This window comes from Peromyscus maniculatus, chromosome 6 (assembly GCF_049852395.1).
Source record: "Peromyscus maniculatus bairdii isolate BWxNUB_F1_BW_parent chromosome 6, HU_Pman_BW_mat_3.1, whole genome shotgun sequence".
In the NCBI taxonomy this organism is placed as follows: domain Eukaryota; kingdom Metazoa; phylum Chordata; class Mammalia; order Rodentia; family Cricetidae; genus Peromyscus; species Peromyscus maniculatus.
The window spans coordinates 102,567,828-102,694,824 of NC_134857.1; the positions used below are offsets into that span (position 1 = coordinate 102,567,828).

Sequence of the window (126,997 nt, forward strand, 5' to 3'; positions counted from 1 at the left end):
TTAGCTGGTTGGTGGACCAAAAAGAAAGCTTGCTCCAGGGAGATGCCTTAGTTCTCCTGAGTCTGAGCACTGTTTCAGGGCCACATCCTCAAGTCTTATTTCCAAATAATCCTATAACACACGTGTGCACTCACACACAAATACATGAACACACAAAGAGACACACTCACAGACATAGACACACAGACACACACACCACTTACAAATTCCCTTAGTCTTAAAGAACAGACCTCTTCCTGAATTTAGAAAAACACTTCTTTGTGTAAAGGAGCACGATTCACGCCACTCCTTGCTTCACATCTAGATAATGTAACAAAAGTATTTGAACAAGGATGTTGAAGGGCATAGATGTGACACAGTGCTTTTCTTCTTTATCAAATTATTTGAGCAGAAAGAATGAGTGAGTGCAGTTCACACTCCAGCCCAGAGAAGTGTTTGCCCTGTGTGCTCCATAGCATAGCTTTTCACCTCTTTTTTTCTGTTTATTTGTTTAGTTAATTTTTCACACAATATATTTTGATCATGTTTTGTCCTCTCCACTCCTCCCAGATCCTCCTCACCTCCCTACCCATGCAACTTTCTCTTTCCAAAAAACCCCAAACACCCTCCCATCCCTGCAAAACTACAGAACCAAAAGTCAAAATAAGCAAAAGGAATAATTTTAAAAACTGTGAAAACCACACACACACACACACACACACACACACACACACACACACACACACACTCAGGCCCATGGACTTTATTTTTTGTTGGCCAACTACTCCTGGACATAAGTCTCCTTTGGTGTGTTTGATATGATCAGTTAGACTCCAGTGGAGAACGCTGATTTCCTTTTGCCAGTGGGTATAAATTATCCTCTTGGTTATGGGTGGGACCCCATGTCCCCTTCTCCTCTCAGTGCTGGGACCCCTCTGGCTTGAACCTATGGAGGTCTTATGCATGCCATGGCCTGTAAGTTCAGATGTGCATCAGTCCCGTTGAAACTAGAAGTTTTTCACTTCTTTGATTTTCTTTGATCCCCCTCCCTTAAGTGTGGCCTGAAAATTCTTTCTCTTATTAGTACTTTGAAATTTTTGTGCAATTAATTTTGACCATATTCAACCCCTACCCAACTTCTCCCAGATTGAAGTCCTCTTCCTGACTTTGTGTCCTCTTAAAAACAAACAGAAAAGAACACAGTCCAATTTTTGGTGTTCATTTATTCTTGGATATGTGGCTTTCCACTGGAGTGTGGTTGACCTACCAGTGGTAACATTCCTAAAGTGACTTACCTCCTTCAAGGAGCTATCATTTGCCTGTAGCAGGAATCTTAAAAGTTCTTATTAATAAAATCAAACCCGAGGCCAATTATTGGGGTGAATACTGGAAGGTCAGAGAGACAGAACAAGCCACAGCTATCTCACCTTGCCAATTCCTCAGCTGTTCCTGTTTCCTCAGGTCAGAAGCCTCTGAGTCCTCATCCAGAATGAATCTCAGCTGAACTGTTGCTCAAAAGCCTAAAAGCTTAACCAGCCATATGCTTAACCAGGCCAAAATGCTTAACCAGCCAAATGCTTAACCAGCCAAATGCTTCTAGTTTCTGGTCCTCACGCCTTATATACCTTTCTGCTTTCTACCATCACTCCCTAGGATTAAAGGCTTGCTTCCTGGGATTAAAGGCGTGAGTCACCATGCCTGGCTGTTTCCAATGTGGCCTTGAACTCACAGAGATCCCAGATGGATTTCTGCCTCTGGAATGCTAGGATTAAAGGTGTGAGTGCCACCATTTTCTAGCCTTTGTAATTAGTGGCTGTCTGTTCTCTGACCCCAGATAAATTTATTAGGGTACACAATATTTTGGGGAACACAATACCACCACATTTGCCCTTAATTCCTTAACTGCAGATTGAACTTAATGCTCATGTCCATCTCCATGCTGGAATTTGTTGTGAACCATCACATAAAATTCAATAAATTTTTAAAAAGGAAAATAAACAAAGTGATTTGTTTCATAAACGTGTTCTATTACACACATCTACAGCTCCCACCCTGCATAGACAGTATTAGTTGATGTATTCATAATTTAGAGAACCTAGAACCTCACTCAGTGTAACATTAGGATAGTTTTAAAATTGTCATGAGCCCATGACTCTCATAACCCTCTAACTGATACTGTACACAGCAGACTGAGAACAGCTCATTCCCTTACTTCTTTTAGATGATTGTGCAAATGTCATCTACGTGGTACCCTTTCACCTCTGTAAGTGTGTCTCAAAGACAAACAGCTCTACTGCCCACATGGCACAGAGTCACAGATTAATGTATTTCTCAACCCTCTTCAGAAAAAATTGCAGTAGATAGTGACCCACAGACTGGCCAAGGTGCATAGAATAAGGGCCTGCTGAGTGCTGTGTCCTAAATGAAGCATCTGTGCTGCACCCTCTCTTTCAAGGGGCATGGATCATTGCTGAAGAGGGGTAGGGAAGCCTGGAAGAGCCAGAGGCAGTGAATGAATGCAAGGGAACTATGTTCTCCAGACACAACAGGGCAGCTGCACATATGAAGTCATCGTGGTTAGGACAATATGCACAAGCCTGGTGAATGTCTGTGGAGACATTTTCTTGACTGATAGTTGATGTGGGAAGGCCCAGCTCACAGTAGGTGACACCATCCCTGAGCAGGTGGTCCTGGGTGATCCAAGAAAAGTAGTCTGAACAAGCCAAGGGGAGCCAGCCTTTAAGCAGCTTCTCCTTCAGTTTCTGTCTCTAGGCTCCTGTCTTGGTTTCCCTCAATAGACCCAGGATATTTAAGCTAAATAAACTCTTCCCTGTCCAAGTTGCTTTTGGTCATGGTTTTTATCCCAGCAATAGAAACCTGAGTAAGACTCTCAGTCTTCTAGGGAGGACCCTTTATCTTGAGGGAAAAGTCACTGAGGAAAGGAAAGTTGTTAGGACAGCTATTGGTTTACGGGGAAACGGTAAAGCAACGAGAAACTAAAGGCTGCTGAAGCAATTGACTTGACTCCCCCTTACTCCTGTAATCCCTGCTCCCTCTCTTCAATTGAACCCAGGATCGTGGCCAAGTACTTGGCTGTGGGTCTCTGCATCTGCTCCCATCAGTCACTGCATGTAGGTTCTATGATGACAATTAGGGTAGTCACCAATCTGAATACAGGGGAAGGCTGGTTAAGGCATCTCTCCACCATTGCTGAGAGTATTACCTGGAGACAGCTTTATGAGTTCCTGGGGATTTCCCTAGCACCAGGTTTCTCCCTAACCCCATACTGCCTTACTCTGTCAAAGTATCTCTTTCATTGCACTCCCTCTCCTTCCCTCCCCAAACTCAGCCATTTAGATCCCTCACCCCCACCCCATCTCCTTCCCTTTACTCCCCGCTCCCAGTTTACCCAAGAGATCTTAACCCTTCCACCTTCCTGGAGTGATCCATGCATGTCCCTCCTAGGGTCCTCCTCTTTACCTAGCTTCTCTGGGGTTGTGGATTGTATACTGCTTATGCATTGCTTTGCATCTAATGTTTACTTATGAGTGAGTACATACCATGTTTGTCTTTCTGAGTCTGGGTTACCTCACTCAGGATGATTTTTTCTAGTTCTATCCATTTTCCTACAAATTTCATGATGTTATTGGTTTTTTTACAGCTGAGTAGTACTCCATTGTGTAAATGTACCACATTTTCTTTATCCATTCTTTGGTTAAAGGGCATCTAGGTTGCTTCCAGGTTCTGGCTATTATGAATAATGCTGCCATGAACATAGTTGAGCAAATGTCCTTGTGGTGTGGTTGAGTATTTTTTAAGTATATGCCTATTTATTACCCAGGGGTCCCAGGGAATTTCTCTATGTCCAGCATGGGATTTCTGAGGGAAAAAAAAATCGATGTACACTATGCTCTTACGTCTGTTAACTTTATTCCTCTAAGACAAAATTCTATCAATACAACCACAGCTCTGTCAGGCATTCAGAACAAGAATAACTCTAGATGCACCAAGCTCTTTATCTGTCTACTTTATTTCTCTGGTCTGAAATCCTGTCTACGGAGCTTCAGTTCCGCCCAGTTCCCTCTCATAGTCCTGCTAATGACTAAGTTCTTATGCTTCCAGCCTCTTCTTCGTCCTCTGTTTCCTCATTCTCCATCTCTACTACTCCTGGCACTGATGGACTCTACAAGAGTTCTGCCTTACCAGCTACATTACCTCTGTCTTCCTCTCTTCTCCCTGCCCATGCTGTTGTGTCCATCTCTACAGAAAATTCCTGTTCTTTCTTTCCCTGGTCATGCGGTTCTCTGCCTCCTCAGGGATGTTGCCCTACCTTCTACCCTGATATGTAAAAACCTCTTTTGTTCTCCGTCAATTGCTCTGATGAGCCACTAGGCCTCAAGGCATCATTTGCACAAGAAGCAGAGCTACATGTCTCCAGCCAGCTTGTCTCCTAGGCTCAGCAAGGGAGTTAGTTACCTAGAAGTTCAGCAGGTCTGGGGAGCCAAATGGTCTGAAAATATTGGGGCATGCAAGAATTTCCTAGCAGAAGACAACTGAAATATTAAAGGCTGGATAACACTAAATATTCATAACAAATGGCTTGCCTTTTGACAGACCCTTGGCCAGTCAAAATATAGCTTTAATACACAGCTGCATCTCTATAATATATTCTTACGGCTCACCACTTATGTCCAAGAGTGGTATTGCTGGGTCTTGAGGTAGGTTGATTCCCAATTTTCTGAGATCCTGCCATACTGATTTCCAGAGTGGTTGTATAAGTTTGTACTCCAACCAACAGTAGAGGAGTGTTCCCCTTTCTCCACATCCTCTGTCATCACAAGTTGTCATCCATGTTTTTGATCTTAGCCATTCTGACAGGTGTAAGATGGTATCCCAGAGTTGTTTTGATTTTCATTTCCTTCATGGCTAAGGATGTTGAGCAATTCCTTAAATGTCTTTCAGCCATTTGAGATTCTTCTGTTGAGAATTCTCTGTTTAGATCTGCACTCCATTTTTTAATTGGATCATTTGGTATTTTGATGTCTAGTTTCTTGAGTTCTTTATATATTTTGGAGATCAGGCCCCTGTCAGATGTGGGGTTGGTGAAGACCTTTTCCCATTCTGTAGGCTGCTGTTTTGTCTTCTTTACCATGTCCTTTGCCTTACAGAAGCTTCTAAATTTCAGGAGACCCCATTTATTAATTGTTGCTCTAAGTGTCTGTGCTACTGGTGCTATATTCAGGAAGTGGTATCCTGTGCCAATGCACTCTAGGCTACTTCCTACTTTCTCTTCTATCAAGGTCAGTGTAACTGGGTTTATGTTGAGGTCTTTGATCCATTTGGACTTGAGTTTTGTGCATGGTAATAGATATGGATCTATTTGCATTTTTCTACATGTTGACATCCAGTTATGCCAGTACCATTTGTTGAAGATGCTTTCTTGTTTTCTTGTACAGTTTTGGCTTCTTTGTCAAAAATTAGGAGTTCATAGGTGTGTGGATAAATGTCAGGTTCTTCAATTCAATTCCAATGATTCATGTGTCTATTATTATGCCAATACCAAGATGTTTGTATTGCTATAGCTCCATAGTAGAGTTTGAGGTCAGGGATGGTGATGCCTCCAGAACTTCCTTTATTGTATAGGATTGTTTTAGCTATCCTGGGTTTTTTGTTTTTCCATAAGAAGTTGAGTTTGTTCTTTTGAAGTCTGTGAAGAATTGTGTTGGGATTTTAATGGGGATTGCATTGAACTGTAGACTGCTTTTGGTAGGATTGCCATTTTTACTATGTTAATCCTACCTATCCATGAGCATGGGAGATCTTTCCATTTTCTGATATCTTCTTCAATTCTTTGAAGAAGTCCTTCTTTCTTCAAGGACTTAAATTCTTGTCATACATGTCTTTCACTTGTTTGGTTAGAGTTACCCCAAGATATTTTATGTTATTTGTGGCTATTGTAAAGGGTGATATTTCTCTAATTTCTTTCTCAGCCTGTTTATCATTTGTATATAGGAGGGCTACTGATTTTTCTTTTTTTAGTTAATCTTATATCCTGCTTCATTACTGAAGGTGTTTATTAGCTATAGAAATTCCCTGGCAGTATTTTTGGGGTACTTATGTGTACTATCATATCATCCGCAAATACTAAAAGTTTGACTTCATCCTTTTCAATCTGTATCCTCTTGATCTCCTTATGTTGTCTTATTGCTCTAGCTAGAACTTCGAGCACTATACTGAATAGATATGGAGATAGTGGACAGCCTTGTCTCGTTCCTGCTTTTAGTGGAGTCGCTTTGTGTTTCCATTTACTTTGATGGTGGCTGTTGGTTTGCTGTAAATCGCCTTTATTATGGTTAGGAATGTTCCCGTGTCCCTGATCTCTATTTATCATGAAGGGGTGTTGGATTTTGTTGAAGGCTTTTTCAGCATCTAATGAGATGATCATGTGTTTTTTTTTCTTTCAGTTTGTTTATATGGTTAATTACATTGATAGATTTTTGTATGTTGAATTATCTCTGCATCTCTGGGAAGAGATCATCTACTTGATCATAGTGGATGTTTTTTTTGATGTGTTCTTGGAATTGATTTGCCAGCATTTCATTAAATATTTTTTGCATCAGTGTTCATGAGGGAGGTTGGTCTGTAGTTCTCTTTCCTAGTTGCATCTTTGTGTGCTTTGGATATCAGGGTAACTGTAGCCTTGTAAAAAGAGTTTGGCAACATTCTTTCTGTTTCTATTGTTCGGAACAATTTGAGGAATATTGATATTAGCTTTTCTTTGAAATTCTGGTAGAATTCTGCACTGAAACCATCTGGCCCTGGGCTTTTTTTTTGTTTGTTTTGTTTTGTTTTGTTTTGTTAGGAGATTTTAATGACTGTTTCTATTTCCTTAGGGGTTATTGGCCTATTTAAATAGTTTATCTGGTCTTGATTTAACTTTGGTATGTGGTACTTATCTAGAAAAATTTCCATTTCTTTCAGATTTTCCAGTTTTGTTTAGTACAGGTTTTCAAAGTATGAACTAATAATTCTCCAAATTTCTTCAGTGTCTGTTATTATGTCTACCTTTTTGTTTCTGATTTTGTTGACTTGGATATTCTCTCTGCCTTTTGGTTAGCTTGGATAAGTGTTTGTCTATCTTGTTGATTTTCTTAAAGAACCAACTCTTTGTTTCATTGAAATTTTTGTATTGTTCTCTTTGTTTCTATTTTATTGACTTCAACCCTCAATTTGATTATATTCTGTTGTCTACCCCTCCTGGGTGAGTTTGTTTTTTTTTGTTCTAGAGCTTTCAGGTGTGCTGTTAAGTTACTAGTGTGAGATTTCTCTGCTTTCTGTACGTAGGCATTTAGAGCTATGAACTTTCCTCTTAACACTGCTTTTATGGTGTCCCATAAGTTTGAGTATGCTTTGCATTCATTTTCATAGAATTTTAGGAAGACTTTAATTTCTTTCTTTATTTCTTTTTTGACCCAGTGAGCATTGTTCAGTTTCCATGAGTTTGTAGGCTTTCTGCAATTTATATTGTTGTTAAATTCTAACTTTCAGCCATGGTGATCTGATAAGATACAGAGGGTTATTCCATTTTTTTTTTTTAATCTCTTGAGATTTGCTTTGTTACCAAGTATGTGGTCAGTTTTGGAGAAGGTTTCATGGGGTTCTGAGAAGAAGGTATATTCTTTTTTGTTTGGGTGAAATGTTCTATAGATGTCTGTTAGGTCCATTTGAGTCATAGTATCTGTTATTTCCCTTATTTCTCTGTTATGTTTCTGTCTGGCAGACCTGTCCAGTGGTGACAGTGGGGTGTTGAAGTCTCCCACTATTAGTGTGTGGGGTTTGATGTGTGATTTAAGCTTTAGCAATGTTTCTTTTACAAATGTAGGTGCCCTTGTATTTGGGCCATAAATGTTCAGATTTGAGACTTCCTATTGATGGATTTTTCCTGTGATGAATATGAAATGTCCTTCTCCATCTCTTTTGATTCATTTTAATTTGAGCCTCTTTTGTTAGATATTAGGATAGCTACACCATCTTGTTTTTTAGTTCCATTTGATTGGAAAATCTTTTCCAAACCCTTTACTATGAGGTAATATCTATCTTTGAGGTTGAATTGTGTTTCTTGTATGCAACAGAAGCATGTGTCCTGTTTTCATACCCATTCTACTAGCCTGTGTCTTTTTATAGGAGAATTGAGTCCATTGATATTAAGAGATATTAATGACGAGTGATTGTTAATTCTTGTTAGTTTTTGTTTTGGTGGTAGTGGTGGCAGTATATGTGTTTCCCTTCTTTGAGATTTGCTGGTGTGAGGTTATCTATTGCCTGTGTTTTTGTGGGTGCAGATAACTTCTTTGAGTTGGAGTTTTCCTTCTAGTACTTCCTATAGGGCTGAATTTGTAGATAGGTATTATTTAAATCTGGTTTTGTCATGGACTGTCTTGTTTTCTATGTATATGGTGACTGAGAAATATTCTGGGTATAGTAGTCTGGGCTGGCATCCATGGTTTCTTAGTATCTGCAGAATGTCTGCCCAGGACCTTCTGGCTTCCAGCGTTTCCATTGAGAAGTTGGGTATAATTCTGATAGGTCTGCCTTTATATGTTATTTGGCCTTTTTCCTTTGTTGCTCTTAATATTCTTTCTTTATCCTGTATGTTTAGTGTTTTGATTATTATGTGGCAAGGGGACTTTTTTTTTTTTTTTTTTGGTCCAGTCTATTTGGTGTTCTGTAAGCTTCTTGTACCTTCATAGGCATGTCTTTCTCTAGGTTGGGCAAGTTTTCTTCTACAATGTTGTTGAATATATTTTCTGTGCCTTTGAGCTGGAATCCTTCTCCTTCTTCTATCCCTATTATTCTTAGGTTTGGTCTTTTCATGGTGTCCCAAATTTTCTGGATGTTTTTGTGTTAAAAATTTGATGGATTTAACATTTTCTTTGACCGATGAATCTATTTCCTGTATTGTATTCTCAGTGCCTGAGATTCGCTCTTCCATCTCTTGTATTCTGTTGGTTATACTTGCATCTGTAGTTCCTGTTCATTTACTCAGATTTTTCCACTTCCAGCATTACCTCAGTTTGTGTTTTCTTTATTGCCTCTGTTTCAATTTTCAAGTCTTGAACTGCTTCCTTCACCTGTTTGATTGTTTTTTCTTGGGATTCTTGACTTTCTTTAATTCATTTATTGAATTAAATAAATTCATTTATTATTTAATTCATAATTTAATTTATTTATTCAAAAATTTCTTCCAATTTTTGTTTGTCTTTTCCTTGATTTCTTTAAGGGTTTTTTTTTTCATTTTCTCTTTAAGAGCCTCTATCATCTTCATAAATTTATTTTTAATGTTGCTTTCTTCTGGGTCATCTTCATTGGGATGTTCAGGTCTTGCTGTTGTAGAACTACTAGATTCTAGTGGTGCTATATTACTCTTTATGTTGTTGAATGTATTCTTACAGCTCTGGTGGTCGCTGGTGCCTCAGGGGACAGTTGACCAAGGAGGCCCTGACTAAGTTTCTATCAGGTAAAAGTTGTATGTCAAAGTCCTGGGAAGTTTTTGCCTAAGTGTTTTCTCTCTTCAGTTCTCTGGTTTCATACACTTCACTTTAGCATTTGATGTGCAAAGTTCTGACTGTTTTTCAGAATTCTGAGAAAGTTACCTAAAATTTTCAGCTTATTTTCCAATGTTTCTGTGGGTACTTGGGATACTGTTTCACCATTTTGGAAAAGGTGCCTAGGGCGACTTTCTGACACTTGGCTAGACCAGGAGATGCAAACATGCTGTGAGCAGCCCATAATTATAGAAATGACTTAAGAAGTTTAGCTTTCCCAGCAGAGGCCTGATGCCCCCTCCCCTGGTCACCCTTGAGTAATCTCTGACCCCACACTATTTGACCTGAAAAGAAGTTAAAAATTCTTAAAGATCTTTGATATTTGTAATGTCACTAGTTCCAGCAAATCTGATATGAGAAATACTTAAATAATTTGGTTTTAAATAACTTTTGCTTATTTTCTAACTTTTCTTAAATATACTAACTTATAGTCAAAGAATTTTCATTTAGAAAATATGAATTAGTTCAAAGAATCAAATCATAGTTATCCTATTTTCTAGACATAACTGTTGTAAGTATATTGACATTTCTCATATTTATGATAAGTGCACTTCTGGTCATTATTGCCTGAATCTCCTCCCAGCTTTTGACTAACATTCCAGGATTCATGGGACCTGACAAAATCCTGGTTTCATCAGGAAGTAGTTACACAGGACAGTACATCGACCTTTGTCCTCAATAGGCTGGGATGGTAGATCAAAGGAAACTCCTTGGCATAGAGGACAAAATGGCTACCTACAGTGGCAACTGGTATACCAGCAAAGGTAGCTGTGAAAAACCAAATAGACCCAGATCTATCAACAGGTATATTCATTAGCTGGAATAGCTCTACAATATGATAAGGCACTCGCCTGCTCTTTGTAAAACAGAGATGTTATTGTATAGCTTTAAGAAAAAAAATGTTGTTTCTAGCCGGGCGGTGGTGGCGCACGCCTTTAATCCCAGCACTCGGGAGGCAGAGCCAGGCGGATCTCTGTGAGTTCGAGGCCAGCCTGGGCTACCAAGTGAGTTCCAGGAAAAGACGCAAAGCTACACAGAGAAACCCTGTCTCGAAAAACCAAAAAAAAAAAAAAAAAAAAAAAAAATGTTGTTTCTATACAAGCCATTTGGGAATCATTAGAAAGAATCTGGCTATACTAAAAAAAAAAATTGCAAAAAAGGGGACCTGAGATGAAATATATGACTGCTCCCCATTCTCATTTTCAGGCTCCTCCTAACCAGTAACTCTGATTTCAGGCATTTCAGGGGCTTTGACCCTTCTGTTTCTGCTAGTCACTCTTGCATCATTCATGCCTTGCAAGATGATAATCTCTGTCTGGCTACCATTGAGCTGATGGTCATTAGATCCCAATATAAACACGCAGCTATCACAGAGTCAAATATTTGACTCAGGATATAGCACAAGACAGGAATATGAGGGCCAAACTTATGTTTTAAGTTTTAATTACTGTGCTGCAAAATTACTGATCTATAAAAGAAAAATGCCTCTGGCTTGGAAGCCCCTTGCCCGAAGACAGGAACCTCCTGAGATGCTGGACACTGTTGTTTAATGATGTCCTTTAGGTACCAGCCCCTAAGACTTCTTCAGGGTCTAGAAAAGACACCAAAGCAAGTGAGGGAAACCTATGAATCTGAAGGCAAATGAGTCAACTCACACTCCTCCTCCTCCTCCTCCTCCTCCTCCTCCTCCTCCTCCTCCTCCTCCTCCTCCTCCTCCTCCTCCTCTTCTTCTTCTTCTTCTTCTTCTTCTTCTTCTTCTTCGTATGTCTCCTTATTGCTCTGCTGTTCTCTCCTTTCTGTTCTCTCCTTGAGTCTTCAAAGTTTCCAGTTTATATACACATACAATCAGCAATTCTCTGCCCAAAGCAAGATCATAAGGCTGGAATGTTACAGGGTTATAAAAACAGGTAAGAGCTGCACAAGGCAGTGACTCTCAGCTTTCTATATGGCTCAAGGTGGGAATGACTTATAAAAAAGCCCCAGTGAACTCTTAAAGGGAAAGGGGTCAAGTAAAGGGAGAGACCTTAAGTCACTAGGAACATCTAAGAAGGGAGGAGGGGAATCCGTGTGCTATACTACATTCCCAAGTGTGACTTGATAATAAGCTAATCAATCAACCGAGGTGAAAGTAAGTACAAAGTGTAAGGTTAGAGCAGGGTTAGCTTGGGGCAGCACTTCCTTTTTTGTCTGGCAGGGTGAATCCAGGCCATGCTTGTTCCCTATATCTTTAAGGGCTATGAATCAACAAACTCAGACATGTCATAATGTCTGTCCTTGGGCCTGTCTTGTGAAGGCACCAATTGTGATCTATTTATAGATACTTTTTCTGACCAAACATCCTGCCATAAAGATAATTGCAGGGGGCAGTCTTCTAAGTTTATATTGGGGAATGGAACAAAGATCTGGGTATGTGAGCAAAGCAGGCTATTAAGTGTCTACAGTCCACGTGGAAAAATAGATCTAGCTATGAAACACATCCTAGTATAGTTTCCATATATCTAAATTGTACAGATAAGAAGAAGTCATTGTCCTGACCATCCACGGATATATGTGTGCCCAGAAGATTGAGATACAGTCATGAGATTGCATGTACGCATTACATGGAAATGAACATAAGGGGGAGATATCATAGCTGTTACTGCACAAGAAATTACAGGTGGAAGGAACAGTATTCAGAGTCAGTGGCCTTACTTGATAGGGTATTCCATCTGAGAATCATTCCTCTGGTGGGTTGACATCTGAATTATTGATTGCTATAAAGTGTATTTTCTTCATGCCCCACAATAGCTCCTGACAATGGCTCCTGAAAGTTGTTCAAGCCACGTATTTTCACTTCTCCAAACCAGTTTGGTTGGCCCATCTACATCAGATGTGCTTGATTACACATAGGTAGGAGGTACATGGGTAAGAAATATGTGAGGTTGTATGCTTGCCCCCAATTGGATGAAGGCATGGAGTACCTAGCCTTGTGGGTTTACCTTTATAAGCACTTGGTCAACATAGTTCATGGCCATTTTCTGGGAACTCCAGAATAGACTTGGCCAGAGTCCATCATCCTGGCCTGTATTTAATTACAGCTTTTGCTAATTGCCACTTCTTCCAGAAAACTCACTCAGGGGGGTGAGGACTGCAGAGCCGGGGGGAGGGGGGGGGGCGGAGGCTGAATTCCATAGTATCCACAGCACCAACATCCGCATTCCCACACTTCCCCAAACCCTGAGAGGCTAAGTCTTAGGGTTCCATAAGAACAGGAAGTGAATGGTCTAGGTCCATACTAAGTTAGTCGACTCAGTATTACCAACAGGAAAAGTCTGTAAGCCAAAGGTCGTGCTGCCCACAGGTCTTGCACAATTTTCATCTTCTAGATTGAATCTAGTAAGTGGTAAGAGTTGTATGAAGGGAAAACTAGAGAGGAAGTATAATGTTGTAAAATTGAGTGGGCATTAAACATTTAGTGATGCTACAATCCAGAGAAAATGTGTTTTCCAAGCGGATAAATGGAAGATTAAGTTTCAAATGCCCATCTGTTAGCAGCGTGTCTGAATGCAAATAGGATTCTCTTACAACCAAGCCATTTGCTCCTTCTTAGCAGTTGAAAGTGGCCCCAGACAGAGCAGGGAGTCCTAGTGTGGAAACACTATTAGGTGACCAATGGCTAGAAACCACTCTAGTGTCTTCCTTCCAGACCTCTTCCTTGAGCTATGTGCTATTTCAGTGACCTTGAGATTGGAGTGGAAATATACATAGCCCCACAGCACATTTTCTTTACCTGGCAAATCTAAGGAGAGTTTTCTGTGATATAGCCACATTTCTACTTCTTGAGACTTTGCTTAGTAGCATATCACCTTTCAAGACAAAAAAAAATCTTATGACTCCCAGAGTATCAAACAGTGGGACAGGAACCAGGGATGTTGTCCTGGGTTTTTCTATTGCTGTGAAGAGACACCATGAGCACAGAAACTCTTATAAAGAAAACATTTAATTGGGGTGGCTTGCTTACAGGTTCAGAGGTTCAGTCCAGTATCATCATGGGGGTAAGCATGGCAGCATGCAGGTAGATGTGATGCTCCATACATCTGGATATGCAGGCCACAGGAAGTTGACTGAGACAGTCCGTAGTGTCCTGAGCACTGGAAACCTCAAACCCCACCCCCATAGTCATACATTTCCTCCAACAAGGCCATACCCACTCTGACAAAGCCGCAACTCTAACAGTGCACCCCCTATGATATTGTGGGGGCCAATTACATTCAAACTACCACAGATATTTATACAAACCTCTGCTAACCCTAAATACAATACAAAAGGGCACATTAGAATGTATAATTTCAACTAATAAACATTGATCTGGGTATTTTGCTGGAGGTTGACATGGGAGGAGGGACAGAGGAAAACTGAATTTGATTATTCATATATTGAAATGTCACACTGAATTCTTTAATTTATATAATTTAATCATGGTAATAAAGAATAAAATGTTTAAAAGAATAAAGAACTGATATGCAAACATTGAAAACACAATCAGTGAAAAGATTCAAACATAAAAAGTACACCTATTATATAATTCTATTTGTAGGAAATGTCTATAGAGATAGAAAGTGGATGAGAACTTAAGGCTCTAAAAATGGGGAAATGAAAACCCACTGCTTAACATGTGTGCAGTTTCTTTTCAGGGTAATGACACTGTTCCAGAATACGGTAATCATGGTATTTGGGCAAATAGTAATGTATTAAATTTTAGGTTAATTTCATCTGAAGTAATCTTAGAAACAAAGAAAAATGAAAGTACATTTTTAGTTCCAATAATCCTTCCAAGTTCAGCTTTTCAATTTTATTTCACATAGTCTCATATAGCAACTGCTACTGTGAAATGTTTGAGTTATTAAGTCTCATGTCCCTGTTGTTTGATGTATGTTACAAATTAAATTAACTGCTATATAGTGTGAACTTTTAACTTGTAAATGGAAACCTATCTTGAGATTGTTTTGTCTAATTCATTTTTGTTGTTTGGTTTTTGGCTGGAGTAGAACTCCCTATGTAGCCTTGGCTAGAACTGATAGAGCTCTGCCTGCCTCTGCCTCCCGAGGCTGGGATTAAAGGTGTGTGCTACCACCCCTGGACCTAGTTCTTGAAATAAAAACACCCACATGTGTAGTTGAAGACAAAGTAGGTATGATTATCAGATTTTAATTTGGTGGGATTTCAGACATAGATTCAAAGAAAGTATGGAAAGAGAAACTAAAGGGGCATGGCATGCTAAGTAGTCAGGCAATCTCTTGAACTTTAAACTTCCATATTACATTATGAATTGGTTCGAAGATAAGAAGTAGAATAAATTCTCTCTTGTGGACAGGACTGAATCTGCTTTTCCAGAGGCACACACGGCTGAGATCATGGCATTTGACGGCAGTTGGAAAGTAGACCGGAATGAGAACTATGATAAGATCATGGAGAAAATGGGTAAGGACTGGTTTCTACCTGGTCAGTTCATGTTTGCTTTCCTCTCTCTGTGTGTTAGGGAATGACTGGTGATGTGTAAGGCTCCAGGTGTGATTGTACAGAGTCTGGAAATCCATGTCCACACTTCCTGCTTTAGGAAGACATCTTGTCCCCTAGGGCAAGTGTTAGAGACCCTGGGTTTTCTTCCCTTTCCTGTTAATTACACCTATGTAACTGAAAACTGACATGTTTGTGTTCATTAGAAGAAAGACAATTGCAGTGAGTTATGATAATTTCCAGAGTTTAAAATAACACTGGATTATAGGAGGTAAAGGAACAAAGAACTTTTCATAAGGTAAGAAAATAATTTCATCAAAACCCAGCTTGAATAAACGCTATGTAATTCTTTTCTCTTTGTTATGTAATGTTAGGAATAACCACAAAAAAACTGTGTATTCTTTTTAGAGGTTTAATTTGACTATATTATATATGTCTACTGTATTCTGGCAACCTACACTAAAAATTGGGCAAAAAATATGTATCATTTTCCAAAACAAAATCTGCATAAATTATGTCTCTTACTTCAGGGATTCTGAATTTAAGTTTATGAAATTTTTACATTCATATTATAATGAATTTAATTATAAAATCTCTAATTTTTCTAGCTTGGGGCAATCATAAATGCCACTAAAAATAAATATAATTGTGCAACAAGCAAAGCATGGTGCTGTATGCCTGTGATCTTAACACTTTGAGAGTGAAATGGGTAGATTTTGAATTAAAGGCTAGCCTGGCCTATGCAAAAAGTTTGGAGCCTTCCTAGGTTTTATACCAAGACCCGGTTTCAAACAACAACAACAAAATAAATAAATTCAATTTTGAAAGCAAAGTAGGGTTGAAATTAATAAATATCCAGAACTGAACTTGTATTTCTTTAATATATGAATATACCTCTTAATATTTCACTTGACATTACTGAAATTTGACTGAACTTTGAAGCAAAAAGTTTGTTAATCTTGTTAAAATGACACAGTTACGTCAGATAGCAATTGATAACTCAGATGTCAACCCACAAGACGAAGGGTTCTCTGATGAAGGAACCCTACCAGGCAAGGCTTGCAAAGCCACCAGCTCTGAACACCATGGTTCCTGTCTATAATTTCACATGTGCAGAGACAGCTGTGGTATCTCCCCAATACCTGTAATAATTTTATATGCCCAAGTGCACATGGAGAGGTCAGAGGAGGACATCGAGTGCCCCGCTCCACTGCTGTGCATCTTACCCCCTTGAAACAGGGTATCTCACTGAACCTGGAGGGAGGCTGGCGCTCACAAAGCCCCATGAGCCCCTGGTCTCTACAGCGTCAGTGTCACGGGCATTTGTGAGCACACCTGGCTTTTCACATGGATTCCAGGGACTGGAATTCAGGTCCCCAGGCTTGTGTTGTCAGTTCTCTCCTCACCTGCCATGACAGTCTAACTGCTGAGTATTTCATCACTAATGTCATCACTGCTCCTCTGCAGTAGAATTCACATTTGCCATACAGAACATCCCACAGCACTTCCCCTTTTTTTTTTTAAAAAAAGGAAGGTTTTAACTTTTACATAGTAAAATTACAGATAACAAAACAATTATCAAGCAAGAATCACAGTTATAATATCTAGTCTATTTATAATAATTAGTCTATTTGGAAAAATTAAAGAAGATGTCTTATCTATCTTATATTTGTGAGTCTAAGGTTTTATATCTAACATATCTTTTATCATAACTAAGGAAAATTGTATCTAGCTTCAACTACATCAAAGACCTCAGAAGGATATACTACCTGAGAAATGGGAGAAGGATGCAAGCAACTTTTGGGAGTCTTGTAGGGTAGACAGAGACAGCTGGCAGCCTGGACAGTCATCCAAAGTTCTCTTGTAAAGTTAGGGCATCTGTCTTCATCCCACAGGGCTAGAGTCTTTCAGTCATTTTTCTCTGTGTCCTGTAGAATGTCTGGCAGTTTCCTCTGTGAAGCAGGAACCTAAAGGACCATTTTGTCAAGCAAAGTTCAGTCGTCACCTTTCTATGGGTCCTCCATGTCCAGTCAATCAAGCAGACCAGGCAAGAACAGTTTCTTGCACAAATGGCTATTTTTGCCAAGGCGAAGATAAACTCCATATGGAGTGTCTTCGATGCCCACCCCCCTCTCTGAAGTAAATCAGTGTTGACAGGAGCAGACATGTCCTACTGTCCAGAAAGTCTAAATTTTTAAAAATATTTTAAATACCATATTCTGTAGGTCTCTGAAGTGTTTGAAGATTACCTGTCTATCTGAAATATATCTATGTATACCTAGAAAACTTAACATGGTACAAGTTTGACTATTATAGAAGAGTAATTATCAATTTGTATTTTTAATTATCCACTGCAATCTAAATGAGTTACATAAACATAATACCTCAAATGACAATAGAAATATATATACAGTATAACAAAATTAAGTTTAAACTTGTATCAATAAACTAAAATCTATACCAATGTAAAACATTTTAAACAAGTTGTTGTTCTTTAAAAGTAGGTTCATTAATCTATCCTTTTATCCTATCATATCTAAGCTATCCCCTTTTCTTCTTTAGAAAGAGATTGTATTTATAGTCAAGTGTTTTAAATAAAAAATATTGGTTTTTCTCTGTCCCACACCAGAGGGCTCTTCTGATTTGGAACACAAGAACCTCTTAACCTTTTTTTTTTTTTTTTTTTTTTTTTTAGCAATATGTCTGGGTTTAGAGGGGGAGTGAGCCAATTCCATCTCCAAAGCCAGCTTGGTATATTTGGGAATTTGGACATAGCATCTCATACTACTTCCTGCTGGAGGGGGGCGCTGTATCTTATGGGGACACAAAGAAAATTTTAGGCTTATGAGGTAGTCTGTGAGGCTGTATTGTCTAAGCCAGTTGCCTTAAGATGTTTAATTTTGATGAATAGAAATATACTAAAATATGCTTCATAACTAGATCAACATATTGTTCCATGTGGACTGTAAGACACTTAGAAGACTGTTCTCTATAATTAATCTTACTGACAGGGCAATTTGTCCCTGTGAAGTGTCCTTGTGGACAGATCACAAGCAAGACTTTCACAGGTTTTACTACTCAGTGGCAGAATTACAGGTGTCTGGCCTTGATGAATCAAAGTCTTTCAGAGATTAATAGTGACCTAGGGTGGAATTGCAGGTGTCTGGCCTTGTTGAATCAAAGTCCTTCAGAGATTTATAGTGCCTAAATTGCCTAAACTTCCTCTGCTAGCCCTGCCAATATTGAGATTTGCAGCACCTCCCTGTTCTGATTCAAAAAGCAATTAATATTCAGTATTTACTTCCACACCAGTTTTTGATGCAAGATTTAAGCCCAGTTTACTAACTTTTTACTTTCAGTCATGGATTTTATGTAAATAACAGCCAATTAACCAGCTAATTAATCAAACCTAGTCCAGAAGGGATTCAGCTATATGCTCAGTTACTGTGGGAAGATGCTCCACAGCTGGTCAGAGCTATGGGATGATTGTCCGGTCTCTCAGGCTTGAACAAAAAAGTTATGAGGTCTCTTCTCTATATTCTGAGACTGCAGTAGGGCAGAAAATGTGTTTTTAGATATGAGATGTCCCTTGGAACTTTACAAGTGAAGCTTTTGCCAGCCACCAATTAAAGCTGACAAGTTATTGCTACATGTGACTCTTACCATATCTACAAAAAAATTCTTGTGACCAAGAGAATTAACCTTGTTAACTTTTTTATTACTAACAAGTTGCTAATGAATGAATATATATATACATATATATATGTATGTATGTATATATTTGAAAATTTGTAATATCCAGAAGAACAAAGAGCATTTGCCCGTACAGATTGTGTATGAAGATATTATAGAAATCTTTCTATCTTTGCTCTTGAAAAGTCTTTCTCTGAGTAACCCTGGGTAGTGGTTCTGAGGGCTGGACCTGCAGACTGCTAACATGCTCCCTGCAATCTCTCCTCTTGCAGGCATTAATGTGCTGAAAAGGAAGGTTGCAGCTCATGACAATTTGAAATTGACCATCAGGCAAGAAGGGAATAAATTCACTATTAAAGAATCTTGCAGGATTCGAACCATTGACGTTGTGTTTGAACTCGGTGTCAACTTTAACTATACTCTAGCAGATGGAACAGAACTCAGTGTAAGACATTTTTTTTTTATAAGCAATGCATTTGTCATTTTTTACAAATACAAAGTAGTTTATCTTATGGAATGGTTCAACTAATGCAACACTCCTTCATTTACTGAAGAGGCCAAATGTGGTCTGTTTATATTTTATTTTACACACATTATTGTTAAAATGTTTAAATATAATATTTTATTATGATATGCATCTGTGAAAATGCTGAACAATAAGATTCATAATAATCCTCTTAGATGGACTGAGTACAGGGATAGTCACAAAGAAATATAAAGTTCTGTATTTTCAACTCTTCATGCTACAGACCACAAGCTTTTAGTGATTATGATATTCAAACACAATAACTGTTTATAAATGTATTTGGACAATAAACTGAAAAGCCAAAAATGTAACTGAATCAGGAGAGTGTAGCAAGCACAAAACCTTGGGTTATGTTTCTAGCTCTGTATAAAACCTAGGCATGGTCACACATGCCCATAATTCTAGGACTTGGGAACTGGAGTCAGTAGGATCATAAAGTCAAGTTTTTCCTCACATACAGAGTACATTTGAGGGTAGCCTGGGCTACATGAGATCTCATCTCAATAAACATTGATTAAAAAAATTAATGAGCCGGGCAGTGACAGTGCATGCCTTTAATCCCAGCACTCAGGAGGCAGAGGCAGGTGGATCTCTGTGAGTTCAAGGCCTGCCTGGGCTACCAAGTAAGTTCCAGGGAAGGCACAAAGCTAGACAGAGAAACTTTGTCTCGAAAAACCAATAATAATAATAATAATAATAATAATAATAATAATAATAATAAATTAATGAATGGGTGAGTAGCCAAATGTGAAAGTCTAATTCATGGTAGGTCATTAAGAATGTTCCTTTCGCTAAACATTATGTGGAGCTCAGGGAATTCTGCACAAGAGGGGGAAGGAGAGTAGGAGCCAGAGGGGTCAAGGTCACCACAAGAAAACACACAGAATCAACTAACCTTGCCTCACGGGGCTCACAGAGACAGAACTGACCAGGGAGCTTGTGTGGAACTGACCTTGGCCCTCTGCGTATATGTGACAGTTGTGTAGCTTCGTCTTCTTATGGGACTCCTAACAGTGGGGCAGGGCCTGTCTCCAGCTCTTTTGCCTGCTCTTGGGACTCTTCTCCTTGTACTGGGTTGTCTTGTCCAACCTAATGAGAGGGGAGCTGCCTCGTCTTACTGCAACTTGGTATGCCATGTTTGGTTGATATCAATGGTAGGCCTGCCCTTTTCTGAATAGAAATGGAGGAGGAGTGGATAGGGGTGGAGAGGGGAGGGGAGGTGGACTGGGAAGAGAGGAGGGAAGGGAATCTTAGGTCAGAATGTAAAAAAAAAAAATGTACCTTTCACTGGATGTTGGTGGCACAGCCATGAATCCCAGCACTTGGGAGGCAGAGGCAGGTGGATCTCTTGAGTTTGAGGGCAGCCTGGGCTACAGAGTGAGTTTCAGGATGGCCAGGGCTGTTACATAGAGAAGCCCTGTCTCAAAAAAGTGAAAGAAAAATAGGGTCTTTTTTTTTTTTGCCTCAGAATTTATTTTCTAGTCAAGTATGTTTGCAGTGACGTGTGTGTGTGTGTGTGTGTGTGTGTGTGTGTGTTTGTGCCCATGCCCATGCCCAAGTGCACATGGAGAGGTCAGAGGAGGACATCGAGTGCCCCGCTCCACTGCTGTGCATCTTACCCCCTTGAAACAGGGTATCTCACTGAACCTGGAGGGAGGCTGGCGCTCACAAAGCCCCATGAGCCTCCGGTCTCTACAGCGTCAGTGTCACGGGCATTTGGGAGCACACCTGGCTTTTCACATGGATTCCAGGGACTTGAATTCAGGTCCCCAGGCTTGTGTTGTCAGTTCTCTCCTCACCTGCCATGACAGTCTAACTGCTGAGTATTTCATCACTAATGTCATCACTACTCCTCTGCACTGGAATTCAGCCTATAGCAATTGTCAGTGGAGTGGTGCCTAGTAGTTCCCGGTACAGCCTGGACTCCCACAGCTCATGTCCAATCTCTTTCTGACTTTAAGGAATCGCTCTGTCATTTCACAGTCTCTGTAGACGTAAAATGGAGGAAATGTATTACTTCATAGAGTGCATAGGGTCACTGAGTGAAGAAGATGTGGGTCTGTAAAACTGGAAATCGTGTTAGAGACATGCAAGACCATAAAAATGCTGTCTTATTATTGTGATGCAGGGTTCCGTGAGCCTTGAGGGAAATAAACTTACTGGAAAATTCAAACGCGTAGACAATGGAAAAGATCTGATTGTTGTCCGAGAAATTTCTGGTGATGAATTAATCCTGGTAAGTTGTAAGAAAGATTTATAACTACATGTCAAATGCAAAAATGATTATGAACAAGAATTTTGTCACTGCTCAGTAGTTTGAAAGAAAGGGGTGGTTTGAAAGAAAACGGCCCCATATGGAGTGACACTATTAGGGTTAGGGCTTTGCTGGAGTATGTATGACCTTGTTGGAGGAAGTTTGTCAAATGGGGGTGGCCTTTGAAGTCTCCTATGCTCCAGCTATGCCCAGTGTGGTACAGAGTCCACTTCTGCTGCCTAAGGATCAAGATGTAGAACTCTCAACTATTCTCCAACACCATGTCTGCCTGCATGCCGCCAAATCTCACCAAGATGAGAGTGGAAACTCTGAAACTGCAAGCTAGCCGCAATTAAATGTTTTCCTTCATAAGAGTTGCCAAGGTCATGGTGTCTCTTGACAGCAATAAAACCCTAAGACACAGCTTTAATAAGTAGACTGTTCCTTATTTCATATCTGTTTGTGACATTTATTTATTGAGGAGAATAAACATCATATATACATAAATTAATTCCCGTTCTAACAAAAAAGACATAAATATCTACAACCCAAAATGTAATTTAATGGTTCTGTCCTATAGTTTCATAAACTGCTTCTATCAAATATAAGGACATGGTAGGAGAGCCTCTAACATTATTATTTTTCTTAATTTAGGATTTTATATTAATGGCACATTTTTTTATGTTTGTAAACATCTTTCAGACCTACATATATGAAGGAGTCGAAGCCAAGCGGATCTTTAAGAAGGAATAGGCAAGCTTCTTGGAGCTGGAGCAACACTGAAGAGCTACACTGTTGTTAGACTTCTCTCTCCATGATGTCAACGCCAGGAAGAGTCATCCTTTCATAAGCATTGATAGATTTCCAGTCTTCTCATAGTCTAAAATGCAAAAGCATTAGCACTTCATTTGTTTTATGTTCCTTAAGATATACATGAACTGGTATTTTAAAAAAAATAAATATCATTCTCACATTGCTTTGTAAGTAGTGTTTCCTTAAAAAAAAAAAAAAGCGTTTTGCCACATGTATTGATGACTGTATTTTAAATATTTTATTTGTGTGTGGGTACTGAGTTGTAACTTTTCTGAACATTTTTGATTTGATACATCACACATAAAACATCTTGAGTGGCACCTCATTTGTAGCTGATCCTGAAAAAATGTATAGGAGAGAATAATGTGTCCTTTATTCTACAGACACATTTCTTTCTTCCCTGGGCCTGTGTGGGAGACCTGCTCCCACTTTTACCCCAGGGTACTCTTGAGAAGGGAGAAGTGAGAAATATTTAGATAGAAGGATAGAGGGGAGATAGACAGATAGAAACATAGGATAGCTCTGGAGGTCCTGGATCCTTAGCCACTGCCCCCTCCAGTCTCTTAAAGGGTTTTTTAAAGGAATGCCAAGCGGCAGGGCAAAAGACCTCTGCTTGCTAGATGAAAGCACACCACATATCCAAGTGCAGACCCTTCCAAACACCTGGTAACCACAAACATGGTCAAGCAATCTAATGCAGCTCTGCTGGGTAGAGCAAGCTCAGATTTCACTAGGAAACCTTTGTGGACCTCCACAGGGCTGTGTATGAGTGACCCTTGCACTGGCTGATGAGATCTCTTAGTTCTGGCCCAGTCTTGGGCTAACTAGTGTAAATTCCTGGGAATTTCCCAAGCACCCTGTTTCTCCCTATTCCCATGATGTCTTCATTTCTCATGGTATCTCTTTCCTTTCTCTCCCACTCTGTCCCTGTTCCAGCTCGAACTTCCTATTCCCTTATGTTCTCATTCCCCCACCCTTGCCCTCCATTACCCCCCTCACGCCCAGTTTGCTCATGTAGATCTCATCTATTTCTCCTTCGCTGGGTGATCTATGCGGCCTTCTTAGGTTCTTCCTCATTAGCTAGCTTCTCTGGAACTGTGGGTTGTAGTCTGGTTATACTTTGCTTTACATCTAGTATCCACTCATGAGTGCGTACATATCATGTTTGTCCTTCTGAGTCCAGGTTACCTCCTCACTCAGGCTGATATTTTCTAGTTCTATCCATTTGCCCCCAAATTCCATGATATCATTGATTTTACTGCTGAGTAGTACTCCACTATGTATATGTGCCACATTTTCTTTATCCATTCTTCAGTTGAGGGGCATCTAGGTTGTTTCCAGGTTCTGGCTATTTTGAATAATGCTGCTATGAACATAGTTGAGCATGTGTCCTTGTTGTATGATTGAGCATTCCTTGGGTATATGCCCAAGAGTGGTATACCTGGGTCTTGAGGTAGATTGATTCCCAGTTTTTTGAGAAACCACCATACTGATTTCCAAAGTAGCTGTACAAGTTTGTACTCCCACCAACAGAGGAGTGTCCCCCTTGCTCCAAATCCTCTCCAACACAAGCTGTCATCAGTGTTTTTGATCATAGCCATTCTGACAGGTGTAAGTTGGTATCTCAAAATCATTTTGATTTGCATTTCCCTCATGACTAAGGATGATGAGCAATTCCTTAATTGCCCTTTGGCCATTTGAGATTCTTCTGTTGAAAATTCTGTTTAGATCTGCACCCCATTTTTTAATTGGATTTTTCAGTATTTTGATGTCTAGTTTCTCGAATTCTTTCTATATTTTGGAGATCAGCCCTCTATCAGATATGGGGTTGGTAAAGATCTTTTCCCATTCTGTATGCTGCTGTTTTGCCTTATTGATCATGTCCTTTGCCCTACAAAAGCTTCTCAGTTTCAGGAGGTCCCATTTATTGTTGCTCTAAGTGTCTGTGCTACTGGTGTTACATTTAGGAAGTGGTCTCCTGTGCCAATGAGTTCAAGACTACTTTCTTCTTTCTCTTCTATCAAGGTCAGTGTAACTGGATTTATGTTGAGGTCTTTGATCCACTTGGACTTGAGTTTTGTGCATGGTGATAGGTATCAGTCTATTTGCAATCTTCTATATGGTGACATCCAGTTATGCGAGCACCATTTGTTGAAGATTCTTTTTTTCCATTGTACAGTTTTGGCTTCTTTGTCAAAAATCAGGTGTTCATAGGTGTGCAGATTAATGTCAAGGTCTTGAATTTGATTCCATTGGTCCACATGTTGGTTTTTATGCCAATACCAAGCTGTTTTTTATTGCTATAGCTCTATAGTAGTGCTTGAGGTCAGAGATCATGATGCCTTCAGAGGTTGCTTTATTGTACAGGATTCTTTTAGCTATTCTGGGCCTTTTTGTTTTTCCATATGAAATTAAGTATTGTTCTTTCCAAGTGTGTGAAGAATTGTGTTGGGATTTTGATGGGGATTGCATTAAATCTGTAGATTGCTTTTAGTAAGATTGCCATTTTTACTATGCTAATCCTACCTATCCATGAACATGGGTCTGAGATCTTTCCATTTTCTGATATCTTCTTCAATTTCTTTCTTCAGAGACTTGAAGTTCTTATCATACACGTGTAGCTAGAGTTTTCCTGCCTTGCCCACAGTTAGGACAAATCTCTGTCACCCGCCAGTCCCACAGCCACTCAGACACAACCAAGTAAACACAGAGACTTATATTGCTTACAAACTGTATGGCCGTGGCAGGCTTCTTGCTAACTGTTCTTATAGCTTAAATTAATCCATTTCCATAAATCTATACCTTGCCACATGGCTCGTGGCTTACCGGTACTTTACATGCCGCTTGTCCTGGTGGGTGGCTGGCAGGCAGTGACTCCTTCTGACTTCCTGTTCCTTTATTTCTCCTCTCTGTTAGTCCCGCCTATACTTCCTGCCTAGCCACGGCCAATCAGGTTTTATTCATTGACCAATCAGAGCAACTTGACATACAGACCATCCCACAGCATACATGTCTTTCACTTGCTTAGTTAGAGTTGCCCCAAGGTATTTTATATTATTTGTGGCTATTGTAAAGGGTAATGTTTCCCTGATTTCTTTCTCAGCCCATTTATCATTTGTATATAGGAGGGCTACTGATTTTTTTGAGTTGATCTTGTATCCTGCTTCATTACTGAAGGAGTTTATCAGATGTAGGAGTTCCCTGATAGAACTTTTGGGGTCACTTATGTATACTATCATATCATCTGCAAATAGTGAAAGTTTGACTTCTTCCTTTCCAATTTGTATCCCCTTGATCTCCTGGTTGTCTTATTGCTCTAGCTAGAACTTCAAGTACTATATTGAATAAATACAGGAAGAGTGGACAGTCTTGCCTTGTTCCTGATTTTAGTGGGATTGCTTTGACTTTCTCTCCATTTAATTTAATGTTGGATGTCGGCTTGCTGTAAATTGTCTTTATTGTGATATTTTATTTGTGCTGAAATGTGATTTTATTTGTATGTTAATAAAGTTGCCTGGGGATCAGAGCTAAGAGCAAGCCATTAAGCAGAAGTCAGGTAGTGGTAGCACATGCTCTTAATCCCCGATCACATGGCAGGCAAAATCTGTGTGTTCAAGAACACAGCCAGCATGGTGACAGACGCCTTTAATCCCAGTACCAACCATAGAGACCTGGAGGTCTGTGTAGAAGTCATGTGGTTGGGTTTAGAAGCAATGAGAAGGCAGAACAGAAGGGCAATAAAAAGACAGGACACAGGAAGAATGTCTCTCTCTCAAGGGAAGGACAGCAGCAAGTGGTAAGATAAGGTGGTCTTAGCTTTTGGCTACTGCTCCATCTCTGGGCTTTTAACTCTTTATTTGGCTCTGTGTTTCTTATTTAATAAGACCATTTAGAATTACATCTACAACCTTTATTATGTTTAGGTATGTTCCTTATATTCCTGATCTCTCTAGAACCTTTATCATAAAGGGGTGTTAAATTTTGTCAAAGGCTTTTTCAGTATCTAATGAGATGATATGTTTTTTCTTTCAGTTTGTTTATATGGTGTATTACATTGACAGATTTTTGTATGTTGAACCATCTTTGCATCCCTGGGATGAAGTCTGCTTGGTCACGGTGGATAATTTTTTTCATGTGTTCTTGGAGTAGGTTTGCCAATATTTTATTGAGTATTTTTGCATCAATGTTCATGAGGGAGATTGGTCTGTAATTCTCTTTCTTTGTTGCATCTTTGTGTGGTTTGGGTATCAGGGTAACTGTAGCCTCACTAAAAGAGTTTGGTAATATTCCTTCTGTTTCTATTGTGTGGAACAATTTGAATAGTATTGGAATTAAGGAAACATTCCAGAGGATGTCTCAGTTCACCTGTCCTCACTGAGGATTCCACTAGAATACAGGGTTACAAAAGGCCCCCTGATAAAGAATCCAGATTACCAAGAATCAAAGAGGGAATGGAAAAATCTCAATGTGGTAGTCAATGTTTAGGACTGTGAGAAGGTGGAAGATTAGTAGAAATCAGAAGTTAAATGTTGTAGAATATTATTTTAACTATGTAAAGATCTGTTACATTGGTTTATGCTGCAGAATATTTATCTATGTAAAGGTGTGTTACATTTGTTATGCTACATTTGTTTAATGATGTAAGGATGAGTTACAGTTGTTTGTGCTGTATTTGTTTATTATGTAAAGAGGTGCTGCATTTTTTTTTTTTTTTTTTACCTTGCCTGCCTAAGACACCTGATTGGTTTAATAAAAACTGAACAGACAATAGCTAGGCAGGAGAGGGATAGGCAGGGCTGGTGGACACAGAATAAGTAGGAAGAGAAATCTAGGCTTCATGAAAAGGGGAGAAGAACAAAGAGAATGTGGGAGAAAAAGAGGGCCATGCCTGGGACCATAAGCCAGGCATCAGCCAGACATGGAGACATCAGGAAAGTAAGACATCCAGAAAGAAAGAAAGGTAAAAAGCCCTGAGGCAAGACATAAAGAGAAAGAGATTAAAATAAGAGCTAAGATAAGCTGAGCATTCATAACTAATCAGAATTCTCATGTCTTGAGTTGGGAGCTGGTTGGTGGCCCATAAAGAAAGCTTGCTACAGGGAGAGGCCTGAGTTCTCCTGAGTCTCAGCTCCATTTCAAGGCCATACCCTCAAGTCTTGTTTCCAAGCAATTCTATCACACACACACACACACACACACACACACACACACACACACACACACACACACACGAACGCATGAGCGAACTCTCTTGCATGCTAATTCCCTTTGTGTTAAAGAACAGACCTCTTCTTGAACTTGAACTTAGAAAAACACATCTAGATAACATAATGATAGTATTTTGAACAAGGATATTGAAAAGCATGTGACACAGCATTTTCCTCTTATTAAATTACTTGAGCAGAAAGAATGATTGAGTGCAGTTCCACACTCCAGCCCAAATAAGTGTTTGCTCTGTGTGCTCCATAGCATAGCTTTTCACATTTTTTTCTGTTTATTTTCACACAATATATTTTGATGTCTTTCTACTTTCCCAACTACTCCCGGATCCCCTTCACCTCCCTACCCACCCAACTTTCTCTTTTAAAAAAATCCAAATGCCCTCCAATCCCCGCAAAACCACAGAACTAAAAATCAAAACAAGCAAAAGACCAATAAAAATCATCTTAAAAAATGTAAAAACAAAATAAAAATTACGCATACATATACACATACACAAAGCCCATGGAGTTTGTGTTGGCTAACCTCTCCTGGGCATGAGGTCTACTTTGGTGTGTGGTTGACATAAGCTTAAGACTCCATTGGAGAAAGCTGATTTCCCTTTGTCAGTGGGTATAAATTATCCTCCTTTATGGGTAGGACCCCATGTCCTCTTCTCTCAGTGCTGGGACTCTTCTGACTTGAACCTATGTAGGTGTTATGCATGCCATAATTTATAAGTTCAGATGTGTATCGGTCCCATTGAATCTAGAATTTTTCACCTCTTTGACTTTGATTCTCCCCTCCAAGTGTGGCCTGAAAATTCTTTTTTATTAGTTCCTTTAAATTTTTGTACAATCAATTTTGACCATAATAACCCTTACCCAACTTCTCCCAGATCAAAGCCCTCTTCCCAACCTACCCAACTTTGTGTCCTCTTAGAAACAAAACAGAAAAGAACACAGAGTCCAATTTGTGATGTCCATTTATTCTTGGATATGTGGCTTTCCACTGGAGCATGGTTGACCTACCAGTGGTAACATTCCTAAAGTGACTTCCTTCCTTCCAGGAGCTATCAGTTGACTTTAGTTCCTTAGCTGCAGATGAGACTTAATACTCACCTCCCTCTCCAGGCTGGGATTTGCTCTGAACCATCACATAAAATGAAATAAAATTTTTAAAAAGAAAAATAAGTGAAGCAACTTGTATCATAAACTTGTTTTATTACATACTGATGATTTTTAAGTGGTGCTCTTACTCTATGAGGAAAAGTCACGAAACACAACAGAATCCACTAACAAGAGTTTTATTAAGACGAGGAGAAAAGGATAGAAGTGATCAGGCCTGCTGAAAGGACACGTGTGTGAAGGGGGCGGTGGAATATGGGGGCTATCTTTTAAAGGCCAAGTTGCACCTGTGCACATGGGCCCACGTGGCTATTCTACGAATGTGCATAGATCACATGGCTGTGCCACGCTTACACAACCACGCAACCACGGGGTCATGGGTTACACAGAACATATGACCTGGAAATGACTAGGTAGAAATGACTAAGTGTCCCCAGGCATGCACAACCATGGGGGCATGGTTGGAATTCCCATCACATAGCTCTACACCTCCCACCCTACATAGACAGTATCAGTCAAGATATTCATATTTTAGAGAATCCTAGAACCTCACTCAGTGTAACATTAGGATAGTTTTAAAATTGTCATGAGCCCATGACTCTCATAACCCTCTAACTGATACTGTACACAGCAGACTGAGAACAGCTCATTCCCTTACTTCTTTTAGATGATTGTGCAAATGTCATCTACATGGTACCCTTTCACCTCTGTAAGTGTGTCTCAAAGACAAACAGCTCTACTGCCCACATGGCATGGAGTCACAGATTAATGTATTTCTCAACCCTCTTCAGAAAAAATTGCAGTAGATAGTGACCCACAGACTGGCCAAGGTGCATAGAATAAGAGCCTGCTGAGTGCTGTGTCCTAAATGAAACATCTGTGCTGCACCCTCTCTTTCAAGGGGCATGGATCATTGCTGAAGAGGGGTAGGGAAGCCTGGGAGAGCCACAGGCAGTGAATGAATGCAAGGGAACTATGTTCTCCAGACACAACAGGGCAGCTGCACATATGAAGTCATCGTGGTTATGACAATATGCACAAGCCTGGTGTATGTCTGTGGAGACATTTTCTTGACTGATAGTTGATGTGGGAAGGCCCAGCTCACAGTAGGTGACACCATCCCTGAGCAGGTGGTACTGGGTGATCCAAGAAAAGTAGTCTGAACAAGCCAAGGGGAGCCAGCCTTTAAGCAGCTTCTCCTTCAGTTTCTGTCTCTAGGCTCCTGTCTTGGTTTCCCTCAATAGACCCAGGATATTTAAGCTAAATAAACTCTTCCCTGTTCAAGTTGCTTTTGGTCATGGTATTTATCCCAGCAATAGAAACCTAAGTAAGACTCTCAGTCTTCTAGGGAGGACCCTTTATCCCAAGCGAAGAGTCAACAGAGGAAAAGAAAGTTGGTAGGACAGCTACTAGTTTACATGGAAGTGTTAAAGCAAAGAGAAGCTAAATGCTATTAAAACAATTAACAGGTGATATTTTATTTGTGCTCTAACAAATAAAGCTTGTCTGGAGATCAGAGGATAAAGCTAGCCACTATATTAAATATAGAGGTCAGGCAGTGATAGCACATGCCTTTAATCTTAGCATCTATGCAAGCCCTCATTTTAATACTTTCTTTCCAAGAAGCAAGACATACTAAGTACCTAAAGTCGAGTTAATGTGAAGATTTTGCAAATGGTGTGTTAGGGAAGATCAAGGTGAACTGTAGGGAGGGAAACTATGAAGCACCTAAACTGGGTTCCAAAGGATGGGTAGGATTTAGACATGTAGTGGGAACCATCACATTTTGAATGAATGGGATGTACTAAATTGAAGAGACCCTGGGGAAAAGGCTGCTGACTAGGCTGTCTGAGTAGGGTGGCGCTGGATTGATAACTGGGTATGGGGATGGGAGCTTTTTCAGAGTATGAAGATAAGGGAGAAACACCAGTTTAAGGATGATGATTATGATGCTTGCTCTTGGACTACAAAAGCTATCCCCAATATGTGAAGTAATAATGATGAAAAAAATAATAAAAAGTGCCAGACTATGGATAAATAGTTGTAGCAATCAATGGGATTACTGTTGGGACCGGTACTGTGGTGGTTTGGGTAACAATGGCCTCAATGGGTAATATATTTCCATACTTTGTTCTTGTATATTATTATGGAACGAGACTTAATAATATACTTCCCAGGGGGCCCAGAAAAGAAACTATGAATGGCAAGAATTATTTTTGGGAAAAGAATCTAAGTACATTGAACTCTTATGTCCTTTTACTTTATTTCTCTAAGATAAAATTCTATCTACCCAGCCTCAGTTCCATCCTGACATTCAGATCCTCTCTGTACTTCCTTTTTCTGTTCTGTGTAGTTCCAGTAATAACTAAGCCCTTATGCTTTGGGCCTCATCTTTGTCCTCTGTTCCTTTATCCTCCATCTCTCCTTTCTAGCTCCTTACTCCTGGCTCTCAGAAAACTCTACAATGCCTTACCCTCTACAGAATCTCTGTCTTCCTCCCGGCCCTAGCTTGGCTTGTTTCTAGCCAGCTTTTCTTAACCTAAATTATTTAGTCTACCTTTTGCCTCTGGGATTTTACCTTTTTCTATTTCTGTATATCTCTTCTTTACTTCTTTCTCCATGGCTTGCTGTGTAGCTCAGTGGCTGGCCCCTGGACTCTTCCTTTCCTCCTCTTTCTCACTCCATGATCTTCTTTTCCTAGGTCTCTCCTCCTATTTATTCTATATGCCTGCCAGCCCTATCTATTTCTCTCTCCTGCCTACCTATTGGCCATTCAGCTGGGTCAATCAGGTGTTTTAGACAGGCAAAGTAACACAGCTTCACAGAGTTAAACAAAGGCAACATAAAAGAATGCAACATATCTTTGCATCATTGAACACATACTCCACAGCATAAATGTAATATATCTTCAACTAACATTTTACAGTAAGAGTTTCCATATGGTCATGCCTTAAGCTTTATTGTACACACCAGGTTGGGATAATTGTTACCAGGAAACTTTTTTCCAAAACTGTGCCATACTTAAACATGTTTAAAATAAACTGCCCAGTGTCGGACTTTCAAGGTTTGAACCAGCACCGTATAACTAAGTCATGTTGAACGAGTTTCCATCTTGCCTCACATGGTTCATTTCCCTGCAGGAAATAGCATTTGCAGGATCCACCCTCTCCCAGTCTCTCCTGCCTTCAGATCAGGATATAGCTCTCAGCTACTGCTCCAGTGCTATCTGTGCCACCATGCACCCCACCATGATGATAATGGACTATAAGCCTCTGAAACTGCAAGCAAGCTCCCAACTAAAATGCTTTCTTCTGTAAGAGTTACTGTGACATGGTGTCTCTTCACAACAATAAACAGTGACTAAGATAGGTACCAAATCTGAAAAGGAGGAAAAGATAAAATAAAAATGAGAGGTGATTAATTATGCTGTATTAGGAAGACAGTCTGCTGGACTGTAGCAGCAGTTCAACAATTCAACCTCTAGTATGTAGTTTTTTTGTTTTTTTTTTGTTTTTTTAACTCTTTGCTCTTTGGGGGCCCACCACCCAGATCCCAAATAATCTTATTTTTAGCCAACTTTTCTAAAACCATTCCATCCATCTTTTGCCTCTAAGCTTTTACCTTTCTCTATTTCTGAATATCTTTTCTTTCCTTCTTATTCCGTGTCTGACAGTGTGGTTGGGTGGCTGGTCCCTGGCATCCTCTTCTCCTCCTTTTCTCCTTCTATTTATTCTTTCTGCCTGGCAGTCCTGCCTATCCCATCACGTGTTTTAGACAGGCACAGTAATACAGCATCACTGAGTTATACAAATGCAACATAAAAGAATACAACACATTTTTGCATCATTAAACAAATGTTCCACAGCATAAATGTAACACATCTTCAACTAATATTCCACAACGGTAGTATGTATTTTTCTCTTGAATGTGTAAGGCCTACCTAAGGTTCAGTGGGACTAGGGAAATGCAGAACTCATACATGACAATATATTTTGATTTTAGTACAGTATTTTTTTTCTTTTTGATTATTATCATTACTGTTTGTGTTTGTGTGCTCACATGCAATGGGGACATATAGGAGCCATTCTCTCCTTCAACCATGTGAGTCCTGAGTACTGAATGCAAGTCATCAGACTTGGCAGCAAATGCCTTTACTAGCATTCCTACTTTTTTTTTTTTTTTTTTTTTTTTTTTGGTTTTTCGAGACAAGAGTTTCTCGGGGTAGCTTTGTGCCTTTCCTGGAACTCGCTTTGGAGACCAGGCTGGCCTCGAACTCACAGAGATCCGCCTGGCTCTGCCTCCCGAGTGCTGGGATTAAAGGCGTGCGCCACCACCGCCCGGCTCTGCATTCCTACTTTTAACCAATGAGCATAGCAAATTCCTCCTCAACATACTCTACATTCATTTCTATAAGGAGTAGCCAAGAATCAACACAGTTAATTCTGAAGGAGTGAAAGATCCTTCAACTGAATTTACTATAAATGATCCTCTCTATTTGCATTAATTATTATCTCCAGAGAAACAGCACCTCCACATGCATGTGACTCAGTGCCAAGGATGCTTGAAAAGATTGCTCTTCCTGGCTGGATAGATCAAGAAGACAAACACCTCCACTGGCACGTAACTCAACTCAGTGCCAAGAAGGCTTGGAAACATTTCAGAATTTTTTCATCTTATGTCAGGCTACTTCTGTCTTAATAAATTCAAGTGTTATCAATTCTATTTCAATAATTAGGAACAATTGGTCTTACCTTGCCAGTGGATGTATGATCAACCTCTGGAAGAATCAGCAATTTACTTATTTTTCTTAATTTCTGTAAACACTCAATATCATTTAAACCCAGGGAATTTCTAACCCACTAACAGTAGATAAGCTTGTCTATAGTGCAATCTAATTAATCCCCAGGTAATGGCTCTCATTTTCACAATCTACAAGGCAAAGGATATCATATTTTTCTTTACAGTTGTGTGCTATCTTTGTCTGATGCCCAAGTGGTAAACTAAAGTCTGATTAGCTAACTGTATAATAATATCATTAAGATATTGAATTTAGAGTTCACTTTATGGTTATATTAGTAACCTTAAATAATTTATTCTTTTTGCCCAATTTTCTGTATCTGTAAAATGATTCCAGCTTTGGGTTTTATGAAGACTTAATGGTAGTGCATGTGAGAACACTACATGGCCACATCTCCAGCAACAGAATCAATTTATATGTCTAGATTTTTTAAAAATCCAGTATTTATAGTACAGCAATGGATAAGAATAATTGAAGTGTAATAGCCTGGTGGTATGAGTCAGTCATTTTTCATTAGCATTCTTTCTGGGGCCATACCCAACTTTTGTATTACCTGTGCAAAAAACACAGCTCTCTTCTTAAAAGGAAAAAATGATAGTTCTAGGGCCGGAAATACTTAGATTTAGGTTACCCCCAATTCTATTTTCCAATGTGGAAACAGGGTCATGAAGTTTTATCATTTTACAGAACAAAGAAAGTCATAAATTTAAGGCAAGTTTAAAATACATTGGTGAGTACAGCCGAGAGGCAGGTTCAGCGATATGAAGAAAGCTTTCCTACAGGCCCAAGATGCTATCTGAGCTTTTGGTAGGTAGGGCACAGTGGGCTGCTAAGTTAATAGACTCCAAAAGGTTTTTATCTATTGCTCACAGGATATTTTGGCACAGAGGTGAGAGGCTTATTAACTATAGTCCCATGAAATACCTATGTAATTCTCGCGCTTTACCTCCTCTGATCCTTTTGCAAGTCCACGGCTGTAATTTTGATGTTCACCCATTGTTTCAAAGATTAAGAGCAAACCGACTGTACAACACCATCCACGCAACCCACCCTAATACATAAGACAATAAGAAGCCGGAAGGCTTACAGGGACTGGAGAGATAATCCTACCGGGTCTGTCCAACCTTTTGAAATTGGCACACAGTGTTGTCATCTATAAAAGTTCACACGGGAGAATCTCATGACCCATTTAAAAAAAAAAAATCCCGAACACGCTCATGTTTACGAAAGACTATGAACGTTGTGCGTGGGCACAGCTGGAATCATCTGACGGCGGTTCCTGAAGTTCAGGCACACCTCTGAGGAGAAGGCTCTCGCTCTTTCTAGAAACCGGGAAAACCGGTTCTGGGCTGCACACGGCCGGGAAGGTACGTGAGACGGCGCACCTTCACGCCAGGAGCTCGGCAATGGCCAATCGGGGGCGGGGCGGGGCGGGGCGGGGCGGGGCGCAGAGCGCCTGCGCCAGGGTCCGGAGGAGGAGCAGGGCGCCTGCGCGAGCTTTCGCAGCGGGCCTCCGGGCGCTCGCGCGCGCGCGTTCCCGGGGAAGCGGGACGGCACGGCGCGCGCGTCCTCCTAGAAGGGTGGGGCGCCTGCGCGGGGGCGGGGAGGCGGGGCAGGGCGCCTGGGCGCGGCCCGGGAGGCGGGGCGGAGCGCCGGCGTGGTGGGCGTGGCCCGGGAGGCGGGGCGGGGCGCCGGCGTGGTGGGCGTGGCCGACCGGAGTTGGTTGCCCAGGCTGAGGCGCGCGCGGTGACGATCAGACCGTAGTCGGCTCCTGGTTCGGCCATAGCGGAAGTGCGGAGCCGCGCGGCTCTCAGGGGCGCCGAGCTGCAGCGGGCGGGAGATGGAGGGGAGCCAGGCGGCGACGGGGACCGATGGTGTCCGCGAGCGGGGAGGCTCGGGCGGAGCGGGAAGGAGGGAGCAGAACCGAGATGAGCGACCTCAGTCCGGGACGAACGGGCTCCCGAAACACTCCTACTGGCTGGATCTCTGGCTCTTCCTCCTTTTCGACCTGGTGTTGTTCATCTTCGTGTACCTCTTGCCCTGGTGAGTGTCTCCGAAGCTAGCGTTGGCGGAGTCGGGTGGTGGAGTTGGGAGAAAGAGCGACGATGGACTTCCTTTGCACGGGAGGGAACGTTGCACTTCCCCTTCCTTTGCACTCGGGAACGTTGACTTCCCAAGGTGTTTTGTTTTTTGCTATGTCTTGAGTTCTTGAACCACCACGAAGTAACCGAAGTTAACTTCTAGAAACTTTTATCTATTGTTAGAATCCATAGTAAGTAATTAGTAGGGTGTAACAAATGTGATTATATCTGAATGTGATTTGGGTAATTGTGTACGTGCTTAAAACACAGTTAGCCAAAAGTAACCCTACCATGGCCAAACCTTGTCATAAAATTTATGCAGATATGCTTATTATCTTCCAAAGTATCCCTATTCCTACATCTGTCAAAGAATGGAATATCTTAAGCTTCTTTGGCTCTCTCTCTCTTGATTGGGTGGTGTATTAGAAGGCAGAGAAAGGGTTAGATGGGGTTGATAGCGTGGTGAAAGGATAGGAATTTTTTTAAGCCATTTTGGTAGAGATAGACATTTCAAGAACAGCAATTTTTTTATTTACTTTGAATGTTCTGATTTGCACCTCTAGGTATGGTGTAGGCCTTTTGTTTTTCCTTATCAATGTAAATTATGTAGGGATAGACATACGACTATCAATTTAGATGTTCAGTTTGGCATTAAATGTCAAAATAAGCAGATTAAGGAAATGGTAACCACGTTTGGTTTTTACAGACTGCTTCACTGAGACATCAAGAATGTGGCCTCTGGAGCGAGTCCTGAATACTACAGACTTCTTGAATAAAGAGAATTTCCAGCTGCCGAATTCCAGACCTCTAACCTCTCCTTAAGCCTTGACCTCCCTAAAATAGCACCATGCCTTTTGAGCATGTATTTAATGCTTGAATTAATATGATTGTAACTAAATGATATATAATATATATATTTTAATAATGCCTGTAACTTAAGTACTTAAGGGAAATTTATGTGGAATTTACTCATCCAGCAGGTATTTGGGCCCCTCATTATTAACTAGGCATCATTTTGGACACATCAGTAAATAACAACAAAAAGAATTACCTTTGTGAAGCTTACTTTTTGAACATTGTTTTTAAAATATGCTATTTAAAAATATTTATCGTCTATTGTTGGATAGGTAGCATTTATTCAGAAAGGCAGCAGTCCCAAAGCAGCCACTCCAAGTACTTCGGAAGCTGTTCCTTTTCGTCCTAAGCCTTGGGTAATAAGAAATTGGTTACTGTTGGCTTTAATGCTATTTAGTATATGAGAACTGCCTAAAACATTTGGGAGTGGGGGGGCTTCTCCCTTATATTTAAGTTGTAATATTTGGTAAACTTTTAACTGTTATGTCTTCAGGATATTGTTGCATTTGTCTGGGTAATTTTTTGTAATTGTAATTTGTAGTTGAAGCATCTATATTAGAACACAGGACTGGGACAGGCACTGAGCTTACCAGACTGTGTGATCCAGTTTGTACTGCATACTAATTTTCTCTAATAAATGTTTAGTTATATTGCTGAACTTAATTTCGCTGCCTGATTGTCTCGTGATAAAGTAGGGAGGTTAATGGTCCTGACGTAGTTTGCCATTAGGTCCCACGTGCACTTGCTTCCCTTGAGCCCCAAGGCGGCCTACCACAGCTATCAGATACTTTAAAAATGTATGGTATGGAGATCTTAGTATGATGGTTAAATTTTGGGTCGCTTTGGGCTAAGGGATCCACAACAGATGGTAAAACATTATTCCTGGGTATATCTCTGTTTCTGGAAGATAAACTAATCGTAAAGGTACCCTCTGTGATGCGAGGCCATCCAGTCCTGTTAGAACCTGGATGGAAAGAGAAGGCAACATTTGTGTGGATATTATTCTGGGGTGACTGAAGACTGTGCTGAGTTACTCTAGCCTGAGAACAAGACACTGGGATCTTCAGGGACGCTGCACTCAACACAGTTGTCTCCAAGCAGGACTGCTCTTACCTTGGAGTTAGCCATATTAGGCCCCAGCTGTGACTGTTCTGAGTCCCTTGACACTGAACAACTGCAATGCCCTTGTAGAACACCCTCCCCTTAAAGTAGCCTTTGAAAGCCTTTCTCTTTACTGTCACGCCCACTGTAGCTGTACAGCTGAATTTAATAAGCTCAACTCCTGCCTTTTTCATGATTTTTTCCCCCATTACCCAGGTTACCGGCCTGTCAGTAGTTTGCAGGCATGGCATCATATCTGTGGACATCAGCACTTCTAGTTTTCTTAGTTCTCAGGCTTTCAGACTCTGGCCAGTCTCCCTGGTTCTGTCCCTAAGGTTTGAACTAGAATTTAAGCTTTTCTAGTCTTCAAGCCTACTGTGGCTAGATGATAAGTCTTGATATGTAAGCCAATTCCTCATGCTAAATTAATTTCTGTCTGTCTGTCTGTCTGTCTGTCTACCTTATCTACCTTGCTCTTTCAAGAACTGTCACAGTAATATAACTGTGATTGGCACATAAGAACAGCATGAAGGCTGAATCTATCGATAACTGGATTTTTTTAGTAAACTGATGCTCACACTTTGGAAGTTACTAGAAATATGTAAATGGAACTTCAAGGCAAGCTGCAAATTTGTTCTTATCAAAGACAGCAAAAGAGTAATCTGGTAAGTGCCTTTGTAAATTCACACTTGGTTTCTAAATGTGAAATAGCTTCTAACAATTCCATTTGAATGACTTAGGACTTGGAAGAAGTTTTTTAGGGAGATATTAGCCTCAAGTAACTTCCACCACCTGTTCCTAAGGGTGGGATTGTCCCACCTTTCCCTGGTCTTTGGACTCCCCTACCTCAATTACCAGGGCCTAAGGAAACAAATTTCCCCTTAAACTTCTTAACTTTATCTTCTGCTCTGCTAGCATCCTGCCAAGTCCAGGTGTCTCCTCAATCTGTATCCTGGACACCCTCTAAGTGGCTAGCCCCAGAGTTCCAACCTAACAGACTGCTTCAAGTAGGCCTGCACTTTCCTAGCTCCTAGAACCGGAGAAGGTCCCACAAAGCCTGGACAGTAGTGAAACAGCCAACTATCCCAGGACTTGGCCAATCCACAGCCAAGCACTGGGCTGAGCTATGGGAGTCTTGAAGAAAGGGAGGAGAGATTGTATGAGCTAGGGGTGGGGGGTGGGTCAATGTCATGATGGGGGAACCCATAGAGAAGCTGACCTGAGCTCCTGTGTGTAGCCAGTTTTCCTGTGTCCCACCCAGTCTGCAGCTGCTCAGACCCAAGTAAACACACAGAGGCTTAGATTAATTAAAACTGTTCAGCCATTAGCTCAGGCTGATCATTGACTAGCCCTTACACTTAAACTCAGCCCATTTCTGTTAATCTATGTGTCGCCACGTTTTCTGTGGTTTTACTTGTGTGCCATTACATGCTGCTCCCTGTTTGGTGGGTTTGTGTCTCCTGACTTAGCCTTTTTCTTCCCAGAATTCTCTTTTTCTGTTTATCCTGCCTATACTTCCTGCCTGGCTACTGGCCAATCAGCTTTTTATTTATCAACCAACAGAGTAACAAATTCACAGCATACAAAACATCCCACAGCACACATGAGCACATGGACTCTAGATCAACAGTTAGGGAGCCTGCAAGGGACTGACCTGGGCCCTCTGCATGTTTGTGACAGTTGTGTAGCTTGGTCTGTTTGTAAGGCTCCTAGCAGTGAGATCAGGACCTGTCCCTGGCACTTTGGAAACCTGTTCCCCATTCTGGATTACCTTGCCCAGCCTTGATGCTGGGGAAGGAGTTAGGTCCTACCCAACTTGATGTGCCATGCTTTGTTCAAGCCCATGAGGGAGGCCTGCCCCTTTTCGAATGGAGACTGAGGAGGAGAGGATGGGGAAGGAGGTAGAAGGGAGTGTGTATGTCGGGGGAGGGAGGAACACTAGGGGAAGAGGGAGGGGAAACTGGTCGGTATGTAAAATAAAAAATGTTAAATAAGAAAAAGACAAGTCATTTTGTCTACCATACACTTATAATTCAACACACTTTAAAGAGTCCTAAAGAAAGTTCATAGACAATTTCTCTGAAATATTCTCCCCTACTTATTTGTTGATTGTCCATTTATAATACTCTAAGGGTACATCTAATCCAACTCAATATTATCCAGTGACAACTACAGAAAATGGAAGAATCACTCGAAACCCTTGTTTCTAAAAAGGCAATGTGAGTTTCCAGTTCTAGTCTCTGGTTTGCCGCGTTGTCTCTGGCACTATTACACACAATGACGGTTCTGCAAAAGAAAGTATTTGCTCCTCTTTCTGTGATTTTCTCTCCTGCTTTTGAATAATATGCATCTTCACAAGTAAAGATAAAAATCTGTCCTTGTGAGAATTCTGCCCTCACTCCAGCTACATGACTGCACATGTGCACTTCAGGAGTTAAGCAAAGTGTCTTGCATCTTACGTCATCAGTGGGTGCTGGTGACTACGTGTGTGTGGTGTAGTCATACAATCTGCGCCTTGAAAAAGCCAGATGCAGACCCCACTCTATCTCTGCCCCCCCCCCCCCACGCATCTTTCTGCCCTCTGCACATGCTCTTTCCCAGGCCTGGTCCTTTTGTCTCTGCTGTGCCCCCTGCCCCCCCAATTCCTCCTAATAAAGCTCTCTGTAACTAAGTAGTTGTGGCCGTGGCTCGGTGACCTTTCTGCTGGTAACCCGTGCCGCCACCAGCGCCATTTATCATCTTTTCAGTCCTCAGTAGCTCTTCAGACTCTTAAGGAAAACCCAATGGGGGAAAAAGTTTTACCTATGTAATTTTTTTCGTTTGTGACCTACATACTCATTTTTCTCCTTTTTTCAATAAAACTATGTTTTGTTTAAAAAAAAAAAGTTACAAGATGTAAAGAACTCCAGGTACTAGGCCACAAACAAGAATACTTTGGAGGTCAGTACTGATGGGTAAACTGTTCCGTGACAATGTAGAGCTTAAGTGTCAAGGCCAAATATTTTCTTCAAGGCTTCTTAGCCAAGAATGGATTTTGCTTTTGCTTTTACATTTTCTTTTCTGAGTCTCAACTGTTTAGCCCTATACGCAGGGCTTGCCTGGAACTAGCTTTACAGGCCAGGCTTGCCTTGAACTCAGAACGATTCACCTGACTCTCCCTCAGTGCTAGGATTAAAAGTGTGTGCCACTATGCCTAGCTGATTTAAAAAAAAAAAAAATTTGAAGTGAATGGAAAACAAAATAATTTCATGACACGTGAAAATCACATGCAATCAGATTTTGATGCTAATAAATTTTTATTGAAAAACAGCTGTACTCATCCATTACAAATTGCTTATGGCTGTTTTCAAACCAAAAAGCTGTGTAGTTGTTAACAGAAATTGACTGTCCACAGTTCAAATCATTTACATCTTGCCCTCTATTGAATAGCCTCCAATTTCTCTAGGAACTGTGGCTCAGAATTTGCTGGGATTTAAATCTTAGGAACATCCTGGGATAATATTTTATGATCTTTATTATTATTTTTTTTGCATTTTCCATAAAATGTGTAATGTGTGGAAGGAGACACAGTTCATAAATGCAAAAAAAAAAAGACCAGCTATATTAGCTTAAAATTGAGTCTCTTAATTTTTTTTTGAGCCAGAAGAAATTGATTTCACATGAAAATAAATATTATGGAGATAACTATTTGAAACATGATTGCATTATTTAAGAAGTTACAAGCTTATAGCATGGAAACATTGATAAAAATAGGCACCAGAGAAGAAATTTACACAATTGGCCAATATGTACTGAATCTATTCTGTGTTGAATCAACACATGGCTAGTTTCTACTTTGGTCAGTATTATATAATGCAGAGGGTTTTAACTAAATAGTTCATTAATTAAAGTGAGAAACAACATTTCTGTTTGCAAACCCAACTGAGTTGAAAGGTACATCTATCAAACTGCTGTAAAACACAGAAATTGGTTTAATGTTTCAAATACATTCCCAACAGGGAATATGGACCAAATAGAAAAATTTTTTAAACTTAAAAATCTTTAATAAGCTATTAAAAATAACTGAAGATCTTTTCTAGTATTTTACAATGTTATAAAAGCAAGAATTATAAACATTGACATTTCAAATACAATTTTACAAATTTTACATTATTTACAAATTCTCTATACTAAAAGCTGTTAAAAATAAGCTTTCTTTAAAGATCAATTTTAACTTGATATTCAAGTGTTTCTTAAGAGAATACAAAGTAATGTCACCAACTATCATGGCTGGAAAAGAACAACAAAAGCAAGTTTGGGCCAAGAATTGGTAACAGCGTGAATTCAGACTTTTATAAGCAATTTTCAGTTTACCTAAAAGTACTTTTCTTAAACACATTTTGGATTTTAACAACCAATGGTGGGCCTTGTCAAGCCACTGAGTTTATCAGTTTACTAAGTTTTAAAGTAATTATTACAAAACTTACTCATTTAGAGATATTATAAAGACAACTAACTTTGTAGCTGTCAATTCTCTGGAGTAGGCATTATGAAACTATTCTAAAGCCCAATTAGTTTATTGGCCTGTTACAAATTAAAATCATAACTAATAAGGCAATTCAATTAATAATGAAAAGTCCTTTCAATATAAACTTGACTCCATGGTGGTAGTGGAGATCAAATTACTATTTTTTAAGAGAAAAAATGAATAACATTTCATCAAGATTAAACCTTCATATAAAGGCAGAAATTTAACTTAAGCATTGACAATCCTTGCAATCTTTAAGTAGTGAAAGCAGCAGTTACAGTGACAGTCCCAGTAAGGAAGCCCAATGTTAATTACACCACTGGTTATTAGCAGCACAAAGTAAATCAAACCAAAGGGAAGACCTTTCACATTTCATACAAAGCTAGAAAACAATTTAACAAGATAGAATATACTGCAGTATTTTTATGTTTAACTTACATGACCGAAATATTTTTTAGTACATATTATAAGGGCTAATTTATGTTAAGTAGATATTCTGAAAAGTTCTAGGAACAAATTATGTTGAGATTTTAATTTAAAAAATGTTGATCATTAAGGCAAATGCTTTCCAGATGATAGCATAATAAATCCATGGGTATTTTTAAGACACTTGAAGGATCACACATACTAGACTATCACAGAAGTCAAAAGTATGTGGGTACAGCCATTTTTTGGTTACCCACTAGAAAGTGCTCTGCAAGAAGCAAATATTGCTTTTCCCAGACAAACTAAATTTCTTAATTAGCAAAATGCACCAACCTACATATGAATACAGGTTAGCATAATACTTACACATCTACTAGCCAAATAACAGGAGACATGGTGTTTGCTCAACTGTTATAGACAGCAAAGGAATTATATACTCCCTTTCTTACTTTTCAAGGTATGCCAAGACCACTCAAAGGAAATTTCCAAAATATTTAGTAAACTGAAATATGTAAGGTTAACCTGGTTAATAATTTTCAAAATACCAGTTTTTGTTTGATATGTCATTAGGTTTGGTCAGTTTGACTATTTTAATGGCCGGCTCATTTATCTTACAATGCATACCAAGGTTTGTATCTTTGTTTAGAAGGCAGCATGAATCAAGATGACCACTATGTAATGGATCCCTCAACTTGCTCAGTCTGAGATAGTGAATTACTACAATGGCCACTGCTCTCTGGGAAACGGAGCTTGGGTCTTTGATGATATTTCAATCTGTATGTATCAGTCATGCAACTATCAACCGAAAAGTAGGTAGTTAATGAAACTGCTTCATTTGGGCACACAGAACTAGAGTATGGATCTGGTTGGCAAGGTGCATCAACTACTGCTTTTGAGTCTGCCTGAAAATCACTAGTTGCAGAACTGGATGGATAGTTGTTGGCAGCATGCTGCTTCACTTGAATTGTTTCTTTATCTCTTTCGTGGATCATGTGCTCACTCCCTTCTAAACTTGGTCCTGATGCGGTATTCAAACTGTGTTTTGGAAGACTGGAGGGATTAGCTTTGAACACCTCTGTAAGTCTGGCATGAGGTACAAATTCAGCTCTCTCTAATTGTGGCACACTGGTTGTCGAATATTTCTTTGGCGGCAAAGGGGGTGGTGAGCTGTGGCAGTGAAGTTTTGGCATCTGACAACTACCAGTGTTGCAGGCTGACTGAAGTGTATGTTCTCTGGACAGAGAGTTCTCAGAGTTACACTGTTCGGTGATGTTTTGTTGTGGCCCAAATACAAGGGGTCCGGTTTCTGGCTTTAGCTGAGCAGTTCTCCCGTGTGAAGACAATGGAGATGGCGAGACGGTTTCATTACTGTCGACTCTCTTTCCAGGCACAGAACTATCATCAATGGGAAATGGCAAGCCTGTTGTTCCTTCACAATTTTCTACATTATGCCATTCAGAAAACTTGGTCCCATCAGATTTTTCCACTTTCTGTTCATTTGTCTGATAGATGTGCTCTCTTGCAATATGGTCCTTAAATGTTTGTGGGCTGGCTAAAGGAAACAACTTGTCATTGGTTTCACCGATATGTGACCTGAAATTCGAAAATAAATAAAAAATAAATCCAAATAGCCACATAGGGAACCTAAGTATTTGTCTTGTAGTTTGATTTTCCCAATTTATGGTCTATAGTTTTACGACACAGCAGTAGAAATGGGGACTATTTTATAGCCATTAACATTTTAAGTTTCTCTGATCCTGGATCTACATGCCAGAATAGTATATATATGACTACCAGAAACATCTGTTACTTTAAGAATCCATTATCTTCCTCTTTGTATGACAGGGTTGTGGAAAGAGGCTGAACCCAGGGTCTGTAGATGCTAACCACTCACTCGACCATACCACTATATAACCAATCCCCAAATCACATTCCTAATAATTAGAAATGTGATCTTAACTCATTTCAAATTAAAAACACTGAAATTACATTTACTTATGATAAAATATAACATACAATTTAAGGGAACTGTTACAATCAAACAATCCAATACTTTAAAACAGTTCCTACCAACATTACAATGCTTACAGGCAGCAGAAGTAGAGACACTTAGATTCTGATATATAATGTAGAGACAGTATACTAATCTTAATCTAATCAAGACTACCTTGAGGTGATCAGTGATTTTAAGGTAAAGAGAAACAAAATTATTTTCTCCTATTGTAAAGCTGTTTTTCTTTTATGAATTATTTGGAATTGAAACAACAGAATGGCATGGCTCCATAGCTACAACTATGACGAAATCTCAGTTCCACTGCTTTGCATATGCCAATTTATCTAGACTGCAAATTTTGTTTCTTTTGTAAATACAGTAGTGACCCCCTTTATTCAAGGTTTTAGTTATCCAAGGTCAACTGCAATGTAAATTATTAAATGAAAAATTCCTGAAGTCATCAATGCAGTTTTAAATTGTGCAAAACTCTGGGTAGCGTGCCACTTAGGATTTGAGCCATCCTTTGTGCAGTCTGCCCATGCTGTTTCTTAGTGCTACCTACTGCTTTATAACGATGAGACCCATTACTGTTGTGTCCTATCCAGTGTGTGTGCTCACCTAATCCTGGCCCCGAGGTGCAAGCATAGTGACCAACACCAGCTCTGAGATAACAAAGGAAGCGCTTTCTTTAAGTTCTAGACTTAGGGGAAATTGGAGACTAGGCAGAAGGTCTAATATCTACAATAAGAACCCAAGACCATGAAGAAGGAAAATGAAAGCTGGTTTTGTTTACACCTCAAACTGAAAAATGCCAGTGTTATAGGGTAAACAACTGCTTAGTGGAGATAGAAAAGGCATTAAGCATCTCTAGGTAAGTACAAGAAAAAGCTAAGGACATTGGTACTATCTATGTATTAAAATAATTAAGTATTGTACCCAATGGTTTGTAGGCATTCTACCTTAGGTCTACATGCTATTAAATAATACTGATAAAATAAGCATTGTAATGCTTTCAGATTAGAAATACACATGTATGCCCTTCTGCCAGAGTTTTAATTATACACGAAGTTAGGAACTGAAATTTTCTTATTTCTCAATATCTATGGTTACCTTTTTATCAAATGGCTTTTTATTTGCAGATGTGATTCTGGGTGGAGCTCATGACGTTTATCACCTGCTTCCAAGTCCTGGGTTTTTTTCCTAAAGCCTGGGGTATGAGTGGGGGGAACATAAAATTGTTTAAATGATCTTATAGACTCTATCCCATTCATGTTTACATTTATGTAAACTATCTAAAATATGCAATTCTTTTGCCAAGTAAGGAACAAAAAGTGCATTCTTCAGGACAACTGAAAATAAGACACCACCACCCCCGACACACACAATTTTTCTGTCTGTTTAATGAATTCTCTTATGCAAGACTACTTGTTCTTAGTATGTCAGCAATTCCTGAGCATTGTTATTCTTGGTCATTGTATTTCCACACTGCATGACCTTTACTAAGAAAATGTTGATAGGGAAAAATCCTGCATCTGAAGACACTGTAACGTTAAGCAGGCCTATTACCATTTACAACTGCTGCCTTTATGTGATGAGGTAAGAATCCATTTTACTTAGCTCATAGGAATGTTTAGGGACATCAGTTGAGTTAAAATGGTGGGATGGTATTAAAATAGCACAGAGGACAAACTCCTTTCTATCAAGGTATGTACATTAATCTTACTATATTATCATCTTCATGTAGAAACAGACTTTGCAAGGCTACATAACTTGCTCCAGATTGTATAGGTAGCAAATGCAAAACCAGATCTGTATAATTAAGCCTGTGCTTTTTCCTTTCCAGTGCTGGGGATAGAATTGAGGGCCTTCTACACACTAGGCAAGCACTCTCCTACTGAGCTATACCCAGGCTCATGTCCACACTCTTAACCATGATTCATATTTTGTCCTGTGTGACTTAACTTACCATCAATTCTAACAACGTCTCAAGTTGTTTGAATGTTAAAGGTGTATAAAAAATAACTTTATAATCTGATTTGTTATTTTGAAGTAACACTGTAAATTTCAAATTTCAAATTCCTATTTTACTTTTTAAAAACTATTTAGTACCTGGAAGCCAATATTGTACCATGTAAACGATAAGCTCTACCTTCCTCAACTTCCTTCTAAACATTGGTTCTTGTAAGACTGTCCAATAGACAGTCTTTAACATATTAATGTTCAGAGTAAAGCACCTGGGTATCTTTCTACATTAGATTACTTTAAAATAGCTCTAATAAAAATAACTTTCACCTCTATTCGACTGCATGCTAAAAATTAGGTTTGTGATGACAGAGACTGGGACATCTGCATTTTTATAGCAGTTTACCTAAGAACATCCTGGTTTCTGATACAAATAGCAGTTTACCTAAGAACATCCTGGTTCCTGATACAAACATTTCATGAACTTGAGAATTTGAACAGCAAGAGACTTTTCTTTTGCTAAGCACAGGAGATCTCAGGCAGACAGGAAAATGTCAATAAAACCACAAGGACAAAATTATAACCAAAACACAGAAGTAACTTTGGAATTTATTTAGTAAACTGTTTTGTGAATTCCCTAACGTCAATAGCTGAAACTTGTGCTCATAGTAATCGTGTAGTTCAGTTGTGATTCTTAAAAAAAAAAAATTCAATGAAGCACTGGAGACTGGCTCAGAAGGTGACTCCCTTGACCCCAAGTCTGAGGACATGACTTTCATCCCTGGGACCTATGTGGCAGAAGGAGAGAACTACCTCCCTCTGTAAGTGTTCTGTGATCTCCACATGTGGGCGGTGGCCAGGATGTGCGCGTGCATGGGCAAGCACACGTGCATGCAGACACAGCACACACACACAAAATGTAAATAACAAAAATTTTCAATGCAATAGTAAAGTTTATTGTACAAATTTAATTTACATATTTTTATTGTCCATAGTTTAATTATGAGAAAATTGGATGTATAATGGCAGCATAGCCAAGTATGATAGTTATTTTTAAGAAAAATAATTTCTAGGATTGTGTTTTGGGTTATCTGATCTTATCATGGAATCATTTTTATCTGATGACAAACTGTGGTACTGAGATTTGAGTTTTGGCAGAAATAGTCCCGAATGAAAAAAATGAACCTGTCACTTTAAGAAAAGTAACTGCAGGGCTGAGATACCCCAGTCAGAAAAGCGCTGGCTTTTCAAGCATAAGGACCTCAGTGTGCCAGGCTCAGTGGCACATGCTCGCTCGTAGTCCACTGCAGAGGCAGGCACAGGCGCACTTCTGCAGTCACTGGCCAGCCTGCCTGTGAGAACTCCAGGTCAGTGACAGACCCTGTCTTAAAAAACAAGGTTGACAGCACCTGAGGAATGACACCTGAGACTGTCCTCTAACCTCCACACACAAGTGGGTACATGTATGTATGTATGTACATATGTACACACACACACACACACACACACACACACACACAATGTTGGTGATGTTGTCAGTGGTAAAATTTAAGCTTTTAGATAAAATTTTGGAAAATGTTTATCTATCATGATCTTCTTTGTAACTTCCTAATACTCATACTCATGGTGATATTAATAAATAGTTATAGGATAAAAAGTATCAACAGATTAAAGATTTGAGTAACTTAGCAAAGCAGGTTTTTTCCCCCAAAATGATTATGTAGATGTACATTATCATGCTTAAATAAAATACCCCTTTAAAGTTTCAGTATCAGTGATTTTAATGAATGGTGTATAAAGTGTAACCCACTCTGGTTTCACATTTTATATTGCAAATATCCTTCAAGAAACTACCACTGAGGTATATAGGTCAGAGGAGAATGATGGCTATTTCTAGAACAAACAAAATCTGACATTTTTCAACTTCTTATCTTTGTGAAGCTAGATTTTCTCTTCTTTCTGAGACAGGGTTTCTCTGTGTAGCCTTGGCTGTCCTGGAACTCACTCTGTAGACTGGGCTGGTCTCAAACTCACAGAGATCCACCTGCCTCTGCCTCCCGAGTGCTGGGATTAGAGGCATGTGCTATCACTGCCCGGCTGGATTTTTTTAAATATATTTTTTAAAGGTTTATTTATTATGTATACAGTGTTCTGTCTGCATGTATGCCCGCACATCAGAAGAGGGTACCAGATCTCATTACAGATGGTTGTGAGCCACCATGTGGTTGCTGGGAATTGAACTCAGAACCTTTGGAAGAGCAGCCAATGCTCCAGCCCAGATTTTTTTAATACATGAAGAGACCACTAATATAACAACAGTCTGAGTGCAAATAATGCATCCAGGCATTACAACCACTCATTCCTTTCACTATTCTTTTGTTTTTGGAAGCACTCTTTTAAAATCAGAAGTTCCCCCACACCATTATCTATGTCTGCCTTTATTCATCTTCCTGAAGCTGGATCTTCTGCCTCCAAGAAGTCTTGTTTATATTAGCATGTACTAGATTTTTCTCTAAGTGAGTATTTCTATTAGCATAGGAAACATTGATATAATCCTCAGAAACAAAATCCTGTTGCAGATCAGTCCTTTTTTAGCACTATAAAGATGTTCCGAAACACACCATTTGCCACATTCCCTGTCCTAGTTGATTGACAATAGTTTCTCTTTTAAAGATGCCAGCCATTAACTCTTCTGTAAAACAATCCCCTTTCCCACTGAGGGGATGGGCGGTGAAGTTAGGAAACTTAACCAATGCCAGAGGTTGACAGGAGAAGCCTTGTTAGTGGGAAGCCAATGCTCCTCTCACTCCCTGTGAGCTCGAATTTGCATGCACCACTAATATCTCAGCCCCCAATCACCTCTCATGCTGACGAGACTGAGACATCAGTTTAAGCACCACATAACATGATCATTTTATTTATTTGTTTGTGTGTGTGTGTGTGTGTGTATATATATATATATATATATATATATATATATATATATTGCAGCTTAGGCAGGCCTAGAACTCATGATCTCCCTGCCCTTGCCTCCTCAACACATCCCACCAGTATATGCCACACAACAATATTCTTAAACAGGGTAATACCACAGCAAATACCCAAATACCTAGAATTACAATTCACTGTACAACTGAAAATTCTCATTTTCTTTTGGACTTTAGTTGACATTTCATCACCCATTTATCTGTTCCCCTTCATTCCCCAGATTCTAATTTATCTGTACATCAGAATATGAATTGAAGGCTACGAAGAAAGCAAAAGAAAACTAAAACTTAAGTTTACAAATCATTGAATTGCTTTAACTTAGGTGACCTTCTAATCCCTAAATAGAACTTCTTGGTACATTATAAAACAAACAAACCTGATCATTCTCAATTCAGCTGGAAAGTACAGTGGATTAAGATAAATGCTATTCTAAAAGAGATCAATTTTTATGATCAGAAAGTTTAATTCTGGAAGTGACTGAAAGCTGTGGATTAGCATGACTTAATCATTTCACACTGATTAAAATTCATTTCACTTTGGGCCCAGTAAATACAAATATTATTTGTAAATATGTAATAAACATTTAAAAGAAAAAAATTAATTACTTAAAAGAAACAATTCTCTCCTTGTACTAATTCTTCACACACTAAGCAGCAGGAGGCAGCAGAGGGCTTAAAATCATATCTGAAAATTAAATATCACTGTGGCAGGCATTCAAGCCAGTGGTTTGAGATCAGAATTCCAACGAACTTAAAAATAGATGTGCTATTTCTCTCTGCTGCTGACACAGACATCCACATGTCTTTATAGGGAGTTTTGACTCCAAGTTCTTCATAAATCTGACAGTCCATTTTTAACACCCACCACAGAAGAAACCTCAGTACTAAGGCAAGAGGCTCTTAACTAATGTTAACAATATTCCAGAAATTGACATATATGCTTTGTCAGAAAAGATGGTTCATGTTTAGAACAGGTTCATGGAAAAATACCCTCAAATAAGCCAAGACAGTACAATCTTGACTCAATGTAGTGAGATTTAAAAACACAATGGTAACTACTCTAGTTCTCAACTTACACACTTATTTCAACTTATAGTTACAAATGGTAAGCATTCAGAACAGGAATCTAAACACACTGACTTATTAAACTCAAGCATGTTGTTAAAAGGAAAATGCAAACTCCCTGTATCATGCCAGAAGAAAAGAGCCATCTTCTGCTATGGGACAGGAGAAAAACCAAATTAATTAAGGGACTATTCTACTACTAATCTCAACTCTTTGATTCTATTCTGATTCTTTAAATTTTTTTAAAGTATGAATTTTATATCAAAATTTACAAGATTAATATATATATACATTTTAGACTTTGTTAAGATATGAATGGTCATATAGAGTACTAACTAATTCTAGAAAAAAAGACTTCAATTAGCTGCATATATATGTCTTTGTGTTCGAGTCTCTTATGAGTTTTCTGCAGGAAATCACGGCCAGGCCTAACATCAACTGAAGTCTCCAGGAAGAAGATGGGGCCCCACAACAACAACAATTCCACATGGACAATAATAATATCACTAAGCTGACAAACATCATCTACAGATCAGCTTTGGACTACAAAGTGCTCAGAGCAATTTTGAGAGGGCTAGCTGAGATGATCCAGTTTCAAAGCTGAAACAGTTATTCTTGAAGAGTAACTAAACTCACACCTCTCAATAGTAGACTGGCATTTAATAGAAGGATATGGAGAAGAATGGGATGCTGAGATGAAGCCACACATACACACAGTCAAGAAGAATGGACAGCTGAATTAAAAAAACATCAACAATTTTCAGAATTTAAAATCCTGAATCATGACATGACACTAGTGGAATTCAGGTGTTTCTGGTACATGGACTGCTCTCACCCAATGTGAGGTCGAACTATTGACCTTGTGTACATCCTACTTCACAAATGAGTCTGTCAGATACGCTAAGCCTATAGGCTGAAGATGATGCCCCAACACTGTGGAGAAACCTCAGTGACTGTCCAGGCAGCTGGCTGTTTCTGTCAACTCACATTTTTTTTTTTTTTTGGAAGCTGCTTGCATGCACTTCCTGTTTTTATTTTTTATTAGGTAATATTATTTCCTTCTTGGGTCTCTGAAGGAGTTGAAGATTAGTTAGTTATAGTTGAAGATTAATTAGGATAGAAAGTGAATTAGGTACATTTTGGACTTACCAAAATAAGATAGATAATGGAATTATTTTCTCTGAATTTGTCAAATACAAATGGACTAAACATTGTTTAGGTATTTATTACTTGTATATATGGTATATAGTTATAGTTATTGTACTTTTTTTTTTAAGATTTATTTATTTATTATGTATACAGTATTCTGCTTGCATGTATCCCTTCGGGCCAGAAGAGGGCACCAGATCTCATTACAGATGGTTGTGAGCCACCATATGGTTGCTGGGAATTGAACTCAGGACCTCTGGAAGATCAGTCAGTGCTCTTAACCTCTGAGCCATCTCTCCAGCCCCCAGTTATTGTACTTTTGTATATAGTTTTCTTATGTTAGTTATAAACTTTTTCCTTTTTTCTTTTTATTAAAATAGAAAAGGGGAAATATGGTGATATTTTAATTGTACTGAAATGTGATTTTATTTTAACGTTAATAAATAAAGTTGCCATCTGCAAGTAAAATGTAATTAAATATTTCAGAAGGATCATGAAATTTTTAACTTTCTAAAAATATTTCTACCATATACTAAAAAGATATTGAGATAATTTAGTATATAGCAATCTGTGCTATATGATGCCTAAATTTTATGTGATGTTATAAACTAAAATGGTAGAAGTCAATAACTTCCTTTTTCATTGGGATTACATTTTAAAGAAAAACAAATTTGTTATTTTGTTATAAATGAATTCCAACACTATAAGTTTAGTTTTTAAAAATGCACAGATTATATTTCAAAAATGTTCAGAAAAGATTAAAAACTAAAAGTGGCACAAAGAATATACAAATGCCCCTCACATAATCTAATATTACCATTTTACCACCCCTTTAAACACCTGAAAGTAAGTTACATACATCATTGTCTTTGACTTCTAAACACCTCAATGCTATCTCTGTCCCACCACCATTTCTGCCATTCTTTGTCACATGACTAATGACTTACTGTAAAACCAAGCTGGTACTTTTTAAGTTCTGTTTGTGTTTGTTCTTAAAGCTCTCCCTCTCTCTGGTTCCTCTCTGTAGGCCCTCTCCTGTTTTCTTTTACACTTTCTCAGCAACTGAGACTCAGCCATTCGGCAGCTCTCCTTCCAGAGGCTTTGACTCCCACTATTTCTCTTGCTCAGCTCCTTTGCTTTTTTTGTCCTCTTGCTCTGCAGTTTCCAATTTTCCTGATTTGTCCAAGCATAAGGCATTCAATTCCATATGTGATGGTTTACAAAGCACATATTTTCCTGATTTCTAGACTTAGTTCTTCACGGAACAACAAAACGTGTTTACCAAGGTGATGAGCTCAACAAATTAAAAATTAACATAGTATCCCTTCCTTCATTCCCCACTTCTTATTTCCCATTTTAGTAAATGGTGTATCCAGTTACGGTAGGCCCAAACATGGCTTCCTTCCCTTTTTCATTATTTCTGCCTACCCACTTAACTGAGTCATCCTTCTGGACACTGGTACTGCCTTAGTTCATGATCATACATTTGTCTTTTAGGTTAAGGCAAAATTCAAATCATTTTCTCAGTGCTTGAAATTCACCCTCTTCACTGATGCCAAAGACCACAAAGCTGCAACCTGCTTTAGGTCCTGTTAATTCCTCTTGCAGTCATCTCGGGACTTCCACATCTCTATCACTCTAGCCTTGCATATGCCCAATTTCTTACATTCTTCATGTATGATCATTTCTTCTGACAGCATACTCTTTAAATGTATTTCTTTTTATTGTATTGGAAAGAATTTGATCCCACTAGGAATTTAGAAGAGAGGCTAAAAATTTCAAATGTCACTATGGCAACTTCTGGAATATCCTTGTACTTACAGCAGAACTTATCATATGGAGAACAGGCTACATAGAATCTCTAGTAATAAAAAGCTGATGTCCTTTACTGGTCTTAATAGGCACCCACAACATGTGGCAGATATTCACAGACACACACAGGAACACATAAAAACAGATTTAAAGAACAAGAAAATTTTAAAAAGTGAACTACCACAGGATTTGGCAATTGCCCTCTGGATATGCACTAAAAATTGATCGTGAGGATGTTCACAGTAACTGTGTACAATAGGCAAAAGGTAACAACAACTCAGACGTTCCATCAACAGATGAATGAATAAGCCTTAAGAAAATGAAGCTCTTGGGCAGCAACAGAATGCCATCATGCATGGGGAAGGCCCAGGAGGCCTCAGTCCTACACAAAGAACTACAGGAAACTAAGGAATGCTGAGAGCAAGAGAAACAGTCTTCCCCATGGAAGAGCACACCAACTGGTTATCCAGTACCAAACAGTCAGCCCTGAAAACATACAAATAACATTGTGGACTCAGCAGATTGCATTTAAGTGCTTAGGAATATGTATGTATATACACATATGTTTGTAATAACTTAATGAAAAAGAGAGTCCACGAATTTGAAAAAGAGCAAGGAGGGACACGTGAGGGCTTGGAGGGAGGAGAGGGAAATGAGAAATGATGCATTGATATTATTATCTCAAAAAATAAAAGAAAGGCAATGAAGTTCCCATGTGTGTTACAACATGGATAATCTTTAGGGTCATTATGAATAAAATAACCCAGATACAAAAAGATAAATACGAGCCTAAAAACAACTACACGAGGCACCAAGGAAAGGCAGGGCTGGTGAGCAAACACACACAACCAAAATGCTGGCAGCCGCTTAGTTTCCTGAGGGGAGAGGGAAGAGCTGTGTGGGTGGGAAGCTTTGGTCCTGATGAGAGCAGTCTGGGAGATGGAGCTGGGGTACTTAATGACACAGGAAACTAATCAGAACGATGTCTTGTTATGTGTTCTTTACTGAAATAAAAAAGTAGTGGGGCACACTCACACACTCATATTAAATGTGTAAACTCACTGCAAACAATGAAGTCTTCCTCCTCAAAATCTCTATGACCTTGTGTTTTCATAACCACCAGGAAGCAAGGAGCACTGACTGAACTTGCAGTTATTGTTCATTTCACTGACTTCTGCTGTGATTTCTGGCCAACCTTTGACTGTTTCCTGTAATACTTGGTTACTTAGACTTTTATCAGGTTTTTAAAACAAGCCAGGCATTTTAATATGGGAAGGGAAAGTTACTTCCTTAATCTAAAGTGTTTCCTCCTGATAGCATACATTTGATGAAAACAAAATAGATTAACAAATAATCATATTCAGGGCCTGTAACCTGAAAAATAATGTCCACAGAAACCTTAAGGAGGATAAGGACTACAATGTTTTATACTTGGTTCTTTGTTTACTGTGAGAAGTTACACTCTCCTTCTCTGAATTCTAAAACTCGTATTTCAACAGCACAACCCACTTTCTCCCACCACAAACCCTCATGTTTGTTTGACTTATAAGCTGCTATGTATTTTTAGCAAATCACCTGTAGTAATGCCACACCATTACATTTATTTTCAAAATGAACCTTTTCTGATGACTGCCTGTCAATCTTTCTTCCTCCTATGGTGTCCCTTCAGCATTACACATACTTACTTCAGCTCTAGCATTTGTAAAACTACACTCCCCCATTCTCCCTGGTATCATTACATATAGTACGCATACTTAATTCAGCTCTAGCATTTGTAAAACTCACATTCCCATGCTTAAAATTAGGCCTGTTTATAAGAGTTACCGTAGACAATGGGGTGTGAGTAGGGATGCATGTGTCACTTCTAGTGTGACATTTAAAGAACCCAAAGATGATTTTCCATGCTGCATGTTCCTTTTATTCCTACAATCACAATACTGCTTGTATGAGCCTTGACTGACACCTAGGAAACACCCCATGTCAACCTTCCCTGCACAGGTATGAACAAGGTATACACTTATGACAGGACATTGAAATCTTGACAATATTACCACTGTGTAAATGTGATAGTCAATACTGCCAGTTGACAGCACCCACAATCAATTAGGAAATACATCTCTGGACATGAATATTAAGATTGGTGAACTGATGTGGGGATACACATATGAAATATGGGCAGCACATTCCATGAACTGCAGCCCTAGACTCAATACAAGCATTCATCTTTCCCCACTTCCTGGCTACAGATGCAATGCGTCTCGGCTACCTCCAGTTCCTGTGGTCACGCCATCCTTGCCATGCTGAGCTATAACACTCTCAAACTGTAAGCTAAGATAACCCAAGTTGCTTTGTCAGATATATCAGAGCACCACGAATATTAACTAGTACAGTAAGCTAGAGCCTGTGGATCCTGATTGATGCTTCCCCTTCCTCACTGCCTGAAGTAGCTAATCCCATCCTTTAAAAACCTTTGAGCATGAACTTCTCTTACGGCAGGGAGCCCAGCTCTGGTTTGCCATTTGGAAGGGTATCTGGTATCTTGGTCTCCGCTCTGGTTCACAGTTCAAAGCAGGGGGCCCATCTAAATTCTGGCCTCAGTTCTGGTTTGCCATCGGAGGGTAGGGAGTGCAAAGACTTGAGCCTCCACCCTAGGTCATCCAACAAGGTCAGGTAATCAGCAGAGAATCCAGTCTCCACCAGTACTTATTCCCCTACACAGTTCTTCGCTATTCATAGACTACATAGTCACTGTGGCAGGCCACTCTGGTTCCTCACTGTTCATTTCCTCCATATCCTATCCAAACTGTCTCCTTCAAACATCACAAAGCTAAGTGAAATAACCTAGATAAAATTTCTGATGCACAATTGAAATGAACAATTTAAAATATGTTCACATAGCTCAAAGAGGACATGAATATATTCAAGAACACAAACAGCTGGATAAACCGAGGAAGTCAATTCAGGATATGAAAATAGAAGTCAATATGGAGGTAGAAATACTGGAGAAAAAACCCCTGAAATGATAGAAATGAAAAATACAATAGGTCAAATAAAAGTTCAGTGGAAAGCCCAGCCAATAAAGTGGATCATGTGGAGGACAGAACTTCAGGACTTGAAGGCAAAAGAGGGGAACAGGATCACTCAGTCAAGGTCAACGATAAACATAATGTATATTATATATATATATATATATATATATACACATATATACACACATATATATAATATACATTAAACAGAAATCTTTGGGATACCATGAAAAGGCAAAACTGTCGAATTATGGGCATGGAAAGAAAATAGGAAATATTATCTGTAAAATCACAGAAGAACATTTCCCAAATCTTGGGAAAGAGATGCCAATCCAGATACAAGAACATCATATAGACAGGACAAGAAAAGAAACTCCCATGTCATATAGTTAAAACACTAAATATACAGAACAAATAAAGTATACTGAAAGCTGTAAGTGATAAGGGCCAACTTATATATTAAGGTAAGCCCATCAGAATAATTGTTGACTTCTCAATGGAAACCTTAAAAGGCAGAGGACCTGGAAATATGTAATCCAAATTCTGAAAAATCACCACTGCTAACCCAGCTTAATATACCCAGCAAAGCTATCTCTCTTAAATGAAGGAGAAAGGAAAATTTACCATCACAAAGGCAAGATAAGATATTTATCACCCAAGAGCTACCCCAGAGGATACCGGAAAGATTTATTTCAGACACAAAGGAAAGATAAAAGGCCCACAGAGAAAAACAACAAGAAGACTGCAGTTTCATGAGAGGACAAACAAAAACCTCCAAACCTACAAAATCAGAATGAAAGGAATCAATACACACTTTTCAATAATAATTGAACATTAATGGTCTCACTGTCCTAGGCAAAGACAGAATGTAGTACATTGGATTAGAGAACAGAACCTTTCCTTTTGCTGCTTTTAAGAAACATACTTTGCCATCAAAGATAGTGTCTTAGGGTAAAAGGGTGGAAGAAGTTTTTCCAAGCAATCAGGACTGAAAACCAAGCAGGCATCCCTATTCTAATACCTGCAAAAATGGACTTCAAAATGCAATCTAGTCAGAAGAGATAAACACAGTCACTTCAAAATCTGTAAAGGAAAATCCCACCAAGGATACTACAATTGTAAATGTACGTGCTAAACACAGGCATCCCCAATTTCACAAAACCACACACAAAGACTACAATATATAAAGACACACATTGATCCCAACATGGTAATAGTTGCTGACTTCAGTATCCAACTCTCACCATTACAGAGATCAGAGAAAAATGGGTCCCACACAGAAAGAAATGGAAGCAGCCAGGGAGCTTGTTGGAAAGAAGGCTCCGCTGGAAGAGACGGGTATAAAGGAGGGAGCAGGAGTGAAGCTGCCTGGACTCAGATCGTTAAGGGCACACACCACTCTTGCAGAGGACCTCACTTTGGTTCCCAGCTCCCATGTCAGGAAGCTTCAGAGGAACCAACACTTTTGGTCACCATGGATACCAGCACTCATTTATATATTTAAAATAAAATTAAAATAGATAGATCTAAAGAAAACTCAAAGGAAACCAAACTTCCCAAAACCAATGTGTTCAAAGGCCCATCAAATCAAAGCCTAAAATTCAAGCTCCTCCTGGGATTGGAGGGCCAGGACTCCAAGATTTCATCATCTATATTGAAAAAAAAATGCTATTAATACTACAAAACTGAAGACATATGTGAAGGGTAGATCCAGGGCTAGTGAGGTGGCCTGGTCAGTGGGCAGAGGTGCTTACCATGAAACCCTGAAGACCTATTTCTGACCCTGAGGACCCACATGGTGGAAGTAGAGAACTAGCTCTGAAGTTGTTCTCTAACCTGCACATGCATGGTGGCATGTGTGCATGTGTGTGCATGCACACATAGTCAATAAATATAAAAAAATTTTTTGAAGAGTATTTTAAAAGGCTACAAATTTCAAAAGCATATTCAGCTAATCAAAGTGATAAAAAACTAAAATCAATATTGTGAAGCAAATGTGAAAAGTACAGCGTGAATAGACAGTTTACATAAGTTTGATTTCCTTTTCCTATACGTTATTATGATACATGCTTAAAATAAAAAGAAAATCCATTTATTGGTATAATAAAGTTATTGTTTTTCTCCCTCTATCAAGATGGCCACAAACTTACAATCCTTGTGCCTTACCTAACTTCCTGAGTGCAGGGATTAAAGGCATAAACTACCCACCTCCAGTCAAAATAATTATTTTGGCCATATAGGGTTTTCTAAGGCATACTGGACAGTCTTATGTCAACTTGACACAAGCTAAAGTCATCTGAGAGGAGAGAGCCTCAATTAAGAAAATGCCTCCATAAGATTAGGCTGTAGGCAAACCTGTACAGCATTTTCTTAATTAGTGATTGATATGGGAGAGCCCAGCCCATCATGAGTGGAGCCAACCTTGGTTGGGATGGTGTCCCTGAGTTCTATAAGAAAGCAGACTGAGCAAGCCATGGGGAGCAAGTCAGTGAGCAGCAACCTCCACCGCCTCTGTATCAGCTCCTGCCTCCAGGTTCCTGCCCTGCTTGAGTTCCTGTCCTGACTTCTTTAGATGATGGACAGTGATGTAGAAGTGTACCCAAACAACCCTTTTCCTCCCCAGGTTGCTTTGGTTGTGGTGTTCCATCACAGCAGCAGAACACTGCCCGAGACATAAGGTCTATCATAACAGCAAATCACTGTCAGTCACCCCTTACTGAAACCATTAAAGCATATTTAAGTGCAATTTTTACCTTCTAAGTGGTCTTTGCTTTGATGAGATACACACTCCACACTGTTTATATTTAGATCACCCATCTTAATCTGTTCACTGGAAAATAAAACACACACACAGCAAGTACATCAGTTATTACAGATTATCTTAGTTTAAGAAAAAGGAAAAAAAGCACCTGTTAAAACATTACTACACGCTATTCTAAGAACTTAATGTAATTTTTGTTGTTCTTGCTGTGCTTTGTTTTATAGTTCAAGATGACCTAGAATCCACAATCCTCCTTCCTTTCCCTCTGAAGTGCTAGAATTAGTGGCATGGCTTCATGTATGCTACATTTATATTGTATACTAAATTTATAGCGTAAAATACTTGAATGTAGTTAAACTCCTTATGACAGAAAATTGCTTTGTAAGTCAAATTTAATTTGCCCAATAATTAAAATGCAAGTTTATGTCTTTACAAAGTCCTGTTCTTTCTACTATGTGTGCGACTGCATTTCAAGAAGTGTTATGAATTTTAGTGCTAAGAAAAAAGTTCCTCTAATTCTTAACGCAGTGCCTTACACTGCTTGGCAATCCTGACATGGTAAGTTCCTCTAATTCTTGATGGGAACAATTATTTTAATGGAGCATAAGCAGCTGATTCATATAAATCTGATATAAATGAAAATAATGCTGTATTTCTGTAGTTCTCAAGTTTCCTAAAAACAGAGAGCTGTTATTTTGGAGTTAGGAAATAACTATTGAAGTTGACAATATGAACCATCAAACAAGCTGCCATATACTAGGTCTCTTCACTATAAGTTCATATTGAATGCAAACCTGTAAAGTGACTTCAAACCATTACCAAGAAGGACGGTGAGTGCTGAGGGGTAGCTTGGAGGAAGACTGCTTACCTAGCATGAGCAAATCAACACAATTAAATAAAAACAGAAATCTCACTTGTCTAAGTTCGATCCAAAATTTACATAACAGTTTCAAAGCAGGAAAACATCTCTAAAAAAAGATAACGAAGAGGGTCTGGAGAGATGGTTCAGCAGTTAAAGGCACTTCTTACTCTTCTAGAAGACTAGGGTTGAGTTCCCAGCAACCCTATGAGGCTCTCCAACTCCAGGGGATCCACTTTTGGCCTCCATGGGCATACACACATGTGGTCTACATCCCCACAAACACACACATATATACACACAAACAGAAAATAAAATTTAACAACAAACCCCAAGGAATATTGAGGGAGAAAGTGTTGCTCTGTATATTACCTGAAGGCTTTACCACCAGTGGTCTCCATTGCTGTCCCACTTCCATCAGTGACAGGTGAGTCCAAGTTAGCAGACCCATTACTGACATGATCGCTGCTTTCATACCCAGACTCTGTCCTTTGCATCTGCCAGCTGTTACCAGGGCCTCTGCTTTCTGTGATGCTTGTATTTCTCTCTGCTCCTTTCCCATTAATTTCAAGGGAACTCCTGCTTCCTGCCTCCTGCTTCATTTCATCTTCATATATGGTCATTAACCCTTTCTGCTTCGGGTTTGCTTTTGGCCAATTGTTAAAGCTCTGATCCTTGCTATATCTAGGTCTGTTACTGGCATCTGACTTATGCCTAGGACTATGTTGCCTTTTTTCACTTTCACTAAAAACACTATCAACATTTAATGTTTCTCTCATGGGTTTCCAGCCACGGTGGCGGCCTTTAGTCCTGCTACTGCAGCTGGCCACTTTGTCCTTTGAATCTTGGCTGCTATCCGTATCATAGCCAGCGCCACTGTCACTCTTAGATCTGCCTGTTGTCTTCTCTCCAGGAACAAGAGGATTCTGGGATTTGCTTGAACTAAACAGTTTCCCAGAAGTGTGGCTCTCATGGGCAGCTCGGTCATGTTTGCAGGGTCCTCTGCCTTGGCTATGGTAGAGATGGGGGGTCCCCTGTTGTCGGAAGCCATCCGGGGCAGGAGGTGATCCAGACTTGAAAGATGAGACATCTTCATCAACCAAATCTTAAAAATAATAATAGTACATAAGACCCCCTCAGGGCAGCTCAGTGATCACAAGCCAAGCATCTTGTTGGAAAATGTTAAAGCAATCACATATAAATAATAAAAATTAAAGTATATCACATACTGATTTAGGATTAAAAAGGGCATTATCTGCAGTCAGGTGTGGTAGTACATACTTGTAGTCTCAGTATCTGGGAGGCTCAAATCAATGAACAAGAAGATCATGGGTTTAAGGCCAGCCTGGTCTACAGAGTGAGATCTCATATCAAAAACCCAACCAACTCAACAAAAACAATGCTTTACCATTTATTTACAAATAAATATTTATAAAATTAACTTCACTCTAAGAAGTCCTAAATAAGTTTTTGTTGTAAAAGATTTAAGCATTTTTGTCTCATTGACAATTAACAAAAATCATAAATACATTTCTCACATCTGATGTTGGTAAAGATTTTCAAAGTGAGTTCAAGAATGAGACACAATGTCACTTGACTTGAGAGGTGCTATCTTAGTCTTCCAGAAGGAACAGAGGGCATCTGTCCAAACCAGAAACAAATACACCTGATGCAGCATCCACCTCAGGAATGACATGCCACACCTACACACCAAAATATATATATGAAGGTGAACGTGACAGGATGTCACTGTAGCAAACCCCTGGACTCAGCATTTAAAATACAGGTAAAGTTATATTATATCCATGAAAACACCATAAAGGCAAAAAAAAAAAAAGGTTAAGTTTATAATGCACTGAAAGCTTCTGTATTAATAACAAACAGAAGTATGGGCAGTGAGAAGCCCTTTCTAACTTTCCTTTTGTTTTCAATCCTGAGGATCAATTACAAAGCCTTGAACACACTAGTAGACAGGTCTTCTATCAATGAGCTACTTCCCATATAACGTTCCTTCCTAGTTTATTGTATGATATGAGTGAATTGCATTTGTAAATAAAAGTAAAGCAAACAGAACTAAAAATATTAAAACATGAACACTAGTATCTTGTGGTATTTGAGCAAGAACGGCCCCCACAGACTCCTATGTTTGAGTGCTTGGTCCCCAGTTACTGGAACTGTTTGGGAAGGATTGGGAGGAGTAGGTGGGTCACTGCGAGTGGGCTTTGAGGTTTCACAATCCCATGCCAGGCCAGTTTCTCTCTGTGCTGCCTATGGACCAGGATGTAAAGATCTCAGCTACTGCTCCAACACCATGCCTGTCTGCTTCCTATCATGATAATCACCGACTCACCCTCTAAAACTATATGTAAACCCCCAATTAAATGCTTTTATTTTACAAGAGTTGCACTGGCCATGGTGTCTCTTCACAGCAATAGGGCAGTAACTAAGACTGTAACAGTAACTTTTATGCACTTAAAGAATAACTGGAAATTTTTTTCATTTTTTACATTTAGTATAGAGGCATTCAAGAAATCATACTGAGAAACATGTAAATATATAAAATATAATATGTACATATACACCATATACTATAAAACTCCATTTTAAAGTAAGATTTCTGCTGGTTCTTTTAAAAGTGAATGTTCTAAGAACTTACCCCTGTGTCGGCCTGTATCTTTCCTTTGCCCCTTTTCTAAATCTTTCCGTTGAGAAGAAAGTGCATTTTTCTGTTCAATGGCTTTCAGAGCACATTCTCTGGAAATATCTTTTATCTTTTCTCTTTGATCATTGCTTAACTTAACTGTAAAAGAAAATATTCTTATAATGATACACATCATTTTTTCAAGTTGTTCAGCAAAAGTAAACCCAGAACTAAACAACAACAACAACAACAACAACATACTTAAAAAACGTCATGGACCAGTGGGACGGTTCAGGGGGGCGGAGCACGTGCTGCCAAGCCTGACAACCTGAACTCAATCCCTGGGACTCACATGATGGAGAGAGAGAAACGATTCCCCAGAGTTGTCCTCTGACCTCCGCACACACAGTGTCATACACATGCATGTGTATGTATATAGTGCGTGTAAGCAAGTACATACACATCATTTAAAAAAGCAAAGTACATAAACCCAGTTTTATGCTTAACTAAGTGTTCAGAATGATTTTTCTTGACATTGGAGATCCACATTTTCTTTAAATACATTTTATATAGTCCCTAAAGCATGTGTAAAGAAAAGAGATGAAAACTGCTATTGAATGGAGAGGCAGAAAGTATTTTCCATGTTCCAAGTATTTTTATTTATTTCAGTCTCTGGGGCAGGCACCGTAACTCTCTCCAATTCATGTAAGAGATGTAAAGCCTCACGTACTTAGACGCTGGCCCAGGTTTACAAAGCTTGTGTGAATCCATGCTGCCTTGTGCCACTGCAGTCTATCTTGAATTGGTCAGTAAATTAAAACTCCCAGAGAAATGCATTCACAAGAGGACACACATCTACCTATTATTTTCTCTTCATGGACAAGGCAAGGCAAGGCAGTTTAGCCTTTCTGTTCAGTTCTCACCAGATTCTACAGGGTCGGGAACTAAGATAAGAATGCTCAACTGTTTACCAACAATGTACACTGGGCAATGTAAAAACATACCTGCTCCTCTCCTTCCACTTGTCTGTATTTGGCTCCGATTAAATGATGAAATATTATCAGCTTGAAATTTGTGATTTTCTCTTTGTTTTGCCTGACCACTAAATCCATTTTCCTTTGAATTATCTGGTTTGTAGCTGACAGGCTTTCCACATCCTTAAAAAGACAGTTGAAAATGCATCATTCCTTTCCTTCCCTTTAGAGGATGTTTAGATCACTTTTGAGACATTTTTAACACTCTAGATAAAATAAGTAACCCTTAAGGGGCTGATGTTACTCAGATTGCGTGTTTTGCTGTTCTGGACCTTCTGGTCACTAAAGCATTTATAATCTCAGAGTTCGCTCCCCACCAACCAGCCTCTCCTGTGTTATGGGTGCATCACACTGGGGTGACTCCTAAAAGGGCTTCTGAGGCTACTGGCAAAACAGGTTTCTTTGAAAAATCAACAAAATATAGTAGAATTATCCTGAATTTTACTTGATTGAAACTCAACTTTAAAATATTCTCAACGTTCATGTTACATTCAGCATTAACTATTTTAATAGTTTATTTTAATAGTAGAAAAATTCCAAAAAATACTTTTTAAAAGGAATTACCCATATTTTCTGCAACCGATTTGTAATGTGACCAGTGGACCACCTGCCTGAGTGCATCCTCAGTCGAGACAGCTGTGCCATCCGGGTTTGCATAAAACAGCAAGAGTGGCTGTAAGTGGCATCGTATGCACTTGGAGACCACATCTTTCCACCTGGTTCCAACCTTTAAAAGAAAAGCCACACTAAATAAACACAAACCAGTTCCTGAAGTGTGCAACACAAACAGGCAGAAACTGAATTTGCATTTCAAAAGACTTTCAGGTGCTAGCAGTCCAAGTACCATGAATAATTTTAAATAACTAGCCCAAATAAAAATTTTTACAGATTCTCATTTTCAAAACTATTGACAGGCAAGGGCCAGTGAGATGGCTCAGTGGCAAAAGACTCTTGCTGCTAAACCTGATGACTTGGTTTGCTCCCCAGGACCCACATGGTGGAAAGGGAGACCTGACTTCCTCAGACTGTCCTCTGACCTCACACACATTCTGTAGCATGCATGTTCCCTCTCCCCACACAAACACACAACAAATAAATGTAAAGAAGCATCAACAGGCAAAATGATACTTTCCATACTAAGATTTAATTATTAAATTTATTTATATACACATCTCAACCTATACCTACTTGAACTCATGGCAACCCTATTTCAGCTTGTCAAGTGCTGGAATTATAGGTGTGAGCTACCACGTCTGGCCTAATCACTAAACTTTTAGCAGCTTTTCCTATACATTGTTGACTGGCTTTTAACAAAACATCCAAGGCAATTCAACAGAGAAATATGAAGGAGTTTACTCAACAAGTGGTGCTGGAAGGCTGGATAGCCCAAAGAGAAAGCAATTTCCACCCAAGGCCCATAAAAGTAAATATCAGCTCACAAAAACCAAAGAGAAAATTCACCAAACAAACTCAGAGAAGAAAAAAATTGTAAAATGGTCTTCATCAACTTAAGTAATAGTATCTGTCTTGGAAAGATGTATCACTAGGAAATTGAAAGGAGTCAGGTGTAGTAGCACACGCCTTTAATCCTAGTACTCAGGAGGCCAAGGCATGAGATGGCTCAGAGATGTAGCCAGCATGGTCTACATCATAAGTTCCAGGCCACTCAGTACTGCTTAATGAGACTCTATCTTAGAAGAAATTGAAGCTAAACATATAAATAATAAAGGACTTGTGAACAGATTAAAAAAAATTCCTAGAACTCAGTAAGAAGATACTCAATTGAAAAACTGGTAAAACATGTGAATAGACAACACACACACACACACACACACACACACACACACACACACACACACAAACACACACACAGCCAATAAGGATATGGAAAGAATGCTCAAACTACTATTAACCACAAGGGAAAACATTTAAATACTATAATGAGACATTTTATACATAGCATTTCAAGAGCTAGAATTACTAACACTACCCATCTGGATTATAGGGGAGGGTATGAAGAGGGATGCTCACACACTGCTGGTAGGAACTAAATCAGTACACCATGATAAAAATCAATTGACAATTCCTTGTAACATTTAGCACACATTTATCACATAACCCAAAAATTTTACTCTGGGTGTTATCTAAGAGCAATGGAAAAATATTCACATAATAATGATTATAGCTAGAGTTTTCCTGCCTTGACCACAGTCAGGACAAATCTCTATCACCCGCCAGTTCCACAGCCGCTCAGACTCGACCAAGTAAACACAGAGACTTATATTGCTTACAAACTGTATGGCCGTGGCAGGCTTCTTGCTAACTGTTCTTATATCTTAAATTAATCCATTTCCATAAATCTATACTTTGCCATGTGGCTCGTGGCTTACCGGTGTCTTCACATGCTTCTTGTCATTGGCAGCAGCTGGCAGTGTCTCCCTCTGTCTTCCTGTTCCCTTTTTTCTCCTCTCTGTTAGTCCCGCCTATACTTCCTGCCTGGCCACTGGCCAATCAGTGTTTTATTTATTGACCAATCAGAGCATTTGACATACAGACCATCCCACAGCAGATGATGATTTTTTTATTTGGTTTTTCAAGACAGGGTTTCTCTGTGTAGCCCTGGATGTCCTGGAACTCACTCTGTAGACCAGGCTTACCTTGAGCTCACAGAGATCCATGTGCCTCTGCCTCTGAGTGCTAGGATTAAAGGCATGTGCCACCACTGCCCAACCACATAATTATTTAAATCACCACAGGTAAATTGAAAAACTGTCGAACATCTATTAAATGAAACATGATAAAAACGAAGAACAGATATGAACAGATTTTAATGATATTTTGCCGAGGGAAAGAAGTGAGACAGAACAGTAAATGCTTTAAGAACCCCTTATACAAATTATAGGAAGGGAAAAACTAATCTAGAGGAAGGTCGGTCAGTGATGTCATATCATGGGCCTGAGATGGTGTGGGAAGACTGATAGCAAGAGCCATAACAGAATTTTCTGGGGTGATGAAAATGTTCTCTATACAGTCAGAGAAAGGACAGCTTAAAGGCAGAGCACTTGCTTAAAACATATGAGGCCTCTGGTGGTTCAAGCCTAGCAATGTCAAAAACATTTATAGTTGATTATATATAGTATAGTTTTAGTCAATTTTAAGCGTTCATATTTCTCAAAACTCAAGATGCATACTTCAGTGCATTTTAATGTTTATAAATTAAACAAACAAACAAAACTCCCAGGGTTTCTAATAACTGGAAAACTGAGCTTTTCCATGACTTCTGTTTACCTCCTTACTTGGCATGAACCCATCTGAAAAAAAGAAAAAAACCCAGATGGTTAATACCTGATATTCCTCCAATTTTTGACAATTTGAGTTATTCTGGTAGTCAGTCTGAACTCCAAAATATCAAGATGGAATTTCTTCATAATTTTGTATAAAAGAGCAGTAGGTATTAAAAAAAAGTGATTTTTACAAATACCAAAATTTTTCCATCAATTTTATGGAAGTAGATTAATAAGTTTTGTCTATGGCAAGGCAGCTTAGAGGCAGGCAGGAAATTCAAAGGGAGAGACAGGAAGAAGGCAGAGAGAGACACCAGCAAGCTGCCCAAGGAGCAGGTAAAGCCACAGAACATGTGGCAATACATAGATTAATAGTTATGGGCTAATTTACAATATAAGAGCTAGCTAGCAAAAGGCTTAAGCCATGGTCACGTAGTTATAATTAATATACGCCTCTGTGTGTTTACTTGGTGGACACAAGTGGGAAAGATTTATTCCACAACCGGCAGGCTGGGACACAGGAAATCTTCTGACTACAAAATGGCGCCCACATGTGGTGGCAAGAATTTCCACCTAAAACTTGAGAGAGCTTAAAAAGAGATTATAAATGTAGCTAAGAGCACCTTCATAGTTCATGTCACTCATGTCGGGTCTAGGGACAATGATGTGTCCCCTGGCTGTGATGGGTTTGCGGCATGAGGGCTGGAGCTACAGTGTGGTAGACTCCCACCGAGTTACCCAGAGGTTTTTGCAAGCCATGCAGCATGCTGCACAGTGGATTTAGCTTTTGCTAGTACAGACCAAAAAAAAAAAAAAAGGTTTCTGGGCTACATGCTGCTTTGATGGAGCCATAGACCCACTGCTTCCAAGAGCTGGTGGTGCTCATGGCTCTCAGAGCTGGGTAAATATACCACCACCATATTGGGAAGCTGAAGTGGGTGGAGTCAGCAGCCAAGGTCTCTGTTTCAGTACTAGCCACTGAAGTTTAAAGCAACAGATTCACAATAAGACAGATTCAGATAGGATAAACCCTAAACAGTTTACAGTGTGTGTAAAAATGTACCTAGGCTTGTCAGAGAGAAGTAAATGAATATAGACAGTTATATAAAGAAATAGTTTTAAATAATAAAGGCTTTAAAGAGACAATAAAGGTAATATAAAAAATAAGCCATGTAAAGATGGAAATCACACAGAGAGTCTAGATTATGTTGTCTTTGGGGTTTTTTAACTGCAGAGAGACATTTGATTGTAAAAGCTACTAAGTTAAACCAATATGTATATTTTAAAGTTATCTTGACTTCAAAATTTGGATCTAAGGATATGTTGCTTTGGAAAGGAGGCTCTGCTTTTGTTTCCACAGGAAGCAAGAGGCTATGGATTTGTTCCAGGTTAAGATGGATCAGATTTGATCAAACCAGACCTCCCGAACCTTAACAGATGGTACCTATCAACAAAGGTTATAGCTGGTCTTCCCAGGACTTGACCATTATCTCGAATTTTCTCAGGATCCCTGTAAGACTACCACCGGCCTCTATTAGTAGGAAGTAGCCTAGAACACTAGGCCTACATTCCCAAAAAATGGATTATGGATGTTTGTCTTTGTTTAGGTTGTTGGTTACAAACTGTTATTGGTCATAGCCATTATCTTTCTAAAGAAAAAAGGAGGATATGATAGGATAAAAGGATGGATTGTTGAACTACTCTTAAAAAGCAACTTGTTTTAAATGTTTTACATTGGTACAGATTTTAGTTTATTGATCCAAATTTAAAGTTAATTTTGTTATACTGTATGTATATTTCTACTCTTGTTTAAGGTATTATGTTTGTGCAGCTCATTTGAATTGTAGTGGATAATTAAGAAATACAGATTAATAATTAGTCTTCTATGATAGTCAAACTTATAGTCGTGTTAATTAAGTTTTCTGGATATAGATAGATATATTTCAATTAGGTAGATAATCTTCAAACACTTCAAAGACCTACAGAATATGGCATTGAAAATGTTTTAAAAACTTAGACTTTCTGGACAGTGATACACATCTGCTCCTGGCGGCACAGATTTACTTCAGAAAGATGGGCATTAAAGACACTCCATGTAGAGTTTATCTCCTTGGCAAAAGTAGCCATTTGGGCTAGAAGCTGTTCTTGCCTGGACTGCTTGACAAAATGTTGTATCAACTGGACATGCAGTGTCCATAGGAAGATGACCACTGAAATTTGCAAGGCGAGATGGTCCTTTAGGTTCCTGCTTCACAGAAGAAACTCCCAGACATTCTACAGGACACAGAGAGAAATGACTGAGAGACTAGGCCTCTAGGTCAAAGAATGGATGCCCCAACATTGCAGAAGAACTCTGGGTAACTGTCCAGGTAGCTAGCTATCTCTGTTATTCTAGATTTTTGGAAGTTGCTTACAATGTTCTTCCTGTTTACGTAGATAATATTGTATCCTTTTGAGGTCTTTGATGTAGTTGAAGACTAGATAGTTATAATTATGGTTTTCCTTGGTTATGATAAGAGATAATGTAGATATGAAACCTTAGACTCACAAATATAGAATAGATAGGATATCTTCTTTAATTTTGTCAAATACAAATAGATTAGATATAACTGTAATTCTTGCTTGATATATGTAATTTTACGAGGTTAAAGTTAAAACCTTCCTTTTGTTTAGAAAGAAGAGGGGAAGTGATGGGGGAATGTCTTTCTGTATGCTGTGAAAATGTGTTGCTCTGATTGGTTGATAAATAAAGCTGTTTGGTCAATGGTAAGGCAGAATAAGGTTAGATGGGACATTCTAACTAGAGAGGTAGGGGAGAAGAAAAGAGAGCTGAGGAGACAGCTGCCAGCTGCCACCATGAGAAACAAGATGTAAAGTACCAGTAAGCCACAAGTCACATGGCAAAGTATAGATTTATAGAAATGGGTTAATTTAACATATAAGAACTAGATAACAAGAAGCCTGCCATGGCCATAGTTTAAAAACAATATTACCCTGTGTGTGTTTATTTGGGTCCGAGTGGCCACGGGACCAATGGGTGAGAGAGATTTGTCCTGACCGCAGGCCAGGCAGGACACAGGAAAACTTTCAGCTACAAGTCTTCAACTCTGTCAGGTCTAAATCTCTTGTAGAACATTTTAAAATTTTCAGATACCTGGCCCTCTACTAATTAGTGAAGAATTCTAGAGTCCAGCTGAGTGTTTATAGAAAAGCTAGCACTGAGTCAGCAGACAGACCAGTGGGTAAAAACTCCTGTGCCAAACTGACAACCTGAGTTTCCATCAAGGAACCCTCATGGTAGGAGGAGGGCACTAGTTCATGTCAACTGACCTGACCTCCCTCCCCTGTGGCATGTGCACACACAAGCATACATGCAGGTACACACACACACATGCATACTGCAGCATACACACATGCATATACACATAACAATAAACAAAGTAATTTCTATAACGCCAGATGTGATGTGTTACACCTATAATTCCAACACTTAGGCTGAGACAGGAGATTGCTGTGAGTTTAAGGCTAGATTGGGCTACATAGTAAATTCTAGGTTTGATTGGGTTGCAGTGTAAGATATTGTCTCAAAAAAGCAAATAACTTATCAAAAGACACAACATATATATAACTCCTTATCATATACACCAAATTTTAAAAACAGTGCCTCAATCTGTTTCTACCCCAAAACATATTATTCCAGAAATGGACTAGATTAAAACTTAAGATGCAAAATAAGTTAAAATTTAAAAAATTGTAACAGTAGCTTATCTTTACATTCATTATTCTAATAATTATACTAATATCTTATAATTGTCATTATGTATTTCTACAGTATAAAAAGTTACAATGATTATCGCAGTTAGCGAAGGTCTTACCTCCTTCACATGTGCATCGTCAAAAAACACCCACTTGGAGCTCTTGGTATGAAAAGCAAAGGCACAATAGTGTCTGCTGGTGTAACAGATCATACCAACAAGGTGAAGTTCACTGTCTGTGGCATTTTCATCTGTAACCCTATAAAAAAGCTATTTAAAAATATTAATGTATATTTACTATTATCTCTTTAAACAGAGAAATAATGAATCACATATTTGAATTACTAGGAAAACATTTCACATACAGATTGGCCTAAATCCAGCATTATTACTGAAGGCAGCACTGATACTGAACTGTGAACAGAGTATTTTTAGTTAGTTCACAGAACCTTAAAGTCCCACAAGTTAAATTCCCCATGCATTAGTGCAGTAACAGTTTCTCTATCAAAACACAAATGACACTTTACCTATACCCAGATGTGAGATGAATTACACATTCATGATTAGATAACACATTTGAAGAAACATTAAAGTATTACCTAAAGTTTAATTATTTAAAATTTTAATTGAAGCCATAACAAACTCAAAGTAAATTTAGAAAGTAGCAATCAATTTTAAAAAGCAAGCACATATCAGGGAGATCAATACATAGATTAGTTTTAAACCTTAAGCCCTTCCTAGATTAGTGTTTATCACATCCATGTCCAGTGACATTCCAGGGAGAAAGCATGAGATGGTTTAGTCCGTAATTGAAAGTTATTTCTAGTCTATGGAAAAAGGTATTACATTTAGTCTGACTAAAATTATCTTCATCAGAACACATGGATATCATTATTTCCTTTAAAAGATTTAGGTTCTATGAAGAAAACTAAGTACATCATGATATATGAAACATTTGAAAGGAATTTAAAAGAAACAGGGAAAGGAATGAAAAGAGTTGTGATACCCCAGGAAGGTAGAGATGTGTGGCAAGACTTCGAACAACATCTTCTGTTAAGTCAGAGTGCTCAGAATCCCAGACTAATCCAATTGTAACAATCTCTGGACAGTTCATTAAAACACGGCGAATTTTTATTTTTTGGCCACAGTTACTCTAGAGAAAAACAAATACAAAGGGCAAGTTTTTAAATTACCAATTACTAGATTTAGCTTATATTATATAATGAAAATCAAAGTGGATCTGAAATTTGTTTTTTCAGTTTGCTAGAAATTGACCTGTAACCAGCTATTTGTCTTTACTGATTAAGCAGGACCTTAATTTTAACCCATTTTGTATTTTTTTTTTTTTTTTTTGGTTTTTCGAGACAGGGTTTCTCTGTGTAGCTTTGCGCCTTTCCTGGAACTCACTTGGTAGCCCAGGCTGGCCTCGAACTCACAGAGATCCGCCTGCCTCTGCCTCCCGAGTGCTGGGATTAAAGGCGTGCGCCACCACCGCCCGGCGCCCATTTTGTATTTTTAGATGTGTTAAAACAAATATTCATCCTAACAACAAAAAGCAGGAAGAAAACCCTCAAGGTTGTTAGCAGCTAGATGTGGTGTTTGGGAGGCTGAGCCAGGCCCCACGATGGTATTATGCTCTGTCTAAAAACACTGAAGTCATTAACAATATTATGCAAGAAAAAAAATCATTTGTCACATTTACTCAAAGTAACAACAGCAAAAGTGACTCCTCTGTAGTCAGGTGATAAATTTCAAAACTTTGAAAGAAGTTTGCTGATTTCAAAGAAATCAACACATACTATTTTAAATTTTTAACAAAGAGAGGTAGGCAGATCTCTGTGAGTTTGAGGCAGCCTGGTCTACTTAGGGAGGTCCAAGCCAGCCAGGGACAAGACTCTGTCTCAAAACAAACAAATGAACATTGGGGGTGGGGGTGCTGGAGAGTTAGATCAGTCATTAAGAAGCACTTGTTGTTCTTACAGAGGACCTGGGTTCAACTCTCCACACCCATACGGTGGTTCACAACCATCTGTAACTCCAGTCCCCAAGGATCCACTGCTCTCTTTGGACCTCAGTGGGCACCAGGTGCATATGTGGTAATACACATACATGCAGACAAAACATATCTAAAATAATTGTTAAAGAATTAACAAAGATAAGAAGTCTTTGCTTTGTCTTTATGGTGGTTCTCCTAAATTGCCCAGGATGGTCCCAAACCTGTGACCACAAGTGATCTTGCCTCAATCTCCCAAGAAGCTGGGACTACAGACGTGGACACAGTTAAAGAGATTTTAAAGGAACAGCACTAAGATAAACAGCTCATGTGATGTACAGCTATGTCCAGTATCATTAAATAAAAGTTTTACCCATGTACGATTAGTATTTACACAGTAATTTCTGGATGCCTATTTTCAAGTTGACAAACGTAGAAGTCCACCAATATTCTCCAGCTACACTTACGGGGCACTTCCGATAGTCGTCGGCTGTATTTGCTGCTTGCAGCAATTCCGCAAACATCTCTGGTTTACAGCGTTCATGCCTTTCCATCATTCTTTCAACTTCATTGCTACAAAAAGAAAAAAAAAAGAAAGAAAAGAAAAATAGAAAATAGGAGTCGTAATCTAGCCTGCCCTATGAACTTTAAACAGATATATGAATTATATGTGAAAAAATAGGTATTAATATATACTGATAGGTATGCATTACTTTTCTGTCTAAAAACTTAACCAGACAGTGAAAAAAATTACTAAATTTGGAAGGTATATGAAATGTTAAGACAAAAATATAGGATCCTATGGGACTATCTCTTTAATTACTTATTCATTTACTTCTCAGGATGGCATCCTCTCTAGGCCAGGCTGGCCTCACTGACTGACACTCTCCCCGCCAAGCCTCCCAAACACTTGGATTACAGGTAAGTGTCAACACGTCCAGCCATGCTTTTGTTTAGGACTTCCTAGATGAGGATAAAAGCTTTTATGTAGAAATAGTTCTAATACAAATATTTTGTTTATTCTAATTAATAAATAGGAATTTGAATTTAAACTCCACCCTAACAAGCACAAAATTGAAGAAAAGTTTCTTTCTTTGGCCCAAAGTTCCCAGAGGCAAAGCTAACCATTTCAGCTAGGAGATGCTGGCTCCATCCGCTAAGTCTGAAGTGCTACACTTGTGCCTTTCGCTTCTACCCTGAATACTAATGCTTTGTTAGAGCTGGGACAGGCATTTTCCTGCATTACTGGGTAACTACCCCTCACCTTTGAGAATATCAAGGCATGTGACACCTTAAAACATGTGATACCTTCAAGCATTTTCAAAAGGAACTGTTAAAGGTCAAATACCATCACTACTTTCCATCCTAGATGTTCTAATTCTACTCGATGGTAAAATAACTAACTACCTTGTATATGCTTCAGAGTTCCACAGTCTTCAGTAACCAAAAGTCCTCCCCTAACACACTGTACAAGTATACTAGACCGCACTCAGTCTGATAAGCATTCCAACTGCACACGGAGGTTTTACAGACCTGACCGTATCAGAGTAACCATTTTGCAGTCAGATAGATGTGGGTTTCAATCTTAATACATCTTACTACCAGACAGAGTTACCAAATTAAGGTCCTTACATTGATAAAGGACTTCCAAGTAACTCTGATTGACTGATGTTACATAAAGTCTAGCTGTTTTATAGAGAAGAACATCTTATCTAGCTGTTTTATAGAGAAGGAGGGAAAAGGTGCTGGCAGACAGGCAGGCAGTAAGTATGGCATAATTATAAGGTGACGGTTGAGGTCTCAAATTCAAGGACCTACATAAGGATTATGGGCATGTTTTCTTTTCTTTTTACTTTACCCTAGCTTTAACCACCATAAAGGAGACAATGAAGGTGGTGGGAAACATGGCCAATACACATCTTCATAAAGATGAAGATATCGTGTGCAGCTCATTTACCAATGAGTGTCTCATTTCAAGCTCATTTTCACAGTTCCAAAAACCTTCTATAAATATAAAAGATGCAAATTCTGTACATTTTATTAAACGATGCACTTAGTGTGAAATGCTTCAAAATCTGAAATTTTTTGAGTGCTGAAATCATGTCATAAATGGTAAATTCTAAACCTAAGTTTACATAATGGGTCATGCTTAAGATGCAGGCTCTCTATAAATACTATATAAAATTACCATCAGATTATATATATAAGGTACATATTAAACAAATGAATTGTAGTGATATATTATGTACCCTAATAAACTGGCCTCGGGATTGGAGGACAGAGCTAGCCACTAGATTAGACATAGAGGTCAGGCAGTGATGGCACACACCCTTAATCCTATCACTCGGAGGCAGAGATCCTTTTGGATCTTTGTGAGTTCAAGGCCACACTGGAAACAGAGCCAGGCAGTGGTGGCACACGCCTTTAATCCCAGTACTGGGAAGCACACACGCCTTTAATCCTGGGAAGTGATGTCTGGGCAGAGAAAGGTATATAAGGCATGAGGAAATAGGAACTAAAGCAGTTTAACTGAGCTCCTTTCAGATGAGGACTGAGAGGCTTTCAGTCTGAGGAAACAGGATCAGCTGAGGAGTTGTTGAGGTGAGGTTGGCTGTGGCTGCTCTGCTTCTCTGATCTCTCAGCTTTCATCCCAATACCTGGCTCTGGGTTTTTTTTATTATAAGACCATCTAAGGGCCGGGCGGTGGTGGCGCACGCCTTTAATCCCAGCACTCGGGAGGCAGAGATAGGTGGATCTCTGTGAGTTCGAGGCCAGCCTGGGCTACCAAGTGAGTTCCAGGAAAGGCGCAAAGCTACACAGAGAAACCCTGTCTCGAAAAACTTAAAAAAAAAAAAAAAAAAAAAAAAATAAGACCATCTAAGAGTCAATGAATTTCATCTTTAGACTTGAGCTCCACCCCCAAGACACTATATTATATATGTGCAAATACTCCAAACTGAAATTTAAAACTTTAGCCAAGCACTTCAGGTAACCTAGATTGAGCTAAACTCTAGGCCTCCAGCTGAGAAAGCCAGCTCTTAGGCTCTCTTGGGAAAGCACATTTGGTAGCATCAGAAGGGGAAACCCACAGTGTTCTAATTTTATGGAATAAACGTCACTCCATTTAAATGTGCTCTTAGACTCTGTTAAACATGCTCTGGGAGGTCTTACCACAGGGCTGTTGTAGAGATGTACCGCACGAACTCTGTAAAGGGCAGAGGATCTGAGGACGCTCCACAGCTGCGGCACACACACTACAGACAAAAACACACGCTTACTTCATCAGTCCCGAGACAGAAGTCTAGTGTCTACTCGGAAAAGGAAGACATCTCACCTGTTCATACAGGGTCATGGCAAACTTCTGGTGAGTGACACAAGACTTAGAGGTGCACATGTCTGTATCCCTGCTTGGTACCAGGTGAAAATGAATCCTCTCCAATATGTTTTCCTAATTAAAAAATTAAAAAACACAAACAATTAAGTTGCTGATCTTGCAGCAACCACTTTAATATGTAACTACTTTTAACTGAACATTTTCCATGTGTAAATGCAGGAATGTCATCAATGCTAGCTTTCAATTTTCCTCTATAATCACTTCAAATGTTAAGTATTTATCTCCTATAGTACTAGTTTAAAAAAATTAAAAAAAAAAACACTTAAAACCTTATTTTAAATCCCAATCACAGTGGTTAATATATAGAATTCAGTATCAGAAACATTCGCTACATTCTGAGCATTCTCATAGTAAGTAAAATCAGATTAACTTAAAAAAAGTGTATATATTCGAGTGCACATCCGTGTGTGTGTGTGTGCGTGTGTGTGTGTGTGTGTGTGTGTGTGTCCACACATGTGTGTACAGGCCAGAAGATAACTTCAAGTGTCATCCTTAGGAACACCCACACCATCCTTTGAGCCAATGTTTCTCACTGGCCTGGGGCTTACCCATGAAGCTAAGGTGCTAGCCAATGAGCCCAGGGATTCTCCTGTCTGCCTCCTTAGCTCTGGGACTGCAAGCGTGTGTAAGCCTGGTAAGCAATTTTACATAGAACTGAGAATCAAACTCAGGTCCTCAAGCTTGTCAGGCAAACCAACTCGGCTATGCTCCTAACCTGATTACCTTTTTATATTCCTGCGTGGACCAACTAGTCTATATAACTTAAGTGAACCAATGGCTTTACTTATACCATAATTCAAGCAATTGTTGCAATGTCCCTTGCAACAAATCTATGAAATTTCAAATTTATATCACGGATCAGTATATGGCAAATTTTTAAAGAATAAATCTTTTTTACTTGCTGCACCCCTTGCTGCACTCTCCTTTTCAGGGAGGGAGCCCCAACGTGTACTAGTCTTACCTACCCACTCTGAGATCTCCTGACCCATGCCTAGTCAGACAGACTCGATTTGCCACTAAACTCAACTCCACCTACTTGGGCCAGCTTTACCCACCTCCACTGTAGACACATGGTCCCTTCTCTAGGCATACACCAGGCTCCTGCAGCCAACCCCACTCACCCCTACTACCTGAGGACCACCGTCTCTCCAGGGAAGGGTACTAGATTCAAACCAGCAATGCCACCCACCCCTGAAGCTTGCCGGAGGACCATCTATCCAGCACTTGCCTGCCAGCCCTCCACTCTTTGCCTTCCTCTTCACAAAGGGGTCCCAGACAACTACCACCAATCCCACCAGCACCCACTAACTGAAGAAAAGCCCTGAGCACTTTCCCTAGACTCCTGAAGACAGGGAGCATCCTCTAACTGTACCAAAGGTCTGCTGCTAGGTAGGAAATACACTTGAACTCATCAGCACAGTAAAAGACTATAAACAGATCATCAATATCACAGGCATTAAGACGAACAATTAGCAAATAGACCTCCTGAAACTAAAATGTTTCTGTACAGCAAAGGGCACCTTCACTTGAATAAAGAGGCAGCCTACAGAATGGGGGAAAAATCTTTGCTAGCGATATATGTGACAAAGAGTTAGTATCTAGAATATGTAAAGAACTCAAATCAAGAAAGCAAACAACCCAACTTAAAAATGGGCACAGAACTAAACAGTTCTCAAAAGACAAAAAACAAATGGCTAAGAAACACTTTTTTAAAATGTTCAATGTTCCTAAGCTACCAGGGAAATACAAATTAAAAATGACTTTGTGATTTCACCTCTCCCTAGTCAGAAAGGCAAAAATAAATAAATAGATAAATGCTGCCCTGGATGTGGTAAAAGAGGAACACCTATTCATTGTTGGAAGTGCAAACTGATACACTCAATGCAAATCAGTGTGAGGATTCCTCAATGCCAAAAATAGAACTACAATCCAACAATACCACTTATGGGTATATATACCCAAAGGTCTTCATATCCTACTCTCGGGATACCTGCCCAACCATGTTCACTGCTGCTCTACTCATGATAGGCAGAAAATGGAAACAGCCTAGATGTACATCAACTGATGAAGGATATTGAAAATGTGATCATTTAACAATGCAATATTATTGAGCTATTTAGAAAAATGAAAGTAGGAGGTAAATGAATGAACTAGAAATACTCATTCTGAGTGAGATAATCATCCAGAGGCAAAAAGACAAACATTACATTTTTCTCACATCATATATGTGAGTCATAAAATATGACAAAACCAAAATGGTACGAACCTGAAAGCTTCATCCCTACCTACGGTAAGCTAGCTTTCAGTGCTGGCAGGTGCTATGCACGCGAACTGAGGAGAAGAGTCAGCACCCTTAGAGCCAGCTGGAAGTCCTGTAAGTTACACTGATGACTGGCCTAGCAAGACATGTCCACTGGTGCAACAGTGCTAAGAATTAAGGGAGCAGCCAACCGCTTTTTGATTGGATTTAAGACCTGCTCACAAGATAAAACCATACCTGGCACCACTATCAGGCTGAGAACCAATGGCTAGAGAGGTCACAGGCTATAGGGGAGAACTTAATACTATTTATTCTACAGTAGTGACAGAAATACACAACTGGCCAAAGTACAGAGAGTAAGAGACTACAAAAAGCTCAGTCCTAAGGCACATGGATCATTGATAAGGAAGGTGTCAAGGCTGTAAGAGCCACCGCTACAAGGAAACACTGTCTTTTGGACACAGCAGAGCAGTTGCACATCTGCACTCAGAGATTTTGATAGAATACACAAAACCTGAGCAAACTGAAGCCAGATCAAATCTCAGCAATGGAGAGGGGAGATATGCACAGCATTCCACCCTTAGCCATGGAGCTCTTGACAACTGTCAGCTACTGGGAGAGGGAAAGACAGTTTCCTTCGAGAGTGTTGTAACTTTGTAAGTCAACCACCCTCCAGTGGAACTACACACCCCAAAATAACTGGGCAGCACAAATTGGTCTTGAAAGATTAGAAACAAAACAGGACACAAAGTCGGGTGGTTGATATATAAGTTATATGTAATATAAAAGAATTATATGTATATTTTTATAAACTAACATGCAGTAAAAATCAGTAAATAGTCAAAACTCAATATACAACATAAAACACAGAATGATTTAAATTCAATTGTGAAGGATGAACAACATATATAGAGGCACTAACCCGTTCTGACATTTTTCACGGTATAAGTTTTTATTTGTCTTCAAATTTGCATCATATCAGGAATTAAAACTATTTCTCTAACCTCCTAATGTTTGTCAGCGATACTTACAAAGCACTCGGCAGCATCATCCATGAGGCCAAGCTGAAATCTCTGCTCATCTTTGAAGCTTTCTGCAAGAGCATGCCTTATGTTATCTGAGGGAAGGGCTTTTTCGCGACTGTGTTGAAACTGTGCAAATATTGTCTAGAAATCAAAAGTACATTAGTAGGTGTAATGCCAACAACTTTACAAACACTAATAATTTCACAACAGAGAGACATTCAAAACAGTATAACCATCCCCAGAAATGAATACAGAACAGCTGGTCCGGAAATTCCATACAAAGTTAATTTATTCAGGAACTAAGGAGATGGCTGAGAAGGCAAAGCACCAGCTTGGGGGACTGGAATCTGAAAGTCTGAACCCCCAGAAACCACACAAAAAGCTGGGTGGGCACAGAGGGCCTGCAAGCCATCCCGGTATGCAGAAGGCAGAGATCAGTTGTCCCTGGAGCAAGCTGGCTAGTCTGACTCCCCAAAACAGAGCTCCATGTTCAACTAGAGGCCCCGCCTCAAAACAACATGGAAAGTGACTGAGGAAAATGTGCGACACCCAGAGTCACCCTCTCCACCTCCACCTCCCAGCTGGGGTTATAGGTCAATGCAAATTCAAGTCCTCCTGCCTGCACAACAAACTGAGCCACCCTTCCCGCCGCCCGGGCCACAGAACTCCCCTTACCCCCGAGGCCCATCTCTCACCCATGTCTCTTGCTCTCAACGCTTCTGGTGCCCAGACGTCTTTGGTGTTCACGGAACATTTTGAAATTGCTTCTATGTCTGCCTAGAAGGTTCTTCCCCTACAAGGCCCTTTACTGAACTCCATCACCTCTTCTAGGTCTCAAGTCACATGTACTTCTAGTTCTTTCTCTGGTTAGCATTTCCTCCTTGGCCATTCATGTCCTTTTTTATCACCTAACATACTCTACATTTGGCGTACACATTGTTTCCTACCCCACAAAAGGCTTTATAGGGTCCATAAGAATGGGTTTTTGTTGTTGTTGTTTATGTTAACAGGATCTAACTACGTAGCTCAGGGCAGCTTTGAACTTGAAATTTACCTGCTTCCACATCCCAAGGGGGGGGGGGAGAAAATGGATTATTACAAATTATGCTCACTGTATTAACCCAGGTTATGCTCACTGTGCCACCCAATAATGAGAGCAGCACCTAGAACTCAGTAACTGCCCAAAACACATTCATTAAAACAACTGAACCATAACTACAACACAAAGAAAAATATTCTCAAGTTTCATATTACTTAAAACATTAATTTTTAATTGTCTAACACAATATCAGAAGACAAAATCCTGTCATATTTTAAAATTCATCTTCAAAACTGTAAGTCATTTGACAATAAACCTCAGTCGCAACCAAACTAAGCAGCCATCAAAATTAAAATTTTGAAGTAACAGCAATAATTATTAAATAGTTACCTTCAATGCACAAAATATACAGGCATCTCCCTGACAAACATGTCCAGTCAGAACTCTCAAACTTCTTCGGAATATATCTAATTGCCATAAAACCTAAAAAACAGATTTGAATGAAAAACAGAATGAGATTGCTCTCACTATGAAAAAAAGGCATATTTTGACATTTTAAAAGCAGTAAAGTAGTAAATGACTCCTTTAACCCCTGTACATAAATGGACTTGCATAATGACTAGAAACAATGGGAAGCCCAACACTACATAGAAGAAATTCCTATTGATTCACACGAAAAGCCACAGCAGGCACAGACCACCAAAAAAAAAAAAAAAAAAAAAATATGTTCTCAGTTAAGGATCTTGTCAGACAGGAAACATGGGATACTACGGGGAGAACTTGGCAGAGACATGAAAGAGGAAGAGGTTATAATACTTAGAACCACCGGAAACCTAGGAAGGAAATAGAATTAGACTTTAAAGCTAGGATGTACTAAATAGTGGTCAGGGCGTCTTGCCAAGAATGGGCGACCAGGTATGTGTGTGGTCACTCATACTAAATGGAAGAACCTTGTAGTAATGGGGGACAGGATAAAGTGGAAGTCAAGCAGTGAGCATATTTGCTGTAATTACTTTTTAGACACTTGCTAGTAGAGAAAGGCAGACAGCCAAGTCTAAGAATTGAAATAAATCAGTCCACTGCCTAAAATCCATTTTTGTAAAACCTGGATTCTACACAGTAAAATAAGCAGTATTGCTTGTCTCATACAGTTCCTGCAAAGATTAAATATACAAGAAATAAAGGGAGTACAGCAGAGCCTGACACATAACTGGTATACAAGCAATTATAGCAAAAAGGTCATCCAGGTTCCCTGTATCTAAAACATCTAAATTCTCTTGACTAAAAACAAGGTATTAGTAAAAAGTTAATAAAAACAAAATGAGTGTTTTCCAAAATATTTGGTAGAATTTAACCTTTTTACATATTATCTCTTAGCATATCACAAAAATACAAGATTGGTATCCATTTTCAAAGGACTCAACAAAGACAGTGAAGATTAACGACAGAAAAGTGTCTGGTAACACAAGCTCTGAAGGCAGATGGACGGCCTGGGTTCCAGCTCCAGCTCTTCTGTTGAGCAGCTCTTTAGCTGACAGACAGAACGTTTACTGTAGCATCTATCTCTGAACGCTGTGAAAGTTAAATGAAACAGTATATGTAATAGTCAGCAAGGATCTAGTACATAAGTGCACAGCAAATGTTAGCTATTAAATATACCTGCTTCTAACTTAAAGACTTTACCAGCACACTAACATGCAAAGGTGTTTTAACTATATGTTTTCTTGTCACATGAAAATTTTAGATTATTCAGTTAATAGGACACCCTCTAGACTCTGTTCATAAGACCAATAATGTCTTTCAAGTTTATTTTTTTAAGAATTTAAACAGAAGTACCCTCCACAGGTGGGCTCCAATGCTGTTCCCAAAAGAGATTACTTAATGCCAATCTCAGTGCCAGGCATGGATGTCTCCCTACCACCGATTAGTCAGGGAGTCCCTAGAGGCACCCCAAAATACATAGGCATAATATTATCATGGCTTTTGGTTGCCCACCATAACTAGATGAAGACACCACTCACTTCCATTGCAGGACACAGAGAAATCACCATGACAGACTAGGGACCCTTCTCCCTCCTGGCTAGCTTTCATAGTGCTGGAAGGTACTATACAGACTAACGAGGGGAGGAAAGACATCATCAGTCTTACTGGACCCTTCTAGTTACAATATTGATCTGCCTGGCACATTGAGTGCACTTGTGCAATAATGGCATGGCAGCTATTAGAGTGACCAACTATTTTCTGATTGGATACAAGGTCTGCTCCATTTCATGCCTGGTTCTGTAAACTTGTCAAAACGCCATGACTAGGGATATCATAGGCCCTACCGTAAGGAAAACTCATATTAAATGGCTATGTTGTCAAATTGACTTCTAATATCTAAGTCTGTACCCACAGATTAGTGTTGCTCTCAGGGAAGTTTCTTTTTGCAGTGGGTAACAATTAATGCAGAGACTCATTATCTGGCCAATGTACCAAGGGTAAATAATAGCCAGTACTAAGCTGCCAGATGAGGAAGACAACTCTGAAATGCAGACTTCTGGATATGACATGGTTTTTGCAAATGTCATCTCACAGTACCTGTGGTAGTCTTCAAAGAATATCTATAAGATCAAGCTAGTAAAACTTCTGGCATGAATAGGGAAGGAGCTACTGGAGTCACAACCCCCCAGCAGAGAAGCTATTGACAACTGATGGTTGCTGAGGAAGAGTCACTTTTGGGGGTTGGGGGGGAAGTGGTCTCTAGTAGGTTGCTCATGCCACAGTGAATGGCCTGAACCCATGTATATATGGTCAGTACTATATGGACTAAGGAGGAGAGGAAGAGGGTGATGTCATGAAACTGGGAGTCTCAGGGAAACTGGAGGAAGATAGCGGGGGGATGGATATGATAAGAATATATTGTATATATATGAAATTTTCAAAAAATATTAATTTTTTTCTGTATTCAACACAGTATAAAGCCTTAAAAATCCTTATCACAAAATTATCTAAATTATAATTTACCCTTATCCTCTTTGACAAAATTATATCTTATCACCTGTTACAAAATAAATCTCAGCTAATTGTTTTTAGTGATATATACTCCTTTCTAATCTCTTGCCTGTATTTAACATGAACCCTTAAAAAATGTATGCAGTTTTTTACATTTATACAAAACAGCCTAAGTAAGCCCCCAAATCCATGCATATAATCATATAAGTTTAACAAAGGAATATAAACTTTGATCCTATTCCTCACTTTAAAACACTATAAAAATATACTGAAAACGGAGAAAAGGTATATAAACTCATTTTCTGCTTTATATTGGACCCAGACCTTTTCATAGCTGCATTTGAAATTGGTATGGCCTCACAAGATGTATTCCTCAATTTATTTCTGAGGAAGCTTTAAAAATAGCCATGAAACTGATTATTAACAAGACGTTTTCTGACAGAAAGTCTACTTGAGTAGCTGTTTTGTCAGTGAGAACTGGCTTTGCAAAATGGCCTGTAGCAAGAGCTGAGCACTGCAGGCTGCTAGGGCATGTCGGGTGGAGTGATGCCGAGTCCTCACCAGGGACTACACAGGCACCCTCCAAGTATTCCAGTAAGTACAACGGGGAAGTCCTCTTGACCCAGAAAATGAAACACCCAAACTAGAAGAAATCATGCTCAGAGCTCATGGAGGACCAGGATGAGACCTATCCACCACCCCCTATCCATCTATCCACCAAACAGTCAAGGTAGAAAACTTAAGTTCACAGAGTACTGGCTGAAGAAAAGAAGCCTCCGAAAAGAAATTAACCTTAGGAGTAGATAGATAAAACTCTCCTTGTCCAAGAAACCTGAACACCAAAATGATCAGACTGTTTTCAACAAAATTAATCTTGCTCCAGAATAAAGTTCAAAATTATCTTTAGGAATCCTGAAATATCTATAACCCTACAAGGTGAAACTTCTGTGACATCCAATAAAAATTAGTCAACATTAAAGCAAGGCAAAAAAAAAAAAAGAGGGGAAACACCCATCCCCCACCACACAAACAAAACAAAATTAGTAGACAAGCACAGGAAACCGATTCAAAGACTAGAGGCTAAGACTGAACACATGATGCTGAGCCAGGAAGACACATATCAAATGTTTACTAATGGAAATCAATGTCTGAGATAGAAATACAGTACCACAAACGGATTAGACATTGCAAAGACAAAGGACTTCAAGATACAGAAAGAGAACCACACGGAATGACCCAGAGGGAAAAGACTAAGAAAATGAAGGGCGCTTGCGTGAGCTGAGGGTCACTTGAAACAGCCATGCACCTAACTGGAGCCCTCCAAAGGAGGGACAGACAGGACAACTGCCTGAACCAATAAAAAAAAATGATTCCAAATTTGATTAAAATGACAAATTGACAGCTTTAAGACTCAACAAACTCAACCCCGAATGACACTAAGAAAACCGTAGACACAATGTTTTAAACCAGGGATAAGGAAAAACCTTAGGAGTGGGCAAAGGAAAGGGCACATGACACACAAAAAAGCAAAGATCAGAACAACCGGTTTTCATAGAAACAGTGAGCATACAGAAAGAAAATTACAGGAGGCACTGGGAGGGCTGTCTCGTCTCCCCATTTGTGATACAACTAAGGCTGGTCTTGGAAGTCCTGATCTTCCTGTCTCCACCTCCAAAGAACTGAAATTAAAGGCATGCACCACCACACTCAGCTTTAATCCATTAATCTTTCAAACATAAATGAAATATTTTTTTCAAACATACAAAAACTAGAATAATACATTACTAACAGGCCAGCACTATTAAAAAAAAGTTAGTAAAGGTCCTTCAAGCAGAAAAAAAAAAGATTCTACATTGAAAGGTGGTTCCATTTAATGTAGCAGGAAGTACTATAAACAAACACTATATAGCAAAGCTCCATGGAATGTCCATTTAAAAAGAAAATACATTACCAAGAGAATATTTCTACTTTCTTGACTACAAACATTTCCATACTTGGAATTTGTTGTTATAACATGCTTTTGTCTCCCTAAACCACACCCCCTACACCCTCCCACCCCTCCCCTGACACACATACACAAATTGTGGGAACTAAAGAAAAGGAAAAATGTAAAGTAGAAAACAGGAAAAGACCTGAATTGAATTGACAGTTGGACCCAATGAAGGCATGTGGTGCTTGGATTTCCTCATACCCACTGCCATTTAGTAAGTATTTTCTTTTCTCTTAACAAGACCAACAGAACATCTGAGCTAAGTGGAACACTGTGTTTAAGGTGCAAAGTGAACTAGAATCAATGTTCTTAATGCCTCTGGCTCCCTTTCCTGGGTGAGGTAAAGAACCTTCAGGGGAGACATCTGTTCCAGGTAGAAGGCAACTGGGAACAAGGGGATTCAGAGGTTGGAGCGTGCGGCATATCACAGATGTGTATATTCATTAAACAAACTGGATATCGCTCTGTCTACCGTTAGTGTTCAGAAGAAAACATCTGGAACTGATAAAAAAGTAAAACATATTATACAGAAGAAAGATTATTTAAAATAGCAAATTTTACACATTTATTGAAATAATTTTAAAAAGGTATGAAATAGATGAAATAATCTTTAGTTAATCTTAAACAGTGATACTCAAATTATAATTCCAGAGGCAATTTAAGGGTCACTGTGAGGTGAAGGGAGCTGAACTATGGAAATAAAATAAATCTGCATTATTTCAATCTAAGCAGCTCATTTCTTTTTATCCCATCTACTGGGATCTACCCTAGACTTATTTTTATAAGAAGATGCAGGAGAGTGTTAGCTAATTAAAGCAAAAATGTTCATTTAAGATATTCTTAATTTAGTAAGCATTATGAATAAAAATGTTCTTCATATCAGAGCAAAAGTATCATTCTGTAGAGAAACATCATTTCCAATTACTATAAACTAACTCAGAATGTTCAGCAAGATTGTCTTGTGTGTCATTAAGGTACACGAAGGTATCCCAAGGCTGAGCAGAAGGCTCAGTTGGTAAAGTGCTTGTCATGCATGCCTGAGGACCTGAGTTCGGAGCCCTGGACCCATGCAGAAACCAACTACGGTAACATGAACGTAACCCCAGCTCTGGCGAAAGAGGAAGAACAGACAGTTCCCTGAAGCTCAATTCATTACCCTAGCTGAATGGATGAGCTGCAGGTTCAGTGAGTGACCATGCTTCAAAAAATGTGGTGGAAAGCAGCTGAGGAATGAGACCTGATGTATGACCTCTATACATGTGCACACATGTATACCTGCATGCTCATGGATATAAAAACAGGTACACATACAACCCCAACACACACAGAGAAGTCATTCCAGTCAATGAGGAGTTAAAAGAATCATTAAACAGCAGAGTCCCTTAGATATACTTTAAAGACTGAAACAAGTGCTTAATGTTCTTACCTGCACAGCACTATTAAGGAAGCAGCTGTTTTGTCCTGGTTCATTTAATAAGCCTACAGTAGGGGCTAGGGACAGCAAACTTCCAGCCTGATAGGCTTTTCCAAGATTACCAGTAGGTTTCCGTAAGAACTTTACCCAGGCCATTTTCAAGCAACTTCTTTTGCATTAAAGCTAAGTAATAAGCTCATGTGGTATTTTGGACAATAAAATGGGTGATGTCTTGAGTTGTCCACTTAAACCCACTGCAGTCCACGATAAAATTAAATGCTTCCAAGTCCATATCTTTACTGATAGTCTACATTTCTGAGGACTTTGATAAGAAAAAGTAAATGTTGAAGTTCTGAGTGCTAAAATGCAAGCTATTTTAAACAAAGCCTTATAGGTTTGATAACTCTTAAATTTTATAAGTTGTACATATTGATGAAAAATAATTTCAATTGCTAAAAATAATATGATGAGTGGATCATTTTCTTTAATGTGTAAGTCATTAGTCCCGATGGGCTACAACTATACAGAGAAGGTCCAAGGTGCAGAGCTGGCATCTGCGGGGTTCCTCTGGTCATCTGCTTCTTTATGTTTCTCTAATAACGCAGCTGCTCTCTGATCCAGGTGAATTTATTAAAGGTGACTCCAGATTCATTGGTGTAACCTCAAAGAAGGTCTACAAAAAAAAAAAAAGAAGAAGAAATGTTTAAATAAAAGCTGATCAAAACTTTCTCACTATTTCACACAATCGCTGAATAAAGAATTACAATTCATCATCAGAAGGATTGGAATAGCATTCTGAAATATGAAAATGAAAACATGTCATTTAGATTTTTTTTAAGTTGATAGAACATTAATCACTACCTATCCTAAGACTGCATTGTTCAGAGGAAGGTCTCATAAGAAAAATATTCTCTGAAAAAACTAAGTTAGATCTGAGGTGGTATTCTGCATTTGCCAACAATAAATTATTGTATTAAATAAATATGTAGTCTATAAACAGACTATTTTTCTATGAAAGTTAGAGTTTACGTAAATTGATATCATAACTGACAAACCAGAATAGATAAAAAACCTCTAGTGAAGTACTCCATTTTTTTCCCACAAATGTATGCTCCTGTTTTAATGGACTTTACAGATTCAACTCCGAATTAAAAACCAAGTCCTCACTATCAACATTTTGTTTAATTAACTGAATTTCCTTCTTGCACTCCTTCATTTAACAAACACTTACCAGTCATGAGCTGTACTGAGCACTGAGCTAACACAGTGAAGCAGCTCAGACATTGCTTCATGCAATGTCAACACATTCATTATAGAGTGCCCTGGAAGAGCTGTGTTAAGCATTAATTGCGGAGGGGTAAGGAAGCAGGATGGGATGTGCACCTTACATTTTAAGCAAGACCATGAGAAACGACTCACTAAGAAGCTTATATCTACTTCAAGATTGGAAGAAGGGAAAGCCACCTGAGGGGAAGAACCCCAGTTAATGTGGACAGCAATTTCAGGTTCTGAAGCTGGATCATATCTGGTACAGTAGAGGAACAGGAAGAAGCCCAGTGAAGCAGGGGAAGTGCTGAGGAGGAAAGCATGTGCAAAGGGACCACAGGAAAGAGACCGCACGCGCACGCACGCACGCACGCACACACACACACACACACACACACACACACACACATGCACGGGGTCTTAACAACTGCCGGGTTAAACTCCAGGTGACAGTCACTGAAGTCCACCTTCACAGCACACAAAAGATGAGAGATGAGGTCAGTCTGCTAGCACTGATCAAATACCCACTCAGGTAACAAACGGAGAATAAAGAAGAAAGCACCAGTCTCTAAAGAATCAGTCAACAGATCTTGTTTCCAGGACAGTCGACCAGCTGCCTGCTCTCAGGTACACTCTTCCCATTCCAGAGTCAAGGCTTGTTCACCTCATAAATGGGTTAACAGTAACTGTCCTGCCTAATGAGACTAAACAGTTTTAAAATTATAAAGTATGTTAGCTTTTTCCTCTATTTAACTCTATAGTTTGCAACTTCCTCTTAAGGAGATCTAAATAATTCGGAAACATATCACATCTACTATTTTTAATAAACTCAACCATATTTTTACAGCATTAAGGGAGCTATTTATTGGTAGCTGTGGTGACTGTATGAGGATGGCCCCCAAAGACTCACAAGTTTGAATACTTGGTCCCAGTTGGGAAGAAGTAAGAGGTGTGGATTTATTGAAAGAGATGTGTCACTGAGGGTGGGCTTTGAGGTTTCAAATGCCCTATCATCCCCACTTAACTCTCTCTGCCTCCTGTAGTGGATCAAGATGTGACTGCTCTCAGCTGCTCTGCCATGCCTGCCTGTCCACTACCATATTCCCCATCATGATAGTGATGTACTGCTTTCCCTCTGGAACTGTAAGCCCCAATTAGCCCTGCCTTCTGTAAGCTGCACTGGTCATGGTGTTTTATCACAGCTATACGAAGTAATTATTACAGCAGCAGATTTCTATTTTTATTTTAAATATTTTGTGTGTGTGTGTGTGTCTGGTCTTGGTCTGTGCTTTCTGCCTTGCTCAAGACAGTCCTGTTATTGTTTTTCTGCTATGTAGGCCAGACTAGCTGGCCTGTGAGCTTCTGGGAATTCCCCTGTCTCTGCCTCTCAGCTCTCTGAGGATTCAACACTTGGGCTACATGTTCAACTTTTATGTGGGTTCTGGAGATTCAAACGAAGGTCTACACACTTGTAGCATTTTTATTACTAAGCCATCTCCCCAGCCCATAAATTTCTATTTTTAATGGAAAATCCTTTCAGAATTCTATTCTTTCACCAAAACTTAATTGCCACCAATTCTATACCATGAAGTAAGATATGTGAAACAATCTAGGAACTCAGGTTTGTGAGGGGCACAGACACAGATACTTTAACAATGCTGTGCCTTCCATTCCTGTGTAAGATGTCAGACATGTATGTATTCCAGTCTTTCCTCTGACTCGGTGGTTTTCAACCTGTGGGCTATGACCCCTTTGAGAGTCAAATGACCCTTTTACATGGGTCACCTAAGACATTTGGAAAATACAAAAATTTACACTATGATTTTTAACAGTAGCAAAATTACAGTTATGAAGTAGCAATTAAATAATTTTATGGTTAGGCTCACCACAACATGAGAAACCATATTAAAGGGTCGCAGCATTAGGAAGGTTGAGACCCACTGCTCTAACCTATCCCTAAAGGTCAGACATAGGTTAGTCACTTTAATGAAAAACAGGGAGAAAGTCTGGGAATACCAAAGTGACTGGCTCCTATAGGAGGAAGCAGCTAAGAGATGGAAAGCGCCAAATACTACAGACCATGAAAGACATTTCTAGTTGTCACCTTCCTATTCCAGAGAACTCTGAACCCACACAATTCAAAGACAGGAAAGTAAAGCGACCCAGTGCCGGGGGTGGGGGGGGGAGTGGGGGGGGTGAGGGCGATTTTCCATCAAGACTGTATTACAGCAAAGCCTGTTTGTGAAGTGGTGACTAGAACAGGCAAAGGCCTTTGTGCTCCGTCCTGCCCTACTGCAGAGATTATGTTCTACACTGCCATTCCTGTGAGCAGGCAATAAGGAGCTCCTTGGGAATGAATTCTCAGACTTCATCACTGAAGTCCCTCCGTCTCCTCTCTACACCCTGATATCAGCTCACACACAAATTAGAGCCTTGTCACCTTGCTTCACCACAACAAACAGGACTAGCCTATGACTTGGTACTCCTCAAGTGAATATTACTGGACTCTTAGAAAATGTGAGCACAGCAAATGCAGGCCAGTGAGATGGATCAGCGGTTAAAGGTGCTTGCCAACAAGTCTGACAACCTGAGTTTGATCCCTGGAATACACATGGTAGAAAGAACGAATCAATTCCCTTAAGTTGTCCTCTGACCGCCACACATGTACATGTGTGCTGAGACATTCATATATGTGAAATCTCTCTCTCTCTCAATACATAAAGAAATAAATACGTAAAAAAAGCAAATAACAAAAAACAAAAAGGTAGGGAACTGAACCCTCTATAACATAAGTGGGAGAGTTTTAATGTAATTTCTTCGTCGAAGCTCATAGACAGCAGCACTATCAGGAGGTACGGCCTTGTTGGAGTAGGTATGTCAGTGTGGGGGTTATCTGGGGGTTATCTTTGAGGCCTCCTTGGCTCAAGGTTGGCTCAATGTAGAGTCAGTCCACTTCCTGTCACCTGCAGATTGAGATGTAGACTCTCAGCTCCCACTCCAGCACCATGTCTGCCTGCACACTACCACGTCCCACCATGACGATAATGGACTAAACCTCTGAACTGTAAGCCACCTGAATAAATGTTTTCCTTTATAAGAGTTGCTGTGGTCATGGTGTCTCTTCACAACAATAGAAACCCTAAGACAATAGAAAATGAAAAAAGGAGTTAAGACAAATAATGTAGTATCAGCTAGTTGACAATAATGTATAAATTCAAAACAAAAATGAAAAATTGAAAGGATGGCTCACTAGAAAGAATGGAAGAGAAGAAAATATTTGTGAGCAATAAATTCAGGTTATACCCATAGACTGATTCAAGTCTCAACCTCCATCAGAGAAACTTCTGTTTGTAGTAGATCGGATTAACACTGAGGCCCACAACTGGCAAGGGTACAGAGAATAAGGGACCAAAATACTCAGCCCTGAATGGAATAGACATACTGCACCCCCTCCAAAGGCTTAGTGATCACTGTGGAAGAGGTGGAAGAAAGTGTGTAAGAACCAGACGTGGTCTGTGACTTGAAGCAAACAGTATCTTCTGGACAGTGCAAGGAAGCTACACATATGAATGCACAGAAATTGAGACAGTCCACACAGACCTCTGCAAGCTCAAACAATATCAAATCCACAATGGAGAGGGAGTTGGGCAGGAAGTCCCACCCTTAGCTCAGGAGCTACTGACAACTGACAGCTTCTGGAAGAGGGAGAGTCAATTTTTTCTAAGAATGTAGCCCCTGGTAAGTAGATCACACTCCAAAGGAAGGCAACACAAGAATATTTAGGGAACACAAATTGGTCTTGATGGGTTTAAAAACAACAACAATACAAAGTTGGATGGGTGGGGAAGGAGGTGGATCTAGGAAGAGTTGGGAGAGTATAGTATAAAAGTCTAAGAACTACAAGAAATATTTTTAAGTTCATACAAAGCACTAAAAAGCAATGCAAACACACACAATCTCTCTCTCTCTCTCTCTCTCTCTCTCTCTCTCTCTCTCTCTCTCTCTCTCTCTCTCTCTCTCTGCAGGATTTAAAAGTCAAGAAGCTGAGTGTACTCAAAAATTCTATCAATGATTCCTAGAAAGAAAAAGTAAGCCAGGCAGCGGTGGCGCACAATTCCAGCACTTGGGAGGCAGAGCTAGGCAGATCTCTGTGAGTTCAAGGCCAGCCTGGTCTACAGAGTGAGATCCAGGACAGGAACCAAAACTACATGGAGAACCCTCATCTTGAAAAACAAAAAACAAACAAACAAACAAAAAGAGTAAATACTTCTAGAAAGAGGGAAGTATTTCAGAGTTCAACTTGAGAGTTTAGAGCAAGCAAAATGGATAACTTAAAGTCCAAATATAACACGAGGAAAGACAGAAGTAGAACAAAATTGTCAGAGAGAGAATGAATATAACTATGTTTCTGCAAAAACTACTATATTAGACAAATCTTCACGAGGCTGATTAAAGAAAAAGGAGATATAAAACCAACAGACTTGATAAAGGAGAAAAGACTATGGATATGTAAGCAGTGAAAACACTGTAACAGAACTTCTAAAATAGCTCTAAAAATTTAAAGGTCCAGATAATTGCATAGGAAAACATAGTCCTAAAATTAATCCAAAGAAAAGTATAAAACAAAAAGACGAAGTAGTTGAAGAAAAAAAAAAAAAACAAAGAGATAAGAATTCTCCCACTGACAGTGGCCCCAGAATTAGACTCAAATTTAAAGGTTACCTAATTTACAAAGAACCATTACTTCCCAATACTAAATTATCACAGGCCACAAGGAAAATAAACTACATTTTGAAATAGCCCTTCATATCCAAACATGGTAAGCTTCAGACTAATGTGACAGAAGACTGTAGCTGCTGGAAATTTATAAATAAAAATGTGTCAAAAGAATGAAAGGTAGAGTTTATTCCAAATGGCAGTCTATATCTATGCCTAAGTAAGTATTGGGGAGGCTATGCAGAAGAGAAATAATACACTCTTCATAATAGCCAAAAAGTGGAAATAGTCCAAATTCCATTGCCTGATGGGTAAATGGATAAACAAAACTTGATGTGGTCATACAATGGAATATTAATAACATGCTACATGGATGAAAACTGGATATAAGCTGTGAAAGATACCAAACACAAAAGACCACATCATGTGATTCCATTCACACAGCACGTGGGGGTTGCTTAGGACTGGAGAGCAGAGACTGTTGGGTCTGGGAAGGGAGTGACAGCCAACGGGGACAAGGTTGTTTTTCTTTTTTCCTGGAGGTGATAAAATGTTCTAAAATCACAGTGATGGGCATACACTTGTATGAATAAGCATGTACTCTAAATAGGGAACTATACTGTACATGAACTCTATTTCAAACCAGAAAACCTAAGACGGCAGGTCTGGCTTACCCTGGTCTGCTTGCCTCTGAGAACTTGAGAGGCCTCTTACCCCCTTGCCTTACAGGACTGAGACCACACTAAACTACAGACAACATGACTGATCTCAAACATCTATTTTCCTTCTGGGAGGCTAGAAGTCTGGTATATTCTCAGTAGAGAATGACTATGTAACCACCCACCAACGTAAAACAGTCTCTGGTGGGCTTCCTGGGAGCCGTTTTATACATCACTCTAAGTCACTGCTGGGGGAAGGGGTGTCCTGCATCAGCTCACAAGCACGAGGCCCTGGAGACTTCACTTTCTGTGTGCTTACTCTGCTTTATATCCTTTCACTGGAACAAGACCTACAATGAGTAAGACTGCACACTCAGTCCTGAGTCCTGTTCTGGAATAGCTGGGAAAGGATTCTTCAGTGTCTCCAATTCAGAGACAAAATCATGCAGTAGTTAAGAGCTACCAACCTGGCAAAAAACTTAAAAGTAAGTTTTGTTGGTGGAATAAAAGAGAAATGGTACTTTCTTTTTATTGTTGATTAGTTAAAAATAGACACACACACACACACACACACACACACACACACACACACACACACACACATCTACTATCATGTCCTCTGGCAATAAAGCTATCTGCCAAGAAGCATTAAAATTGAAAATGTAAAGAGGACTGGAAAGATGGCTTAGCAGTTACGACACTTGCTACTTTTTCAGAGGACCAGAGTTCTGTTCCCAACACCCCAGCCAAGCAGTTCATAACTGCCTATAACAGCAGCTCCATGGTACCTAACTCCCTCTTCTGGCCTCCACAGGCAGCAGCACACACGTAACACATACATACAACACACCCCTCCACAGCAGCAACAAAAACTTGGCTGCCCCCTGCAAACGTCCAACACTGAGAGTTGAACACTGCAGGATAAAAGCATTACTTCGTCCGTGTGTGCCGGGCAGCAGCAGTAAATCACGAAGGAAACCAAAGCATGCACCAGCAGCAGAGACACACCAGCCTAACAACGTACTTGCAGAGGCTCTGCATCCATTCTCAACGTGAGTGGCCTTTCTGCTATGAGAGGTGGGGCTTCTTTATCCTCCACGGCTCTAATTCGCTAACCTCCTCCCACTTACCAGTGTGGTAGACACAGGTCCTTATCTGTCCTACACATTTGCTTCCTGCTGACTACTTTCTTATGGGGCGGCTAGATCCAAGGCACTTCACTTGCTCAGGTCTCACACTCTGAAAAGACTGGGCAGCTCAGTGGCATGTCTACCTCACAGCTGTGGTGTGTGGGACTTGACTATGGAACATGTAGCAGGCTGCTTCCAAAACACTGGACAAACTGTGGAATACACCGCTACACAGCATCCTGGACTCCACTCAAAGTTTGAACCCACAGGTCCTCCCTTCCTGTTCCTCACCCACTAGTGGGGGTGCGTACTTAGGGGTGCCTCTCTTTCCTGCTGGCCCGGCCCTCTCTTCTCTGAGTCTACTGGGCTATACTCCAGAACAAGAATATCATGAGAAATACATAAGAACCCCTGACTCAAATCACCTAAAGCACTTTCAGGTTAAGGCTTGTTTACAGTCACTCTCTAGAGAAACCTTGAGGCCAAATTAAAGAGAGAAAAAAAAAAGCAACAGTGTTTTTATGTAACAATGAGCCCATTTGGTAAAGCAATGAAGTGTGGGAACATGTATGTTTTATGTGAATGAACATCCAAGCAATTTCATTTGTATTTGAAATGGGGCTGCTCAACCAACCTGGGGAAAAGGAGGGAAAATACCAAAAATAACTATGATGTGTAGGCTAGACACATTTATATAATTCATAAAGTTATCTATGTATATATATGTTCACAAATGCAAAACGATAAACTAAATCTAAAGAAATTTAATGCAACAATGTTAGAATCATGCAAAATTAAAGGGACTCTCAATAATTTCAACACCAAATTGTCATGGAGAATGTTGTGGGAATTAGAAGTAAACAACAAACCAACACTTTAAATAACAAAACGTGAGGTTAATATATAGAACTCAATGACAAAGCAATACACATCAAGCTTAAAAGCTGCTAAAATTTAAAGTTCTGAATGCAACAGAAGACAAAAGACCAATTACAAATCACTATAATTCCAAGGACTAAAAAAAATAAAAAGAAAACAATCATTCTTTCCAAAAAGAAATGAGGCAAGGTTGCAATAACTACAACCAACAGAACTCACAAAGAACTGCTGAAGGCTAAAAACAAAACAAGTTATACGAGTGGGATATAGTCTAAGACTACAACTTAACAAACGGAGAAGACTAAATGGGTAGAAGGCACACACTTCAACCTTGGAACATCACCAACTGAAACACAATACTATATACCCATCAAACTGGCAAACTTCACACCAGGACTGCCAGGCTACTTTAGTACAGCGCTGTTTATAATAGATGGGTATTTTGTGATAGACTAATGATAGGTAAGGAAATGAGTAAGTGCTTAAGAGCAGGAAATCAGGGACTGGAGAGATGGCTCAAAGGTTAAGAGCACTGGTTACTCTTCCAGAGGTCCTGAGTTCAATTCCCAGCAACCATATGGTGGCTCACAACCATCTATAATTTGATCTGGTGCCCTCTTCTGGTATGTAGGCAGAACACTATATACATAATAAATAAACAAATAAAAAGACTCTTCAAGAAAATCTAAAACAACAACAACAAAAAGCAGGAAAAGAAGGTCTAAGGCTGGGCTGGCCATTAACTCTTGCCTTGTATTAATCCCCATCTTTCTACACACACTACTATAGTTTTCTTCCTCTTTTATTTTTCTCTTCTGCTTATACTGTGATCAGTTTTAGTATTCAATAAGATAAATATTAAACAGTTTGGATGACACCAGTATCAATTTATTTCAACTATTAATAATTTTATACCTAGGACTTAAAAACTAGCCTGCTATTCTGAGTTATGGTTAGTCAGTAAAATTCATTCCTCTAATGTACAGCTGAGTGAGTTTTGACATGTAATCACTATTACAGCCAACTGTTTCCAATCCTCTGAAAGCTCTTTCAAGCCTCTTCACAGTCATAACCTTTGCCAGTGTGGAGAGCAGAAGTAAAATAATGTGCACACATACACGTACATCCACGAACACACGTATACTTACTCACACACTTTACACCCTACTCTCCAAAACATGAAGACAGGTGAGAGCAATCCATTGATGGTATCTATGTTTTATAACACAGATGATGACAGCAGATTTGTTTGGCTGGGCCAATCTAATGATAGGAGCCCTTCAAAGCAAAAAGGACGCTCTTTAGCTTGTGGGGAGTGGGGAGTGGGGAGAGGGGGAAGGTGGACAGATTTTATTCCTGCAGAGTAACAAGGGTGTGGAGCCCACATGAGAAGTGTGGGGAGGCTTCAGGACCAAAGAACCGAGATTTTAGTCCTACAAGGCAAAGAATCTGCCTGTTAGCAGATTCTTCCTGAGGACTCTGCCAGCCAGAAGCCTACCCAGTTGATACTCTGACCTCCCTCCGCCTTGGGAAATCAAGGACAGAGACCCTGTTGAACCTATCTGGACTGGCTCACTAAAAACTGTAGAACAATTAATAGGAATTATTTTAAATTGCTGAATTTGCGGTAATTTGTTACACCATAATAGAGAACTATGACACCCAGCTGAAGTAAACATGCATCTGCTTTTTGATCCCATAATTTTAATTCTCTAGACTTGCACACAAATGAAATTGTATAATGTTTATTTCTATTGGACAAATGTTGAGTTTCATCAATTTACTGCACATTTCAGCAACTGTTTCACTCCTTTTTATGATTAAGTAGTGTTGTTGTGAATTAATATACCAAAATTTATATTTTTGGATTGTTTCCATCTTATAGTTAAAATAAATAAGCATGAACATTTGAGCACAAGTCTTTTATAGTCTGTTTTTTGGTTGTTTTTTCCCCCATTTCTACTTAGAATATATAGACTGGGATTGCTGGAATGTATACCTGCTTATGTTTCACTTCATAAAAAAAAAAATCACCAAAGTGCATTGCAAACTTTCAAATACTAGTTTTAAATTCCTAACACTTGCATTGGAGAGATGCATCTACACCAGATCTTCACCAACAATAGTCACCTCAATGGCTCTTATTTAAGAGATACTGTGGTTTGTATTGTTACAATGTGGCTGGCACACACATTCCTAAGACTAGGGATCCTGAGCAACTTTTCACAGGCTTACATGCCTTCATACCTCTTGGGAAAAATTACGTTCAATCTTCTACTCATTATCTTACTGGGTTGTGTGCCTTTAAGAATTCTTGTTGACCTTTAAGAATTCTTTAATTTTGAAGTTTTAAATTTTGATGAAGCCTAACTTATCAAGCTTTAAGATTTTATGCCTGTTTTTTTGGGTTGCTTTGTCTGCTATAACAAAATACCTTTGTTTAGATATTATAAATAATACAAACCTGTCTTTCACAGTTTTGACGGCTGGGCACACCAAGATAACAGCAACTAGTGAGTGCTTACTTTCTTCTTCATCCACACATGGGAGACGAGTTGAGCAAGGTTACTCTAGCCTCTTCATTCATGAACGTTTTGCTTTCCTGACCTAATGACCTCCCCCAAAGCTCACCTGTTAACACTACTGCATTGGGATTAGCTATCAACTTAGGTATTTGAAGGGTTCACAAACATTTACACTACAGCAACTCTATTAATACACCTACATCCTAGCCTCTAACCTCACTTCTGGCTACCTGACCTTCGGCTTTTTTCCATTCCAGCAGCCTGGCTCCTTGTCATTCTCCAACAGGCATCAAGCAAGCTCCCCCTCTCTAGAGCCTGGCAGTGGTATGCTGCCTGGAATTACTCGTGTTTCCCTGACCCCCATGGCTTTGCCTTGCCTCCTTTCTAAAGCCATGTCTTCTAAATGTGGCTTGCAATTATTTAAAGTTGCAAACCACCATGACTTCCACTTTACCTCCCTAACTCCCCGGCTCTATTTTTCTCTACCTTGGTACTTTTTACCTTCTAAAACACTATATAATTGACCTACTGTGTGTCTTTTTTAACTGTCTCCTCTCAGTTCTCTGAAAATGTAAAGCAAATCCCAAGCATCTTCAGTACTCATTGGCTGAATCTGAGGGAGAAAGAAGTCCTAAGTAACAAGGCCTCACAAAAGTGTTCCTAACAAAGATCACCTATCAGCGTCCCGCCTTTTGACACTGAAATATGATGCTATCATCTACAAACATGTCCAGTCACACTCAGAGCTAGGCTGGGCCCAGACTGCCCATGGGCTGCAGGACAGACAAGCCTGATACAGGCTCTGCAGATACAGGACAATCTCCTAACCTCTGGCAGCTAGGTCAGTGTCAGTACTATGCCCCCAAGGACACAGTATTACACCATGCCTATATGGCGGCACTATATAGGAGGGGAGATCTTGTAGGCTCAAGCAATCATCTAAGATTGGGGAAATTATAAGAGGTGAGAAGGGCTTCAATGTGCAGAAAGAGCCTAAGCATGAAGTACTGATGGGCAAGAATGTCTAGACTGACGCTTGACAAAGATGGAATCCGTGTTCTGATACTTACCTCATAAGATAACATGAAGATGCACCTAGCCAGAGAAAGTAATAGAAGAGGCGCCCTGCTATGGCCTGAAGGCTCCCTCCCCAGTTTGCCTTAGCATCTCTTGTCTGCTCGGTCATCTAAATCTTAAGATGATGGCGCACATAGCCTCAGATTCCCTTAGATACTCTGTGTGCTATAGCAACACAGTGCTCTCCAAATGTAACTCAAGGATGAAGGAGCCTACCACCCTCTGCCAAATCAGAATCTGCTTCAGCAGTGTGGAGTGGCTGGAAGTTGAAAGAACAGGAAGCGAAGTAGAATCTTACAAAAGTAAGGGAACTAGAGGAAAAAACTAGCCCACCACCCTTTCAACTTTGGAAACTCAATGGGGGGAGGAGGGCATGGTTAGCCAGAAATGAGACTTAGAGGAGGAAGAATTCAGGGTTGGTGTGGTTACTAGCACAGCACTCAGGAGGTTAAAGCCTCCTGGGTTTGAGGCCGCTTAGGCAACATGCTGAATTCCAGAACACATTGAACTATACAACAAGACCTTGTCTCAAAAAGCACCCCCTCCCACAAAAAAAAAATAAGGAATAATTCTGACTTATGATTACTTAACATTTTATTAATATTTGAATCTCTAGTACCTAGTACATGGAGTATGTTAGAAAAGGTTTACTGGGAAAAACCAGAAAAACTCAAAAGCGAAGCTAGAAACAGTATTTCTTGAGGCGAGAGAGATGGTTGCGCAGTTAACAGTGGTTGCTTTCCCAGAGGATCGACATTCAGATTCCCAGGACCCACATGGCAGCCAGAGCTGTCCGTCACTCCAGTCCCAGGTGATTCACACCAGCTTCTGACCTCTGTGGCTAACAGGCACACAGATGGTGCACAGGCAAAGACACCCCCACACAAGAAAAAAACAAAAAACAAAACAAAACAAAAAAAACCAAAACCCCAACATTTCTTAAACCTTCTGCTACCTGTAATTATTTTTTACTGTTCAATATGATAAAACTTCATATCAAAAGGATGCCATGTTATTTACTCGAACAGCAAAGGTGGGATTGACGCTGTAGAAGCTCTGTCATCACAGCACTGGCCTACCGTGAGGATCTGGTTCAATCCCCAGCACCAACCCCCCCCCCCCCCCCCCCGCCCACACACACACACACACACACACACACACACACACACACACACACACACGCTACAATAGTGAATGTTTACATAAAATTTTATCCCCCAGATTACAAATATGAACACATGAGGCAATTTGAGCCCTGTGGACACTTCTAGTGGCCTAATACAGCCTCCTCTGATAACATCTTTTTGAAAGAATAAAGTACATTTAAAAAAAAAATCAAAGTCACACAGAAAACCAATTGTACTGAAATTCAATCCTAGGCCTTACATCATGGTGCATACCCATCATCTCAGCACTTGGGAAGCTGAAGGAGGAGGACTGTAAATCTGAGGTTAGCCTAGGCTACAAAGGAAGACAAACAAATAACTAATTCAACTATAGGCAAACACTACATCTGTGATCACGGACCACATAAAGAATTGGTAGAGAACATGAATTAACTTGGAAAAGAATAGTACAAATGTGTTTGCCTATCCTATCTATATATGTAGTATATATAATATTCCTATTATTAAAAAAGAACAATAACTTGCAAATGTTAGGGTGTTATATAAAGTTACTTAAAATTTCAAAAACTTGTAAGGATTTTTAACGTAGAGCAGTTATACTTATTTCTTGTTTCTATTATATACATACGTTGTAAACAAACACTTTAAAAATCATTTGATACAAAGTTAATAATCTACCATACCTCTACTACATTTGTATTATCACTAATTTCTGCTTTTCCAAGATGACACATGTCCTTCCTTAACACAAGATCTCACGAAGAGCTTCATACCTTGGCAGACTGTGTTCAAAATGTTTGCACATGCAATATACAAGCTACCAAGCTTTCTACAGATTGTCATTAGGGTCTATAATTAGGACATACCTTATAGTTAAACCTGTGAAATAACAAGTCTGCTAAGTATCTTAGTAACTCAACACCTTTGCCAGTTAATGTAAATGACCACTGTATGGAGAGAAAACTCATTTTCAGAAAGTTGTCGAGGCAAGCAACATTCAGTCCTTCTACAACTAGAGTTCCAGCAAGTCTCGGAACGGAGCAACTGACTTTAGCTTCCAAAAGTGCATTACACCCCTTAAAATAGATTAAGTTTTTTTTTTTTCATTTTTTAACTTTGTCCTATTAGAATAAACTTCCAAGCCACCGGACACCAAAACTGCATTTCTTGACACTAGTGAAAATAAACTTTTGACAGTAAATAATATAAAAAGTATCTTGAATCAGACAGAGTTCATTCTGAAACTGGAAGGGCATTGTGGGTTTTCTTTTTAAAGGACAAGAATAAGTAAAAAATGTGTCCTAGCACTAAAATGACAAACTTTTTATTAAAAAAAAAAAAAAAGACGTGACATCTACATCTTTTAGAGAAAATGGTAATGAGCGGTTAGTGTCAAGTACCATGAGTTGGATAGAACCTACAACTTTATGAATTAAAAAAAAAAATTCCTAAGGAAAAGGCTTGCTGGGGAGGGGAGAGTCTCTTGTTTTTTTAACCCTTTGGGGAAAAATATGTAACTACCATTGGCTTGATTTACAATCTAAATAAATCGCTTTCGTAGGTGTATAGTCAGTAATCATGAACCTAGATAAGTTATCCAAAGGAGCTCATTTTAAATGCTTCTAAAAGATAAGGCGAAACCCTTATTTTTCATACTACAGCTCCCATCCACGGTAAAATTCTTCTGACGGGGTTGGGGATTTAGCTCAGTGGTAGAGCACTTGCCTAGCAAGCACAAGGCCCTGGGTTCGGTCCTCAGCTCTGGGAGAAAAAAAAAAAAAGATATTCTGACAATAGCAGATAAATCACACATTACTACTGAGGAACGTTTTCTTCATTTTTTTCCTATCAATTTTTCCTTAACAGGATGAAGGATCGTCATCGCAGGCTTGAAAGCAAGAGAAACCTGACAAGTTATCAATTTAACCAACTCTTTCCATCCTAACTTTGTATCAGCACTTGTTACACCTTTTAATGTGAAAATCAGCGTGCATTTTTCCCAGTGCTTCAGTTGCTAATCACAAAGAACTTAAGTTGACAGTCAATGTACCTTAAAAGTAGCCTTGAAAATATCATGGGGGTGGGGGGAGAGAGTCTATATTTCCAGATATGGAAGACTGCAAACAGATGAAGACCTGCGGTTACGTTTTGCAACCACTGATCAAGCAAACCTCTGGAGAATAACAAAACCTCCACACAGGCTCAGATTGCAGGCTTTCCGATCCTCCCAGTTACACCTGTGCAGGCACTTCCTGTTCTCCCGCGCCGCTGACGAGTAGTTTGGCTAATGGTACCGTAAAGCGCCGTTTAGAAGCTAAACATTAACTTGGTCCATCCCTGTCCAGCTACCGAGAAACCACCGACCCAAGATTCGAGCACAACCAATCCAGTCTGCTCCCCCCGGGACCATGCTGGAGCCCCGGGCAAGGCTGAGTGCCCTGGCGGCAGCGGGGCTGCACCTCCAGGGACAGGAGCTTGGACCCAGCCGGATCCCGCCCTCGGCCCGCGGCCACCCGGGTCAGCGCGCCCGAGCGCGGCCAGGCCGAGGGGGGCGCGGGTTCTCCGCCCAGCTGGGGCTCCCGAGACTCACCCCCCAGCTCTACCTCCCGAGCGAGCGCCGCAGCCTTCCAGTCCCGCGGGCCCCCGGCTCCGCCTCACGCCGACACCCACAACGTCGTGACAGGCGAAGCGACACGCACGGGCGGACAGCTCCAGCCGTCTTCCAGCCGCCCGACAGCCCGACCGACCGCGGAGAGCATGCGCGTGTGCACACCCCAGACCCAGGGGCCGGTCTGGGCAGTGACACCTGCGATCAACAGGTCTGGGGACCCCGCCCTCCCTCGCGTCAGGATGCTCCGCCCCCCCGGCGCCGGCCCCGCCTCCTCGTCGCGCCCCGCCCCCGCACGTGAATTCCCAGCTTTCCTGCGGGTGATGCTCCAGAACCGCGGCGCGAGATCCCGCGAGAACGGGATTTTAGGTGTTTTTTTCCCTCCGCCGCGGGGGTGGCGTGCGGGGCGGGCTGGGCGGACAGACGTGGCGGTCCCGGGAGCAGCCTTGTGGGCTTTGGGGCCGGCACCGTTTGCACAGCGGACGCGGTGGTTCTGCTGATCCCCCCGCCTTGGTTTGCGGTTTCCGGGTCCACCAGGAGCTGAGCCGCGGTTCTGTGGGTCCAGCCCTTGCTGGGCCGGCACCCCCGGGTTCTCACGGCTTGCTGGAGTCCTTCGGGTCTGTTTGCAGTGGAACGGTTCCCGTTGGCGCGAATGTGTTTTCCCTAGCTGGTGGTTTCGTGACCATTCATAAAATGAAAGTCTTAATCGGCGTTAATATTTGTCAGGAAATTTGGCAGTTTCGTTTCCGTGTTGGGGAACAGGTTTTAAGTTGCAAGCTGCTGTTGAGAACCAGGCTAGCCTTTTGTTTGAAAAACTTTTTCTTAGGGATGATAGTGAAAAGGAAAAACAAAACAAAACAAAAAACCTGCCCGGCCATCTCGCTATCAAAATCTCTCAAAGGTAGATGTAGTTTTGCAAGATGTTTCCAAAGCTGGTAGGCGTAGACCATAGTGATAAAAATAGACTTAGGTAAACGCATAGATGACTCTTTTTATCTGAAGAAATGGGATGAGGAAACCTTGGAAGTTGATGGGTGACATGCAGCGAGTTTATTGTGCTTGAGATTGGATCACTGAGAATTTATTGAGCATTGACCACAAAAGAGAAGTAGAATGAAGCTACAGACGCCGTCCTCCGCATTAAAAGTTGGAGTGGAGAGGCGGGAGAGAAACCAGCTCTTCAGAATTTAAAGTAAGTGGCACCGTGCCATCGCCTCCTGGTTCTGCAACTACCACTCTGATGTACTTTATAAACTTGTCCTCCACTGTGGATCCTTTATTCGCAGCACTCCATTTTGTGGTGGTGTTTGATACTAAATCTTAGGTCACCTGTTCCCCGTCACGGACTTAACCTGTCAGCTGTATTATATACAAAGCACTCCCAGATGGGTATCTTTATGTTGGATCCTTCTAATAGTGTCTGTTTGGATTTCACACGAACGCCTTAAATATGTCCTAAAATAGACTTGGACATCTTTATCTTACCCTGATAGCAGGTTTCTCCCTACTCATCTGTTCTTCAAATAATGTCACCCCACTGCCCTTTCCTCCATCTACACTATTGCTACGGCATATGGACTCACCTCCCTAAGTACCTCTCAAACCCACCTGTTGTAATTCTCTCATCCTTCAGATGATGGTTTTTATCTCCTAACTCATTTCCCACTCCAACCTCTCTAACGTGAAAATGACCACAGAACCCCCGTTAGGAACTTTTTCAGACACCTTCCTTCCATCGTCTGCATTGCCCTTCATGATCTCACCCCAATATTGACATTTCCCTATTTTCTGCCTGCTCACTATTCTAAAATCCCCACTGTTCTGGCATCCTACCAGGCCCTCATGATCACCTCAGTCTCAACTGGATACTTCCTTTCTTCCTTAGACCTTTTCTTAACTTCCTGAGACAAACATATCCCCACCACCACCACCATTTACCCTTTTTAGTTAGACATCTTTCTTTTTCTTTCTTTCTTTCTTTCTTTCTTTCTTTCTTTCTTTCTTTCTTTCTTTCTTTCTTTCTTTCTTTCTTTCTTTCTTTCTTTCTTTCTTCTTTCCTTCCTTCCTTCCTTCCTTCCTTTCTTTCTCTCCTTCCTTCCTTCCTTCCTTCCTTCCTTCCTTCCTTCCTTCCTTTCTTTCTTTCTCTTTCTCTTTCCTTCCTTTCCTTTCTTTCTTTCTTTCTTTCTTGTGTTTTGAAACAGGGTTTCTCTGTGTAGCCCAGGTTGTCCTTGGAACTCACTCTAGAGCAGGCTGACTTCAAACTCACAGAGATTGGCTTGCCTCTGTCTCCCCCTCCCCCAAGTTCTGGGCTTAAAGGTGTGTGCCATCACTGCCGACTAACATATTTCTATTATGGCAGTTATTTTTCTGATTCTCTTAAGTACTAACTGGAAGAACAACTGTGACGGTCATTCTTGAGAAGTGTAATTTGAATATGGGAAAGCAAGCAGTCTACCTCTGATTCTAATTTAGAGATTACAGAATGTTCCTCAGTTTGCACTGCTCAAATGTACAAATTTTAGTATACCCAAGTACTGACTTGTAAAGGATAGTATTGTTGTAGCTCCCCATTGAAGCATCAAGAGAAACGAGCCCAAAGCAGCACAAAGGAACAGGACATTGACATAACAAGATCCAGACTGTTCCCAGAAAAATTTGTCGTTAGCGAGGTCACAGTGTGGACTATACATATACTGACTCTCAGAATTAACTATTTCTATTTGAAAAGAGTGTGTGTGTGTGTGTGTGTGTGTGTGTGTGTGTGTGTGTGTGTGTGTGGTGGGAGTTAGATTCAAATAGTCCCTGAGTGAGCAGACCTAAATTATGAAAAACCATCCTTGCCTCATTGGTTAAGGGATCATAAAAGGGAGTAGCTTTTCAATGACCTAGTATCCTAGATCATTCAGGCGAAGTCCAAGTGAACTGCACAGCACCAGTGTAACTCTGTTATTATGGGTTGATTATAGCTCAGACTGAGGAATGCACTACCCTGTGGCTAGATTCCTGCCTCTGTTGACTGGTAGGAGTAGCAACATTCTGTCCTGAGGAGCTGGGATCAGGTAGTTCCTGGAAGTCTTTAATAGTTCTAGGTGTGGTAAGTCTTGACAGAACTGGGTGGAGTAGTGTGAAATGTGGCGTTGAAAAATAACAGCTGAAAGAATGACTCAAAATTAGTTACTAGACAAAATCCTCTTTTCCTCTAAATGCATTCATGAGGAGGTCTGACACGTAATTATGTATTAAGTAAGCCCTAGAGAGTAGGAACTATATTTTTTCACTGTAGCTTTAGGGCATAACTGAGTACTTGGCCCCAGTGTTTGGCAAGTGTACATTTAGTGAATGGAATGAAGAGTTTTAGTTGATTTTGTTTCTCAGAACAGAGACAGCTGTTTGGACAAAAATTAGAGCTACTGGGGATGCTTGAAGGAAGAGATGTGCCTGTTCAGAAAGCCAAATTTTAGAAACAGAGTAAGGCTAGTGTGGGGTTGATGTAATGGGAAGCCTTTGTAAGTCTTGAATGGTATGATTAGTTTGTAGTATGACTAAGAGTTACCGAGGAAACTAAAGTAAAAAGAAAAATTTCAGAACATGACGTAGGGATGAGCCTCCTAGAGAAATCTAGTCAAAACCATTTCTTCCACACACGTCACAATGTTTGTGACATAGTCCTTTCCTAGATTTCCTCCTGCTTCATCAGCTTTTCTCGATCACTTTACAAGGCTTTAAAACAATTATTTCCAGTTATATTTGTGTATATATGTGCACGTAGTATATATGCTATACTACGTGTGTGGAGGTCAGAGGACAACTTACCGAAGTCTGTTTGCTCCTTCCATCTTGTGGATCCCAGGAATCGAACTTGAGTCATCTGTCTTGGCAGCAAGTGGCTTTACCTGCGCTCTCTTGCCGCCCTCTCTCAATCTGCTTTAAATGATGATATCAGATCTCATTTATTCTGGTGGTTTTGAATCCAGTTTCACATAAGCCACCAAACTAGTCTATTTAGAGTGTATTCCTGTTCCCAACTTAAAATTGTTCAATGATTTATCAGTTATATGAAATAAAATACAAAATTCTTGCCAATGCGCACAAACCCCTGATCTCTTTACTTCCCTAATAATATCTTGGTATCTCCTACTAGCCAATACTTTTCATTCTTTACTTCCTATGTACATCTCAGCTGTGATATTTGACTTTATTTCCTATGTACTTCTCTCCTATGGGACATTTAGTGATGGCGAGAACAATTTTGGTTGTGATGGTTGGAGTCAAGGATGCTACTAAACAACAGAGGACAAGATAGCCTCCCACGACAAATAATCATCCAACCCTGAATGAAAATTGCCTGTTTTTAGTAAAGATCCTTTCTACTTAATCACAGGATGGGCATAATCTTAGGTGGGATATTTTTACCCATTTCTGTTAGGCAATTAGTGTGGGCCAGTGATTCAGCCTCCTTTCCAGCAGTTTTCATAGAATTTTCAGGAAAGGGCCGTTTCTTCTCTGACTACTAAGCAATATAGACATACACTGGAAGCTACTGCAGCAATGTCCCTTGGTATTTGGTTGTCACTAGCCTAAAAGAATAAGATGAGAAAGAGCCCCTGAGAAGTCAAGGGTTGAATATTCACTGGATGCCCAAACTCTAAGGCATGATGTTTTGATAAACACAAGAAGGTCAAATTCAATATCCCTGGCATCTTACATAGACTTCTTTGGTTTAAATACCATTGGCTCTACACCCAGTTTCTCCAAAGATCTGCTATACCGAGAAAATTGGCTGATAGGACACCAAGTGATTTAAACGGTGGCCTCATTAAGTTTTGCTGATTAGTTAGCTTAGGCAATGTCATATTCTTACATTATTCTACTGTGAAACATTCTGATTTTCTTATCTGTAAAAACTGGGATGAGAAATAAAACACATGATGTCATTTGCTAATGCTCTAGATAAAAGCAACTATTTAGGACTACGTTGTATTGTGACCATTAGTGCTATTGTTTTGATTACCAATTCTGTGTTGCCTGATAGTGTAACACTACAAGAAGTTAGGTGCTGTTTTCCAGCAATATGCCCTCGGTCCAGACTCTTGTTCATGTAAGGATCTGTTCCCTTCTAATTGAGAGAAGGGAACCCATTATTTCCTTTTTCTGACTTTCTAACTCTTAAGATGTATCTATCACAATGAGTTGAAATCCACCTCCCAGTAATTTACACCTACTGCTCTTATTTTTCCCTTTACAGCAATGGAATTTTATCTTCAATTTCTCTTAAGACTCCACTTCATGTTGAAAATACTTCTTGTGCTCTCAAGCTAAATATAATCTCCTCTCAGTTTTTGAAGGCCTAGTGAATATTAAACTAATCCATTTTTTTATTTGTTATGCTTCACCTTATTCTGCAGAATACGTGAAGTGAATTCTAGCAGAGCATATAAAATAGTGGTCAAATATAAGCAAAGGAAAAGAAGGAAATAGTACGAGTGGAATGTCAAGTATGAAACAATAAAACACAAGTATGCATTAGCTGGGACCTCAACCTTCAGTTTGACTTTGAAAACAAAAAGGAATAAGATATTTAAATGATAAATAATAGGAAAAACAGTTTTCTGTCTTTATCTAAAATGCACCTCCCCCCTGAAGTGGATCTTCATCTCAGGAGGCTTGTGCGTTATGAGGCTCTTATCTGTATTTACTGACAGTCACCTTATTAACATGTTCCTGATTTTTAATCAGAGTAACTCAACTAGGGTTGTTTTAAAATATTTTGTAACTGTGCTGTGTTATCCATTGTAAGTTTATATTCAAAATAATCCATGTTTTATTTAATTTCTTAAATGAATTTATATGAAACTAAGTTTCTCAGATCACAGTACCCTCAGGTTCTTTGTAGAATGTGTTATGTAGACTCAGAGAACAACATCTTATTAGGTTTCCAAGTTTTAATCCATAACTTATAAAAAGGATTCTCTGTTCTGTCTAGATTTTGTTATAGGGTGTTTGTTTGTTTATAGACATGGTTGTATGTAGCTTACTGTCCTCCAAGCTATGTAGCTAATGATGGGCTTGAACTCTTGATCCTGCTGCCTCCACTTTCCAGATGCTGGGGCTACAGGTGTACATCCCCGTGGTGAGCTTCTTCCTAGATTTTTGCACTACCAAAATTAGTACTATGTTACTTATCTTCAGCAGTGTCAAGGAGGAGAACGCTGCTGAAGGCCTTGGGACTCCGAAGATTCCAGCTGGATCTGACCTGAAAGCCCTCCTTCCTAAGCGCTAGCTTTCATAATACCTGAAGATGCTCTGCAAGCTGCCCAGGGAGGAAGCAATCAGCCATCTACCTGGCTGACTCCTCTGAACCACAGCACTGCCACATGGGTGGCGAGCTGTCCCTGACGATGCCCTAGAGACACTCATATCTTGGCAATACTAAGAGTGGTCTAATGGGACTTAAGGTCCATTCAACCAGAAGGAACTCATGCCTGGTAATGGAAACCTAGCCAGCTACATGGAGCTGTTGATGTCATGAATCATAGAGCAGAACCTACTGCTGCCAGTTTAGACCAGCGTAACTCCTAACCGCATTCTACATACTTCTCCTTATACCTATAGATAAGTGTTTTCTCTTACCCCTCATTAAAGAAGCTTCCCTGTATAGTAGATAGAGACCATTACAGAAACACACAATTGGTCAAAATATAGACATCAACTGATCATGAATGCTCGGCCCTAAATGAACCATCTATGTCACAACTCCTTTGCCTAGGCTCAGAGGACATCAGGGAAGAGTGGGCAGAGCCAGAGGGTCAGGGAATCTGCTATGGGATAGTATCTCCTAGAAATGACTGAGAAGCTACACTCATGATACCTCAGCACTATGGCTGCCTAACAAGATCTGAACAAGGGTACCACCAAGAGACTTGCTAACATCAGAGAGAGGAAATCTCACAGGACTCCACTGCTAGACAAAGAACTATGGGCAACTAGTGACTGCTGAGAGGAGAGAGGGAGTCAGTTTTTCCCAGGATGAACTCCCTACTTGGTTATTCTATACAAAGTGGTCAGAACTAAAATCATGTCTACACATGCAATGCTAAACAGACTTGGCAGGCTGTGTGTGTGTGTGTGTGTGTGTGTGTGTGTGTGTGTGTGTGTGTAACAATAATAAAGGAAAAGGTTATCAGTTTGAGAGGGAGTGAGGGGGACAGGGGGAGAATGGTAAGAGAAGAGGGTAAATGATGTAATTATATTTTAGTTTAATTTTTTAATTTATGAAAATAAAGTTAAAAAAACATTTAATTTAAAATACCATGATCTTTGAAGATCTGCCAAACATTTTCCCACCCCTTGGTGACCTGTAAAAGCCACATAGAAGCCTCAGTGTCAAACACAGATACAGGTACATGCATGTGCATAGGTGAGTGTGCACATGCACGCACATGAACATGTGCACATCATAGGCTGACTTATTTTTTTAAAAAAATCTTAAAAACTACAATAGAAAAGTAGCACAGCGTCCTTTGATAGGGGCACATTGGCTAGAATACAAAGGAAGTTGTCCTGGAGAGTGAGGTTCTTCATACAGATGACAAAAGTATTCAGGACACCACTGTTTCCAAGTTGAACTTCCTTGTTGAAATTCACTTCACAGGACCGGAAAGAAAAAAGAAAAGAGGGAAATTCTTAATTTTCAGTAAAGTAATAAAATTGTTGGAAAATATTCTGTAATAGATATTTCAGAGAATTTTAAATATTTCTAGTGGCAGAAATTTACAAGAGGGCTAAATTTATCATGAGTTATTTATTTTGTTTCTGGTTTTTAGGATTTTGTTTTTGTTTGAGACAGGGTCTCTCTCCTGGAACTCATTAAGTAGACTAGGGTAGCCTCAAACACAAAGAGATCTGCTGCCTTGAGCTTCCTGAGATAAAAGGCATGCACTACCACACTCAGCTATCTCTAAATCTTAGCTGCTTGTGCCCTTGAATCTCTTGTCTTCCTGTGAAACCAGCCCTAAACCTGAATTATACCGAGGAGAAGCACTGGCCAGCTCCTCACAAGCAATATGCCTGGATATGTTGTACATTTCAAAATTAAAGTTTCCTGGTTAGATAGCTCTCTATAGATTTTTCTTCTGCTAATATTTCAAATTACTTTTTAGTAGCTCTGGGTCAAATTCCTTTATGTTGTTAAATATCAAATTAGAATGATTATAATATAATGAAATAGACACTAAGTTAATAAAAAACAAAATTGGCATCCAAAATTCAAAGAGCTATGTCTTAGTTAGGGTTTCTATTGCTGTGAAGAGACTTCATGACCACAGAAACTCTTGTAAAGAAAAACATTTAATTGGGTTACAGTTCAGAGGTTTATTCCATTATCATGGTGGAAAGCATGGCAGCACACATCCAGACATGTTGCTAGAAAAGGAACTGAAAGCTCTACATGAGGATCTGCAGGAAGCAGAAGAGAGCGACACTGGGCCTGGCTTGAGCATCTGAAACCTCAAAGCCTGGGCCTAGTGACACACTTCCTCCAACAAAGCCACACCCACTCCAACAAGGCCACGCCTCCTAATAATGCCACTCCCTATGGGCCTATGGGGGCCATTTTCATTCAAACTACCACAAGCTACTAGCAGATTTCAGACAATTTACACTATAATCTAGAGTATGCAGAGTGCTGTATTTGTGACTCTTTACACACAAATATTCTTAAAAATGAGTCTAGAATTTCATGGACTAATGTGTTGATATATTGTTTCCCCCAATATATTGTGCACCCTAATAAACTTACCTGGGGATCAGAGACAGAACCAGCCATAGATTAGACATAGAGGCCAGACAGTGGTGGCACCCACCTTTAATCCTGTCACTCCGAGGCAGAGATCTATCTGGATCTCTGCATTCAAGGCCACACTGGAAATAGCCAGCCAGGGTGGCACCCACCTTTAATCCCAGCACTTGAGCTCTCATGCCTTTGCTTGGGAAGCACACATGCCTTTAATCTCAGGAAGTGATGGCAGGAAGAAAAATACGTAAGACGTGAGGACCAGGAACTACAGGCTTTTAAGCAGTTCAACCGAGACCCTCCGGGGTGAGGACTCAGAGGCTTTCAGTCTGAGGATTCATGGAAACAGGATTGGCTGAGGAGTTGGCAAGGTGAAGTTGACTGTGGCTTGTTCTGTTTCTCTGATCTTTCAGCTTTCATTCCGATATCTGGCTTCAGGTTTTTTGTTGTTGGTTTTTAATAAGACCTTTTAAGAGTTGTGTTACAGCCGGGCGGTGGTGGCGCACGCCTTTAATCCCAGCACTCGGGAGGCAGAGGCAGGCGGATCTCTGTGAGTTCGAGGCCAGCCTGGGCTACCAAGCGAGTTCCAGGAAAGGCGCAAAGCTATACAGAGAAACCCTGTCTCGAAAAACCAAAAAAAAAAAAAAAAAAAAAAAAAAAAAAGAGTTGTGTTACAACTAATATTTTGACTATTAGAGATTTATTCTGATAGTCTATTCTATTTCATTTTAAAAGCTGTGATCATAACCAACCAAATTAAGATCTAGACTCCTTTACAAAACATAATAGTTTGAAAGACATGGATCAATAGATTTTCTTATTAACCAAAGCAATATTAACTCTTTTTTTATAGTATGCTTTCTCCGGAACTGATATCTTATGAAAACTACATTAATCCCTTTTCAAGGAGGAACTCTTAAAGTCCTTATCACCCTCTGCTTGGTATCATCTCTCAAAGGTTCTACTTCCTTAACACTGACACAGTGGGGACCAGAATTCCAGCATTTGAGTCTATGTGGAGCACACAAAAACCACATCCAAACCATAGAAGTTTGATATTATCACGTTACTGATTTTACTGATAAAATTGAAAACTTCCTAGTGTTATAAAAATGGGCTTTAACCTCTGGCTCCATATTTTACTGACATTATTTGGTCTTATTTCTCTGTGATTCATAAATTTGATGTGCAAAGTGTATAAGCTGATACCTGTTTCAATACTTACAGTCATTAGCAGTATTTCAGCAGAAGACATGGAGTGTAACTGTGATAATTGTGTTCACTGGTGAAATAGGAAAGAATAAAACCGAGGAAGGAATACTACTTCAGAAATTGACATGCTTGGGTCCTAATTTTAGACCCATGAACAGTTTCCTAACTAATCTTGTTTCCATTCTAGACGTGAGACTGTTTTAAGATATTTCAAGGTAACATCTAATTCTAGAGTTCCATGATTCTAAGCTAACAGCTATTAAACCAGGAGCGTTCCAACACTATGGTTATTCTTGGGAAAATAACAGCCTGGTTGTGTAGGTCACTGCTGTGACAAAGTACTTGATACAAGAGACTGAAGGAAGTGAGGGTTTAGTTTCGTTCATTTGAATCACACTTTCCACCAATCAGGATCCAGGGAGAGGGGACTTTCCCAGGAACATTTCTTCATGGTGCATATCCTGTTGCCATTGGTTGGTTTATTAGACTGTGGCTGCTTGGCTTGCCCCGCATTCATGACATCTCAACTTGTCAACCAGGATGTCATTCCCCAGGGAGGTCTTGGGAACTTAAACTTTGTTTGACTCCTATTCAAAATGGAAGTTTGTACTCAGAATGGTTTCAGTTGGGTTCCTCCTTGCAATGTCCAGGACAAATTTCCCTCCAGTTGTTTCCGTCCGTTGCTCTAGGACAGCAGCAGAAAAGGTGGCGGCAGCAAGGACAAAAGAGTCCTGACAGAAAAGTTTCCATGTTTTCAAGTTTTTAGGCGCAACTCACTTGAAAACCCACATTAACACTTGATGTGTGTACTGTCTTTTTCCTATCCCCACTGAAATCTCCTTTTTGAAATCTATGTGAAAACTTCATAGCAAAAGAGCTGCTTTGAAAGTGTTTTTCGTGAACTGGAGAGGAAGCTTTTTGCAATCAATTGATGCTATGTTCCTATCTTTCTACATATTAAGAGTAAAGAATCTATCACTCAATAACTATGGTCCACCCTTGGTTTTATGTTCTAAGTTGGTATCAATCCTGAGGACTGCTCCCTATCAAGGATGGACACAGGCAGTGCATAAGGCAGTTTGTTTCTGGTTGACGCAAACCCTCTCTACAGGAGCCTCTGCAACTTTTCTGGGTGTTGCTGAAGTGGCAGGCAGTCTAGGAAACCTGTGACCTTGCACTTGAGGTCTGCTGGTTCTTTGGGGTTTTCTTGGCTCAATCCCCGATTTCGGTCATGTAAACATTTTTCCTAAGAAAATCACTTTACGTTTGATCCCATCTTGGCAACAGCTTCTGAAGGATCTAGACAAACACATTCTGTTAGTGAGTAACAAGTCCAGGAAAAAGAAAAGAAGAGGAAGGAGCAAAAAGTTAATGTGTATTGTTCAACAAGTGTGGTCAGGAATGGTCTGCAGAGCAAGCATCATTTAAGCCATATAGTTTGAGAAAATGATGATTTACACAGTAAAGTATATTGCTTCACCGACTGGTGATAGACCAGCATGTAAACTTCTTACTCTAAAAATGACAATTTTAAGTACAGCTGCTTGTGTGTGTCATTTGTGAGTGCTAAAGAGAATATGAGAGTATCTAATTATGTGGCTTCCACATCAAGCTAATGTGTACATGGAGTATGGTTGTATCAAAAAGAATGAGAGAAAAGCTCCAGGTGCCAAAAGGTAGCGGGAATTCCTCGTCACAGCTGAAATTGCATTTCTTTTCATCCTACTTCAATGCCGTGCAACCTTCCACTTCCTCCCTCTTTAATTTACTAGTGAGGGAGTGGTTTGTATACTAATTCTTCAATCAGTAATTTATAACGTTGAATGAGGCCAGTCATTGAGATGGTTCAGCAAGGGCCTGAGTCACTCCTCAGAACACATGGTGGAAGGAGAGAACTGATTCCCAAGAGCTGTACACACACACACACACACACACACACACACACACACACACATACACACACACTTTTAAAATATAGAATGACGTTGACTTTTTCTTTCTCCCGGCTTTTCCAGTGCTGTTTCCTAGAACATTTGCCCACTTAGTATTGAAATGGTCTTGAAATGGAAACTACAGCATGATCCTCCTAGTCTTATTTGGATTTGAGCTATGAACTAATTTGTTTGTCTGTTGTTTACTGAAAGAGGGTCTCCTGTAGCTCAGGCTGGCCTCAAGTTCACTGTAGCCAAAGGTAACCTTGAACTTCTGATCCTCTTGCTTCAACCTCTCCAGGGCTAGGATTACAAGTGCAAGGCCACCATTCCAGCTGAATAAACTGCTCACAGTAGTTTTCTCATTGCTCTTTGTCCCCATGTACTAAATTTTCCTTTTAAATTTATATTGCATTGAGAAGTCAGGATAAATTTCTATCTCACTTAACATAAGAATCCAAGCAGCAATACATACTTTTAAAATTTAGGAACTTTTCATTTTAGCCATCAAAAACTTTACACAATTTTAGTTTTCAATTTTGTTGCTTAGGTTTAAAAAAAAAAAGCATTATAGCTTTAAAAGAATTCTTCTGAATACTTGCAAAGTGTGTTGGGTCACTTAGCTTAGAATGGAGTCCCTTTGCTTGTTGTATTGCCAAAAGCCTACATTCCACCTCTCAAAGAAAGCCAACTGCCTTTTTGTCCTGCAGAAGGACAAATAGCCACAAAAGCATTATTCATAAGAAAAGAGTTATTCAAAGCCATGCTTTCCTAAGCTAAAGAAAGAGGAGTCACAGCTGAAGAACTGCAATGATGTCATATAATTTTGATCTCACATAAGCAGCAGAGTGAGGAAATTCCAGAATGAGTAAATCTGCTGGTAGAGCTAAGCCCTGGGCTGAAAAGTTCAAGATGTTCTTTGCATATTCAAGACTGGGCATTGTGCTCACATTGGACTTCTAATTGGCTCCCTCTGTTTCCAGGCTACTCAAATATTTATAAATAGAGCTAGATAGAAAGTGTAAAATCTTAACTGGATGCAATAAATGGTTGTTTTGACTAACTTGATTGATTGCTAAGTCTTCACATGTTGATTTTGGAGGTGGGAAGAACTAACATTCTGAGTGCTGGTCAGAATGCGAACTGGAGCAACTCTGTGGAAATCAGTGTGGAGGTTTCTCAAAGAGCTGGAAATAGATCTGCAAGAGCCAGCTATACCACTCTTGGGTATATACCCAAAGGACCTTACTACAGAGATACTTGCTCATTCATATTAAGAGCTAATCTATTCATAAGAGCCAGGAAATGGAAACAGCCTAGATGTACATCAACTGATGAGTGGATAGGGAAAATGTGATATTTTCATGCAATAGATAATCATTCAGCTGTTAAGAAAAAGAAAATGTATAGGCAAATGGATGTAACTATAAACAATCATCCTGAGTATGGTAACCATGGCCCAGAAACACAAACATCAAATGTTTACTCTCATATGTGGATATTAGTTTTTTCACTTTAGATAAGCAGTTTTCATTTATAATACCCACAGAGATTGTGAAACTAGTAAGGGGTTATGAGGGAAGAGGGAATATTTCAAGGATGGGGACATAGACTATAGTAATATAAAGAGGGAAGGAAAGGGAATGATATAAAATGGGTAGGTGATGGGAGGGTGGCATAGAGAAGGGAGTATGAGGGGGGATAATTAATACTAAGGGCCTTTTTGAAAAAGCCATATGGAAATCTATTTTAGATATGTGGGGTTTAAATGTAGCTACTTCATACTGGGGGGACAGTATGCCAGATAGACACTATATACTATGAAATAAAATCCCCTATCTCAAAATGGGTTACCTCTTTCTGAGTTTTGTACCAGTGGACTCCCATAAATTCCCTAAACATTACAGGCCATTGTCAATGCTTTTGGTGACCCTCCAAACTTGTCAGTAAGATCATATTGTTGAAGACACCACATGTCTGAATCATAGACTATGAAGAAATCCAGCTGGTACTCAACTGGAAGCCTCATTCCTACTGGCTAGCTTTCATAGTGAAGAAAGGTTCTATGCATGCTATTAGGGAAAAATAATCAGTGATCTCACCCAGCTGTGAAGCTTGCAAGCTACTTGCAAGCTATAATAACAACCTGCCTGGTGAGATGTGCCCACCAGTGCAATGGAGGCACAGTTGTTATGAGAGTAACTATTGGCTTTACGGTTCATCCAAAGGGAGGGAACCCATATCTGACACTACCAAGGGAAGCAAGAACCTGTGGGTTGATAAGGCATAAGCCCTAGGGGAAAACCTACTTTTATCATTCTGCTGAAAGACAGCATTAAAGTGATTCTTAATGACTTATTGTTATGGCCATAGATCAGTACACTGCTCAGCCCTCATTAGAGACGTTTCTTCTTGTAGTAGATGGCAATTAATTAACATGGAAAACCACAGTTGGCCAACATGAAGAGAATAAAAGACTTCAGACTGCTCAGCCTTATATGATATATATAGATATAGATATAGATCACAACTCTCTGTTGCAGAATAGTCCTTTACACTTGTGAAGATGTGTCTGTGGTGATAATCTAATTGTACTGAATTATTATTTTGATTGTATGTTAATAAATAAAGTTGTCTGGGAGTCAGAGCTATTAGAGCCATAGCAAGAGTGTGGCGGTGGTGGCACACGCCTTTAATCCCATAAGATCTCTGTGTGTTCAGGGATACAGCCAGCATTGGAGACATATGCCTTTAAGACCTAGGGGGCTGTACATTCAGACAGTGACGAGGCAGTCATGTGTTTGGGTTTACAACCAATGAGAAGGCAGAACAACATACTTTAAAAATACGAACCGACAGGAAGTAGGTCTCTTTTCGCGAAGCTGGGACAGCAGGAGGAAGGGTGAGATTTTAGCTCTGAGCTCTGACTTCTCGGCTTTCTCTTTTACATTGTTTCTGTGTTTCTTATTTAATAAGACGGTTGGTTACATCTACATCTGGCGCCCAACGTGGGGCGAATCCATTAAAAACTGCTTGGCTTGGCGGCAGGTCCGCTTTCCGGCAAGGGCGGCAGGCGGCCCGCGGCGGCGGCGGCAGCGGCGGCACACGGCGGCCGGCGGCGATCGGCTTCTTAGTCCGAGCTGCTGGCGTCCTAGTCCGGGTAGCAACTTCTAGCCCGGGCCTAGGTCTGTGAGCAGCTTGCCTAAAGCCGGTGCTACAAACAACTCAGACCTGCCCTGCCGAACAGGGCCCTGCCTGTAAAGCCAACGCATGTGATCGGAGCTTAAGGAAGCCAGACCCAAGCCTTGACTCGGCACAAGAGGGAACACGTGGCTGCATTTAAGCTTTAGCCGGCTATGCTTTCTTGTGCGTTCTCTCTTTCCTCTCTCTCTCTCTCTCTCTCTCTCTCTCTCTCTCTCTCTCTCTCTCTCTCTGGATTTACACCTGGGACACTAGGTGGCTGCTTTGAAAATCCCCTCGGATTTCTACTGTTCTACGCAGATTTGGTAAGTCATAATATATCAGATATTTTAAAGGAAACTATCTAAAAGAGAATTTTTTTCCACATTAAAAAACAAATGGGTTTTATGTGTACATTGGAAGAAAATTGGTTTTTGTTCGAAATTTTAGGCAGTCTGGCAATGGAACAACTATATAATATTAGTATTGGTGGAATTATGCACCTCATCACTATAATAATCCACATTTTAATATTTAAAAAGATAGTCAATTTAAGTGCCAGGATAACAGCGTTAGAAGAACTTGTTAAACCTGTAAAAATTCAGACAGAAGAAATTAACAGTGAAGTTGTTTCAAGTCGGGATCATAAGGTTGCAGAAAGAAAGCCTGTTTTCACACAGTCACCCTTAATTTATCCTGTAACTGTACAGCAGATGCCTGATCAAATGGCTACACAAAATACTTGGGCTCCAATTGAAATGTTGGATTTAAAAAGGTTTAAGGAGGCAATAGTATCTTATGGCATGCATTCCCCATATGTAAAGCAAATGTTAAACACTTGGTCAACATATAATAGGATAGTACCACAGGACTGGCGGGACCTCGCACAAGGTGTTCTGGAACCCAGCCAGAGACTTCAATTTCTGACTTGGTTTAAGGAGGAGGCTAAAAACATAGAAAAACAATGGAGGGATAAAGGAGTACAAGTTTGCCAGGATCAGCTTATGGGCGAAGGCCAATATGCTTCAGCACAAGCACAATGTTTATATGATGTCCAAACCCTAATTTTATGTCGAACGGCAGCCTTGAATGCATGGGACAAAGTTGAGGAACCAGGAAAAAAAATCTGAGTCATTTACAAAGGTGAAGCAAGGCCCAAAAGAGTCTTTTACAGATTTTTTACAAAGACTGGCTTCAGCAGTAAAGAGAACGGTCTCGGATTCAGAAGCTGGTAAGGCAATAATTGAATCTTTGGCCTTTGAGAATGCGAATGCAGCATGCAAAAGAATAATCAGGCCATTAAGGGCAAGATCTGCACCTATGGAAGATTGGATTAGAGAAACAATTAATGTTGAAGCTGATGAGCATGATGATACATGGGTAGGAGAAGTAATTTCAAAAGGTTTGAGGAGTGTTAGATGTTTTGGATGTGGAAAGCAAGGACATTTGAAAAGGGACTGTAGACAGGTCATTTCCAGAAACAATGTTTCTTCAAGGAACAATGGCAACAGAATGCCCCTTCCTTCTGGAGTATGCCGAAGGTGTGGTAAGGGAAAACACTGGACCAACGAATGTAGATCAACAAAGGACAGACAGGGTAATCCTTTGCCTCAGTCTTCGGAAAACTCCCGGAGGGGCCTCAGGCAGGCCCCCAGTGCAAATCCAGTTCAAACCTTTCCGGCAGCCATAGAGGAAATGCCTGCTCTGGAGAGCGATTAAATAACCAAATGCCTATTGGAATAAATCATGCTGGTCAGAATGATGAAACAGAGAGAATAGAAAATTCAGGAGAAAACATAAAGAAAATTTTTTGGCAAACTTCTATTAATGAACAAAGACCAAAATTAACGATAAAAATAAATGGTGTTTTGTTGTCTGGTCTGGTAGACACAGGTGCGGACGTTACCATAATAGCACCAGAATTTTGGCATCCAACTTGGCCTCTTCAGGAGGTAAACGTTCAACTGTTAGGAATTGGGACATTATCTCAGGTGAAACAGAGTGCAAGATGGCTCGAATGTATAGGTCCAGAAGGACAGAGAGGAAAATTAAAACCATATGTGGCTAACATAACTATGAACCTGTGGGGTCGAGACTTGTTGCAACAATGGAATACTCAGATTAACATCCCTCCAATCTCAGAAACAAATCATAAACTAGCACATGTTACTGAGAGAAATATTAGAAGATATTGTTCTAATGAGTGGTCACCAGCCATCCATATTATACAAGAACAGGGCACAATAACTGATGATCTTCCAAAGACACCAACAGCTCTACCTTTAAAATGGTTAACAGACAAGCCTGTATGGGTCCAGCAATGGCCTTTAACAACAGAGAAACTCCAGGCTTTAGAAGAGCTGGTAGAAGAACAGTTAAATGCTCAGCATATTGAAGAATCAACCAGCCCTTGGAATTCTCCTGTATTTGTTATTAAAAAGAAATCTGGTAAATGGAGAATGGTAACAGACCTTAGGGCAATTAACAAAGTAATTCAGCCAATGGGTTCTCTACAATCTGGGATGCCTTTGCCTACTCTGTTACCAAAAGGATGGCCTCTCATAGTTATTGATTTAAAAGACTGTTTCTTTTCAATACCCTTACAAGAAAAAGACAGAGAAAGATTTGCTTTTACAGTGCCTACTTATAATAATTCTCAACCAGTTAAAAGATTTCAATGGAGGGTCCTCCCACAGGGAATGTTGAATAGCCCAACTCTGTGCCAATATTTTGTACAACAGCCATTGGAAGTGATACGTAAAAAATTTCCTAAATCTATAATTTATCATTATATGGACGATATTTTACTAGCTGACTCAAATGCAGATACTTTAGAAATAATGTTTGAAGAAGTAAAGAAAATTTTGCCTCGCTGGGGATTACAAATTGCTCCTGAAAAGATACAAAGAGGAGATTCTATTAATTATTTAGGATATAAAATAGAGCTACAAAAAATTAGACCCCAAAAGGTGCAAATTCGGAGAGATAGACTACAGACTCTTAATGACTTTCAAAGATTATTTGGAGATATTTCTCATCTACGAACTATTGTTGGGGTAAAAAATGATGAACTGACTAATTTGTTCAAAACCTTAGAAGGTGACAAGGACTTAAATAGTCCAAGAGAATTATCACCTGAAGCTGAGAAAGAATTAGCCTTGGTAGAAAAGAAAGTGCATGAAGGACACGTGAATCGTATTGATCCAAAGCTGGATTGCATTTTGGTTATCTTACCTTCTAGGCGTTCTCCTACTGGAATATTAATGCAGAGGGAAGATATTATATTGGAATGGATATTTTTACCAAATAAACCAAATAAAAAATTAAAAACTTATGTGGAAAAAATCTCTGACTTGATTTACAAAGGAAAAATGAGACTTCGTCAATTAGCAGGCATAGACCCAGCAGAAATTGTCGTACCATTAACTAAGGAGGACATTGAAAAATTATGGACAGAAAGTGAACCTTGGCAAAGAGCTTGCAGTAATTTTTTGGGAGAAATTAACAGCAAATATCCCAAAAGCAATAGAATTGATCTTATAAAGAGAGCTGAATGGATCTTGCCTCGAATTGTACGGCAAAAACCCATATCTGGAGTTCGTACATTTTATACAGATGCCAACAAAGAAGGAAAGGCAGGTTACAAATCAGAAAATTTAAGTAAAGTGGTTCAAAGTCCGTATAATTCAGTTCAAAAATCAGAATTGTATGCTATTCTGTTGGTATTAATGGATTTTTCAGAACCTCTCAACATAGTAACTGACTCTCAGTATGCTGAAAGAGTGGTGTTACATATTGAGACTGCAGAATTTATCCCTGATGCTTCAGAATTAACTTCACTATTTATTCAATTACAAGATACAATCAGGAAAAGGAATCATCCTTTATATATAACTCACATTCGATCCCATACTGGTCTGCCAGGCCCTCTAGCACAAGGCAATGATGAGATTGATAAATTATTGATAGGAAATGTGCTGGAGGCCTCAGAATTTCATAAAAAACATCACGTCAATAGTAAAGGTTTAAAAAAGGATTTTTCCATAACCTGGCAACAAGCCAAAGAAATAGTAAAGAAATGTCCTACTTGTTCCTTCTACAATCAGACGCCATTACCAGCAGGATGTAACCCAAAGGGTACTCAGAGAAATGAAATCTGGCAGATGGACGTGTTTCACTTTGCAGAATTTGGAAAATTGAAATATGTACACCACACTATCGATACTTATTCAGGATTTCAATGGGCAACTGCTTTGAGTTCTGAAAAAGCTGATTCTGTAATCACTCATTTGCTAGAAGTTATGGCCATCATGGGTATACCTGCACAAATCAAAACTGACAATGCTCCATCATATGTCTCTGTTAAAATGAAACAGTTTTTTGCTTATTACAATATAAAGCATATTACAGGCATACCACATAATCCTACAGGTCAAGCAGTTATAGAAAGATCAAACAGAACTCTAAAGGATATGCTAAATAAACAGAAATGGGTAACAAAAACCCCCAGAAATAGACTGCATAATGCTCTTCTAACTTTGAATTTTCTGAATGCCAATGAGAAAGGAACAACAGCTGCAGAGAGACATTGGATAATAGAAAAAACTACAGAATTAAATCAGCCTATATACTTTAAGGATGTGCTGACCTCAGAATGGAAACCAGGGTATGTATTACGTTGGGGACGTGGTTTTGCTTTTGTTTCTACAGGAGAAGATAAGCTGTGGGTACCATCAAAATTGATAAAGGTTCGATTTGAACAAGAGAGACCTCTTAATTAGAGGAGGTGATAGTTCATCAACCAACATGAACATCCAATTTAAACTAACTTGTATCAATAAAACATGCCTTTTCATTTCATCAGATAATAACTTGCCAAAAAGGAACATCCCCAAAATTAGTCTTGGGGAAAGGTTTTTGTTTTTGTCTTTTAGGAGAATGAAGGTTAAGGAATCTGAAGAACACTGGACAAATGAGACAACTGAAGAAAGGGGACAAATCATCTATCCCAAGAAACAGAGTGAAACGGTGTATGGGTATATATTATCTAAAAAAAATTTTATGTCTTCCTAAATGTTTGTTTCTGCTTTTCTCTAAAGATTTAACACTCTTGGTCTTCTAACAGTCCCAGTTCAATTAAAATTTAAAGCTGACTTTTGAGTTGGAGAATGGCTCTCTCCTTGTTTAAACTCAAGCATGTTGTTAAAAGGAAAATGCAAACTCCCTGTATCATGCCAGAATAAGAGCCATCTTTTGCTATGGTACAGGACAAAAGCAAAATTAATTAAGGGACTATTCTATTACTAATCTCAACTCTTTGATTCTATTCGGATTCTTTAAACTTTTCTCAAAGTATAAATTTTATATCAAAATTTACAAGATTAATATATATATATATATATACATTTTAAACTTTGTTAAGATATGAATGGTCACATAGAGTACTAACTAATTCTAGAAAAAAGGCTAGCTGCATATATATGTTTTTGTGTTCGAGTCTCTTATCAGTTTTCTGCAGGAAATCATGGCCAGGCCTAACATCAACTGAAGTCTCCAGAAAGAAGATGGGGCCCCACAACAACAACAATTCCACGTGGACAATAATAATATCATTAAGCTGACAAACATCATCCATAGATTAGCTTTGAACTATAAGATGCTCAGAGCAAATTTGAGATGACTAGCTGAGATGATCCAGTCTCAAAGACTACTTGAATAAGGACTTGAGATAAACCCTAAACTTTGGCATTATACACAGACTGGATAATGAAGGATATAGTTACCTCTCCTAGAATTTGACAATTAACCTAAAATTTTTCTTTCAGGATAAAGAAAATTTCGCCCATACCCAGCAGGAAGCAATTTTAAGAATACGACGCCCACATTCCCAAAGAGGTGGTGTGGGGCGGGTGGTTTTTTGGTCTTTTTAATGGGTTTTGGGTCTGGGATAATTTTCAGTATTTAGGGGGGTTGGTTACAAGTTATTGTCAAGGGTTAGGAAAAAGGCTAAGCAAAGGAGATTAGATTTAAGGTTCTTGTTTAAAAAAAAAAAAAGAGAAAGAAAGAAAAGAAAAAGACAATTACTAGTTTTAAATACTTTACATTGGATTGAATTGTTTTATATTGTACACAAATTTGAAACTGATATTGTTAGAAAATGCTATATGTATATTTCTAATTGTATTTATTCCATCCATTTAACAATGTAATGCAAATTTCTGATCCTTGAATGTTATTATTATCAACTATTAGGATATAAAGAAATGAAAGCTAGTAGTTAGACATTATCATAGAACTTGTAGTCATATTAGATATGTTTTAAAAATTGAGCAGAGATGTTTTAGACAGGTCATCTTCAAACCCTTCAGAGATCTACAGAATATGGCATTTAAAATGTTTTAATAACTTAGAAAATTTTTCTTTTTTGAGACATGTCGGCTCCTGGCAGTACCAATCTACTTTAGAGAAAATATGGGCATTGAAGAAATTGCATATGGAGTCAACTTTCATTCTGGCAAAAGTTAGCCACTGGACAACAAAGTATCCTCGAATCAACAGGACAAAATGGACAGACAGATCACGAAACAAGGGACTACTGATTCTTGCCAAAACAAGTGTGGTTATGGCTTTATCAAAAGGCATCTTCTGAGGCCAGGACAATATGGCCCCATCCCTGAAGTGGCCTTCGCATCCGGAAAAGGTACGGTGCCCTTTTCTTCGAAGGCAGCTTAACAGGCAGAGGGCCGATGGATTCTGTTGTACAATGGAACAGCAGCTGAAAGCTCATGCCTCTCAAAAGTAGACTGGCATTTAATAGAGGGATGTGGAGAAGAAGGGGATGCTGAGATGAAGCCATATATACACAGCCAAGAAGAATGGACAGCTGAATTAAAAAACTGTCAACAATTTCCAGAATTTAAAATCCTGAATCATGACAGGACACTAGTGGAATTCAGGTGTTTCTGGTACGTGGACTGCTCTCACCCAATGTGAGGTTGAACTGTTGACCTTGTGTACATCCTACTTCACAAATGAGTCTGTCAGATACACTAAGCCTATAGGCTGAAGATGATGCCCCAACACTGCGGAGAAACCTCAGGTGACTGCCCAGGCAGCTGGCTGTTTCTGTCAACTCACAAAATTTTTTGGAAGTTGCTTGCATGCACTTCCTGTTTTTATTTTTGTTAGCTACTATTATTCCCTTCTTGGGTCTCTGAGGGAGTTGAAGATTAGTTAGTTATGGTTGAAGATTAGTTAGTTATAGTTGAAAATTAATTAGGATAGAAAGTGCATTAGATACATCTTGGATTTACCAAAATAGGATAGATAATGGAATTATTTTCTCTGATTTGTCAAATACCTGTTTAGGTATTTATTACTTGTATATATTGTATATAGTTATTGTACTTTTGTATATAGTTTTTCTTTTGTTAGTTATAACCTTTTGCTTTCTTTTTCTTTTTATTAAAATAGAAAAGGGGAAATGTGGTGATAATCTAATTGTACTGAATTATTATTTTGATTGTATGTTAATAAATAAAGTTGTCTGGGAGTCAGAGCTATTAGAGCCATAGCAAGAGTGTGGCGGTGGTGGCACACGCCTTTAATCCCATAAGATCTCTGTGTGTTCAGGGATACAGCCAGCATTGGAGACATATGCCTTTAAGACCTAGGGGGCTGTACATTCAGACAGTGACGAGGCAGTCATGTGTTTGGGTTTACAACCAATGAGAAGGCAGAACAACATACTTTAAAAATACGAACCGACAGGAAGTCGGTCTCTTTTCGCGAAGCTGGGACAGCAGGAGGAAGGGTGAGATTTTAGCTCTGAGCTCTGACTTCTCGGCTTTCTCTTTTACATTGTTTCTGTGTTTCTTATTTAATAAGACGGTTGGTTACATCTACATGTGTCACTGTGGTTGGTTTAAAAAAAGAACTGAATGGCCAATAGCTAGGCAGGAAGAGGTTAGGCAGGACTTCTGGGCACAGAGAAGACAGGGAGAAGAATAAAGGTGGGATGGCCAGCCAGACATGGAGAAAGCAGTATGGAGAGATGAGATAATGAGCCACGTGACAGGCCATAGATTAAAAATAAATGGGTTAATTTAAGTTATAAGAGCTAGTGGGACAAGCCTAAGCTAAGGTCCAACTTTCATAATTAATAATAAGTCTCTGTGATATTATTTGGGAGCTGGAAGTACAGAGAAAGACTTGCTACAGCCCTCCTCTCAAGGGATCATTATGGATCAGATAATGAAAGGACTGTAATAGCCAGGGGTGGTGGATGGCTTCAAGGAAGCAATGTTTGCCATACATAGCAGAGTAGAGACACATATGAACTCAGAAATGGTGACAGTGTGTACAAGACCCGAGCAAACTCATGCTAGACAAAATGCCAGCATGGGAGAGGGGATGTGGGCATGAGGTCCCAACCCTAGTTGAAGAGCTCTTGGCATTTAATTGTCACTAAGAGAGGAAAAGTCAGTTTTCTCTAGTGGTGTGACACCCCATCAACCACACACTCCAGGGCAGTCCCCACACCCAGATGTAGTTGGTCAATACAAACTGGACTCGACAGATAGATAGATAGATAGATAGATAGATAGATAGATAGATAGATAGATAGATAGATAGATAGATAGATAGATAGATATAGATAGGTAGATAGGTGATAGATAGACAGGTGATAGATGGAGGTTGGGAGGGGGATGAGGAAGAGAGAGAGGGAGAGAGAGAGAACATGAAATTGTGTGGATAGGAAGGTGGGGGAGGATCTGGGAAGATGAATATAAGCAAAGTACATTCATGAAATTCTCAAAGAATTAAGAAAAACATTTAAATAAGAAAATACTACAAAAAATGATTAGTTATGGTCTACGAACTGGTGGCTAGCTGATCAGTTCTACAATGGAAAGGAAACTGGCAAATAAAATAGGAGATGTAATTCATAGCACCAAATCCAGCTGAACAATATAATGGAAATGGAAAGAGTTGCA

General features: G+C 39.6%; 3 protein-coding genes and 1 long non-coding RNA gene across 7 annotated transcripts; 2 read left to right on the forward strand and 2 right to left on the reverse strand.

Annotated features, from left to right (window-relative positions):
- Positions 1-14,904: 14,904 nt before the first annotated feature.
- Positions 14,905-22,519, forward strand: LOC102913453 (fatty acid-binding protein, intestinal-like). The gene is made up of 4 exons (XM_076574909.1): positions 14,905-15,044; positions 19,046-19,218; positions 21,428-21,535; positions 22,256-22,519. Exons 1-4 carry the CDS (start codon positions 14,978-14,980, stop codon positions 22,304-22,306), a joined length of 399 nt encoding a protein of 132 aa, XP_076431024.1. The 5' UTR covers positions 14,905-14,977; the 3' UTR covers positions 22,307-22,519.
- A 6,013-nt stretch (positions 22,520-28,532) lies between these two features.
- LOC143273979 (uncharacterized) lies at positions 28,533-34,902 on the reverse strand. The gene is made up of 2 exons (XR_013052351.1): positions 32,314-34,902; positions 28,533-32,070 (listed from the first exon to the last, which is right to left on the reverse strand). It is a non-coding gene; the product is annotated as an uncharacterized LOC143273979 (long non-coding RNA).
- Positions 34,903-35,215: 313 nt separating this feature from the next.
- Positions 35,216-36,470, forward strand: Arln (allregulin). The gene is made up of 2 exons (XM_006991874.4): positions 35,216-35,533; positions 36,278-36,470. Coding segments are annotated over exons 1-2 (204 nt in total). The 5' UTR covers positions 35,216-35,330; the 3' UTR covers positions 36,279-36,470.
- A 4,334-nt stretch (positions 36,471-40,804) lies between these two features.
- Usp53 (ubiquitin specific peptidase 53) lies at positions 40,805-103,012 on the reverse strand. Of its 4 annotated transcripts, none has more exons than XM_042279826.2 (16): positions 102,883-103,012; positions 86,913-87,573; positions 80,893-80,985; positions 79,470-79,604; positions 76,119-76,232; positions 75,956-76,038; positions 73,252-73,357; positions 71,798-71,944; positions 70,912-71,061; positions 64,317-64,479; positions 63,723-63,875; positions 62,734-62,877; positions 60,450-61,182; positions 59,211-59,287; positions 45,564-45,660; positions 40,805-44,053 (listed from the first exon to the last, which is right to left on the reverse strand). In XM_042279826.2, exons 2-16 carry the CDS (start codon positions 87,054-87,056, stop codon positions 43,132-43,134), a joined length of 3,261 nt encoding a protein of 1,086 aa, XP_042135760.1. In that variant the 5' UTR covers positions 87,057-87,573; positions 102,883-103,012; the 3' UTR covers positions 40,805-43,131. The 4 variants fall into 4 exon arrangements, with proteins under 4 accessions (XP_042135760.1, XP_076431025.1, XP_006991937.1 ...); XM_076574910.1 differs by having other exon boundaries at positions 79,470-79,531; positions 102,870-103,010; XM_006991875.4 differs by having other exon boundaries at positions 102,870-103,010.
- Positions 103,013-126,997: the final 23,985 nt, after the last annotated feature.

What these genes read in the sequence shown, in the direction of transcription:
- LOC102913453 (XM_076574909.1), top strand. Translation starts at nt 14,978, where the DNA reads ATGGCATTTGACGGCAGTTGGAAAGTAGACCGGAATGAGAACTATGAT. An exon ending in CAGATGGAACAGAACTCAGT is followed by an intron (nt 19,219 to 21,427) that starts GTAAGACATTTT and finishes ATTGTGATGCAG; the next exon opens with GGTTCCGTGAGCCTTGAGGG. An exon ending in CTGGTGATGAATTAATCCTG is followed by an intron (nt 21,536 to 22,255) that starts GTAAGTTGTAAG and finishes AACATCTTTCAG; the next exon opens with ACCTACATATATGAAGGAGT.
- Arln (XM_006991874.4), top strand. Translation starts at nt 35,331, where the DNA reads ATGGAGGGGAGCCAGGCGGCGACGGGGACCGATGGTGTCCGCGAGCGG.
- Usp53 (XM_042279826.2), bottom strand. Translation starts at nt 87,056, where the DNA reads ATGGCCTGGGTAAAGTTCTTACGGAAACCTACTGGTAATCTTGGAAAA. An exon ending in ATCGGTTGCAGAAAATATGG is followed by an intron (nt 63,876 to 64,316) that starts GTAATTCCTTTT and finishes TGTCTTTTTAAG; the next exon opens with GATGTGGAAAGCCTGTCAGC. An exon ending in AGATACAGGCCGACACAGGG is followed by an intron (nt 61,183 to 62,733) that starts GTAAGTTCTTAG and finishes ATTATTTTTAAG; the next exon opens with ATTTGGTTGATGAAGATGTC.